At 34.5% G+C, this 144,179-nt stretch overlaps 1 protein-coding gene across 4 annotated transcripts; it reads left to right on the top strand.

Moving 5' to 3' along the window:
- Window positions 1-29,877: 29,877 nt before the first annotated feature.
- On the top strand, window positions 29,878-124,502 carry CDH9 (cadherin 9). 4 transcript variants are annotated; one of them, XM_048939534.1, is made up of 12 exons: window positions 29,878-30,177; window positions 59,988-60,302; window positions 76,856-77,150; window positions 94,501-94,620; window positions 96,841-97,008; window positions 100,837-101,024; window positions 102,276-102,526; window positions 103,067-103,203; window positions 104,092-104,213; window positions 116,563-116,680; window positions 116,778-117,029; window positions 119,836-122,410. In XM_048939534.1, the coding sequence occupies exons 2-12, from the start codon at window positions 60,072-60,074 to the stop codon at window positions 120,321-120,323; spliced, it is 2,370 nt and encodes a 789-aa protein (XP_048795491.1). In that variant the 5' UTR covers window positions 29,878-30,177; window positions 59,988-60,071; the 3' UTR covers window positions 120,324-122,410. The 4 variants fall into 4 exon arrangements, with proteins under 4 accessions (XP_048795491.1, XP_048795490.1, XP_048795494.1 ...); XM_048939533.1 differs by having other exon boundaries at window positions 102,273-102,526; XM_048939536.1 differs by lacking the exon at window positions 29,878-30,177 and having other exon boundaries at window positions 60,189-60,302; window positions 76,723-77,150; window positions 102,273-102,526.
- Window positions 124,503-144,179: the final 19,677 nt, after the last annotated feature.

Raw genomic sequence — 144,179 nt, 5'->3', positions numbered from 1 at the left:
TTAGGATACACTGCTGGCTGAAGCCCAGCCTGTGCCTGCCTAAGGTCTATTCCACTGATCTACCCCATCTACGCAAGCTCCAGTCTGTGTCCTTACATTAGTTCTCCCTGCCTGGGGGCAGCACTCAGCTTTGTCTCAGCTTTTGCATGAGATTCCTGATGGACTTTTTTTTTCTTTTTTTTTCTTTTTTTTCTTTTTTTCTTTTTTTTCTGCACTCATTCTAGATCCCTCTGCACTGCTTTTGAGAGTTTTCAGTGTTTTCTTGCCTGATTTGGTGCCCCCTCCAAACTCTGTAGAATGCCTTCCTGAATCTTCATCAGGTCTTTGATAGAAACACTAAACAATTTCCCAGACAGATTCCTGCCACTGGCTGACATGTATTGTTGAGAGCTAATCTCTAAGCCTAACCATCCATCCAGCTTTAGTCATCTAATTCTCTGCTCACCCAGATCACGAAGTTGCAACTGAGATACAAGAGTATTTGGGAAAGATGATGCCTTTCAGCTTTCATTCATTCAATTTACCTTGACTTCAACAGAGCATTAAAGGCTATTTCAAGCCGAACAAATTTTGAAATTATCTAATGGGAATTTCTAACTTATTTAAACAATACCCCTTAATTTCTTTCAAAGCAATGCTTCAAAGTAAGCTTGTGCAATAATTCATCATCCTTGGTACTGAGAAGCAAAGATCTTGTCAGAGAGATTGCAAGATTCTTTTTTAATATGTAACAGTGAGAACGTTGTAGCAGTTAATATTCTAGAATTTATCTGTTTCAGGCACTCAGATTAATGATTTTAAATGACTAAACCATATTAATCCACTTTTTTTTTCTTTTCCCCATATGGTATGATGCAATTTTTAAGACTGGATTGTGGACATTTTTCTCTAATGTTAGATTTCCTATGTCATTCAGATAGCTAGTGGTCTTTTTATTCAGAGCAATCTTTTATTCAAAAAACCAATCTGAGATGCTTATATCAAGGCAAAGATAACAACAGCTTGAGATTTAATCTCTACTGCATGGGTAAAAATGAAGAGAGGTGATTCTGACTTTTTTTTTTTTTTTTTTTTTTTGTCTTTAACCTCATTCATCATACATATTACATACTTAAAACATGATAGTCAATGAACACAAGGAAAAGGGCAATTTCCATGGAGTATCAGACTAACTTTCTAGGTCATAGGTGTCCAACTTCTTGGTTTTCCTGGGCCACACTGAGTGAAGAATTTCACAGAATTTCACAGAATCGTAGGGATTGGAAGGGACCTCCAGAGATCATTAAGTCCAACCCCCCTGCCAAAGCAGGTTCCCTATACCAGGTGGCAGAATTAGATGTCCAGGCAGGTCTTGAACATCTCCAGAGAAGGAGACTCTACAACCCCCTGGGCAGCCTGTTCCAGTGCTCCGTCACCTCACTGTAAAGAAATTCTTGTGCACATTTGTGCAGAACTTCCTATGCTGCAGCTTCTGGCCGTTTCCCCTTGTCCTGTCTCCACACACTGCTGAAAACAGTCTGGCCTCACCACTCTGCCTTCCACACCTTAGATATTTATCTAAGGTCCCCTCTCAATCTTCTTTTCTCAAGGCTAAACAGACCCAGTTCACTTAGCCTTTCTTCATAGGGGAGATGCTCCAGGCCCTTCACCATCTTTGTGGCCCTCTGCTGGACTCTTTCCAAGACATCCCTGTCTTTTTTATACTGGGGAGCCCAATGGACACAGTACTCCAGATGAAGCCTTACCAGGACAGAGTAAAGGGAGAGGATCACCTCCCTCAACCTGTTGGCCACGTTGTTTTTAGTGCACCCCAGGATGCCATTGGCCCTCTTGGCCACAAGGGCACACTGCTGGCTCATGGCCAACCTGCCGTCCACCAGGACACCCAGGTCCCTCTCCACAGAGCTCCTCTCCAGCAGGTCATCCCCCAACCTGTACTGATGCATGCAATTATTCCTCCCTAGATGCAAGACTCTACACTTGCTTTTGTTAAACCTCATCTGGTTTCTTACTGCCCAGCTCTCCAGCCTGTCCAGGTCTCGCTGAATGGCAGCACAGCCTTCAGGCATGTCAGCCAATCCTCCCAACTTCGTATCATCAGCAGACTTGCTGAGGGTGGCCACTATCCCCTCACCAAGGTCATTGATGAAGATGTTGAAGGTTTTGAAGAAGTACTTTGGGCCATATATAAAATATCTAATATAGTTAATATATATAAGTAACAAAAATTTGTTTATATATAGATATATATAAATTTATCTATATATAAATTTATCTATATATATATATATTTATCAGAATGTTTTAAAATTATACTCTCTCACTCCAATTTATAGGAGGGAGAGGAGGTTCTTTTTATATCTGTATACCCAGCATGAGATTAAGAAACAATGTTTCAAATGTTGGTCCAGCCATTTTATTACAGGTCTTCATCAGGGAGACGGGGAAGGGGAGGACGGACACTATAATGAATTAGGGTAATGGGGAAGGGAAGGAGGGTGATAGAAAAGATAGGAAAGAATAAGCAAGGAGTCCTTATAGGAAACAAGAGGGAGATAGTCACCACCATGGATCCAGTGTGGTTTGTAGTTCAGTCATTGATCTTCAGTAGTGGTGGGTCGTCAGGCATTGTTGTTCTGTTGATAACAGCGGTGGTGACCATGGCGATGATGGCCCCTTTTCAATGGTTCCAAAGTAGTTGAGTCAGCTCTCCTTGGAGTGGCAGCTTCTGGCTCTGGGATCTCAGCAGAAACTCTTTTTTTCCCATTTTCCCGGCCTTGCCAGCAGATAAGAGGGAGCAGGGATGCCCACCTACATCCTGTTTTTCACAGGACACAATGATATCGTTCCCCAGTTTTCCCATAACAAGCTGGAGCTGTTTAGTCACAGGCCAGATCTTCCGCCAGTAAACACTCCTGAGCACTCTCTTCTGGAGGCGAGCATCCTGGAGGAAAGAGGCTTTCAAATGTCCACAATGGAGGACATCCACGCTGATGGTCACGCGGTAGCACCCATCACTTGCCTCCTCAATAAATCAGTCAGAGTCTTATTACAAGAAATACCTCAGGAAGCAAGCTTTGAGCCAAAAAAAAAAAAAAGACAACAAACAGCAACAAAAACATTAAACTAGTGGGATATTTGACCCTGTTTTTGTGAAAATAATACATCTGGGTCTGATGGCAGTGGTTGCAATTCTTAGCTAGTTGTCAAAGTGCTCATCAAAGATTTTGAATCTGATATTACTCTTCTTGTGCTTCATTCATGAAAATATTTATTCACAAATGTGCACAGTGCCAAAGAGCAATGACATGAGTAAGAAATGACTGTGAAATAAAGGATATTTTACTCTGGTAAAATAGTTTATATAAAAATCTAGTAAAAAGCATTTTTTAGTTGAATGTCTGATTGCAAGTCTACATATTCCATTTGAAAATTCATAGGTAATATATTTATGTTGGCTGAAAATGGAATCACAAATATACTAACATTTGATTATTTTTTCTTGCAATCTTGAAAAGTACTCTCAAATTCCTTATTAAAGCAGAAAGCAAAGCTGCATATTTTTCACTACTAATACGACTGTGTTTAGCCAATCTGTCAAAATGCATAAAATTATTTGCCATATCTTGAGCTTGCCATTATTTAGAATGTTAATATGGATTGAAATTTAGAGTGAATATGTCAATTTTCACCTCAAAGACAAGTTTAGCTCATTTAGATGAGCAGTCAAATCCACCACTAATGCTGAATCCTTGAGACACTTTTCATCTTCAAGTTTTGATACAAATTTTCCTTTTGATTTCATAAATGACTTGATTTCATTTTGCAAATCATAAAATGTTTTCAACATTTTACTCTGACTTAGCACCCTTACTGCAGAGAAGTAAATAATGTCCCTATAATCAGCATCCACACTTTTAAGGAGTTCCTGGATTGGTGATGATTCAATCCCTTGGTTGTCATGAAATTCACAGATTTGATAATGATTTGCATGACATTATCCATTTTTAAAGCTTTTGCACATACATTTTCTTGATGTATGATGCAGTGATATTTCATCAGAAGTGAGTTGTCAGTGGCAAATGGTGTCTTCTATATAACTTGACCCTGAGTTAAATTATAAAGCTTGTGTAATAACAAAAAGTGGATGTCCTCACAGGCACACAAAAACACACAGGTAGGTTGAAATATTATTATAGGTAATCACCAAGTGGCACAAGAGCATGTAAAGTGTAATATAAACTGGTTTCACTTTGATTTTGTGTGGAAGGTGCAAGAAATGGAGTTATTGCTGCACTGAGACCTCCCTTCCACAGTATCCACCTACACAGTCTGTGCTTGAGCTTCATGCAAGCTATTCACAAAAAAATATCAGTAAAAATCACATAACAATGTTAAAAGATTATGATCTTGCAGGGCCACATTACTAGCTGTCCCAGACTGTGGGTAGCCTGTGAGCTGCACATTGAACATGCCTGCTCTAGCTTTTTCTGGCTTTGCTCTGCTCATCAAATCATTTTCATTCTCCTGCTACAGTGCCATGTCCCATTTATACCACAGGCTCCTTTTTTTTTCTACTGAATCACATTGATCTTTTCACTTAGGTAACTTCTATCATTCTCCACTCAGCTTTCTCATGGTCTCTATGTATTTTCCTTTCTTATTCCCTGTTTCAGCCACTGTCCTGTTTAAAGCCATCAGGAATGGTTTAACTTCCTTCCCTTTCTCATGTACCTCCAGTCACAGCATTTACTTTTATCTTGCCAGACTCTACAGTGTTTATCATTTTTTCTTTGCACTATATTAAGATCTATTTCCTTCCTTTGCACTGGCAGTGGTGCATTTATCTCCAAGAAATACAGTCTTCCTGATGTCACTGAAAGCCCAAAGCCTAGCAAACAAATGGAAAACATAGGTACTAGGGAGAACAGAGATGTCTGTTAAAGGGTGTGGCAGTGTTTCTTCTTAAGATACATCTCCCAACTCTCTAAAGAGTCTTAGGTCTCTGAAGGATCTGAAGACAATGATCCAAGAAGCCATTGACAGCTTTCTTTCCACCATAAAACAAAACTGTATTTGTTAAATAATTAAGGGAGGATGTGTCCCTCATAGTTTAGAATGGATCTGCACTAGTTTTACAGGAGAATCTAAATGAGTACATTAACAGTATTTAACTTAGAGATGAATCTCCCCTGTGAACTCAATCTTAATTCTGAAGAGTGCTTGCATGACTCTGTTAGTGGGAGGCTATGTTGCTCTGTGGGAAGACATGACAAGACCAAATTTTCCTTTGTGCTTTATGCTTTGAGGAGATTTATTTATAAGATGTGAGTCAAGTTACATATTTTACACGATGACATATTGATAACAACATATTCTGCTGTGACCTCCAAGCTTGTTTATCGAGATTTCTCTTTTGCTTCAGTATTAGCAAGACTCATCTGCCACTTGCAGCTTTTGAGGATATAGCATTATGACTGCCTATGAGTTTTAATCACTGTGATAATATTCTCCCCAACCTTGAAACGTGTAGCTTTATGAACACTGGAATTAATGCATAAAATTTATGTCTTGAAGTTAATTGACTTTACTGCTTGAGTTGCAGACCCTTACTGAAGCTGATTCCTACTGCTAGGATGAGCAGAAACTTCAACTGATTACAAATACTTGTAAAACATTTGGAAAATTGCAGAATTCTGTTCTAAAACTCCCTTTTTGAATCTCAGTTGTGTCAGCTGCGTTCAACATTTGTACTCAAAGAAATTCACACCTCTCAGATTACTTTCTTTCAGATATTTGATAAAATTCTATACTTGTTTTCTACAGTTTCTTTGATCCTTCCTTGACATTAAAAACATTAATATTTCAGAAACAAAAAATAAAACAAAGTAATCTATTCAGAATGTGCTTATTTATTTATTTATTCATTTATTTTTAAATAATGTGATCTCTCTGTACTGTTGTTGGGATGCTGTTAATTTTCTTTATAGCACACTGTGTTGTTGTGTTTTAAATCTATATTCAAAACTGTGTGACAACAGATTGCAGTTTTAGCTGTTGCTGAAGAGCACTTGCTCAATAGAAGGGTCTTTTCTATTTCTCACTCTTTTTCCTTAAAAAGTAGGTTGAGTGTGGACAAAATTTTGGGAGGGAATACAGGAGACAGCTGACCCAAGATTACCAAATGGATATTCCATACTTTTTATCAACATGCTAAGCATCGTGCTGAGTTTTCCAAAGCAGTTACTGCTCAGAGTGAGAAGTTCTTGGTTTGCTGGTGAGAAGCGGTGTGTGACTGCCTTTGTTTAACTTGCGTTTGTTTGTTTGTTTGTTTTTCCTTTCACACATTAAACCTTCTTTATATTGGCCAGTGAGTTTTCCTTACTTTTTCTCATGCAACTCTCTCACCTAACCCTAAGGGAGTAGGGAGATAACAAGTGGCTAATAGGTTCTCAGTTGCTGACTGGGGTCAACTCACCACGTTCTGAGACTGTGCATGTAAAATATTAGGCATACATAAAACAGAAAATTTCATTATTCCACAGACAAATATTTTTAGAATGCTGTTATCTTAGCTTATTCTGATGTTACTTTCAAATGTTACCTCATTTTCTTAGATATAGTCTTTTTTTTTTCCCTCCGGTTTACTCAGAGGTAATGTATATATTTTTTTCTGCTTCGTAATAAATCTATGTATTAGTTTCTGTCATTTATATAGTCAGAAATATAGTGCTTTTGATTTTTTGAGTAACATAATTTATGCAGATAAGAGTTATTCTTCTGTCTCTGTCCTAAGGAAAACATTGCTCAGACTTCATTCACTTCTCCATCAAGTGCTTCAGCTTGGATCAATATGTCCAGGTCTTGATTATAAACTTTCTACTTATAGAGAATGCAATTCACCTTTGAAGATAAGATTAAGCTGGAAGCCAGAGATGGTTTATAGTTTTATGATCATCTGAAATGGAAATGAGAAATATTTATTTTCTAGCTTGGAAAGGGTGTCTCCTGAGAATGTGTGCATTTAGATGTTCTTAACTTCAGAGTTTTAAAATGTCATGAAAATAATAATGTCTCTTTTAAGCTCTTCACTGGCAAAGAAAATAGTCTTATGATACCTATTCACATGGGATCTAGGTGTCATCCAGGGCTGAAGGCAGATAAGAAGATTTCTTCACATCGAAGTCTTGATCTTGCATTTCATTTGGGTTCAAATTTTCTCTGAAGCTTTAAATTATTGACTACAGTGATATGACTTACATTTAATGTTAGATCTAATTATTGAGTTTTCAAAACGAGGTTTAAAAATGTAATGGAACAATTAGGACATTTTTCAAATATTTTTGAAAGCTACTGATTACTCAAAAGATGACAAATCCCTCTAATGCATTCTCAGATAAAACAAATGTTATAAGACACCTTAACCTCAGCTTCAGTAATAAGAACAGTTGTTATATGGCAATCTTATTTGCCTTCTTTGCCAATGGACTACCCATATGATCTAAATGTGTGATAATTTATTCCTGTGTAAAATCAATATCCAGATAAATTATGTATATCTTCAGGCTACCTTCTTCTCTGTTTAAACTTGAATGTTCATTGACATAATTTGCATAATTTTTGGCAGTTCATGAAATCATTCTGTTTACTTAACACTGTGGTCCAGAGGTGTTCCACAGGAAGAAGAATTTTTTCCAACTTGTATTTCAATGTTTAATGACTTCAGATATAAAACATTAAGTTGGATCACCATGAAAATACAGTCTGATGAATTAAACAATAATTACTACAAAGCCAAACCAGAAAAATTTAAGTAACAGGCTAAAGAAAGAGAAAAACTTATCATCCATATTTTCAATGAATATAGGCAAAATCTCTACCTTTTTGAAAAACAGAATGAATCTGTCTTTTACAGGAAAAACAAACAAACAAACAAACAAACAAACTCTTCCTCTTTAGAGATTGTAAAAAGACATCTGGATATGGTCCTGAACAACATGCTCCTGGTGTTCCCACTTAAACAGTTAAAGTGAAACCAGATGACTTCCAGAAGTCCCTTCCAATCTTAACCATTTCATGATTCTGTGAAGTTAAAACTGTGAATCAATATCAAACTGGACTGTGGAGATTTGAAGTTAAATTCCCTACTGATGAAAAGCAATGCATACTACAGTAAAGTGATGCAATTTGGGGAATTTTTATTAATAAAGGCAGAAATTATATTCTGTCAAAGAAAATAATATCTTTCATGTTTTTCAAAAAAGATGTGATTGTCTTCCTGAAAATAGCCTAAAAATATATATTTAAAAACAACACAACAAAACCAGATGAGAAAAATGGGAAGAAAACATTTTTGAGTTTGTATCAAGGCAACAGACAGGAGCAAAAATTTCCTCACAGTCATGAATCACTTAAAGCATAAATTTTGGGACCTTTCAGCTTCTCCTTGTAGAACAAAATCTTATCAACTCTGCAATTAGAGAAAGGCTTCTGGACTAGATGATTTACTGTTCTTATGTTCTCATTGTAGGATCTGGCATCACTGGGATTTTTAATTCCCATTGGCCTAAGAGATTAGCTATCAAAATTGTCTAAAAGTCTGGCTACCAAAAAGATCTACAGAGGATAAGGGAAAGCATAATGCTATATATCTTTTTTTCACAAAAATATCTTTTCTTTCTGCTGTTTATAATTATGTTATTCTAATGTCACTATTCTAAACCAATATTAAAAGAGGCAGTGTTGCAAAGGTATAAAACAATTGATTATTTGTGTAAGAAACAACTTACAATCCATTTATAAAACAAGAAATAGGAGATGAGTAAGACAAAAAGATTGGATATGTTGCTCCATAAGGCAATGATTTTGAAACATTAGCTGTCTAAATACTGCCAAATCTCCTGTAGTATTTTTTGACATATGAAAGAAAAAAAGTTTCGACAACAATTCAGTTGCTTTTCATAGTCACGCTAAGTTAGAGGACAAGCATAATAAAGAACCCTGAAGCTGTTTATCTGAATGTTTAGCACAGTAACAATGTGGCCTAATATTAGGTCTTGGGTAAAGTTTTAGCAGATAAGATAAACAGAATGATAAATTATTATTGATGGTTTAAATGCAAAGCCTTTCTAGACAGGATTTAGAAAGCTAAGACAAAGGAAATATACAAATTCAAGGAAACATTAATGACCATAACAGAATATAACTAATATTTTTGTCAGAATTCTCCATACAACTCAGAAAAAAAGCTTTTTATCTTTGTAATTATCAACTGTAGGCAGCATGACACTCTAACAGCAAGACAGGAGTTCAGCTTTGTAGACAACAATCAAGGAATTGTCTTAGAGGCGTTACAAAGAAAAACCTGAAAGATTTATGGCCAGTAAGTATCTGAATTGATGACAATATCCAGATGGAAGCAAGCAACAATCAAGATGATGATACTAGCAGCAAAAAAAAAAAAAAAAAAAAAAAAAAAAAAAAAAAAAAGAATACTCATGTAACACAAGAACTATTTACATAACAGAGAGGAATGAGTGAATACAGTTTCTGCAAAATATAGTGTAATTATTTTGTGTAAAGTATTGTGTATTCCACTGAGAATAGTGGTGGAAGAGCAAAGGAAGATGGAAATGAAAAGTGGTCACTGGAGGACTTTTTGAGGGGGAAGGAAGAAGTGCATGCTTTTATCATGAAGAAAAAGATCCAGAAAAGACTGTCAAGAAGACGAAACACAATTGGCATGAGAGAGGTGGCCAGATCAATCAGGTTGTGCATTATGTCAACGAAAAAAAAAAAGAATGAAAGGTAATGACTCAAAAGGTAAACTAGCATTTTTCAAGTGAAAACACCTGCAAAATTATTCTATATATGCCTGCAATACAAAAATCCCTATTCAGTTTTGAAGTCGTACGAAGTTTTCTGGTTCATGACCTCTGAAAAGATGTGATGGGCAGTGCTGACAATTAAATTACTTCCCATAGTACCAAAACATTATTTCAAGAATTCTAGCTGAACAAATCCTTATTTTTAAGATTATTTTATAGAGGGGCATTACTTCTGAACAGGAGTGAAAAAAAAAGCTAGAGAGCAAGGTTTGGGTACAGGTTTGGGTTTTCCAGACAAACCAAGGTTTGGACTTACTTTCATGTTTCATAAAACCCAAACTAACAGTGAAATTCAAAAAAGCTTGATTTTCTTTCCTCTGCTTTGTCAGTTTTTCCTTGTTTTACCATTAGTTGAGATAGATGGAGGGAAAATAATTTTCTACATTCTTCATCAAGGTAATATTTAAACTTAACCTTTTTTTTTTTTTTTTTTTTTAAGATTAAGCCCTCTTGTTACTGTACTTTCTCTGCTGTTGCAGTTCGAGCCCGTTTCGAATTTCCCGGGAGACCGCAGCTTGGCCAATTACCGAGGCGACACCAATATGATGAGCAGCAAATGGCGTTTATTACCCGTATACACTACCTTATATAGCCTAATTACTTCGTCTACGCCCCCAAGGGGGCACATCACACATCAATCATTAGAGCAGGGAGGGAGCTTAACACATCAGACCCCGCGGGGGGGTCTCGCAGTTTCGCAGTTGCTGACAACACTCTGCATGTGAAGAACCATACATGTTGTGTCCTGCCTGCCTTTCTTTTTTGGTTAAGGAAAAAAAAATCCTCCATTCTCCTTCTTCTGGTACGCACATAGAAAAATCTTCTTCTTTATGTTATTGGACATCAGTGTGAGCAACCTTTTCAATAAACTATTGTCTGAAAATTAACAGTCACTTGGCAATGTCAGAATTGGTGGTCTGAAGATTTGCCACTTAGGTGGGTTTAATCTTTGTTCAGCAGTACTGATTATATCAGCTTAGAACTTTGCCAGTCATATATACCAAGGAACATTTGATTTAAATGCAGCAATAGACAGATGAAATTTAAAGGCTAATACAATAATTAGTATGTGTGAAGAAATCACAGCTGTTCTTTGAGGCCTGCACAAATCTCTGAGAAAATAATTACCAGGAAATATATACAGTATTTATCAACTAGGACATATTTTCCAGTAACACGGATTTTGTATTTTTCAACATATAAAGAAAATCAGATAGGAAGTATTTTTGTATTTTTCTACTCCATGATAAATGACTCATGTTTCCAACTTGAAAGAAAATTACCACCTTGAAGAGCTAAAGTATTTTAAAGACATGAATATAATTACAAATGATTTCTCTATACTTTTTCCTTCAGTTCAGTTAAAAATATTTAAAAAAACAAAGGAAATACTCTGTTTATTTTCCAAATATTCAATTTCAGCCTAACATTAATTAATAATATTTTTTGTGTGTGTGAAATTCAAATTATATTTAAAAGGAAAATTAATTCTCAATAACAGAAGTAATTTTGAAATCATTAAACTAGGATCCTTTGTGAAAATTAATATATATATATATTCGAAATTTCTTTTCAGAATTTATACTATTCCTTACACCTATAAAATTCAGTTTCTACAATTATCATTTTGTGCCTTCCTCCAAAAAACTGAAATCTAAATTCAACTATATTTTTGAGTGCCAAACTTGTCAGTTGATCATTCATATATGTACAGTCTACCTGCTTTTTTCTAACATTCAAAAACTTTTTTACCATATTCCTCAAATTTAATTGTGATGAAACTCACCTTGTAACTGACTTCAAAAAAGTTGAATAATATCTCTGACAGCACCTTTACTGACAGCTGAAGATGAAGTGAGAATCAGTCAGCTGAAGGAGAAATACTTTGTATTAACTACTATGCGTAATCACTGACAATGCAAGACATAGGTAAATTTTAATATACAGGGGAGGAATGTCCTTTATAGAAATGTAGAAGTAAGTTAGGTGACAACTTCAATGTTTTTTTTCAAATATTGCAGTTCTTTATAGCCACTGTGATACAACCTACGTGATCAGGCACTGGAACTGGCTTCCAAGGGAAGTTAGCAAAGCATTCAGGCTGCCATAATTAAAGGAGAATTTGGACAATGTTCTCAGAAATATACCTTGATTTTTTAGGTAGTCCTGTGCGGAGTCAGGAGCTGGAATCAATGATCTTTGTTTGTCCTTTCCAACTTAGAGTGTTCCATTCTATGATTCTGTCCTAGAACTCTTAGGAAGACTTTAGAGCTCACTGGGCTATCAAAGCAAGTTTCTTTGATATCCAATATTTTTTAAAATGCATTTTAGATTTTTACATAAGTGAAAGGAGTTTTCAAGAATCTGAGAGTTGCCAGGTATTGTTGATGTTTGATTGTTTGATTGTTTTGTTTCAGAATCTGCAAGATCAAATAAAAAAAAATAGTTAAAAAGAAAAAGTGAACAGCAATATATTCTTGGACTATCCACTTTCCTCAAGCTGTGGTCATCAATATGTATGTGAAATATTATCTTGCAGTGAATTTTTCCTCATTTCTTTTGCTTCATGCAATGAGGTACTCTCTGGGCTCCTGATTGGATTCATGAAATTTTATTTAAAAATACATAAAAATGTAAACAAAATTCCTTCAATGTCAGTACTATAAATGCCTGTGCACAATTATGGAAAAATAATCATCTCAAAACATGAAACTCTGACAATCTAAACAATCTTTCACTTTCCTCCAAGTTGCTGCATCAATTTTCCCTAACAAGCAACTTGTTTAGCAAACAAACAAACAAACAAACAAAAACCCCATAAGGTACAACTACTTCTCCAAACATATTTCACTAAATTAATTTAAAATGGAATAAAGTTTAACCTGAAGGGTGATTGGACCTTATCTCTTCCAGCCTGAACTTTGTGATTTCAACAGGATTCAACTAATGTGAAACAAGACAATGTAAATTGTAATTTTCACAAGGATAAACTTGTCCAAGTAAACTCATCTCCTTCAAGACTTTGAGTGCTGAAACTAACAGAGCCACGAATTACAATTTTCACTGAAATTTTGTTTTAATGAAATTTCTTTGAGCTAAATAAACAATACAGATCATTTTGTATTAATCATATGAAGTTAGAACGATTGTGCTTCCAGCCTTATATATGACCATGTAATTTCTATTCAAGCAAAGATTTTTTTCCTAATACAAAAAAAAATAATTCAACTTAAGAGAGTAGCTTTTTAAAAACCTTTTGTCAAGTGACAGCAAAGTCTTAAACTCTGACAGTGCAGATAATAATAATGTCCCGTACTTATTTAAATAAAAAGGATTCTTCCTCTAATCATCTTGACCTGAGACAACTAATAGCTGTAAACCCTCCTAATTACTTCCTAGAATAGTATTACTTTCACCTGACTAAGTATACTGACATTTAAAATTCCTTTTTTACAGCATAATATGATATAGTCTTTTCAGTGCTGAATTTCTGATGTCCCAGTGTCCAGCAGAATATTATTATTGTGAATCTTGTGAATTTCATTCAAAACACACAGTTTAAATAGATATCCCAAGCCCACAAAAGACAGCATTAAGCTTTGAATGAGGAAGGAAAGGAAAAGAAACATATTAAGTCATGCAATTCTGAGGAAAGTGTATAATGTGGAAGCCATATAAAATTGCATCACATTCCTGTATCTGACACATAAACCCTGTCTCAGTGTAATTTTATTTTTTTCATTTCACATTTGTATCAAAAATCACAAAATGGCTGCAGGGAACAGAATCACATGACAGAATCATAGCATGAATGAGGTTGGAAGGGACATCTGGAAGTGATCTGGTCCAACATCTGCTTAGGCAAGGACATCTAATGCCACTTGCCCAGGACCATGTCCATATGACTTTTAAAGAACTCCAAAGAGGAAAACTCCATAACCTCTCTGGGCAACTTGTCATAATGTTCCATTACTCACGCAGTAGGAAAGTGTTACCTGATGCTCAGACAGAACTTCTTGTATTTTAGTTTATGCCATTACCTTGTCTAGTCACTGACACCAATAATGAAAGCTGGATCCATTTTCTCTGTATTCTCTCCTTAGATATTCATATGTATTAATAAGATCTCAGTCAAGTCTTTTCTCCAAGTTGATCAGACCCAATTTATTCAGCCTTTCTTCATTTTAGAGGTACTCCAGCTAAATATCATTCTCATAAATCCCAGTTTTACTGGAGAATTAGTGGTTAAAATCAGCAGAAAACAGAAGGTTCATAGTCGTGGACATGTGCAATAGTCCTTTATGAGCCAATTAAAATACAGGTGGGAAATGCCTTTTGTAAGCTTGCAATCTTGCAGACATAGGTATCCAGGAACTCCTTAGTGTCTAAAATATTAGATATAGTTAACCAGAGATGGTCTCTTCTACAGAGACATTCAGTTTTGTGATTTTAGCAATGTCATTCCTATTATGAACAACTGTGTAGTGAAAGAGTTCCATCTAGAGCAAATCAGTTGATTTCCAGATTAATTATAGACTAAATTGGCTAATGAAATGGTTGAAGAAGAGAGCGTCAAGATGCTGTAAGAGGAGTAAAGCAGAGAAGATGTTTTTATAGTGAGATGAGAATGCACATCTCTCGTACCATAAATTACTTCTTTAGTCAGAGCTGTCTTGTCAACAAAACTCTATATCCCTATCTCTTGATTCATCTGTCAATGACTCTGGTAAACAATGACCTATGGGTGTGCTGCACCAGGGTCATTAAAACAAAAGGAAGGGCAAATACATCACATAAGGCATTGTTGAAAGTATGGTGGGGCTAACTCTCCCATCCTTCAGCTGACTTCTCTGTAAATAAGATGTTTTTGTGAAGGTCCTAACTAATGAATCAAAAACTTTTCAACTTTGCAAAGTTAAATTGCTCAAATTGTCAGGACTGTGAAAGTATTCAATGTTAATTTAGCTTCTGCAATGTCTTTTTTTGATGAACAACTGAAACTGTCTTCCAGTTTTACTTGACAAAAGATTTTATTTGGAATCAGATGTAGTTTCACTTGAATTTTTAAACATTTTAAATTCTTATTTTATTATTAATTTAAAGAAAATAAGAAGCAAAAAAGAGGCTTAAGAAAAATGACAATTTTATTTTGTTGTTTTCAAATTTTAAATTAAAAAAACCTTCCCATTTGACTTTCAACTTAAGTCTGCCATCAAAAGGTAATCAATGTTTTTTCTGATGGTGTTATTATAAGATGCTCAGAAAGGGCTTATTTACCTACCTTTTATTTTTATGTAAATGAGTTATCCTATTTACATGATCAAGATCTTATTCCTTTTTGTGATTAGAAAATCCTGCTAATACTTGTACTGTACACCCAGAATTTGCACAAGAAATGCAAGTGGTGCACATGAGACATACTGTCCATTCCACGTGCAATTTATCATACTTCAGCAGATCATATCTGGAGAGTCTTGGAACCAGTATGCATATTCTAACTACTGATCTATCAGTTAAGGAAAAGACTGATTCATTCAATCAAGCTATAGCAACCAGACCTGTCCCACTTGCTTTCAGGACATCAAGAAATCATGGGGAAGTGATTACACCTTCCAGTATGTGCTAAAGGAAAATATAGCCAAAATCTGACACATAGTTGGACTGTATGCAATTGTTCCAAAGTACACTTAAACTAAGAGTAAATATCATATAATCATCATAGAATGGCTTGGGTTGGAATGGACCCTGAAGACTTACCAGATCCGACCCACCTGCCATGCACTTCATTCACATTCAATATCACTTACTGACATTTTAACTGCTACCATCATGGCTTATCAGGCTGTATATTCCTAACATTAGGAGTACTGTAAATGAGTTGTTCCAGTGCTTAGTAAGAACAAGGGGTTGTGATGGAAAGGAGCAGGCTGAAAGTCTGGAGTTTCCAGCAATCTGGACCAGATCTGCACTTTGCAGTCAGAGTACACATCAAAAAGTTTGAGAGAAATCCAAACTTTTCTTTTGGGAAATGTACTTCTTATTTCACCTTGTAATCCAATGAAAAGCTACAGTATACAAATGTGCTTAGGTAATAAATCTCTAACCATTGAGTAAAGAAAGAATTGGGTGTCAAAATGTCTCAATGTTTAGTGAATAACTATCAAGTTTTCACTAATTCATAAATAAGGGAATGATTCTTGAAGTGCATGGACTACTTAAGTTGTCCAGTGTGAAGGAACTCTGCTTCTTGTACCTCTTTGCTCATTCAGTTTTGTGCATTTGCAGTTTGCAATTTATTATTATTATTATTATCATTATCATTATCATTATCATTATTATTATTAACAGAAGGTTGCTATCCTTGAAGAGTTCCAGTCAAGAACATCTTGAAAGCTAAATCATATAGCACAGTTCAGATCGTGGTATGTTTGGACTCCTCACCAGATGCTGATTGAGAGCATGTCACCTGATTTGCTGAAGTACTAAGACTGCAAAAAAACAGAAAAACAAGCTCTCCCACCTTCACGTTCCCAAGTCTCTGAATTTTCTCACTGAGATATCTGAAATATGAAGTGCTCACTTGCCACACAAAGCACTTCTCAGTCTGTTTTCACTTAGATATGTTGTTTCATCCTTACAAGCTTGCACATAGTTAAAAGTCTGGTCTGTATGTAAAAAGGCAGTAATTCATAATATATTCCCCATACTATCATTAGTGTCTTGAACAAGTAATTAGATGGAAAGCAATAATAACGACACATTACTATGTGTAAAAAGAATGAGCTAAACTTTGAGTGGTACAGAAAATTTGTTATTATGACTATATTGCCTTATGTGGTATACTTACACAATAATATCACAAGGTGAAGTTTGTGTTCAATTTTAAACTTATATTTTGCTTAAAATACATTCATTCAGTTAGAATCTACTTACTATATTTTCATCTTACTTTCTAAAAATTGTAAGTTGTTCTGTCATGCATTTCAAATCATTAGAACGATATCCTTTCTTATAGTCTGAAGATACGTAAAGCTGACCTTATTAGTGCAATTGGCAGGAAACAATTTCCCAGTCCTGTGAGAAGTTTTGATGCATCAAAAACTTTCCCATCTAAAAAGAGGCCAAAGAATCAAAATCCCTAAAACAAAACTAATTTTTCATTCTACATTCAGTTAAGTTTCACATCATCCATGTCTTGTATGGGCAGCAAAAATACAAACAATGCCTACTTTAAAAAACTTATTTTTGTGTAAGATATCTCCTTTTACATTGCATTTTTTAAAAAATTAACAACATTTCCCATAGAAAAGAGAAACAATAAGTATTAGAGTCAGCGCCACTTACCAATCACCAGGAGGAGAGCCATGGAAAAATAATTTCTGTTCAACAAGGAGATAAGAAGCGTGTATCAGTGATCTTTGAACTCCAAATCCCCCAAAATGATAAAGACATTCCCAGATACCCAAATGAAAAAGAATATTAATGAATTATTGTCTGCTAGTTAAAAATGTGCTTTGATTCTGCACTTGTTTTAGGCTCATCTCATGCCTGAATCCATGAGCTCAAAATTAAAAAAAAAAAAAAAGTAAATTCTGAGAAAGATGGAGAAACTTTGCTAACTATTCCACATACAAGTAGCAAGCACTAAACACTGTAACAATAAACCCTAGACAGACAATTCCTTATGGGCATTTTACACAAACAAAATCATGATCATAAGTATATGATATATTTAAGTGGACATCTGTTGATGGCTCTTTGCATGAAGACTCCATGTCTATATTTACATTTTGTACATTAAAAACCTAATTGTTTATTAAAAATTAATTATTGAAAGCAAACCTTATGGCGACAGAGGAACACATCAGAATGAAACAGAGTCTGTCTGAATAAAGCAAATTTGTCCTGAAGCCCTATTAATCTCAAGCTTTATGATTGCCTGCTGCTTGTGCTAAGATGTCAACAACTAACGCTGTAGGTTTGGGATATTTTTAATCTCTAAATGGTACAACCGTCAGTCAGAGGAGAAATTGCATTTGAGTAAATGAGTACAGCTCTCCTTTGGGGTAAACGGAAATGTGTCAAAATTATCACAGCCAGGCTGCCTTAGTGTCTGGGCTGAATTAATCTATCACAGAGGTCTTTAAAATGTCTGGAACAGTAGTATGCTCAGATCACTTGCTTCTTCTGACATACCTGGCACTTTTCCTGCAGATCTAAGTTCGGACCACAGTACCACAGCCTGAATTTGAGTAGTGGTCTCATTTCTTTGGGATTTACATTAGCCCTTAATGCAAACAGCAGTGTTCATCCCTGGGAAAAGTTGTGCATAGATGGAATTTTGTTTTCATTAGGATTATGAGTGGCACTGTGCATGGAAACAATGAAAAGCTGTAGTTTGAAGCTAATCAGTCACATGTACAATATCATCCAATTCTTTTCTCACTCTCACTATATCCCTCACTTGAAAGGGTAGCAAATTCACTTTAATCTTTTAAGAGGCTTGGCAGAAAGTATATAAACTAGAAGGCAGCAAGACAAATAATTTAGAAACCATTAAATAGAAAGGAGACTTGAAATAATACCAGAGTTCAATCTTAAGAGAATGCAACCTGCACTTGAGGAAATCCAACAGACACTGGTAAGCTGGTCCCCATCAGTGCATTGATTACAACCAGTAGTGTGAGCGGATCAGAGCATTTTCCCTGACATGAAGGACCCATGCCTGCGCTAGTTCTGTAGCTTAGCAGGACAGAATTTATTTTACTGTACAAGCTCTTCAGGGTAATACTACAGAGGAAAATCTTTTAATTCAGAGCAGCTCTCCAATCGTTTGTTGTTTTATGCTGCAAGTTTACAGATAAAGGGCAGCAAAGTGATGCTTAGGGTTCAGACACAGTCAAGAAACGTGGATAGCCTTTCACTACTTCTGACGTGAAAGAGGGACAAAGAAGAGCAGTAACGGGAGAGTGTAAAGGCAGGAGAGAGCCAGGGCTCTGGTTTGAAAGAGCTAACCAAAGGGTTCTTCCTCATTTTTGGTCTTACCAGCTGGAGTCATGTGAGCCCCTGAAGGGAATAGTTTCAGGCAGATATGGCAAGAGCAGATCAGTGATTGAATCTGCATATTTTGTACCAAGACAGATTTTTACTGTACCCTGTCATCAAAACTGGATTCACTGAGATTGAAATACAGGCATTTTTTTCATTATGCTGAGTTCTTACACTGAAACAAGGTGTCATTCAGAGTAATTTTTCTAAGTAATTGAATAATAGACTGAACTCACAAAATTAATTTTGCAATCAGAAAGTCAGTAACTCTTAAATTAAAACAGTAAAATGACACCATTATTGTAATGACAGCTATTCTTTGTTATCTAGTTGATAGGGTACAAAGGCTTTAACCAGAAGTTTCTTTATGACAGTGGCCTCAGCTCGCTGCTTGACTTGGCTTGAGAGAATAGAAGTGAATGCACTGTACTAACAAAGCTTATACCAAATGGCTAATCTATGCCTGAGGCAATACAATAATTTTTGCATATAATGAAGATAGCTTCCTGGTAGCAACTGGACTACATTGTCATTGAAGATTTATAGCAAAAAGCCCCTTTAGCAATAGGAATCCTTAGTGAAAAGTCTTAATATCTGAATTGAGAATGTTTTACTTCTAAAATCAAAATTATAAACTCAACTCTCAGAAGTAACTAAGTATAATTGGAAAAATGATATCTTGTTACTTGTAGGATATGAAATTCATTTGCCAGCAAAAAAAAAAAAAAAAAAAAAAAAAAAAAAAAAAAAAAGGAAAAATTGAGGAAAATATTTTTTTGTCGGCTTCGTTATTGCAACACTTCATTTTGGGTTTGTATTGCTTATTCTAATACTTTACCGCAGGATTTTGAAAAAAGTACTTTTCTGTTTTTATTTGCCCTACTTCTACAGCTGATGCAGAAGTAGTTTTAAGCTTCCTTCTTTACCTACTCCAAAGGAATTTTACGGGTCATATGCACAATAGTTAAGCTCAGAAATAACATCTCTCAGATTGCCTGGGTAATCTTTCCAGACTGATGTCTTTGAAAATATTTTGTTCAGACTTTAGTATCTGGCTTCATGAATTTTCATCTTGGGGCATGATAGTGCTCCAGAGTGCTCTTGCAATTCAATAGTAAATAATTGTATCTAAAAGAGAAGGGGTATGAAAGGTAAGAAATGGGAAGCTGGTAGGATTCGAATATATTCCTGTGGGTGCTGTTGTGAATTTCCACTTGCCAAAATGTGCAAGCTGATGGAGTTTTGTTATCACTACTTTAGATTTCTGGATAATGCCTATCGTAGTAATTTGGTTACTCAGTGCATTGGCTAGATCTGAAAAATACTGCTTATCTACTGTCAAGACTGAAGATATCTCAACATTGTAAAAGGTATGCTACATTCCCACAGATGGTGGTCTAATGACCTATGACAATTTTGAGGATAACCTCATCTAGGTACAGTTATTCCATTGGATTTTACTGGTGGGAAAAAAACATACCAACAAACAAACAAAAAACAATCAACCAACCAACCAAAACCAGAAAGACTGTAAAATTCAGAAGCTACCCATGGCAATAAGTGTTGCTGCTGAAGTGCTGACATATGTCTAAGAGAGCAGAAGGTACATATCAATTCCTCCTAATCGAGGCAATGTGGCTATGATTAAGCTTTGAAAAATTTTCTGTGCAGTAGTCTGAAATAAGTATTGTTGTCTAGGGTGGACACTCAAGTGGGAACATAATCTTTCCTCCCCTCTCCAGGCTGCAGTGTGACTGAAAGGGAACAGCATAGTTCTGTATGTGCTGTTCGGTTATATTCTTTCTGCTTACATTAGGAGGTCTATGGCCATTTAAACTGTACATTCACTAATACAAAAAGTAGCATTGTTCAGCATGTTTTTAAAGCACCTGACATAGAGTGGTGATGAGCTCTACAAAAGCTTTCTATTCACTACAGAAATAGAAATAGATGATAATAAAGACCAACTGTCACAACATAGCATTGGAGACTTGTTCAAACATGAGTGCCTGTACAAAGCTGGCAACACCTAAAGCACTGTGTTGTCCATCTGCTGAAGTAACCTGATTATTTTGCTGTTCAGGGAAACTCAGCAACAAAGTATTCTGTTACTCCATCTGGCCTTCATCCTAAGAGGAGACCTATTCACCCCAGGAAAGTGTTTTGAAGCTAGAGCTACAATTCATAGTATAATGCATTTTTGGAGCAAGGTATATTGTTTTCCACAAACATGCAAACGTCTTTGGAATTTTGAATAAATTCTGATTCTGAATAACTTTTGGATGCTGTGCTAGACAGCAAAATAACCAGATGATCAGCCTCACATTTCGATACATTTATCCGTTTTCCTCTCATCTGTCTCCTTTATTTTTATCCTTATTGTGAGCAACCCTCCCTCTTGCTAAATTTCCCCATCTCCATATCTAACTTAGTGAAACGTAGAAAATAGCAGAAAATAGTCACTGATTTCAAATCATGTAAAAACAGTAAATAAATACTAAGTACAGCATTTTTATCTAAACCTCTGTAAGTTCATGTATCTTTGTGTGCACGCTTACAGTGTACAGTTCTGGTTTTTCCATTAACCTTCTGGTAACATCCAGGATTTCAATATAATCTAGACAGTATCACTATTGATTTATTTAAAGAATGGTTGATATTGCACAGAGCCCCCTTTGCTGTGTTTAGAATAACTTTAACCAAAAGGTGTGTGCTCTTAGGGAAAAAAAAAAAAGAAAAAATTATAAATTGGGACTTAAATCAGAATAATTTTTCTAGTTAAAATAAATTCACCTTAAATCAATCACAGCATTATGCAAAGAAAGGCTAGGGAACCAAGCGCTGTATGGACCCTGTAAAACAGAGCATAGTGTTTCTCATAAGAGGCACAGAGAAGTGAGAACATACAGTTCACTTTTTTCCTCTCCTCAGTTAGAAAGCAATGCCATTACAGCTGACTGAAACAGAATTTTTAAGTACTTTAGCATGCCGCTTATTTACAAAACAAAGCTAAAGGCAGAAATAATAATAATAACTTTAAAAAATTAAATGGATTAAATACACTCCAAAACATACTAAAACAAATATAAAATCATAAGAATAGCAATTTATTTATTTATTTATTTATTTATTTATAATTCTATAAGCCAAGTTGTTGCTTCACACACTTTAAACTGTTTTCACACTGGGGAACTGTACAGTCGCATTGGAGAAGGCAACAGAAAGAGTTGCCTGCAGAAAATACTGCCCATTGCTTAAGTGTGTCCTATGTTATCGGTATTCCATAGTATGACATCATGAAGCAAGCTGTTTTAATAATGGAACTTTGTGCCAGGAAGCTGCATTTCCTTGATCATTCCCTGGCATTGTCAGCTTACATGATTTGCAGCTCTCTGGGAAGTAGATACACTGAGAAGAAACAGACTACAGTCCCCAGAAGTCTCTGGTACTCCCCATGTGATTTCTGTTTCCAGGTAAAAGAGGTAGAATAGCATAGCAATGGGGGAGAAGCCTCTCTTCCATTTCTAATAGCAAAGATAGAAGCAGCTGTTAGCAACTCTTCCACTTCTGGTAGCAAAGAGAGCTGAATCTTCTCTCTCAACATTTTTTTTTTTTTTTTAAATTTATTATCTGTAAATCCTTCTCATATCATATTGACTTACATTCTTTATCACTTGTAATATATTAGTTATCCCTCCTTATCTTGGTTATGTCCTTTATACTTCTTCTCCCTCTCCAAAAGAGAGAAATGTCAGGGAGGGAAAGTCCTGTCACTGGTAATAGAATTGACTAAACAGTGACAAAATGTTGTATATTCTATCTTAAGTCATTAACATCGGCTTCCTTCAGCACCAAAGTTCCAGCCTGGGTCTCTGAGGCTTTGCTATCTCCAAACTATTTCTGAATCCCTGAATCTGAATCAGAATGATTAAGATTTGTCTGTTCTACTATTCTCAAATATTTTTTGAAAGAAATAACTTAAGCATCTACATACTTTCTGCATACTTTCTGACTTAGAATCTATGCATGAATATGCTACGTCAAATTGTTTGACCACATCACTCTGGTCAATAGTACTGATTGTCTCAATATTGTGACATTTTTATGATCTTTACACATACCCTCTTGTAAGTGAACACCATGGAAAATATTGAGAGGACATTTCATTTTTGAACGAATAATAACATGCTAAAATCTTTTTTTTTTTTTTTTTGCATTTCCATTCTTTCCTCCCAGCCAGGAGATATCTATGGAAACATAATTTAACAACAAGCTAGTGCAAAAAAGATGAACCTTGAATAATTGTTGTCATGAATCATAGACCTTTCAGAACTCCATGGCAAGGAACTTAAGGAAAGAATTAATTTCACCTATTGTCAGCACTTGAAAGTTAGGCAAACATCTAAGCATTTCAGCAAGATCCCCTCCATAGTCATCTGAGAGAAAGAAAAAAATCCATATGGGGTTGCTTAGCAACTCCAATTTTTCTCCAATATCTTAGGCAGCTATCTTAAAATGGGTAAGTCCTCCTCTGGAGACATTTTTCTCCTTCCAATGATAGCAGGTGAAATAGCTTAAAGTGGCTGCCTAACTTCTGGACCAATAAAATAAGTGAAATGAATTTCATCTCAATATTCAATTATAATACAATTATGGATTTTTTGGTGATGCTCCAAGAACAGTAGTGACTGGGAACTTAAGCATTAACTCACGGAAGATGAGGAAGTTTATCTAAATTACCTGATGTAAACAGAATTGGTGCCTGCCAAACTGATGGAGGACAGCCTTGGCATGTGTCACAGACTGAAACATTTATTTATTATTTTTTTATACACATAAGCAGAAGACAACTTGGGAAGGATCTAGAATATTCTACACAGCAATAATGTCTGGAATACAAATATTTATGTGTATATATTTATCTTAATGTAGAAAGGATGAAAAATGTTTTATCTTTGTCATATCAAGGGGCAAAGGTCATCTGAGGGAGCTTTGTTTTTTTTAAAAAATCTGCTACTTCTGCTATTTATTCTAAATCTGCTTCTACTTCTATGCTAGAGGAAAACAACATTCCTCCCACATTTTTTTCAGTAACTCATCATAACTGTCATATGCTCTATACTGTAAGAAAATAATTTAAGCATTAAGCTGATGAATAAATGGCAACTGAATGTTTAGCAGCTTATAATGATAAATACTTGAGTATACATACCAAAATCATATGAACTCTAGCTATGGAATTAAGGTTAGAAATCTCATGTTAATATACAGTTCCACATGTACTGTTTTGTCTAGCTGCAAGCTTCAGAATACTTCACAGTATTTTTTTAAATTTATTTATCTATCTACTTATTTATTTGCAGAGCATGAATAATGAAAAATCTGAGATTTTACTGATATTATAAAATTCCATTTAAATTTTTTTTTTTTCTCTTGACATCAGATTTTGTGTGATTAAGATTTGAAAATTAATCTTAGTAACTTAGGTTACATCTGTACAACTAAATATTGATTCCAAATACAGTAGACCAGTGTTACATCTGCCTTGATTAGTGTTCATTCTATCCGTAGCAAGTGAGCTTCATTCACACTTCATAGCACTTGCATCTCTTACAAGACCAAGGGCTACCCCTTCTTTCCCAAAAACCACTATTTATTTATTTATTTATTTACGTACTTATTTATTTACTCACTTACTTAGTGTCTGAGTGTGTGTGTACAAGTGTAAGTGGGAGTAATCTCACGTTATTGTGTCTGTCCCAAGGTAAAGGCCACTAGAGTAATATTTCTGTAACATGAAAGCATGAAAGTGGCGCAGTTTCTAAAAAGATTTAAATGCTTCGTTTATATTCCTGAAATTTCTCATTCACTGTGATTAAGACTGTGGGGAAAAACCCTCTAAGATATCTTGTACGTGAATAAATGAGTTTCAAAATGTTTTGCACTGAGATGCAAAAACAAACAAAATCAACCAGCCCATCTAAACAACCAAGAAATTAAACAAAAGTTTCACCCAAAACAAACTGAATAATGTCAAGCTTAACACTGTATTTAAATCATTCTGAAAAGTTCCATTTCAGGCAGGAATCAAGTGCTCACAGTTTTCTCCCCAAAGGATTTGATATAGGAGATCAACAAGAAGAATCCAGTACCGATCAATAGTTTCAGAAAGCCAGTATACCGAAGGAAAAATCTTTGTTAAAGATCTTGACAAGCTCTAATTACCCATGTATGCAATTATTTATATAAGACTGAGAACTAAGGTGTTCAGTGCATCAGTATATAAAAGTGTTAGGATTTGCATTTTAGCCTAGAACTCACACTATGTTTTTACGGACTTTATAAATTTTCTATTGATGCGCTCATAAATTCTGTTTAATATTTATTGTTTATATTAAATACAGTGCGTTTAACTCTATGTGTGTGCAATAATGTATATTCCTACACAATTTTTATTAAATCATTTGAAAACTTAGAACATTTTAATTTCATGTATTTGTTATGGTATACTTCAAAAATTTTTACCAGCTTGGACTTGATTAAATGCTGAGAAAACATAAAGGCCTTGCTGCTACTAAATCTGTTCTGACATTTTAAATTTTCAGTTATCTCTTAGCAAAATCTAACCCAAATTTATCTTGTTTTGAAATTTCAAATTATTGCATCTGTAGACTGTAAAGAAAGCAAGATAAAATTGATCAATTCCATTGATTTATGTCTGTCTGACAAGAAAAAAGATCTAATTAAAAACAAATTCACAAAAATAAAGATATAAGAGATCTTTCGTTTATTTTTATTTTTAATTTAAAAAGTAACATCAAATCATCTTGATTCTGTGGATTAAATAATCTTTATTCTTTGGGGTAAAAACATTTTTCATAATACCATGTATGTTTTGGTAAATTTACATATGTATGTGGGCAAATAATTCCAATCATATTGTACCATCTTCCTAAAAGAAAATATCACTAGGTTTTAGCAAGATGGAAAAAAAATAATTTACAAATGTGATTTTAAAATACTTAGAACAGAATATACAATTTAAGCTATAGAACTGACTGTTAAAGATATTTTTGATTGAAGCTTCTACTGTTGTCTTTCTCAAAACATACACACCATTAAGTCTGGGGACAATTTAGCTTAATCCAATGGTCTGTGGGGCATGGTGTTGCCTTATAAGTACATTTTAGCTTTGGCTTGTTTAAACGCAGCTCAAAGTTTAACAACGTTTAATTGCTCTTACCATGTTTTGGCCTTGTTACATGTTATTTTCCCTTCTACACACATCTTTCCTTGTCTCATTTCTTTTTTTGGCAACCTGGAGCCAGATACAGTATTGCAATTCTCCCTCAGAAAAGAAAGAGGGGCTGTTTCTTGCATAATTTTTTCAAAGGAAGGGGCTCAAAAGGGGGAAAAGAACAGAAGATTTCAAAGGGGGCTAGCCGAAATCTACTGCTTGCCAGGTCTGATTTAGTAATGTTCTTCAGTCTTTCAAAGTCAGATATTCTTCCATATTCTTTAACAAATGAACCCTTTAAAGACTTTCACGGGAAAAGAAAGTCTGGAGAAAAACTGGAGAAAAAGCTAATAGTGTTTTTTGAAGTCACAGAATAGGTGAAAATACAGTGGCATTTTGAACTAGTTTTTCAGCTCTTGGTATTTATTTGCTTGATCTTCCCTACACTTCAGAATCTTAAATGTTCAAGTGAACGTAAACAGACATCAAGTTGCACAACCACTGGCATTGTTCTTGTGGAGGAACTTCCCTTACTTGCTTCTTTTCTCTTTTAGTCTGTTCAGCTCTGTTCTTTTTGCCATTTCATAGGGTCTTTTACTTGAGAAAGATTTAACATCTCTTTTACTTTTTGCGTAATGGAAAGAAGTCATATAATTGGCAGACTGAAGCAAAATTTTGCTATCAAAATCCCAAGCCATTTTTTCCTTACAAACCATAGGATGTTGGAAGGAACAGATGTGTGAGAATATAATCCTGCCTTAGTTTACTGGAAGCATGCAAAAAGACTATTCAAAAATTCAAAGTCTCACCAGAATATTAGTAGACATCATTCCTTGACTGGATTATAGGTGGTGAAACCTATTTTACAGCAGGGTAGATACAGATGGCTCTGTCTGTCCTCTGAAGTTCTATTTGTATTTAGTTTTACCTAAGCAAATTAAGTGTAAACCTGTCAGGAGAAGAAAAAAATGATGGGAAGCAGTGATTGAACTCAGAATGATTTATCATGGCAATAAGCCCACTCTGTGCATTGCTGCATGATCTTAGCTGCTGTGAAATAAGGAAATGTTTGTAATTTCAATGAAGATTAGGTGTGCAATCACTGCCTCCAATGGATGCCAGCAGAAAAACCTTTAGAAAGGAAAAAAAAAAAAAAAAAAAAAAAAAAAAAAAAAAAAAAAAAAAGGAAGATGAAGGGGGGTCAGAAAAAGAAAAGACCTGATTCCAGAAAGACTTCATAAAACATAAAACTGAAGTACAGCCTGTCTTGCAATAAAAACAATATTGCCTTAACCTTTTGGTGCACTTTCTGCTTTTCCGTGTCTTACCTTCTTCCCACTCATTTTCGGAAGAAGCATTTTCTTTTTCCTCCCCTATATGAAGTAGCTTTCTGTGAGTTAGTGCACGGACTCAGATTTCCGCCCTTCCCTCTCTGGTTGCTGTCACACCCACACTTTCTCCTTTTTGTCCTACTTTTAATGTATATTTCATTTACAACTTATATTGCAAAACCTTTTATCCTGATCATGTAATACTGTTTGTATTAGAAGTACATCTTGTTCATGAATGCATAGCATGTTGGTTTTTTGTTTTTGTTTTTGTTTTTTGACTTTTCCCCTATAATAGTCACTGTGCTGTATTTACAACATCATGAAGAATATATCAGAGAAAGCAGCCATTATACTGTCTAATATAAATAACGTTGGCTGTTTTACTACAAAATTCTAGATGGCACATGAACAGAGCCTTTCCCATTTATGAGTGCACATTGCCTAGTATTGCACTGGTGTGTGTGCCTGCCTTTAAAGCAGAAGACAGACCTCCAGGTGCCAGGGAATAGCACCTACTAAAGCTCAAGGAAGAGTTGTGCAAAGATGTCTTGCATATCTCTCCAGTTTGTGGGATTTCTCTGTACCTTGATGATCTCCTAATATTAATAAGAATAGAAACAATGTACCTGTAGAGTAGCCAAAATAGTGAAAAAGCTCTAATGAAGTGAAAAACCTAGAGACATTACTCTTTTTTTTTTTTTTTTTTAATCATACAACCATCTTCCTATTAGGAAAAAATATATATTTTTGTGAATACCCAAAATTAAAGGCTTCACTGCGATCACAAGGCATCAGAGGTATAAAGTTGTCTTTCTCTAGTTTTTCTTCTTGCTTTCCCATGTACGTACTGAAACAAAGATTATAGCAAGCATTTTTATCCATAGATCTGCTAAAGTAGACTGTGAAATGCATGTGCTCATTTAAACTGCTTTATACAGTTTTTTTTGTTGTTGTTGTTGTTTTTTTTAGTTGAGATACAGTAATAGATCCTGTTTGTGTTTGGATTCTGATTTTTGATTTTCAAAATGTTAGGCTGAATTCTACATTCAGTTACAAATATGCAAATATAGTCATAATGGATGTGCAGAATTCCCAGAGAAGACGAAGTTCACTCAGGGACCAATTTAAGTGCTACTGAAATCAATGGAAAGACTCAGGCTGATGTCTGTATGAATTATATCAATCCCTTAATCATTTCAAATGGAATATAATGATGACATAGTTCTCATTAGAAACAACATACTGTGAATATGGGCCTGCTGAGCTCATCAGTAGTAGTAGTAAAGCAATAATATGGGCTTATGCCTGAAAAAAAAGAGGAATAATTTACTTAGATTTCTCAATTGGTTATTTTAGGTAAACATATCTTTTGTTACAGTAAGGTTCCTCCATGAGAGTAAAAAAATTTCTCCTTCCACTAGTTATTTACCTAATGATATTTCCTAATTAGAAACTGGCATCATGATCCATCTTTCTAAGAAGGAAATGCTGGCACTAAATTAATTACATTGCATTACACTTCACAGCATTCTATGCTATTCTATTCATGCTTACAACATCTAGTGAAGGTTATTCCCAAAATTTCTTGGTATAGAAAGTGACTGCAAAGTCACTGTTCCTAGCAGTCCTGTTGCAAATTGTTAAGTTATGTCAGTGACTGAAATAGTTATTAGCAATCAGAAGCTCACAAAAAAAAATGCACAGGACTTACAGCACTTCAGTTTTTCTATTTTGATAAGTAATGTCTTATTATTTGATCAAAGATGCTGTTTCAAACAAATGATGATGTTCTACAATAGTGCACACTGGTAGCATAGTGGGAAGCAATGGTTACTCCTGCCCCCAAAAAAATGTATCAGGAAGCATGAAATTTCATTTGTGTTGCTTGCAAAACCACGTGTTTTTGCGAATGACCTGAACATTATTAACCATAACTCCTGAAATATCCTTTGCAACTTTACATTATGTTCTCCTCCAGATGCAATGACAAGTCCATCATTATCAATATCTGTCAGTGTTACTGCTGCTGTAAACCCATTTAGTACATAGGGAAATCTTGTACACTGACCTTTCTTCAACTTAAAATAATTTTTCACCACAATGGTACTGGGTAATTTTACTTTCTTTAATCAGTATGTACACACAAATGGTACTGAACTGCCAGTGTAGATAATTAGGGTAGATCTTTTCTCCAGATAATTCAAAGGTTATGGGCATACCATTCCCTTTATATTAAAACTGAAAACAGATCAAACTGAGCTGGTAGCATGAGTCTCTGTATTTAAGTCTCAGTTAATAAGAGGGTCCTTAACAAAGCCCTCCTCTCTGAACCCTCCCACTGCATTCACTTGCAAATCACTGTATAGCTGGCAAAGTCGGCGTCCCCTCAGCCCCAGACCTCCTCATCTGAGCACTGCGGCTCAATCGGCAGCAACATCTCTCTCAGTGGGGGACGTTTCTTATTAATCAGGACCACTGAATGGAAACCAATCAGACAGAGAGTCCCTTTGGCTTCATCTCCCTGCCTGCCTGAGTTAAAAGCGATACTGGGAGAGAGGCTGCCTTAGTTAGATGTAAGCACACAGCGCTGGAGATACCGTGCTAGGCAGATGGGAGGAAGCAGGTAGAGAAGCAGCACTGGATGGGCAGAGCCGGGCTCAAGCTGCCAGGCACGGTGAGTAGATTAACTTTCTGTAGCACAGAAATGTCTATAGCACAAAAAAAAGTAGACGCTTTCTTTAAAATGGCTAAAATGTTAAAGATTCCTTGCAGATCTCTTTTAGAGAGGGGGTGGGGGAAGAGTCAGAAGAGCACTTTTGAGTGAGAAATTAAAATAATCTCTGAAATATAAACTTCTGCTGTTGTATATATGACAATTCCTTGTGTGTATGAGAAATCTAGCAATGTCTACGCTATCTGGTGGTACTGTTAAACAGTATTGCTCTCATTCTGATTTTTACAGCAATATAACAGTAACAATGTAATCTAACTTTTGTGCAGAATACTCTTTCAACTGCCCGGATAGAAAGTATAACCCTTTACTGTCTGTCATCTTTCTTTGTACTGAAAACATCTAATTATAACAAACACAGTTAAGAAGAATGAAAAATGAAGAGGATTTTAGTACCAACAGGAATGAAGTAACGATGCTTTATTTTTCTTTAGCTGCGGTAATGAAATTATTTTTCTTTACATGATGGGTGACTAAAAGCTCAGCGTTCAGAATGACTGAGATCTGAGGCAGATGTTCCTCTGAATGTTCAGAGCAGTAAGTCAGAGTCAACAGGCTTAAAGCGTAAGGCTGTTTTCCAGAAGCACTAGCAACAATACCAGTTCAGTGTTTATAAACAGAGACTAAGAGAAAAAACGAGGCAGAAAGCTTAAAAGGCCAAACTGACCATTTGATTTTGAAGTAATCAGCAGAGAGAAACTGCCCAGTGAATGGCATTTTACTTTTACTTTCCACATGCAAGAGACATGCAGTCACATCCATTCAATTTCACTGACAGATTAGCTTCAAACAAAGAATGATGCTTAAGAACCATAAAGAACTCCATATCCCCCTGAAATTCATGGTAATGTGCATACAGTTGTACCCACTTGCCATCTCACAGACAGGTTTAAGTAGCAGGTGAGAGCAGTAAAATGATAAGTTTGGTGAGGGTACTTTCCATATGCAGGAGTAAGATTTGTAATCAACGTATCAGTCTCACTCTGATTAAGTCTGTGACAAACCTAATATTTTACTTTATTCACAGCAAGCTCATGTTCCATTGTTGAGTACTAAACTAGTTCATTGTGATAAGAGAAAATATGGGTAAAAAGGCAAACGTAATACTTGTAACAGTTTTGCTAATGGGATCAAATGCCTTTTTTAATAAATAATATTGGTGATAAGACTTGCTAATGATGGCTCTACAAAGATCACTGGTTCCAAGTCATTTTGCATAGCTAAAAATTTCTCTCAAATAGTGAGAACAGACTAATTAAATATTTAGGTGTCTCATTACATTTTTTTTTCCTATGGTTACTCTGAATTCCATAAGATTATGTTAGTTTTATAGGCATATTGCTAACTATATGTGAATTTTGCAGATAAAGTGCATTGTCCTGTTGTTTGTCCTTCACTATGTAATAATATGAATTAAAGATTAAATACGTTGACAGCTAATGACATTTTCTGTTAGTACAGATGTAAAACTTCTGCATGATCATATTATCTAATCAAATGCTTATGGAAATACATATATATATTAATGTTAGATAAACAAGCTTATTTTAAAATCATGAAATACGTATGTTTATTGTGATATACTAAAGTTGTACCTAATATAGTTGTCACGTCTTTTTAGTTCTGATGGAGAGATTTCAATAGTGAAATTTTTTGTTTGCTTAGAATCATAGAATCATCATAGAATTTCTCAGGTTGGGAAAGACCTTAAAGATCATTGAGTCCAAACACAACATAACCATAGTACCCTAACTCTAACAACCCTCCCCTAAATGATGTCCCTGAGCACAACATCTGAACCATTTCTAAATGCAGTCAGAGATGGTGACTCAACCGCCTCTCTGGGGAGCCTATTCCAGTGCTTAACAACCCTTTCCATTAAGAAGCTTTTCCTGATATCCAACCTAAACTTACCCTGGTGCAACTTAATGCCATTTCTCCTCATCCTGTCACCTGTCACCAGTGAGAAGAGACAAACCCTGCTCTCACCGTAAGTACCTTTCAGATTTTGGAAGAGAGCGATAAGGTCTCTAACCTCAGCCTCTTTTTCCCCAGACTAAACTGCCACAGTCCCTTCAGTCACTCCTCATAGGGCATATTCTCCAGGCCCTTATCAAGCATTGTTGCCCTTCTTTGGACCTGCTCCTGCACCTCAATGTCCTTTCTGTACTGAGCTGCTCAAAACTGAGCTCAGTACTCAAAGTGGGACCTCACGAGTGCCAAGTACAGGGGCAGGATGAGTTCCCTAGTTCTGCCCACTACACCATTCCTTATACAAGCCAGGATGCCATTGGCCTTATTTACCACCTGGGTACGCTGCTGGCTCATATTCAGTTGACTGTCCGTCAGTACACCAAGGTCCCTTTCCATCAGGCAGTTTTCCAGCCACTCCTCCCCAAGACTATAGAGTGCCTGGGATTGTTGTGACCAAAATGCAGGACCTCATACTTGGTCCTATTGAAACTCACACAATCAACCTTGGTTCACTGATCCAGTCTATCCAGGTCCCTCTGTAGTGCCTTTCTCCCATCTGGCACATCAACATTCCCTCCCAGGTTGGTGTCATCTGCAAACTTACTGAGGGTGCACTTAATCCCCTCATCAAGATCTTTAATAAACATGTTATCTGTGTGAGAAAAGTAGTGTATTTCACTTCCAGAGGCTAAATTACAGTCATTATTTCAGAAAAAAAAAAAAAAAAATTGTGTTACATAAATATCACCAAAACTCAGAAAGCAGTTTTGAAAATGCAATTTGGAGAGAAACGGCATTGTGAAATAGTGCTGCCATATGCCTTGTACAGATTCACAGTCTCAATTTTCACACTTGTTTGAAGAAGTGACCATTCAAGAAATGTCCGACTCTCCAGACAGAAGCTCATTTGGGAGGATGTGCACTCTCCCCTTGCCTGGCTTCTGTTCCACTAGGATGCTGCACCCAGTGTAGTTTGTGTTAGGTTGGCAGGGATGCACTCCAATCATTGGATCAGCCAATGGGGATGATTTAATTCCCTATGCCTGCCAATCAAAATCAACTGGTTTAAATTGTATTACTGTCAGTGTTGTGGAAAGAAGTACACAACTTAATTCTGACGTTTGCTTTTGCCTTGGTGTCAGGAAATTGTTTCTGTAGCACAACAAGATGGCTTGCAGGGAAGCTACTGGCAGAAGCATGAGAGGTAGAGGTCAAAAGTAACAGGACTCACAATTTCCTTTGAGGATGAGTTTGTTCAGGAGATAAACTAAGTTAGATGGATGTCTCCGGATGCTGACCAAATCTTGATGATAACAAGACACACAAAAGAACAAATACTACTTAAGAGTTTTAGTGTAGGGTAGAGTAAATCACACATGCACACACAATCTTTTACCTATTTTTTTTTAGGGATAAACAGAAATCTAGCACTGTTCTTCTTTTCTGCTCCTTCTCTCTCAGCTCCATTCATTTCTGGAAAATCTTGTGGAGATGCAAAAAGACCTTCCTGGAAATAAAAACTCATCACTGAACACTTAAAAAACCTCCCAGTTCCTGCACAAATCTTGTTCTTACAGCAAAACTGGGTTACACAGAGCTGGATATATCAGACCATATCAGATATATTATTTTATAGGTTTCTTTCATTCAGTCAGGGCTATTTAACTGTAGAAGGAAACTGAAGCAAAAGCATAGACAAAAATGCATCTCCCACTCATTTCAGAAAGCCTTCCGAATTTCTAAGGCTTGCAGCAGGTGTTACATGCAAATGTTATCCACAGAAGCACAAATATTTGAACATGAATAGGGATGTCTGAGTGAAAGCTAACTGCATTCTGTGTGTGAGTGAGAGTTTATGAAAAGTCATTTGTGGAAATAGATCCTAAATTTTGCTAAAAGGGAGTGGGAGGGAAAGCAAAATAATGCAAGAGGAAATGACTTTCAGCTACAAACAAAAAGAATTCTCATAAAAGCAGTCAAGCGTCATTTTAATAACTTTCTCCTTTTGTCTCTCAAACAAATATTAAATCACTGAGTGGCAAAAGACAAGTTACTGTTCTGACATCCAGTGACTGATCGTGTTAAAGCCTCCAGTGGCACCGAGGCCTACCTGCCTAGCATGACTTACCAGGAGGAACCACTCCTGATAAGATCTCAGTATGTGTTTACAGCAGAAAATTCTAGCAAAACTGGGTGTGATTTACTTGAAGGAAAATCTTGTTAGTAACTTCAGGGAAAACAGAACAATGCTGTGCATATGCTGTAGCTTATAAAGAAGTGAAGATAGAAAGTCAAGTGTATTATTTTTAACCTTAATTCTACATCTTCAGAAATGGAGGCTGATGAGGTTGCCTTCATCCTACAGAGACTACTGCACAGTGTTCAGGTGATGAGCTCTCAGCAGCTTTGTGGGTGTGCCTCTGCTTTCCCAGTCTCAAACTTCTCCGTGTGACTTTAACCATGTGCATGAAAATAAATATGCCTTGAGTACCTAAAAAAAACACCACAGTTTTTAATATTTATTTCACAAAGTTTTCTGCAACTGCAAAATGGTGTGCCTCAATTGATGGCCAGTATATTTCTTTGCCAGTTAAGTGAAAGTATTTATATTTGAATTTCACACTTTTTAGTAGTAAGAGCAACAACAACACAAAGACAGCTTCAGATTAGATTGTTTTTCCTGTCTCACATAAATGTAAATTTGATATTAAAATCTTCTGAAATGAAAATGCAAATATCAGGGATGTTTGTATAAGTACAAATTTCTAGGCATTAAATATTACTCAGGTTTCTTTGACCTCACAAATCCTAGCCAAGGGAAATAACCTCCAGCTTCATGGAAATTCTGCCTGAGAAAATATTAGACCATTGGGCCATGCACATCATCACTCAGAAATTCCATTTTTTCAAGAAACGCTGAAAGCATTTTCCACTGCATATAATATGTTGAGAAAGTTATCCTAAATTGTTTGTCCAAAATCAAAACATGCTCTCTATAAATGATACCTAACAAAAGATTCAGTGAAAAAGAGAAAATTGTAGATAATGCTTTTCTATTCGGACATGGGAACAGCAGGCATTTTCATCAGTATGAAACAAACTACACAACATTTATCATGAGAAGGTGGTGTCAATTTGCTTATTCTTTAATCATTGAATTGAAAGCAATTAATCATGAGTACAAGCAATACATCTAGCAATATATACAAACATTATTATATTTATCTGTTAATTTCTGAAAATAATGATCAATTAGATTGATAATCAGGAATGAAGAGTTTGACATTTATTTTTTGAACATCTTAAAAAAGAATTCAATAAAACATGAAATTATACAAGATAGTTCAATAAAAGAAATTTGAAATGTGGGATGATCTTCCATTCTCATCTTCAGATCTTACTGATCTTTATATTCTTTGTCTTTCAATATTTGCTCCTGAGGAGATGCGAAGGAGGTAAAGCAAAAACAGTGTGAGCTGAGAAGGGGGACATTAATCCCACAAGCTCTGTTTTAAAAGAAAATGTAGGCACATTATAAAATAAAATTTACATTTTAATATCGAAAAGTTATAGATTATACAAGATTTCATTAGTAAACTGCTTATTTATGAATTTAAAAAATCAGAGTAACCCCAGTTCATGAGCAGAATACTTACATATGTTTACACACGTGTATAATCAATAGATATCAAGATGTTATAATCACAATACAATCAAGAGAGTTAGACAAAGCAGACAACGATCACAAAAAGAGAATAGGTGGAAGAGCTTACCCTTCAGCTAAGCTCACCAAAAAACACCAAGAGAGGTGATCTCCAGAAGAGATCCTTTCCCTCTGGTAGCCAACCCTTGAATAGGTCTAGGAGGGCTGGAGCCCGGCTCCACCCCTTCCAGCAGCACAGGTGAATTGCCTTCACCTGTGCTCCTCTGGCTGACTCATGGCTTGCCTCAGGTGATCAATCAGAGGTTCAGGCCATGACTCAGCAGTTCCCATGCAACATGTATGTATACATATATATTAACCTAAACATAACTCAGGAAAATTCTGAGAGTAGATTAAAATGACTTTGCTTAAGTTTTGAGTGAAAATTTTTGGCTGAATTTTGTTGCTTGTGTTCATTATTTTTTATTAGAATACTTTCATGTGACTTACATTATTCTTTATCACAATCCTTTATAAAAATGTATTCAGATACAAAGTGGGAGACTGTTAAATAAACGTTCTTTTTTTCTCTTCTGACTTTAAGGAATGGGAGCAGCCTGTGGCAAATCTCGAGGAAATAATTCTGCCTTTGTAGGAACTGAGAAAATATCAGGCAAATATAGGCATTTCAAAAAGAATGTTTTTAGTTTCTTAAACTATTTTAAAGAACTGCTTGTGCTTGTGCCAAGTTCTGGAGTCCTTACAGAATGAGTAAAATTTTGTATTAAGACTAGTCCCACTGAAGTCATTAAATTACTTTTGTGCATTTCCCTTACTCAGAGTGAAAATGAATGCTGAATCTGTGTTTTTATGATGATTTTATCTGATTAAAAAATATATTTTTCTCAGAGTAAAAATAAGAATGCTGTATTACAGAAAATATTTTCTCATTTCCTGTAAGATGTGCAGTAATCCTTACATTAACTTTCCAAATGTGAAATTTCATCTCTAATGAGAGTTCGGACTTGTTGAAAAATGGAAATATATTTTAAAATCCATGTAGACTCTTCCTTCCTTGCAATTATCTGCATTCCATGGATAATCAGCAGATCACTATCAGCAAATGACTATTTCCAATTTGTGCACCCAAGGATAGGGCATCCACCACGTCTCCGGGTAACCTGTTCCAGTGCCTCACCACTCTTATTGTAAAAGATTTCTTCCTTATATCTAACCAAAATCTACCCTCTTTAAGCTTGAAACCATTTCCCCTTGTTCTATCACAACAGACTCTGCTAAAGAGTCTATCCGCTTTTTTCTAGTAGGTCCCCTTTGATACTGAAAGGCTACTATCAGATCATACTGCAGCCTTCTGTTCTCCAGGCTGAAGAGCTCCAGCTCTCTCAGCCTGTTCTCATAGGAGAGGTATTGCATCCCTTGGATCATTTTTATGGCCTTCATCTGAATGCACTCCAGCTCTAAAATGCAGTACTCCAGGTGAGGCTTCACCCACACTGAGTAGAGAAGAAGGATCACCTCCCTTGACCTGCTGACCACTATTCTTTTGATGCAGCCCAGGATACAGTTGACTTTCTGGGTTGTGAGGGCACATTGCCGGCTCATGTTCAGCTTCACATCCACCAGTTCACCTAGATCATTTTCAGCAGGGCTGCACTCAATCCTTTAATCCCCCAGCTGGTATTGGTAACATACTTGACCCAAGTGCAAGACCTTGTACTTGAATTGGTTGAAACTCATGAGGTTCACGTGAGCCCATTGCTCATGCTTATCTAGGTTCCTCTGGTTGGCATTCCATTCCTCTGGTGTGTTGACTGCACCCTACAATGTGGTGTCATTCATTCTCTGGAGAAAGATGGAAGGAATGCATCCTTTCTAAAGTTCCATCAGTGAATTTATGAATGTGGAGCAGTAAAAAGACTTGTGTGAATCAGCATAATGTCTAGGGTTACTTTTTTTTTTTTTTTAATATGAATTACTGAACCGCAGGTGGGATTAAAATTAACTATTGTTGGTTATTGTAGTTTTCTATGTGATTTCTGAGCCTGTAGCATCAAAATAATTAATTTGTACAGAATGAGAGCTGAAATCTCCAAATACATGCTTTTAAGGAACATAAGTGGGGGGGGCATTGCTCTAGAACAGAAAATAAATGAGTCAAATTAATGTTCAGTTTCCTCTACCTCAGGTTAATCAGTATGCATTAAATTTTATGCTAGTCAGTCTGTGAATTTAGTAGACAATAAAAAAATAAATAAATTTTTACTGCTTGTGACAACAAATACACATATGCATACATATACTCATGTATCTATGTAATTATGTATCTACTGATATCAATAGAAATATGCATGTATATGTTCTACGTTTCTATATATCTACATAACTATGTATATATCTATCTATACCTACCATGATAAAAGTATCCATCTCAACTTAGGTATATAGATAGGAACATAGTATATACGGACATTGCACATATTACATACATTTATACTGTATGCACAGCATCAGTATTAGGAAATCCATGCATATACTTGCCTTGTAAGGTGGTTTATATTTTAGCCAATATTAGGTGAGGTAAGAAGCTTATATTCAGTGGGTTGGTAAGAGATTTGCAGGCAGTTTCAAATTTATGTCCTTTGACAACACATCCTTTGACAACAAACACACCAGACTGGTAAATATCAGAGGAAATCACAGTGAAACTGCTGTTCTGCCTGCACTATCAGTGCAGAAGGAAAATCTTGAAAGAATAAAGAATGTCAGTCAATTAATCCATATTGAGGCCAGAATTCTGTGGAAGGAGAATTGAAGTCTAAATCACATAAATACAATAGTGTAGCATTTACTGATGGCATTCAGTGAAGCATCTGTTCTTACTCTAACACCCTTACAATTTCTACCTGTAACACATATTATAAAACTCCTACCTACAGAAAGTTTAAACAACTAGTTCAAGATGAGATTTTCAGCTCGTCTCTCCGTTTCTCAACGTGTAGTCATTTGGGAAACCAGGGATGTTATTGCTACAATGCAGTTTTCATAATAACTTCAGCCTTACCTGCCTGATCATCTAAATTATCAGATGCAAGATAGGAAAAAAATCATATGTTTTTTAAATGCCTATCCACAATGCAAAGATAAAGTTGACTTCTTCTCTCTTGTTCAATTATTTATTCCTGAAGTTTAGCTAATTGACAAATCAAGTGATGATTCTTTTATATAGAATCTTCCACACCGATATTGGTTATCTGAAGGGAACAAGGAAAATATAAGCATGCTCTCTCACTATTCCTTTTAGTCTATCATGGTAATTTCTGAGGTATACTAAGTGAAATTGAATCCAACAGTTATTATCCTAATGATAAATTAGAAAACTGTAGGTGTTAAGCTTTTAGATAAAAAAGTTTGTCGTTGTGTGCAATTACAACCTTTATTTACAAGCAATTTATTCCTCAGATGTGGTAGCAAACCAGTACATAGCCCAGTCAAGAGATGAAGAAGTGTTACTTTCTATATATATATAGTGGTGTTAATCTTTGGATGTTTTTCTAGGATAAATGGAATTTTTTCATATAATGTATTAAACTACTGTGTTTGATAATTAATCAGTCTTACTACTTTACCAACTATATTCATTAATGCTAGGAACAGAGATTAAAACTTGCCATTTATATCAGTTGGAATTTAAGAAGTATTTTTCAGTGTTTATTTGGTTTATTGTCTGCACTTTTATGAAATTCCCTTTGAAAAAAAAATCAAACATAGAATAAAAATATTCATTATTTAAATGCAAGAACATATATACAATTTATTATGTATATGTATGTATATGCATAGGTAGCTTTGAAAATAATGTGTTATATTTATTTCCATGAAAGCTGCAACAACAACAAAGAGCACAATAATAGTATTTAATAGAGCAAATTCTCAGCTACAAAAAGCTATTTTTCAATATAGTCACCAACATTAGCTATACATTTTCATCAGCAATTAACTACTGTCTGCATGTCTCACTCATAAAAATCTGCATCAGTGAAGATAAATATGTAATTTATAAGTGAAAGTTGACTTAATAGTAAGAGTTAGATACATTATGATTTCATCTACTAGTGAGCAGAGGTAACCCAGGTGCCCAGCAGTCTTAATCTGTCTGATGCTCATTACAAATAATTGTTATCTGTCAGAATTACGGCATTGTCAAAATATTTTTCAATATTTATCTTTTCTCATAGTTTGCAAGGTAGAGGGCCTGGTTTCACTGCCTTCATTAGCACTTGCCTTTCTTGTGCATTGCTGTAATTTGACTATTGATGTTTCTGGTAGGTTTGAAGAAATCAGTGGACAATGGAGAGAGCAGAGGGTTCTGAATGGTAAGCCATCCTGAGGGAAGTGAGGAAAAAGGGTGACATCCTATGCCATGGAGTGATGTGACAGTGAAAACCTCTGTCCCCACTGCTCTGGAGACAGAACTGATTTAGTAAGTGTAGAGAAAGATCCTTTCTTGCATTCTAAATCATGTTGAGCACTTGTCCAAAAAAAAAAAAAAAAAAAAAAAAAAAAAAAAAAAAAAAAAAAAAGAAACAACAGATGCCACCATCATTATCTTTATACTTTATGGATATTTAAGCGATCAAAGATTCATGTCTCAAGAACCACTAATGTTTGTGCTCCATCTTAAAGAGATCTCTGAGAAAGACTAGGAAAGAGATGAAAGCCTAAGGTTTAATCCAGCATAAGTTTACTATTCATCCCATAGCTTGTCATTCTACTAGGGCAGACATTGTCCAGCCTACCTGCCCTGTAACATATTTTTCAATCACATTTATGTCCATCAATAGTGACTTCCTAGCAGAATTAATTATGTAATTAATTAACTAATAGACATTTTATTAATATTTCTACATTCTTCTAATGTGGAAAATACCGCCTATTCTTTAAGAGAAGGTCAATCTGCAAATTAAAGAAACTGAACTCAGTTCTCAGAAAATAGCACAACACTAAACAGCTGACTGGAAATAAAGTGTGGGTAGATTTTACCTACTGAGTCTGCAGATTTTTCTCAGAAACCCATAAAAAAGAATGTAAGATAAAACAAACAAATGAAAAAAACCTATTGCAAGCAAGTTCAAATCTGTCCTACAGAATCCCACTTTCCTGATAGAACATGTTTATGTCTGTTATGCCTGTAAAATTTGCCTGCTGCATTTTTAACAAATATGAGGTTTATTAAGAAAAAACAACAACAACAAACCATATAGCCTCAGTAAACGTGTTGAAACATGAAAAGCAAACAAATGGTTGTGAAAGAACGTGAGAATGGAGAATTCATTCAAGATTGTGATTTCTATATCATTAATCAAAAAGGATTAAAAAATCTGAAAATCTGAAGGACAAGAAAATAAATAGGATGGCAGGGACAGCACATTATTAGAAATGAGAACGTTTAAACATTCTAATTTTAATGCAAAGATGTTCAGAAACTTCTATAAATACAATTCTATATATCAAGTTAAAGTTCACATTTTACATTTGATTTCAGAATAGTTCAAATTTTATATCTAATTTCAGCTAAGATATGCATAAACAATTTTAGTATTGAATTTGAAGATCTCTTAAATTACAGGTACCACAGGAAAATATTAAAGTCTTAGCTTACTGCTCATTAGAAAGTATCACCCTTCTAACTCAAATAGATTTTCTCACAGGGCACAGAATCAAATATTGAAATTAAGTCTTGAAGAGATACTAAGAACTGAGAAAATGCTATGAATAAATAAGTAATATTTCAGCATTGTATGTAATATCTTCATAATTACATGGTTCCATCTTACTAGGACTAAACTGAAAAGTCAATGTCATATTAGAGATCAAGTAAATTGGGATTCATGTGATTCCCCTCCAAAAATTCCAATCACCACTCAGAAATTACTGCAAAGCATTTCAAAGCATTTGGTGAAAACAGCTGTGTATAACCCATAGGTAAGATCTGATGGAAAGATTAGCACAGTCTAGAGCACAGTATGACTATTCTCAAATACATCAGTAACATTTAAACTCAGCCTTTATAAAAGGAAGATATAAAGTAATGATCGTCAGTGAGTAGAGAAGGATTTGCCAGATGTAGAGGAAAAGGAGAGGCAGAATTTTCCACATGGCTGATCACCAATCTATGTTAATGTGTATAATGTGTATATGGATAGATACACATATAAACATAATATATGGAAGAGTGCATGTGTGATCTGAGGTCTGCTCTAAAAATAATGCCTCATCTTTTACTATCTTGGCCCTCATTGTTAGAGGAGGATGTTGGTAATATGGCAATAGAGTTTTAACCTTCCTTTCTCTTACATTTTGTTGCTGAGCGACAGATGACATCAGAAGGACAGTATGACAAAATGACATGAAAGTGTGTAATGAAGCAAAAGTATATCATTGAATTACTCCATGCAGAAAAAATTGCACTCACTGACATTCATCAATGCTTGCTGAACATTTATGGAGACCAAACAATGAATGCAAACACGGTGAGGCAGTGGATAGCAGATTTTAGCAGTGGTGACAGCAATGTGAGAGACAACCCACATTCTGAGTGGCCATGCATAGCTATCACAACACAAAACAAAGAGCATCTTGATCAGCTCATCCATGTGAATCAGTGGATTAAGACCAGGGAACTGTATGCAGAGCTGATTATCAGCTTCAACACATTGGAAAAGGTAGCAGTACTGGAAATCACAAAGTTTGTGGAAGGTGGGTCCCTTAAATGCTCACTTAGAAGAAAAGAAGGAACACCATATACAATTTTCTCAGGACCTATTGAAGCAATATTAGACTAAAGGTGACAGTTTCCTGGATTGAATCACTATCAAAGATGAGATATGGTGTCACCACTATGAGCTGGAATCAAAACAGCGGCCTGTGGAATGGTGACATTATAATTCTTCACTGAAGAAAAAATTCAAGACACAGCCCTCAGAGGGTCAAAGGATATCATTGTCTTGGATTTTTTTTTTTTTTTTTTTTTTTTTTTTTTTTTTTTTTTTTTTTTTGAGGGCGGGGTAGAAAGATGAGGGCCCGTCTGGTTTCACTGGAACCCAGAGAAACCACCAGTTCTGATCACTGCATTTCAGAGTCAGACCAGAGCAGAAGACAACCTTTTTTTGCAACTAGTGCTCAGACCTATGTCAGTTTAAAGACCTTGGAGAACATTGCCTATTTTGGCTTCACTGTCCTATCACACCCACCCCACATCTGGATTTAGTGCCTTACAACTTCCATCTGTTGGGCCAATGAAAAATGGACTTACTGGGAAACATTTTTGTAGCAATGATGTCACCATCATAGCAGCTGTGAAACATTCAGTCACCATCACTGGTGCAGATTTTTATGAGTGACAGTAAGGCTCTTGTTCATCATCAGCAAGAATATGTGGTTAATGGTGGTGACTATTTTGAAAAATAGCATTTTATAGCTGAGAATTTGCTCTATTGAACAGTGTTCTTTGTATCTCTTGTAGTTTCTGTGGAAAGAAACAGAAAGTATAACTGTTGGAGCAACCTACCTACATAAAATATTTTTTTTTAAATGAGCAGAACTAAACTAATGAATAGAATAATTCCATACTCCTTGAAGGATAGGTGTCAAATGAAAATACTGAAAAATGTCACCAGGTACTGATTTTTTATACACTGAAGTGTAAATTTATCAGAAAATCTAGATAGTTTGAAAGTACTTCTTTCTGCACAGGGAGAGAAAGAGAAATTATAGCTTGTTCAGCCTTCAAAATCAGATTCAAATATAATTTCAGTATAGCTTTAAATGGGACAAATACAGGATTTTCAAAGTATTGCTCAAATTAATCAGTGATTTTCTTAGATAACATAAATAGTTGTAACTGCATACCAAAAGATAGGACAATAAATAATACACAATACAGATTTTAAAATTATATGCAGGGCTAATAAATATTCAATTTAAACAGAATAAAACACAAATGTATACATCTGTTTAAGAAGCAATTGCTTTAGAAGACATTAATATGTGTATATCATTAATGAAAATTTCATTGAAATACAGAGACTTTGGCTAATGGCAGATAAAATGGTGGAAAAGTACAGAAATGACACAGAATTTAGCAGAAACTTTTTACTTGGAATTAAGTTGTAAAATTTCTTGCAAAGACTAGAAGAGTTAAAAGTAGGAAAATTAGAAATAATGCTACATACACCTGTGTGGCAAATACAGTACATTCAAGAAAGAGAAAGGAAAATCACCTCTACATAAATTAATCATTTACTGAAATAATATTCAGTGTAAATGATGGAGGGAAGAATGGAAATAAAGAGTCCATTGTTACATTTAGCCTTCAAATACTCACTGAAATAAACACATTGAAAAATCTAGAATTTTGTGGATTCCGTACGGAAAAAGAAAACAATAGAAGCACGTGTCCTAGTGAGGTCATTAGAAATTCAGAATTCCAGCTACAAAGTAACTCTTTTTAAGAACACTTTTTATTTATATAGATGCAGATTAAAACAGACTGTAATTAAGTAATTTGCCGCATAGCCTGTATTGCAAAGGACTAGCATGATTGAAATAAAAATACATTAAAAGTATTACAAATGTTTTTGGTTTGGAAATAGAATATTCAAAGTAAGCCTGATGGCACATGAAATAACTTCAGTGAATATAAATGAGAAAAAAAATAAGCACATTTTGAAATGCCAGCAGGGAAAACAGAAAATAAAAATAAGACTGAAGTAAGAACTTGTATATATAGAACTTATAATTACAATAAAAGGGCTCACATTCAAATAAATTTCACATACATTTTCAATGCATTATCTTTCAGAATTTCAAAAATCACAAGCTAGTGTTAGTAGGTGTATTTTATTATGTATATTCATCAAGACCAGAAGGGAAAGCTAGAGGTCAAGAAACAGGCTTAAACTCTAGTTCATCTTTTCTTTTGAGATGACTTAATGGCAGCGGATTAAAACTTTAATTTGATTAACTAAAATTCTGTGAAAAATTACAAAATTTCATTATAACAGAACTGGGAGAAGAGTTCAATTTGGAAATTAAGGCAGAGTGTTTTATTTTGGATTATATAACAAAGCTTTCAGTAATTAAATCAAAGTGTTTTTATTTGTTTCACATTAACTAATAAAGCATAATGTGTCACAATAGAAATGAAGTGGAAAGCATTTACATTTTGTGAACCAATGTAACTGATGATCATGAAATACTGATACTAAACCTGAAGAGAATAAATTTAAAAATATATCAACTAAAGAATTTCTTTTACAAGGACTTCAGAGTAATGAAAGTAATTTTAAGTAATGAAAGGAAAAAGGTGGAATAAAAAAGTGGAATGCTTATTCTATTTGTGCTTGATTTAGATGATCGCCTTCCCTAAAAAAAAAAAAAATATATATATATATATATATATTTTGTATTTTGTAGGAGTTTTCCTAGAACTAATCTACATAATGTATTGCAACATATACTATTAGGCACTTCAGACATCACTGTGGTAAATTCAGATATAGGGAATAATACTTATTCCCAAACTTGTTATCTGAAGCTCTACAGAAAGTTGCAGAGACTTTCAAAACACATAAAGTACTACAATTATATAAATCCCCGATGATTAAACATCTGAGGACAAAAAAAGATACTTGGATTTCAAAATACATGAAAAACTTGACCCTGGGAAAACAACAATTTTTGAAGAATCTGAGCATTTACAAATCTTTTTTTTTTTTTTTTTTTTGTAATTTCTGAACTTGCTAATACTCATCAGCTCTGAAAAAGAATTGGATCTATGACTCTTGAGCTGAGTAACATAAAACAGATTCTAGAAGGCAACCAAACTTTATCTGCCAAATATGAGCTATGAATGGTATGTTCACCTAACTTTAAACAATTCTCGTCTGAAGAACATTCATACTGCTTTCCTGCAGATTTTTATTCTCAAATGTTTGTATCCTCTCCTCTGTCCTCTCTCCTCTCCTCCTAGGTGAATGTCTTTCACTTTTTTTATTTACCAGAAAACATCATAGACTATTCTTTGATAATTTTAGATTTTTTTTTTCATTTTATAAGATAGTAAATGAATTCAGAGAAATTAAACTCCTTCATCAAAATTGGTATGCAAGCATCTGGTGGAACCAAGAACAAGTGACATGACTCTATGACAATATACTTTTATGTTGTTTAAGCATGTATGATTTTATTACAACTGTTGTAGTCAGCTCAAATAATATTATTAGGATGCATGGTTTAGTTCTGACCTATATCGCTTTTTCACATAAGAACAACAAAAATCTCAGAGCTAGCAGCATCTTCTAGTCCAAGGAAAAGGAGTAAAAGAAGCTAATCAGTTTCATCACCTCATAAAGTAGAAAGATGTAGTATAATACTATGGCTCCCTCTTTTGGATAGCACACATCTACTATTCATTACTAAGAACACTCATAATGTCCTAATATTAAAAAAAAAAAAAAAAAAAAAAAAAAGTCTTTCACTTTTTCTCTCTACTTAACAGCAATGAATTTAATGAATAAATCCAGATATTATACATTTCTTGTGAAATGCAATTATAGATACAGAATCTGTACATTCTAAAAATAGACACACATTTTCCAGTTAGGGCTGTAACTAAGATATTTTAGAAAGATGTTAAGCTTTAGTCCATCAAGTATGTACAAACCTGAAGTATAAAATTCTTTCACAGATTGATCCTTATTTCAGTTTTGCTATTAATACAAAATAAAGGAAAACTATAAACAAAAGATATCTAGAAAAGCACTTAAGCTAGCTTACTCTCCAGAGAAGAGACCAAAAAGAATTAGATTTTATTCCTACATTATTTCTACTTCATTAGGAACTCACAGTGAAAAATAAAACTATTATTGGTTTGCTTTTAAAAAATTTTCCACGACTGTTTTCTAGTTGAAAGTCCAGTGAATTATATGCACTGATTACAGGAAATTTTGATACATATCCTTGAAGAACTAAAATACATACAGCTATTTACAAAGTTAAAAAAAAAAAAAAAAAAAAAAAAAAAAAAGAGAGAATAATTCTTGCAAAATAAGAAGTGATTTGTTAGGATGGAAAGATGGAGAAAAAGTGTTAAAATGTACTAGTGTAGAACAACAAATCCTGATGGAGCCTAAACGTTCATGGTTAAAACTTTTTCCTAACATAAGACTAGCAATCTAGCAATATTGGCTTTATGGGCATACTTCTATTTCATTACAAATTTGAATTTTACCTTTCCAAGTAAAATTCTTCTACTCTTCTACATTAATATGTAGGTATAATTCACATTGTAAAACTAATTCCATTTTCTCCATGTCTCCATGTATTCTGTGCTGAGTCAACTAGAAATAGAATTTTTGGCTAAAAGTCTTCATGAAAAATTCAGCAGCACTATTCAATGAGTTCTGCTGTGTCAGCAAGAAGGCAGACTTTTTTCCAGTCATATTCCTTCCTATTGCTTTCTTATTATCCTAATATAAAATACAAATGTTTAAGCAGGTTTATATAAATGAATTATTCTTCAGGATTTTTTTGGCTCTTCCTTTTACTCAAAATAGGAATTTCTCAACATTCATTAGGATATTGGGCTACACAACTAAACAATTGGATTTATATGAAGCATTTTCATTTTTATATATTATAATGACCATCCTAATTATACCACTGCAGCATATTTTCCTTCACAGTATCCAAAATTAACGTTCATGAAGAGCTGTATAACCAGTAGGACAGTTGTTTTTCACTCTACAGGATCATTATTATTCATTTTATACATTAGTAGCAGTTACTCTTTATTAAAAAATCAACATTGTAATATAGATTTTTGATGAAGGTACATTATTTTCATTGAATAAAACACCAACAAAAGAGTAATTTAACTTTATTGGGAATAGCAATGAAAATATTTCATTAGCTGCTGCTCTGCGCTAACAATCCCACTATGAAGTGGCATCAAAATTTGCTGCTGTGATGTTTTCAAAATCACAAAGGTAAAAAGAATGGGACAAAACTCATTTGTAGACAACATAACTTTATTTGCATTGTATCTACTCATAAGAAAGAAAACTGACCCAATATACACATCCTGAATGTCACCTCTGCACTTTTTTCCTAATATAAGTTTGTGCTAATTTTTTCTATGAAGCTAGAGTTGTCATACCAGTATGGTACATGGCTATAAATTCACTCATACTCCCATATATTCTCTTCTTTCATCTTTTAGAAATCTAAGAATGGAGAAAGATGTAGATGTTTTAAGTTTATGAGATAAATATATTTTAATGATTGTTGATATCCTGACATTTGTGGCAAACTATCTGTACTAGAATGGATGTCATAATTCTACATTTTCATATGCTTTGCTTTTTCAGCTGTTTTCAGACATATTTCAACTTTTTTTTTTCCCTCTTAGAAACTGGAAACATATTCAATATTTCATCCTCTATATTGTACCAAGTTTCAGTGAAAAAGGCGGGAAGATGTAGGTAGTAATTCTACAGTATTATCTGAAAAGTACTGTGTGTGTGTCACGGAGTTGACCAGATCAATCTATGTATGTGACAGGGGCGACAGGCCTCTGCCCTCCCCCCCCACCCCAGTCCCACAAAATGGGAAGGAAGGAAGGGAGGAAAAGAACAGCGGCAACAATCTATGGAGGAAAACTTATTTTACTATAATATCGGAATACAAGATAACACAATAGATACAATTTAATTGCAATTGAGATTAATAAATCAGACAAGATGAGAGAGAGAGAGTTCCCGGGACCGATTCAAACCTGAAAAGCTTGGAACGGCTAGGAAAGCACCCTCCAGCACCCACTGCAAGGCAGCAAGAGAGTGCCCCCCCCACCCGGAAGGGCCAGATCCCATGACTGTTGTAACGTACAGGGATAGGTACTTGGAACTGGGGCAGTGACACTTTAATGCCCCGTACACTACATGATGTTTTGATGTGGAATACTGAAACCCAGAAACAAAAAAAAAAAACAAAAACAAAAACATAGAACCATGACAGTGTGTTTTGAATTAATCCAAATAAGTCACATGAAAATCTGCACTTTCTGGAAATTCATAATAGGATACAGAATGTTTAGCTCTCAATTATAGTTCAAAATTTACCAAAGGAAACATATCACATTATTTGAAAGCTAGCTGATATAGACTAGCTACTTCTGCCTCTGAATAAATAGTGAAACAGCTGGTATTTGCAATAACAACTGATGTCTGATCAGAAAAAAATTAAGTGATTAAATATATGTGCAGATGACATTTCCCCCCATTTTAGACCCATTTCCAGATCAGTATGTAATCTTCTAGAATTGACTATCATTATAGCAATAGTAAATCACATATAAACTGTGGTACAAATTTGCACAAATGATCAAATTCAAGAAATACTACAGAGAATCTTGAAATTCTGGAAAAAAACAAAAAATTTCCAGGGAAGGGAAGTGAAGAGGAGGGGAGTGGAGGAGATTAGTAGATTAATTTTAGAGATTTTTTTTTCCTCAGAGGACTTTAAAACTTGAAGTAATCTAAATTTCCATATTAAATTGAAAATGGAAGCCAAACTGTGAGTTTTGATCAGAGTTCTTGATGGGCTGTTTGAACCTGTCTGTAAGAATCAAGCACAGGAAGAAATTTAGTTGAGGACATTTAGGCTACAATTTCATAGAATCATAGAATCATAAAATCATAGAATCACAAGGTTGGAAACGACCATAAGATCATCTAGTCCAACCGTCTCCTCATCACCATTGCCACCACCACCATTGGAAAATGCACAAAGCTTTACAAAACAAATATCAGGAAGGGACTCCACTATAATAAAAAAAAAGGCACCCAACATCCACTGCCAAATATCTGCAGAATGCCGTATTTAAAATTTCATTAGAAAATACTTTTAAAAATTTCTACAATTAAAAACTGAAATATACTTGGGAATTTCATGGAAAACCTTTATCAGCAGTTTCTTGTGACTAACCAGTGACTAATCATTATTCCCTACAATCCTGTACCACATCTTCCATGACACTTGAAGGTTTCAGCACGTCAAATATAATGCCCATTTTTAAAAAAGCAGCTTAAGTTCTATCAAGGACGAATAATGTCAAAGTCTAACGGAGAAACTAACAGCAACTCTTATAAAGAATAAAAGTAGTGATAATGATGTAGCACTGAAAAGTCAGTGGAAAGTGCAGTCTGGCTTCTCAGAGCTATTGCAGTTCTCTGAAAGTGTTATCAAGTATATGGATAACTGACCTCTTTGATATGTTCCCGTTCTGCTCCTAGTCAACTTTTGACAGAGTCACTCACCAAAGGCTCTTAAGAATCCACAAGCTGGAAGTGAAGGCCCTTGCATATATCAGTAATTGATTAAATGACAAGAACCAGCAGGAAGAAGTAAATAATTGGTTTTCACACTGAAATAAGGTCTGCTGTGTTGTTTCATGGGGATCTGTACTGGAGCCAGCATTACTTAACATGTAAATAAACTGAAAACAGGTTCAAATATCAAGGTGAAAAAATTTTGCAAGTAACATTCAGTGTAATAAAGCTAAACAGCTTTTGCATAGGCTCACAAAATATTTTTATAGCTATGACACTAGTATATGTATATGCTAGTATATGCTAGTATATTTCACATGACAAGAAAATCAACTTTTGTAATGCAATTGCCCATGCCATTTCACTGTTATCACAGTCCCTCCCTAAAACAACTTAGGCTGTAACAACAGGCTGTGAGAAAACTCACAGCTCTGTTTGAGGACTAAGACTGGTTTCTCACAGATGACATGGACAAAGTAAACATTCCAGCTTTGCCACATCATCTGGTCTTTACCTTAAAACAGTTTAATAACTACAGTAGATTTTTAGTAAAATTGCAGTCTGTGTAATACAGACACTGGTCGTCAAAATAACGGATGATGAATTTATAATAAAATTATGAAGTTACATAAAGCAATACATATACTAACCTCCAGATTTCACACTTAAAATAACAGTCTGACTATTCTCATCTGGGATTAATGCCCAAATATAAAGATACATAATAACAGATTTCTTCAACAATCGAAAGAAACAAACAGTGCTACAAAAACAATGTGATTGACTGTCTCTACATTCATGAAGCTCCTGCATGTTGAATATTGCAATAAACGAAACTCTCCCATCTCAAACAACACAAAATACAAAGAAATTCAGAGAAGGGTAAAGGTGCAATCAGAAGTATGGTATGGCTTCCAAACAAGGAATGATTGAACCAGCAGTCCCAGAACTTTTCATCTTGGAAAAGAGACAGCTGAGGGAGAATTTGATACACGTTGATAAATTTGTCAGTGGCAAAGACAGTGAAGAACAAATAACTATTCATCATGGCTTACAACTATAGGTCTAGTTGTATAATTAAGCCATCACGTACCTTGTTAAAAAAAAAGGAGTTGGTCTCGCAGTAGATTGCTGAACTGCTATTCTCCTTGCTGCACAATGCTGTGGCTCCTAGGAACTTACATGAATTCAAAGCAAAGCAGAGCAGCAGAAAGTTGTGATAAAGTTTATCTACTGGAATTACTAAATATCTAATATCTGGAGACTAGGAAAATGGAGATTTTTCTCCATGCTTTTATACTATCATAGATGTTTATCATACTTCTTGAAAAGATCTTGGACTATCAGAATGCTAAGAGAATTAGCAATACATTATGACACCTGCTAAGACTTTACTCATGTTTTATATTTTTCTTTCATTAATGATGTCAAACGAGATGTGAGGGAAAAGTGCTTCTGCTTCTTTTTGGGAATATAGGGGAAAATCTTTTTAAGAATGAGATTCAGACATAGGGAAATCATAATACTTAACATTTCTGAGATCACTCTTACTTGTTTAACTGGTAGAAATGACACTTGTAGATACTGCAGACTATTTATTATGAAAATCCAGTCTCAAATCTCAACTGTGTCAGGATCCTTTCACATTGAAATAATAAATGGCAAAAGTGGTGTTAAATCTATGCATTATTTCTGTGCACAAATTCCTGTGATTTTCTCAGATCAGAGGATGAAACTTTTCTTGATTTTGCATTCCCCTTAGAGAAGGCAGAAGGGTACAAAGAGGGCTGAGCTCTGATAAATGACAGCATTCAGCAGCTGCTTCATTTGTTCAGGAAGGAAGACACAACAACAGGCTGCAATTACCACTCCAAATCTGCTAACTACCTTTAATTGGTCAGCAACTTGTTTTTTGTTTTTTGTTTTTTTTTTTTCCAGTTCACATAAGTGAATATATATATATGATGCAGGAAATAACTGCATCTGTTTTTCGCTATCCTTCCCTATATGAATGATTTCTAATGACTCAAATATACATGAACTAAAAAAAGGTTAGTATTTAAAAAAAAATTACTTGAGGTACTATTTTGAAAATATCTGCATTCCAAGAAATTCTGGCTTATTACAGCCTGCTGGGCTATTATACAAGCTAGAGACTTGGAAAATGTAGCAAGTTCTTATCCTGCTACATGCTATGCTGAGAAGATAAGAAGTGGTAGGAGGCGTTTGACATAGAATCTCAGAATGCTTCATTAGGACTTAGCTGTGTGACTGGAGTAGAGAGCTGCGTAACAAGCTGCAAGAAAGGCATTTGACAAAAGCACGTAGTCCCAGTTATCAGCATTACTGGTGTGTCCCATCATTAACAGTGCTACCATAGGCGAATCTCATCTGCTTAATGTAGGAAGTCTGATTTGAATCAATGTGTCTAGAAAAGAGGGGCTTGCATCTCCAGATACCTCTTTATTTTGTGACAGGCAGACAGAAGGTTAAGCTGCTTATGGAAAAAAAATGCCTTAAATGGTGCAGGGTATCAATATTAAAGTGCAGACAACTGGTTTTTGAATGCAAGGACTTGTCATGTCAAATAAATAGGTAATTCCAAAGGGGAAGCAAAAAGAAGAGTTTTGCTTTGATGACAGTATATATTTATTCTTCTGTCTCTAAAGGCTAACCTTTAAAAACCATGAATGTGTTGTATTTGTAAATAAGGTGTGATATAAAAACATATTATGTAATTTCATTATATGCTAAGAGGAAAATATGTATCCTGTGGAGAAAAATCGATACTAAAAATCAAAGGAAGATCTTCAAAAGGCCTTGTGTAAAACGTTTACTGGAGATATATTTCTTAGATTCCCTCGTGTTGATGAAAAGCAGATCCTGTACAAAGGATCATTATAGGAGAAAAAGGGTCTTCTATTTTTTTTAATGTGAAAACTCATATTTTGCTTTTGAAATCCCAATGAGCTGCTTCCTCAGAAGTTGAGGTTTTTAAAGTCTCTTTTCAGCCTGATTAAATACCATTGCTTATAAGTAAGAGACCCTCATACAGGATGGGTCAGAAGTGCAGTAATTCACTTACTGACAGGAGTATGGGTGGGGAGAAAGAGGCCAGTGTTTTATTTCCATCCCAGAAGAGAAGGGCAGATATTATTTCACTGCCCAGGGAGAGTTGCCTAACACACAGCTGTCTCTGCATGAGACTTTGCCAGTGGGGATTGTGCAAACACATATCTACACATTCTCCTGCCATCCATCCACTCATGGGACTAGCATTTCTCACTGTGTGATACAGAGGTTGACTCAAGCCCTGGTTGAATTTGGTCCAAAATCTCCAAGGTATGATTCCAAGGGGCTGGGAACAGGAAGATAAATGTTTCTTGGGATGCATGGATAAAACATAGATTAATTAATCAACGGGCATTAATTCAGTTATTCCAATATAAATTGTTATCAGTTGAAATTCTCTAAGACTTTATTTATGTTCATGTGACCTCCTGATACACATAGCTAAGGAAACACTCAGTAGTGTCTGTACACTCAGTACTATCTTCAGTAGTTTTCTGGAAAAATTTTCAGCTGGAAAGCTATTCTGAAATTCTGCTCCAAAGGTTTGCAATGGGAGTGAAGTTTTTGATTTTGTTTTTTATTTTTGCTGTCATATCTGAATGAGATACAAGTGCTGAAAAGTGGAGCGTTCATCACTCCAGGATCTGTCCCTTCTGTGTTTGAGATCCCTCATAATATACTTCAATTCTTCTAGAAATAAATGAAGATACCTTTCTTCATTCTCCCAGATTAAGCAACAGGTGGTTATAGTGAAGATGCACAGTCATCATTTTCTTTTCATCTCTCCAGTGTTGTACCCAACCCTATCTTTACTTATGAAGAAGAGAAAAATTAGGAATACATTTTTTAAAAGTCAGCTATCACTGATGCATCCAGAGTTTATTCATTTATCTAGGATAACAGGACTCATTGTCAGCTGCATTTGGAAGGAGGCATGTACACACATACCTCGTCTGTCTTTAGGTAGACAGGAAATAAATATGACTGAAGTAAAAGTGGCACAGATCTAGCATAAGCCTTGATATTATTGGTGACCATGTGAAGTTTATAGTGTAGCCTATGTTAATACTATGTTAGTCATTGCTCTTGGAATTCAGACTCCATAGGTAAAAGCTGCAGGGGCTATTCTGAAAGTAATACTTCCTCCTTTATTGTATCAGCCCATGGCATCAGAGGCAGATGCTGGTGTTATAGCAGCAGAGGTTGAACCTTCCTGACAGTATTCTGTTACATTTTATTGTTGTGTGGCAGATGGCAGGCAGTAGAGGGGCAGTCTGACAGAATGGTGTCTGACTTAGCAATGTTTATGAAGCAAAGGTGTGTCACTGAATTCCTCTACACTGAAAAAATGGCACCCACTGGCATTCACTGATGCTTGCTGAACATTTATGGAGGCCAAAAAGTGGATGTGAGCATAGTAGGTGGTGTGCGCATTTCAGTAGCTATGACAGTGACATGTTCCTCACAGCCATACAGATTTACAAAAATATGGCATGCAAGTTCTTATTCATCAGTGGCAAAAATATATAAAAAATGGTGATGACTGTTGAAAAGTAGTGCTTTGTAGCTGAGAATTTGCTTTATCAAATAGTACTATTATACTCTTTGTATCTGCTGTAATTTGCATGGAAATAAATACGAGGCATTACTTTCAGAGCGACCTATGCATGTTCAGATATTTTGTTTGCAGAAGAAACATAGCCAAAGTCAGTGAAACACATACAGGCTACAGAAGATTTACATTTGTTATATACTGTTTAAAGACATATCTTAGTTTTACAGATTGTATGGATCATTGTGAAGACAGTTGCATCCCTTCTATTTAAAACCTGGTGAGAGCAATATGAAGTGCTGCTGCTGCAGTTTACTCTGCTATTTTTAGATGTAAATGAGCACTGCAGCCCATGTCTTTAAAAACAAATTTTTACTTCACTATTAACAAATGAAACAAACTGATGTGGGATGTATTATCAAGTTGCTGAAGGTTAGCCTTTCTTCATGTCATGCTTGTGAGTGACTGCGCTGTACTAATTAAAAACATTGCCATGGCTATTGCTATAGAAACATTTAAATTGGCATCATTGCTAACAAATCCGTGCTATTGATCCCAGCAGGGCTTATTGCACATTACACCTGGAGAATCTAAATAGAATATTTTACTTTCAAAAGGACTTTAAAAATATACTTTTTTTTTTCCTAGTTGCTATAATGCTCAGGAGAATCATGTCTTTTATATAGACATAATTCATTTATCTGGAACTGTTGCAGGGCTCTGATGTCAGAGTCCTTCCTGCAAAGCGAGACTGTAATGATTCCAGGTAGCCACCATGGATCCCTCAAAGTGTAAAAATCAAATCCACTCAGATGCTCTGATTGGCTGAGTGGGGAAAGAACAAAATTCTCCACAATTTAAGGCATTAAACTGTGTAGTATGGGAATAGCTCATCTTAAGGAAGTTTCCAATGTACCTAAAAAAAAAAAAAAAAAAAAAAAAAGTTTTTTCACTATTTAACAAGAATAATAAATTGACTCTATTATTGTGTAAATACTAGAAGCAGAAGTGAAGCAACAAGGATTGTGAATATAATGTAAACCAGTTACTGAGAGCAAAAATCATTAAAATTCTGCTCTCTGGTTTCAGACAAAACATCTTTTCTCCTCTTGGAAGAAATCTAATTGCTATAATGTTTAGCAGATCCAGAATCATCTAGACTAATAAATCTCTCTGTACAGCTAGAACATCCTACCATGGGAAAGAAGGGGCTTTATTTATTTATGTATTTGTTAGTCGTTTCAAAATCAGGCTTTCATCGTTCTTGATGAGTAGTAAGTCCTTCTGTTAATTAGCAAGGAAATCAGTAGAGGGCAGCACTACACAGAAAACCACATTAAATACGGGAACCGATATTACTCCGAGGAGTTTTCCCTTTTAAAAAGGCTGGTATTTGAAAGAAATAATTCTGTATAGTGTATCTAGACCACCTACACACTGCAAATTGTGGCCCCTTGGGCATCTACTCTTGCTTTTCCAGACTGCTCCAGAAAACTTTTGTTTCAGCGTAACAATACGCCTTCTGAACCTTCCAAGTGTTCATCCTGACTTACCTGAAGAGCTGACTGTAAGACAAGATGCATAAACCAACAGCCACTTTGCAGGATTTCTTTGAGTACAGTGAAAAGTGTAATGCGTCTAATGCATATAATGCATTTGAATGAGTATGGCACACTGATTTTGGACAGAAAGGAATAAGGAGACTTTGAGAAAATTAAACGTTTCATTTTGAAATAGCAAAAATTAAACAATTGAGTTTTCCTATGTTACTTCCATTTGATATCACAAAATTGAACATACACTCACACATCTCCAAATGACTACCTGAAAATACAAGGTACTCTGAAAATAATGCCTCTTATTTATTTCCATGAAAAGTACAACAGATACAAAGAGTGTAATAACAGCATTTCATATTGAAAATTCTCAGCCACTAAATGCTTTATTTTTCAACATAGTCACTGCCATATTCACCAGTGATGAGCAAGGGTCTGCATGGTTCAGAACTGTAAAAATCTGCGCCAGTGGAGGTGAGTCACTGTCTCTGCCATCACTGTTGAAACTTGCCACCTACCACATCACTGTGTTCACATCCACAAACATAACTATTTAGCAAATGTTGATGAAGGGCAGTGGGTGCCATTTATTTCCACATGAAGGAGGTCTATGTAACATCTATGCTCCATATGTGCTTCCAGGTCAGATCCCCCTCTACTGCCATCTGTCACAAAGCAATAAAATGTAGTGGAAACATGGTGGGGAGGTTCAACCTCTACTGCCATACCACCAATATCCATCTCTGTTGTGACCCGACGTAATAAAATAGAAGGCATTACTTTCAGAGTAGCCCTCATATATTGACAGTCACAATTTTTCCCCCAGTACTGTTTCTAAATAAATAAATAAATAAATAAATAAATAAATAAATAAATAAATAACAATAAACCAATCTAAAATATTGGAGTGTTAGATTTTTCTATAGTTTTGAATAATGACTAATGAATTCAGAAGATAAATAAATTTTACATGCATTTTAGGACTTTCTGCTTTTTAGGTTAACTATGCATTAAATTTTTGCCAAATACATATGTAGTTTTCAGAATTTTACTTCATTATTTTTTAATGTAGAAGAGCTAATAAACTCCAAGAAATTAGAGAAATTTATCAGTAATGAATTTAAGTACATAAAGCCAGAACATTTAGTTAAGTTTCAGCATATCATTCAGATCCAAAGCAAAAGCAATCAAATCCAAAGTTGGATCAGTATGTTTGCACGTTTTTTATTTCAGAATGTATATAATATGAATCCTTGAACTGCAATCTAGCAAATAAATATAACACAGCCCTTAAAGAGAAAGCACTGTTTTAAGACAAATCAAGCAACGTTTCCAAGGTTAAGACAGGAACCTTGAGAGTCATTTTACAAACGAGGAGATCTGCTCTTTGTATAGAGTATTTTCAAAAGTAGCTGCTGTTTCTTTTTACTGCTATTGTACAATACCTCAAGCATTATATTTGCAGAGTCTGAATAGGCCCTGAATGGTGATGTATTTGGTGGTCCAGATAACCATGTTTTATGTGCTACACTGATAGACAGTTATATTCAATGATAAAAAATACTTCTGTCTATGTTATACGGGGAATTAGAATAGTTAAATTTAGACATTTAAAATCAGGATAAAAGATTGAACTTAATATTGTCCTTTTTTAATTATTATTTGTTGGTTTATTTTATCAATCTCTTTTGATCTCTATGGAATAAGCATGGAAGAAGGCAATCACATTACGTATCTAACATGAACTATTTCACAATGTAAAAAATTACTGACATTAAATTAGCCACAGGAGAGTTGCCTTTTGTCCTTGCACATTCAACAGGATCATACTGGACATTAAAAGATAGAAAATAAGATTTTGAGCGTACCTACAGAATTCGAAAAAACCACATCCACTAATGTGTGCCAAGATGTATGTACAGGATGCATGTGCAGGATTTTATGTAAATTGAATTTACTTTATGCTCTGATTCTTCAATTAAAATAAAGCAAAATAAAATAAAAGTTTTCCTGTATTATATCCATTATCTTCTGCATAAATTTGACACCTATTAAATTGATTTTTTTGTTGTTTGATTTTAAACATATTAGAGAGTGATAAATATACTATCCTCTCACTTCTTGCTCAGATAAAACTGTTTGAAGTTACTAAAATGCTAAGACTTTGATCTTTCTTTCAAACTGACAGTTAAGATCCTGAGACCACAAAAAATATCACAATTTTAAGGAGAACTCCACACAAGGGCACAACTTTATCTATGAACTCATTAAAGCATTTAGAATATTATTCATGGAATGTTTTTTCTTAAATAACTTTGGCTCTCAACTAATTGATAACTTTCATTTAAAAAAAAATCCTATTTCCATAAATTCCCATTGAAAAAGACATCTCCATCCTCCAAATAAAATAATTTTAAAAAATGAAAGGTAGCTTCTGTTAAAGTAGAGTTTTGAGAGAAAGTAAGATGGGTATATACATTTTGGCAAATTTTAGAATTTCAGTATTCTAAAATTTCTCATGCTTTCTTGTCACTATCACTGTCCATGAACTAGCTTCCTGATATTTTAGGTGCTGTACTGTTTAACTAGATTTTCTGTAATACACATCACAGCTCAGATAAGAATATCCAAAAACTAAAGCATGTTTTCCTGGTAATCCAGGTTATAAAAGAGACTGAGACACTTGGAATCTCACTTGTATTGCCAAATTAAGACTATTCCATTTCAAACAAGAACAAAAAACCCAAAACAATATGAAAAAAAGATTTTGGGTAAGCTGTGTTCTTCTACAAGAAGCTAAACTTCTACAGAAAATATCAGTATCTATGTAAGAATCAATAATAACAATATACGTAATGAAATTTCCCATTTGTTGAAAAAATAAACTGAAATTTATTTCAATTCAATTTCATATAATTCCCATATTGAAAAAATAAATACACAGCACATGCACGATTCTGACCCAAAAGTAGAATTTTGTAAATCTCAGCAGAATTCTGATAAAAAAAACTTTCCTAACTCACTCTTGCAAAGAAACTTGTTAAAGTCATCAGTAATACTTTAAATTTCATTTTCTATCATGAGCTCCTTTATACAGAAACTGAAATGTATTCTCTGGATATTTGACAATAGGGAGTCTTCTTGTTTACAAAATAAGAGAATATTCAGACTTGCAGATAATAAAAGAAGATTCCATTGGACTGAGATGGAAGAGGTTAGACTACAAGTTTTCTTACTACATGACTTTTTTTATTGTTTGAACAAGAAACTGTTAGCTAAACTTTTCTGACAAAAGGCATTTTACTCAATTAATGTCTTAAATTACTGTCTATCTATACTGTGAGAATGTATAATGGAAGAGAATGAATGTAGCATCAAAGGACTTAAATTTAAACTCTAATTCCTGTATGTAATTGTCTCAAGAAATGCTTCAAATACACAACTGTTATTTATTCATACAGTTTTATGTAATTTGCATTGGTCGTTGTCTTGATCACTAGGCTATTGGTAGAATACAATGTACTCAAACACTTTTCTCCATTCCCTAGGTCCTATTTCCAAGAGGAATATAACATTTGAAAATTTTGTCTGGTGAATTATTACAGAAGTGGAGTCTAATAGCATCTCTGTAAATGATGAGGCCTTATTCCTTCTTGACAGTTTTGCTTTGGAGCTCTGTGCTTCATGGTATTCATATGATGCCGTCACAAAAAGGAACTAACAAGTATTCACATAGTGAAAGGATAACAAGACTGTCAGAGAATGATGGAAAAACACTGCATCGTACCAAGCGTGGATGGATGTGGAATCAATTTTTCTTGCTGGAAGAGTACACAGGTCCAGATACTCAATACGTGGGTAAGGTAAGTTCTACATGTAAGGGATTCTTTACAGGTGATGCATCTGACAACCCTGGAATTTCCCCTCCCTCTCTTTGCTTTTTATGATGCAGCATTCCCAGTTTTTCATATCAGGCAAAGAAAACACCTGTCATGTCACTTGAGTCTTTCTTGATTTCTCCACGTTTTTCAGGAAATGGAGTAACTCAGTAAATAAAATAGGAAACTGTTCAGACCAGCATGGTACAGTTTCTTATTACATATGCCTATGCACACTTCATTACTTCATCATTTCCAGCTTTAAACTGTTAAACGTAAATATTAGATAAGGATATAGAAAAGCTGTGCTTTCATTCATCTACATTGTGGCACTTGCCAGCTTACCGGGATGTATGCTTCTTCAAGTGAAATGTAAAATCTTATTTATCAACAATAAAATTTCTTCCTCTGCACAATTGTAAGCACAGACAAGGTGTAAGAGAAGAGAAAAACAATATTTTTCATCATCTTTGTGACAAACTGAGATCTTTACTTAATGGTTTGAAAGAATTCAGCACTTCTGAATTCCAGCTCTCCAAAGTTCTATCTTTCCTGATATCACACAACTCAAGGGTTTCCATATTTCCAGTCCTCTGGTGTCCACCATCTACAGATCTGCCTTGTGTTCTGGTGTAATTGTACAGCCTTGATATTAATTTAGAGTAACCACCCAGAATGACTCTCAAACCAAGGAAATGTTTATCTTAAAACAGTAATAAATTTTAATTCCAACTTCTGTCATTCATTCACAGTGCTCTCACTAGCAAGGGTTGTCCTGTAGCTGTTATTTTCTGGTGCCTTACTACCATGTGGATTGAGACATTTTTAATTAAAAGACTGCAAATTGTTTTTGAACATTTGTTAACACCTCTAATCATGTGAGGTATGATCATCTGGAAAGCAAGCTCTATTATGAGAGAAATGTCAGAGAAACCAACTATAGTTATAAGTATGAACTTGATTCTAACCCATTTATACTAAGATTATACTCACATGATTCTGTTGTAGTAAGCAGAAATAAGATAATTCCAAATAATCCTATTGCTAGATTTATTTATCAGTGTAAAAAATAGGTAGATGTGGTATAAGTCAACCTTTATTGAAATGACCTTCAATAAAGGTAAACTAAATGCATAATTTCTAAAATAAAAAATTGGTTGGAAGCTTACAAAGAAAACATATAATAAAGTGCACAGATCTCCATAGAAGCTCTACCTCAACTTAAAGAAATATTTTCTGTTAGAACATAAAGTTTGTATAGAGACAAGTAAGTAGCAAATACAGGAATTTATTTTTCTGGACATAGTACTATAGATGAATGGACTTCAGACCATCTATGCATTCTAAATCTCAAATAAATTAAGCATACCTAGAGACTGTTATCAATATGTTTGCTTCACACAAAGAAAATTACTCAGTAATGAGTCTACATGGTATATTGTATCAGGTGTTAATTTACTCTGCAATCATTCCAAACTAATTAAAAACCGTTGGACCTTATTGACAGAGCTGAGTTCAAGAAAGAAAACAGATGCCCATGCAGCAGTATAAGTACCTGAGATGATATATTTATTACAACTCAGAGAGCGTGTTGAGATTTTTTACATTTCACCACAAAATCTTGTACAGAGGCCCTGAGGGAGGAGCAGCATTAGTGATTTTCTAACATAAATCACCACAAACGCTATCCAGTGTTCCAAAGAGATGGGCGTTGAATTGGAGTGGTGTAATCCATATGGTTGTGTTAACTTTAGTACAGTTCATGACATGACAAAATGATTGTGACTGTCCTCAGTAGCATAAAAACACAGCCCTTATATTTGAGTTAGACCAAAATTTCCCTACTACATGTGGCATACACAGCATGCCTAAAGAGAGGCATGCTCCTAAAGAGAGCTGCTAGAATTAGCAACTAAGAAATTTGCTGTTTATAGAAAGCAAAATTTTTGAAGATTATCTCCAAAAAAGACTTAAATGTTAGGTTTAGTATTCTTCTGCTCAAAGTGATGGCAAGTAGCAAAAAAAAGTGTGAAGAGAAAGCACTTTTATTCCCACCCATGGGGACTATCTGGTAGTAAGAATTCTTATCCAGTCCCTCTTTAATATGGATATACACAGGCAGATAGATTACAAGGGCAGAATAATAAATGCTGCACTAGAAATAAAATAAAATGAATTAAGAAAAATTATCAGAAAACGAACATCTAAGGGATTATAGGTATAGTAGTAATAAATTAGTTTTCCCTTCACATTTTAATTTTAAAATAATTTCACTTCATTATGTTACTGCTTGCATTTTGTTAGTGAGGTTATTTCACTGACGCTTCATTTTGTTGTGTGTTCTGTTATTGGCAGTGGAGCAAAATAACACATTTCTCAGAGTGGCATATTATTATACACTTTAGTAAACATCATCGACCCATGGAGAGGAGATGAAGAGTAATTCTGTGACAGCCAATACCTCTCCATCCCATCAGTCAGTCCTCCAGCCCTATTTAGACCAGTACCAGGGAGAAACATAAGGAACAGAACACTCCCTCCAACCACTTGACTATCTAAATCCTTCTGACAGTCTGGACTCAATGTGGATACTTCTACCTACTAAAGTTAAGTTAATGCTAGATAGCTTTTGGACAGAAGCAGTGGTAATGGTGACATGTGACATTAAATAGACACCAGTAAGTGTGTCCAATGCATTTAGTGAAATAGAAAATATTGCTTTGTGAGTAAAAGATATTAGCATTTAACAGGTGCCAAAAGACTTGATGCCTAGAATAACTTTAGTAAGGAAATTACTTAAAGGACAGAGGTGAATCATTGACCGTCTTTAGGCAGCAGCATGCATGTAAAACAATTACCCTGTGAATATTATAGAAATAGGAGTAAGAAGAACCTATCGTATATCTGTCACGCATCTTTCTTCCCTTTTCCTTCTTCAAACGATCTATTTGTATCAAACTGTTGGATGCTTCTCTATGTAAAAGATGAGAGATTAGGAAGACTTGAAATTTCATACATCCTTTTATTCATATCTGAAACAATTCAAGAACTGTTTATGACATCTTTTAATTCATCTTCATTTTAAATTAAGTTAAGGAAGCATCTAGAGAAAACAGTGGTTACTACATGTACAAAAAACACAGAGGAAGATAAATTTTGCCATGGAGAATTTGTGAATGGAATGTTTGGTCAGATAGAAAGGTAGCATAAGCAATATCACAGTCCTGATTAAAAACAAAAACAAAAACGAAATGGTCTTCCCCATTTTTTCTTTAATTAAAACATAAAAACTTTCATGCTATTTCAAGATACCTGTTGCTTAGTATGAATGTTGAGCAACTTAGTGAAAACATCAGCATGAGAAGTTTTTCATGGGATACAGTGAGGGGAATAATACAGCTCATACTACCTACCAAGAATTCAGAAAAATTAAAAAAAAAAAAAAAAAAAAAAAAGGGGCTACAATATAATACTCAAAGTTTAATGTTTGAGGGGCTTTTATTTTTAAGCAAAAAAAGGAAATTTGTCAATATTTTATGAAATTTAAAGGGGTTGAGGAAACAAAAAAGAAACTGTAATGTGGTATTCTTTCGTTTCACACTGGGAAAGATCATGGATTCAATTTTTCAGCTGTTACTATATTTAATGAGGTAGAAAACCCCAGCTGAAGCCCCAAAAGGACCTAAGAAATAGAATCTAAAACACTGACTTTCTGTGAGATAAAAGTCTATCAAAATTTACTCACTGCCTCAACAAATATATTAAGGAAAAAACTTAAGAAAATGGACATGCAATTTAAGAATATTAAAATGTTGATGGGATGATGTCCATTAATTAAAGGAAAAGCCAATAAAATGCACTGGAGTCTCAAAACAGATAGCCCTTCAGGGATACTTAGATTTACTTTCCAAAGCTAATACTGAATTTATTAGCCCCTATTTCTAAATAACTTAACTGACACTCAGTAAAAATGCTTCAGTTGTGCAAAATGTCAGATTTTCCACATCTTTAACTATTGTCATTATGAAATATCCCTAGGTGGGAAGAAACAGACCTAGTCAAAATCAACAATTTTGGAAAACACAATTCTTTATGGTTTGCAAAAATATATGTACAAGATTTCAAGAGATGAATTTCTTTTTCCTTTTATTAAACTGCTCAATTATATTTTCATATGAAAGCTAGCCTTTTTCTGCATAGAATAGGCAGTTAACTAATCAAAGGTAGTTGAAGGATAGATAATTTGTGAAGTTTCATGCAAACTATGCGAGAGCAATGTTAAACTATACAATACCAAACATTTAAAATGTGTATCTATCCCAAAAATTAAAAGAAAGGGAACAATAACATTTTTTACACCACCTGTAAGAAACAGAACTTTTATTTTTCATATTAAAGGGGGAAATACAAATAAAAAAGAATTAACATTGCTCGAAATTAACTATTCCATGAGTAACCTCCCATTTAATAGCTTTTATAAAAATAAACAAACTGAGCTTTACATGTCATAAAAGCCATTTAAATTGGATGCAAACTGATGAAAAATCTCTATTCTACCAGTTAACAAATGAGTTTGATTCATGACATTTTCCTATATGTCTTATTAAAAATTATAAAGATAATTATACAGAGGATGTTTCTTTTGGTGAGCTGGTTGCAGTATCTATTTGAATGCAATCATTTATTAATTGCAGTCTGCACTTTACAAGTATTCAGACACAAGTGGGATTCCTACTACTGTTGTCTGATTTACAGGAAAAGAGAGAGCAAATCAAAAGAACTTCATATAAAATACAGGACGTCTTGCTACACTACCACATTCATCAGACTTAAAAATTCAGTTTCATTCACTTACCTCATAATATATTTTTGTTTTGTTTTGTTTTGTTTCTTTTCCTTATTTAATGTAACTGAAGAGAAAGAAAATTGAATGAATGTAGTCCTTACTCCATCATTATTATCTCAGTTCATCCACTGTTGTTCATGTCCTCTCAACAATGTTGTGATGAACTTGGCAATACTTAGCTTCTGCCTTGGGAAGTTTGGGAAAAAAGATCTTGTGATAAAAAAAAAAAAAAAAAAAAAAAAAAAAAGAAAAAAAAAAAGAAAAAAAAAAAGGTGACCCATTGAGCTGGCTCTTTATTTATTGCATAAATATTTTTTATCTATATATTGAATTTTCTCTTGATGTTGCCTTTAGAATATAAAAAATTGTTTTTTTTTTTATTTGTCTTTAATAGACATATGCAATAAATCCATAAAGATTTACTCAAAGCATTTGTTATTTTCCTTCAACGTAATCAGTTTGATAAGTCACCTATTCTTACATGAGAAAACATATAGAAACACTGTAAGTCTTCCAAACGTGTTCTTCAGTTCATTATAGATGCATCCTAACATTCTCTTTACAAAAATTGTTGCACTCAGTCCAGCACCTAAATGCTGTTAAAAACAGCATGTTACTTTACCATCCTTTAACTAAACAGTATGATATGTTTTAAAGAAAAAAAATCATATGTTACTGACTTATAACCATTCAGAAGGATAATTCACATGAGGAAAGAATTCAGTGTGAACATTCTTAAAATGCTACATCTAGCATGTGCTGCAAAACACTCTTTTAATTAGGTCAAGGAGAAACATTTGTAACAGTGGTTGATCCACTCAGCTATTCATAGCTGTTTGCTTAAGACAAATGCCACTCTATGGCTTGGTCGCCTTTGTGCTGGCATGAAGCGACTTTCTTTGCAACACAGACAATTAAAAAACTCAAAGTCAAAGTTATTATTTAAAACAGAGATTTAAAGAACATTTTATAAAAAGCTTTTGTTTGGATTGAGAGTGATAAGCTAACAAAAATGAAAGCTGGAAGAAAAAAAAAAAACAACAAAAAGAAGACTGTAAAGCCATGTGGACATGTAGGATGGAAATTCCTCCTGTCTCTGGTGGTAACTTTCAGTTGCCCTATGAAACAACATTTTCATTTCAATAAAAAAATAAATTTTCTGAGCTTGAAAGCCTCTTGGTCTTTGCAAGATCCTTATGTTAAAAGACCTATGCAGGTGTGCCTCAGAGCTCCAGCTGGCTTGGGACCTGCCAAGATAGACCTAGCTTCTTATTACAACTTCACAGGCTGGCATTTCCCAGACTTCTAGTGATAAATTTAGACTAGCAGTAATCTGCAGACCTATCATTACATGTAATAAGGCAATCATTTACTCTGCAGAAAAGGTGGGAGGGTGAAGAAAATGATTTTATCAAGACACTTTTCATGATTCTGCATATTTATTCCATGGATTACTTTACAGGAGCAATTCTGAAAGGGGGAAGTGTTTTGACTATGTTGTGATTTACTGATATCTGCCAGTCTAGTAATAAAAAGAGAGAAAACCCCATCAGAGCAAATCAATATGTGGCTACTTCACAAGGCCAATTTGACTGTGTCAGACAGTAGTATTGTGAAAAACCTTTCTGTTGGAGAAAGGTCTATGTATAGTCAATTTGAAGATCAATAGAGAATATCAGAATACAGTTATCCAAAGTTACAGAAGCAAATGACAACAGTTAGAGAATTGAATAACCACTGCAAAGGTGAACAATTAGCAATTAGCACATTCACATGTTTGAGGAGAAAATCAAGGCAGAATTGATAGCACATGTCAAGGTTGAAAAATATTTGAGAAAGGAGCATTTTTAATCCTTCATTCTGAATATTAGCAGATTGTGAAGTTCTATCTTAAAATCTCCACATCTTAAAGTCTCCACATACTCAACATGATAATGGTCAATATTTTATTTCAGATAAAGTCATAGTATAATTAGCAAGAACGTCAAATTTACTTGATGTTCTATGTGCTTATCCAAAGTACTAAGTAAATACTAAGACAAAAATGTAATTCAACAAAGGATGAGATATTTTTACAGTTAGCATTGAAGACTCTATTTCCCCCCCAATTTTTTTTTTTCCTTCTCTTTTCCCTTCAAATTAATACAAAATTAACTCCAATAGTTTAAGGTTTTTTCTGTGCTTTAAGCAGATGCAAGCACTTTGACTACTCATGCTGTTAAACTAATATTAACTCATTTTTTTTGCACATCCTGATGGGTTTTGATGGATTTCTTTTTCATTAATATTAGCTCTGAGACTCTAAAGAGCAAAAGAAAAGAAACCAATAAAACCCACCCACCCAATGAACAACAAAAAAATCATTAGACCTCACTCTTATTTAACTCTTGCATTATCTACTATTTCCATATTCATCTAATTTCATCTGTTACAGCTTGCAGATTCAGCAATTAAACATACCCTTGCTGAAGTGGCACTGTTGATCTGCAGGGCTTCATGCTTGGTTTCAGCCTTATGCTTTGGCTTCTCTATGTGCTGTTCGTCCTTTGTGCAGTTTTCATTAGAAGCCCCAGGCAGCTTTACCCTTGCTCTCCACTAAGCAACAGTCCTCATGCTTAATCAAACAGGTAAAATCAGCCCGTGGGTTAGGTTGAACCTGAAAGCCTCTTTCAGGCTATTATGAAATGGTATTGTACTTTGCAGATTTTCTTGTGCCAGGAAAATAATGAAGTTATTTTGGTAAATGTTCCAGCTACCATCCTGACTTTGCCATTGCTATAATGGTGACCTTCCAAAGACAATAATCTGAAATGACATTTAAATAAACTGTAGAAGTACATAATGATAATCATTACATAATCAGTAAGTACTGGATCAATGACAAAAAAAGGAATAGCAAAAAAACTCTTTTTATCTTTTCATAAATATTTATTTCCAAACTACTTGAAAATAAATCTTTTTCTTTCCCAGCATACTCTTTCTTTAGCAATAGCTTCAGGTAAGAAGCTACATTATCACAATATATTCAAGACTTGGTGCTTATTATTGGCCCTTCTTGATTTCAGACCTTATACTGATATATCCACCTTTGAAATTTTACCAAGACACTGTGCCTTAGCGCTTTGGTGGGCATGGGGAACGGCACTCAGACTGAAGAGCACAAAAGATGGATGATACCTCTACAGTGTACTTTCACTGAGTGTCCTTTGATGAGTGTGAAAGTTTACAATTCCAGTGCAACTTGAAGAGTAAACAGTATAATAAGTATAATATCTTAAACTAATTTATCCCCTTTTTGTGTTGTTTGGTTACCTTTGCTAAGAAATAAACATTAACAAAGGATTATTAAAATCAAGAAAGGATCTTATCTACCTTCCACAACTGTTCGTTTTAAAATTTAAATTCAGATTCAAATTTAAGGATTTTAAAGAGTCACAATTGAACAGTCATATTCTAGAATAAGTATCGAGGCTTGAACTTCTTGAGAGATGCATCCAGCATCCTAACCACAAAATATTTAGCTTGTCAACTGCAGATCACAATTTCTGGGGGGAAGGAAAAAAAAAAATATATATATATATATAAAAATATATATATTTTTTTATATATATATATATATATATATATTTATATATATATAAATATATATATTTATATATATATATATAAAACTGTGGTTTGAAACTTTTTCTTAGATAACTGACTGAGAATCAATAAGTACGGAACTCAAAATCATCACTCTTTCAGGTCTGATGTGCATTCACATAAGAATAAATCTTTTTAATGACAGTAAATAGCTTCAAATATTTTGAATATTTTTGGAAAAAATAGATCTTTGAACAGCTTAGAAAAAATGCATGTTCTTGGGTTTGCTTCTTTTGAATTAGTTGACCTATAGTCTGGTCCTGTTTTTTTGGTACTGCAAATATGGACGGCTGTTTAGAGATTTTAGACCAAAAAAAGACTCTTTGATCACACAGACTCACATCTCATTGTCTTATTCTATTTCTCTTGCATAATGCTGTATGATACACAAACTGCCCCCTTCCTGCTTCACCCTCATACACACACTCATGTACACACTTGTGATTAAATTTATTAAAGAAATTCCTGTTATTGACACTATCTTCAGATCATTGTGGATGATCCACATCTGGAAAGAACAGAACTTAATCAGTGTAACTCTTGTGCAGTTAGGACAAAGGATAATTAGACAAGTTCAAGGACATTAGATTCATAGAACAAAATGAGAATGAAAAAGGCAGCTCATAGTTGCATGCTCACATCCCTCTCCCCCATGTTTCTCCAAATTTATCCATTTCAAAATTTAATATTGTTTCAGTGGACAGAGATTTTATTTCAGCCTATCTCTATGCTCATCTTTTGGAATTTTGAGCCCTCAAACTGCAAGATATCACACATGCTGGAAGATTTTACCCAGAAGTTTCTGGACAGAAAAAAATCTATGAAAAATATATGTACTGTCTTGTTATGAAGTCTTTAAAATAATGATGGATTTACCAATAAATCCAAGGATTGATTAAAGTGACAGCGTTTGATATTGAGTTGTGATGTGATAATTTCTGATCTGTGGACATAAGTGATGACTACAATCATTTACAGTAACCTATATATCATATTCTGGAACAGAAAAATTATAGTCTTTGACAAACTGCAGCAAAAGTTTGATTTTTTTTAATCAGGCTGAGAACCTACCTCTCAGCAGTTGATTTGGATAATCAAGAAATTAGAATGGACAAGAAAATTCTATATGCTCTGAAATCCAATTCCTTGTACAAAAGTAAGAATGCAACCATCTTTCCAGATTTGACTAGGGCACAAGAGATATAGAAGGTATGCAAGGGAAGGAGACACTTGAGAAAGTAGTTGTATTCCAGTACTCCAACTCCTATGCATGAGGAGGAGATGTGGGTATTAGGGAAAATGAATTTTCCCTAATTGTTTTTGTATCAGCAGCACCAAAATACTGCTAAGAATTCTTCTTAGCACTTCCTAGCTGAAAACTAGATTTACCTCTAACCATTAAGCCAAAATCAGCACCTGCAGCTGTTGTCAGTGGTGTTTTTCACAGTATCATTCTCTAGAGAATTTGTAACAATAGAGAACTGAACATAAGAACCAGATGCTGGAAAATAGAAGATAAGAAAAGTAAATGTCATTTGCCTTGTTTAATATACAGTCACTTAGGTTACCATCACACAAAGTCAGGTTGTTTAATTAAGAAGTTTGCGCTGATGTCACAGATTCATGTCAGGTAAATACATTGCCATTTAGAACATACATAAAACTTTTGATTAAACATACATGAATAGAAAATTAAGGCATTGCAGATGCTGCTACTGCAATTTACACTAAAGAACCACTGAAGTTATTAAGATGTCATTAGAGTTTTTAATTAGTTGAAATGTTAATGAAGGAAGAGCTCCTGTTGCTTCTATATTCCAGCTGCTGTAAATCTGAAATCATGTAATGAGGGTACTGGTTAATATCCTACTTGTCACTAGCACTCAGCATATTTTATGTGAGATTTTGGGATTGAATGCGGTGCTACAAACTCTTACTTCAAGTTCACTTCTTGCATTTTTTATGTGAATTTCATTTATTTTATTTTCAATACTCATCCATCCACCTCTTCAGCTACTCTCTTCTTTCTCACCTGGATATGAATGACTCTTCTGACTTCTAGTAATATGTCTAAATAAAAATCTGATGCAAATAGGCACAAGGTTTTGTGAAAGTAATGTATACTGGATTTTCCTCTTTCTTCCCTCAGCCCAGAAATCTTGGCTACAGATTGTTATTACTAGATATCTGAGGAGCTTTAGAAACATTCTTTTCTGCCTCTTGTTAAAAAAGGATTACTGCATTGCTTCACACTTTGGACACACCTGAAAAAATTTTCTGCCCTTCCCATTACTTATGCTTCCCATTTCAGAAGGTGTAAGAATATTTGAAAGAATCATGCTAAATCTTAGAACATTTAGAACACTTTGCCACTTGAACATGTATACCATGTGCAGACTACTGAGGTTTCCCTATATATTTTACAGAATCAGTCTGGATATGTTACAGCCAAAACTTACTATTTCCTAACTGTCAAACTATTAATATAATGCTGCGTTACGTAAATATTATGGAAAAGCTTTTCAGTCTAAATTATACATTACTTAAGAATTTTGCCTTATGCCATAATTGAAAGCTAAACTCAAGGAATAGACTCTCTAGGAAACACAAAGTTGTGACTGGCATATGGGAATAACTTTAACTGTACTGCAAACTAAGAGGCTGAGAATAGTGTTTGGAGGGAATTTTTTTTCCATCTGAGGCATAAATTGCACATGAAATACAAAATGAACAGAAAAATGTTTGGACGGCTGCAGATGGTTCAACAAATCCTTAAACAGAAATATATTTGATAAAAAAAAATAATATCAATATATAACTCTTGTAACAGCTTTCAGTTTCATGGGGAAAAAAAAAAGTTCTGTTATGGCTTCCAAGTTTCTTCTTCTGACTCGTGATAGCCTCAAAACAAACTAACTGCAGCATTTACACTTCACATTTTCACTGTTGTGCCTGTGGCAGATAGAAGAGAGAAAAAGAGCAGGCAGCTCTAATGTCTGCTTGAAGACAATGGAGATAAGAAATCTGCAGTAATAGCCCTTTTTCGATACCATGATACAGAGGCATACTGTAAACCATACAGAAGTGTAAACCTCAATGTAAACATGGATCGATCCTCTTCTTGAGGCATCTTTGTCATTCATTTCTTCTCATTCCTCTCCACAGGAGAGAACATACCACCTTTCTGAATTTTGATAAATAAATATTTGCACTCTCTTTGTCCATCTCAATAGTAATAAGTTGCTCAACTTTCTCTTTTTTTTTCCCCTTTTTCCTCTACAACAGTAGTTGTACAGAAATAAATTATAATTAGAATGAAATCTAAATGAAGTCTGAAGATTTTTTTTCTACATGGGGAAAGTGTATTGATATTACTAAATAATTTGTTAAATGCTTATTCTTCTCTTTTCCACTTATTATATGTCTGCCTAACTTGAAAAAATTTACTTTCTGATACTGTTACTTTCTGCCACACAGTTTACATAAGACTTTATAAACTAAAATTGAAGTGTTAAGCAACAGTCAAGAACTTTTAAATTTTGGCATCTTCAGGCAATTTTTTTTCCTCTGCTACTTTTATTTCTTTCCATAACAATTCCTAAACTTGACTATTTATGAAATTTGTTTTCCTTTCAACATAGGCTTCTTTTCTACCATGTGTAGTGATAGTAATTTTTGAGGAGTCATGGACTGTAATAATCCTGAAAGCAAGAAGTTATGTGTTATAACTACATTTTGTTGATAAATATTGAGTAGTACTCGAAGACATCAAAGGTGCAAGGTATTAACTTAGGGCAAATAAAATTATGCTACAGATCTCTGAGATCATCTGTTGTCTTTCTACTCATTTACATATTGTAACATGAACCCATGTATATTTATGTCAAGATTTATTTGGAAAATATCATGATCTTGATTATCACATCAAACAAAAAATCAGTTTTGCAGAACTGGATAGAAAGGGTAATTTGAGATGCATATTTTTCATATGCAAATAAAGAAAGAAGATTGAGAGAAGATTTAAAAATATGCTCATTCCTAAGACATACGTTGTTACAGAGAAAGCTAATTGTCACTGCCATAACCATTAGTGATATTTTTGTCTCTGATGATCCTCAGGAGAGTTTGTGTTGACAGTGCATTTAAGCAGCAACACAGGAGACTACAGCAAAATAAATATGTGTGAAAGAATAATAAGAAATTTAGATAATTAAGATAAATAGCAGAACATCTTCAATGTTAAATTCATTTCAAAATACTTCAAATGACTCCATGTTAGATATAGAATGGAATGGACTATATCTACACCTATCTATCTATATCTATATCTATATCTATATCTATATCTATATCTATATCTATATCTGTATCTGTATCTGTATCTGTATCTATATCTATATCTATATCTATATCTATATCATCTATATCTATATCTATATCTATATCTATATCTATATCTAATCTATATCTATCTATATCTATCTATATCTATATCTAATCTATATCTATATCATCTATATCTATATCTACCAGTCAAAATTAAATTGCATCACATTCTTATAACTGTATCTCACCTTATATTTATTTTACATAAATATATGCTATCTTATCTGGAGTTTCTCTGTTTTGTAAATTGAAAATAATATTTGGTAGTTATATAAATTTATTACAGTGAGAATTGTTTGATTGTTAAATTCTACACAACTAGTATTTTGTTCATATCAGATGCATATTAGAAGTTTTGATTTTTGCAATTCTTATTATTTATTTTTAATATGGAAATAAATCTATTTTTTCACAAACTCTAATGCTACAAACTTAAATCATAGCTTAATGAAAATTCATCAAATGCTAAGTTAAAATAAAACATTCAAGGGAATTAGAAATTGATACATATGGAATGCGTGGTACCTTGTACTTCAATGGTCTTGTTAATAGAAAGTGGGCAATAGGATAAAGAAATATGTTGCCTGGAAATCATACTCTATTTCAAAATTTACTGTGCTTGAAAATTCTGCTTAAAATCTGGTAGAAACATGAAATCAGGGGAACCTTAAAGCATCCATCACAGTTTGATCTACTGAACATCTTTGCGAGCAGTTTGGAATGCCAGATAAAATAAATTAACCTATTTTCTTAGGATCTATGTATAGTTAGGCAGGATAAGGGAATGATGGTGGATAGATTCTTATTTTTTTTTTTTTTTACAAAATCACTTTTTAATGTACAAAGATCAGTATCCCCACTACTTGCTCATCATTGCCCCACTGCAAAAGGTCATTGATTCTGGATTACTAAAAGAATTGTTCAAATGAACAATCAAAATGAGTTTGGCAAGCCAGCACTATTTACAATCACAGTCTGGATTTTTGCTACCTATCTACATGTATCTTCTTTTTTATACAAGGGACCAGTCTGCAGTAGAAGAACAGATTTCTAGATCTAGAAAGAGTTTGTAGGAATAAACAACTGTAAATAGCTGTATTTGGATTCTTATTATGAAAAACACTGTTTTTAAAGTCATTTTTATATTCTCTGAATGATTCTTTAGGTTGCAGAGATGCCTGAGAGAAGCATTTAACAGTTATTCAGATATGAACTACATTATTACCTGTCTTAGTAAATAGCTTTTATCTCAACCCATGAGTTCTATACTGTTTCCAATTCTCTCCCTCATTCTGTTTGGAAGTGTGAGAGGTTGTGTGGTGGTTAGCTGGATGCAAGGTTAATCCACAGCATTACCACAGTTTCAAATAAAATTATATTAAAATAATATTCCAGGTACAATTTCTAATGAAAATAAAATGCATTTTATATATTTATGGTTTCTGATATAATTCCACACTTACATTACATTTTTATTTAAATACAGATTTTGGTTTTCTGTTCTAAATAATAAAAAAAGTAGTAAAAATCTCATTTCACTTCCTGCCCTGTTTTTTTTATTTTTTCTTTCATTTCCTGGTTCAGAATTGTGTAATATTTTGTTCCAGAAATGGTTGCTTATTTTGAAAAGTGGAAAATTTCCAGTGTCTCTGGACAAATCACATTCTTGAGAATTCAAGACCAAGACTCCTGATAGTTAAGTCCCTCCACATGCAGTTTTCGAGGCAGACTGGCCTACCTGTAGGCCAGAATTCAGTTTAATTTGTATAACAAGTCATAGAAATTTATCAATAACTGCATTCGAACATATATATATAAGTTTAAGTAACATTAAGAAAGGATAAGGATGTAAGCTTAACTGAGGCCACAACCTCAACAACACTATCCCCAGGCCTCATGTTTCCTAGTGCACAGAAATTGTGCTGTATGACACAAGACAAGATCATCTGACCAAAAGTAATACACTCTATTTTGCACTTGAGATACACATAAATCTACTTTGATTTCTTTTTCTTTGCCCTGGAAACAAGATCAGGTTTCATACTCAAATGCTTTTAATTAACTCTGTTTGTTAATTACATAATACTCCGCATTCTATACTAATGACTATATACTACTAATGAATATAACTACATACTACTCCACGTTCTGTACTAAGATGCAGTCTTCAAATTTACTTTTTCTATATTCTCCTTAGAGCTGGCTAATTGCCACTGAGGATTTTTCTGAGTGCTATATGCATATTGTATTACATTCTTCAAACACGTTGTATTTAATCCTTAAGAATTTTCATAGAGATTTATTACAGTGGTAGACTGAATACAGTAGGTATTAAAATTGCTCAGATAGTCATATCATCCATTCTTTCCTCTAAAAGAACAAGAGAATAATCAGCTCACATGTGTTAATAGTGTTACATTACAGTGTAAAATCAGTGGAAAAAATCAAAGTGAAGGAATTTTAACAAAATCCTCCGCGATCAGCCTTTATACAGGTGGAGTAATGGAAAGATGAAGTGGTTCAGCTATGAAACATGGAGATAAACACAGACTGAGATAGAGAAATGAGGAAAAAAAATGGCAAAAAATAACTTTTCTGGCTTTACTGACAATCTAGACTAAAGCCTTTACTGATACTGAACAATATATTTTCAGGTGGGTGACATATTACAATCTATTCAGAGAAAAGAAAAAAAGCTGGATTCTTTCTATCCATATCCAAAACATTCAGGCTACTGAGCTGTGGTCAAATGGGACTGTAAACATGTATCTGAGGGACATGTACTGCAGATGATTTTAAAGAGCAAGTGTATACCCCTGTAAATGAAATTATAGGAGTAGAATTCAAGAAAAGAACATTGTATCAGAATTTCTAAAATCTGAGACAGTCTCAAGGCCTTGCTTTGGCTGATGTTTTGAAGCACTTTTTCACAATGGTATTGTACAGCAAGTTATCAGTAACTCTAAGCTCACAAACATACTGTTTTGAACTCTTATGTAGAAATGTAGTAAGAAAAAAACTGTAAAATTCCACTCAATGCTTTGAAAATTTACCTCCTAGTGTTCTTGAGAATTATTTCACCCATGTGGAGAGGACTAGAAGAAGGAAGGTAGTAATTAACTGAAGCAAGATCTTTCAAAAGAAATATGTTAGAAACACAATTTGTTTAGACCAAAACACTTATAGGTGATCTGGGGAAGTTCAAAAGCTGTAATCCTTAAAATCTATTTCTTGTTACGAGATACTAATGCAAGAGTGCATCATCAACAGTCAATAAATGGGAAAACAAGATTTATTCTCCAAATAGAAACTTGAGGATTTTACACTCCCTTTCATCTTTAAAGTTTTCAATAAGGAGACTACTATCACTTTCTTGATAGGCTATTGAAAGAAGTGTTATCTTTTGTTTTAAGTTTTAATTTTGAACATTACTACATCATCATCTATATTTCCTCATGTCTTTACAGATTTGTTTAGAAATATTTTTTTGTGTATTACTGAGTCACAAATTTGTAATTTTTTCAACAGTGAAACAGAAGATAACCACTGCTGACCCCAATTACAGTCAAGATTGTACAGACTTATTCATATATGCTGAATGATTTGGTCTGTAATAACAATACATATATTTATAGAATTCTTCTTTTCTACCTCCCTGAAGCTACACACTGACCAAGATAAAGGAGATGGAAATTTAAAATACATATTAACAGGAGATGGGGCTGGCAGTCTGTTCATTATAGATGAAAATACAGGAGATATTCATGCTGCAAAGAAATTGGACAGAGAAGAAAAGTCCCTGTATGTGCTACGTGCCAAGGCTATAGACAGAAAGTCTGGAAGACAAGTGGAGCCAGAGTCTGAATTTATCATTAAAATCCACGATATCAATGACAATGAACCAAAATTCACCAAGGATCTGTACACCGCCAGTATCCCGGAGATGTCTGGAGTTGGTAGGTAAAAATTATCCTTATGTAGATTCCAAACATTTTGGGGCTGATTTGGAATTGCAAATAATTTCTTATCTGAGATACTTAGTTTCTGTAAACATCCAAGGAAAAAATTCTGTTGTCAGCAGGATAACATAAATGATTGATTCATGTTTTTATTTATTTGTTTAATCTTCATTCACATTTAAATCCTTTTTCTACGTTATAAGCTGCTCTTTTGCTCTTTTAAGCCCACTGGACCTGCAAGGAATGTAAGATATACAATTGTCTTATCAGTTTTGTCACACCTGAGAGTGTTGTTTCTATAACATACATTTTCATTATATTTACAGTGTGTAATCTTCCAAACCTTTCTGTAGCTTTAGACATGAGCCACTTTTAGGAAGTAAGTATTCAAATCAATTTATGTATCAAAATGATGCAAAATATCTTGCTAAAATACTGAAGGATTTTGTTTTGGATTGTTGCTGTTATATCTTTGTTATCAACATTAATATGATTATTATTATTTTATTTTTTTTTTTTTAGGATACCAAACATGTGAACATCTTTCCCAAATAAATAAGATATTTAATTAGATAAATTTAATTTTTTTAAAAAATAACTAGCTTAAAGCAATTCACAGCTGCGCTGAAAAATGTGGAATTCCATTAGTAGTTGGGTGAGAAATATAGCCTCAAAGTATAATAAATCTTTGAGCTTTGTAGAAATAATAGCATCATAGATAGTATTCACAATCATACACTCATTAGAGTTAATAATGATCATCTGTGCATTTTAATCATTTACAGTAGAGACAATCTCTCTGATGATTAAGTCTGAAATACCTGGGAAAATGGGGAACAAATAACAAGGAATATATCAAGAGTTATTTACTTACCATGAATTAGTGTAATGGTTTCCAAAATAGGCTCTGGATGATGTCATTTCTCAGACAGAAAAAAAAAGCACCTATGAATATTTGCAACCAATGTGTCTTTGCAAAAATAATTTCCTGAAGTTAATAATTATCACCAAGTGTAATTGGCCTTGGCATGAGTGGACGAAGGAAAGGCAACTGATGTCATCTACCTGGTCTTGTGCAAGGCTTTTTGACATGGTCCTGTATCACATCCCTAACTCTAAATTGGAGACGTATGAATTTGAAGTGTGAATTATTCCTTATTCGGTGAATAAAGAATTGGTTGGAAGGACATTGTCAAAGGGTTGTGGTCAGTGGATCTACTTCCAGTGGAGGCCAGCAGTAATGAGCAGAGTCCCCCAGAAGTCCATTCTTATTTGGACCAATGCACTTTAACATTTTTATCAGGGACATAGATGATGGAGTTGAGTGTATCCTCAGCAAGTTCGTTGATGACACCAAGATGGGTAGTGCAGATGATGGAATGAAGGAATGTTATCCAGAATGACCTTGATAAACTTGAAAGGTGGGCCCTTGTGAACATAATGATGTTCAACAAACCTAGCTGCAAGATTTTGCACTTGGGTCAAGGTAATCCCAGATATGTGTACAAGCTGGGAGAACTCACTGGGAGCAGCTCTGTGAAGAAAGACCTGGGTGTCCTGGTGGATGAAAACTGTAATATGAGCCAACAGTGTCCACGTGCATCTTGGAAGGCCAATGATATTCTAGGCTTCAAAAGAAGGGTGGCCAGCAGGGCGAGGGAGGTGACTGTCCTCCTATTCTTTGCCCTAGCAGGACAGAGTACTGTATGTTCAAGTCTGGGCCCCCAGCACAAAAAATATGTGGAGCTTTTGGAAATGATCCAGAAGAAGACCACAGGGATAATCTGACGGCTGGAGTACCTCTCTTACGAAGGTAGTTTGAGGGAGCTGGGCTTATTCAGTCAGGAGAAGAGAAGGCTGTGGGGAGAACTCATTACGGCTTTCCAGTACTTACAGGGAGATTATAAACAGGAGAAAAATAAACTTTTTACACAGACAAATAATGATAGGACAAAGGGAATGGTTTTAAACTGAAGGATGGGAGATTTAGATTAGATATCAGGGGGGATATCTAATCAGAGAGGGTAGTGAGGTGCTGAAATAGGCCACCCAGAGAGGTTGCGGATGCCCATCCTTGGAGGTGTTCAAGACCAGAGCCCTGGGCAATCGGATCTAGTATTTGATCTAGAGGTTGGCAGCCCTGCCTTCAGCAAAAGTTTGGAACTTGATAATTCTTGAGGTCCCTTCCAACCCAAACCATGTTATGATCGTATGATAATGTAACCTAACACTTTTATAATAATGACAGTGGAATTCCTACAGTACTATGTGTAATGTGAAGAGTCCTAAAATAGTTATTTCAAGGATGCATGCAAACAGAAAAATCTTTTCCAATTGAGAATTTTCTTTCCTGATGACTTGTGAAGTAAAATTGTTGTCAGTGCACATGTTGTATTTAACTTGAAATATTCTTTTCAGTAAGGTATTATGTTGGAATAGATAAAGTAAACAACATTATGTCCATGTTAAATCTTAATGCTTAGTCCAATCTCCTAAGAATCAGTGGAAAAGCATAAGAATAATAGAAAGATATAGGACTTAGTGCCTTAGAATTGTCTGTGAAATTTTAAGTCTATGAAATGTCTATAAACGATAAGGAAGAAGATAAAAGATAATTATGTATTTCAATAGAAAAATTGTCAATAAAAAAATGCAGTAAAGAGTTTTACTGTGAAGACAGCACTACAGAAAATGGTTTTAAGTGGTAAGTAGCTTTCAGTGTGGAGGCAAAAAAGGAATATGAGTTGTTTTTCGCTCTGCTTTGATGTTATTTGCATTTGGAACTGTAAATTTACACCAGAATGTCAATTTTTAGCATTTGAATTTGAGTGAGTAAAAGTAATTTTGTAACTTATCAAAGCAGCAGAGAAGAAGGCCCTAAATCCAGATCAGTGAATTCAAGGAGCAGAAATTTTGTATTTCTGCAGTCAGCCATAAAAATGTTAATTAAGCAGCATGGTGTATATTGAGGTTGGTAAGAAATATGAAAAGGTACTCTTCCTTGGAGTCTCTTTGCCCTGTTCCTCCAGATGAGGAAGCAGATGCCATGACTGAAGTAAATGATCTGGGAGGAAGAAGGTGAAATCATTCTCCTAAGGCGAATGCAATTTACAAGTGAGCAAATTGTACTCAAACGCTTCCGTAAGACACACAACAAAAAACATACATAAAGTACAGAATGAAAATGATGTAGTTCTTGAACTAACTGGATAAAAGAAACAAAGATTAGTATAAGCCAGCAAAATGCACTAAACAGTGCATACAGTGAAATGCAGAGGAAAGAAAGAAAAGAAAGTAACAAAAATTAGACTCGAAACCAATGCAGGTTAACAATGGGCTATGGAAATATCTCTTCGGTCAAAAGTTCCACAGTAGGAGAATATACTTTTAAAAAATATCCAATGCATTATGATATCTAAGCAGTTATAATTCTTATTGCTATAGAAAAGATTTAATGAACAACTGCTTACTTTTCTCTTGTATGGATATGCAGTCCAAATTATATTTTCCATAGTGCATGTTGCACACAAATTTTCAGATTTTCAATTGTGAGTTATGCAATCAAGTTACTTACACCTCAACACTTAATCTCTTGAGTGTTTTTGTCACACACTGCTGTTAGTAAATGAGATAGGTGTCCAGTAGCTAAATTTGATATGGAAACATGTTCTGGACTGCAGAATTTAAAATGAATCTTAATGTCATAGATTTATGTAAAATAAATGGTGACAGAAGAGCAACCAGCCCTGAGGAATTACAGAGTAAATAATGCTTGGTAGGGTTGCTGTTGTTAGGAAAATTAGTATATCTGAAAAAGAAGATCAGAAAACAGTGAAAATGGAATGGAAAAAGAAAAGACTGAGATGACAGAAGTGCATTCAAGAAGATTAAAAGGTTTTAGAACCTTTCTTTTTTTGTCCAACCTATGGCTTCCTGGACAACTAGTAATGTGGCCTCACAATTTTTAATATTATGATGTGACTTTTAGTGATATTTTTCATTTTTCATGAATTTATTGTGCATAATTTGAATGTGGGCTCATTAGGCAACAATGGTATGCTATAGACAGTTGGGAGCAGAGAAGTGCTAACTGCCTCTCACACCCCTCCACACACACTCAGTTGAACTGAAACTCACATGTATTACATGTTACTACTCTTGTGCCACTGAGTGAATAAAACAGTGATTACGAAGTTTCAACCCACTTACACCTGTGAATGCCTCTGAAGACACGTGGGTTTTGTTATTAAGCAGACATATTAGCTTTCTTGTTTAAGTTCGCTGATGTTATTTCATAAAATAATTTAATGCATTCATTAGTTTCATAAAAACAGAATCCCACTTAAGTTTCTGTTGTTACATTTTTGATGTTTTAATAAAAATATTTTAAAATAAAGGAGGTTTTGTTATTTGTATAGGTTTAATATATTATATATTTTATATGCGGCCCAAGAAAATTCCTCTTCACTCAGTGCTCCCCAGGCAAGCCAAAAGGTTGGACACCCATGCTTTTGAAGAAAGAATTAAGTGCCTCTTTAAGACCCTCTATAACAAATGAAGAGAATAAGAATTGTAAAACAAAATCCAGAATCTCAAGCAGAGAACGTAGAATAAAAAAGTCAGTGTAGTACTGTGTTACACGCTATAAATACTCAGGATGATGACTGTTATTTTTTATAACTACGTATAAACAGATCCTTGCATGCTTAATCAAATTGTTTTTCTGACTGGAAAGAACTACAGAAATACACTATACCTCTTAAGACACAAATGCACTCACAATGATGAGGTAAAAAATTTCAGGGGCATTTTCATTTTCTTACTACTGTTGACTTCTTTCTATCAATTTTGTGTCTTATATCTAAAGATTTTTAAAATATAAATATTAAATCTATAGTATTTTTGTAAAGTTAACCACAATGACTGTAGATATTTCTGAACACTCAGAAAAATGTCTTTGTGATTGAGAAGTTGAACTGAAATTGCCATTAACTATTTTCTGAATGCTTATGTATCTCTTATTCAAATTCTATGTCATACTACATACCTCTCACTGTGTTACTGACTGCTTCTTGGAATAGTTAGATCTAGAGCACACAAGGGAAAAATACAAGCTAACATCTCTGACAGAATGTGTGATTTTCAGTATACCAGTAGGCAAAACTCACTCATGTTTGACTTGCTTGATAGTAAGAAGAGTGAGAATATAACATGGATTTTCAGCATAGCCTATCCAAGCCCAGAAGGGATGAATGCTTATTTGTGCATTAGTTTATGCTGATCCTATGCTGCAGTATCTGCACTGCAGCCATCAAGCTGCATTTAAATTAACTTGGCTATGCTTATATCTGATCCAGTCATATCCCCAGCAGCATTATGGGTATACCTAAAATGCTGTGTAGCAAAGTTAGTTCTAGAAGCAATCAAAACTAGTGAAGTGAGCTGACTGCAGTTTAATTTCAGATAGCTTTTATGGAAATGATCATGCTAAATGCTCACAGTGATATTAACTTAAAAAATTAAATTAGAAAGTTTAAGAGATTCTAAAACTCAGTAGCATGGATTTTCTTATTAAAGTCAGCTACTATACTGAAGAACTGTTGATTAATAACTGCTGTAGATCTGTTTGTAAATAGAATAGCATAAGAATTCAAGATTGTTAAGATGAGGTGATTTGATTTAACGAAAAATAATTTCAAAATGAGAAAAATAGAACAATAAAGGTTAATCAAAAAAAAAGAAAGTATAGGAAAGCTGGATGTTCACACAAGATGTGTGAATTTCAACATTTAAAATTAATATAACATAAAAACTGTAAGACGAAATCTTGGTCACAATGAAGAGCAGGTGGATTTTGAGCATGATGCATTCTGAATTGGCTGTTTTAGAAATATGATAGATGGAAACTTTTGAGAACACAAATACTTGTTATGTGTCTGGAGAATAATGTCTTAATTCCCTCTTTATGTAAATGAAAAAGTATAGTTCTGATCATGATTGAAATGTAATGATTTCAACTTGTGGCTTTCATCAAAGACTGTCTATGAAGGGCCAAACACATGTTACACCAATACAAAATTTGATCTAAGTATTTGTCTAAATAAAATGTGATTGCCTATACAAATGACAGAATATCAACAAAAAAGAAACAAGTAAAAATAAATAAATAAAACAACTCCCCACACTTCACTATGACAGCCACTTTTCTCAGAAAATAAAAAGTTCCTGATTTTTAAGATGTAAGATAGCAATGTGATGTTCTGTGGATTAAAATCGCTTTTGACTCCTGGGTCAATATTATTATGCTCTCCTGTACCTGCCCTGATTATATTAATGAGTAAGGCTTACAATTTTTTTCTCATTAAAGGTCTTTAACTTATGGCTGATGAGTATTTTCCAAAACATTTTGTGTTTCAATTGATCCTATTAAGGGAAGGGATAATGCCTAATTTAGTTTAACATTCATTTCTCCATACTTAACTCCATTGCTAATTTCTGGATTTTATAGATCTGAGCAAAGTCACTTCCCTATTCAGAAATTCTGTATGATAAGACTTGTATAATCTGTGAGGAGGGAGGGCCACATTTTAAATGGTTAAACTTAAAATTGAACATTTTCTCATGAAATTACTTTTATTGAAATGCTGGATAGTGAAGATTGATAGTGGGATATTATACATGAAATAGAGATATGACCCTTTTAGACTCAGGCATACAGGATTACAGCAAGCTTATGCATGCCTTTAACAGCTACTCTAAATTAAAGATACTTGCATAATATATAAATGCAAAGAGAAATGGAAAAAGACAGATCAAAATGAAAGAAAACTCACAGGATCATACTGTCATTTTTACTGTTGTACTCTGTATACTGCGACATCAGTTACACAATGGTTGTTTTAGAAATTCCAGTATCATTGTTCGCCCTTTCTGTATTGTTTATTTGTAATATTAAGTATCACAATTACCAATGAATTTTTTAATAGGACTACATTCTGATATTTATTTTAGTTACATTGCTTGTTCAGTGTCATATAATCATAAAACCACATTTCTCACAGTTTGCTATTTCATATTGGAATACCTTACAAGACCAAATGGAGCTGATAGTTTATTAAAGAAAAACAGAACAAACAAACAAAACTATCAATAATAACAACAACAAAAACTAAACAAAACACAGCAAGCATCTTATTTTCTATTTTAGAATTTGCTCATGTCAGTAAGCATTAATCTATAGATCTATATAAATGACTTAATGGAGGCAGTTTTTTTCTTCCATTTTTCAGCAGGAAACAGTTATATTTTCTCTCTGCGTCTTTTTTCTGGTTTCAGATGTTTATAAATAAATGTGTGGATGACAGTCTTGATTTTGCTGTAATCTGACTAAAACTATTTTACTAACCTGCAATATGTTCTTGCTTACATTTTATCCTAATTTACATACTTATTATTTATTTTAAGAAACATTAATTTCATAGATTTACTCTTTCTTTTGTTGAAAGGTGTATTTTTCCTTATAAGTATATGTTTAAGAAGTAATAAAGAAGACAAATCTTACAAGGGTAGAACAGCATATGGAAATTGTTGGGATATATATGTATGTATATGAAGGTGGAGAGAAAATTGAAATAAAACCTTCTATAAATTTTGGAAAATTTCCTTGTAAATCACCAGATAAATCATTATTCCCTTACAGTTTATGTAGAATATATTACTGTTTCATTTGAAAGAACTGAGAAGCACTGCATATTCAGAAAAATGAGGGACAAAAATCAGTGTTGATAAGATTCAAATCAGTGCCTCTGAAGAATTTAAATTATTCTCAAGCTTAAGATGTACAAAACATTGTCACGTTACAGATAAGGAAGTTTCAAGATATAAACAAAAGAAGCAACTCTTTTACTGTATCTCTGCTCCTAACTTTCTTGACTTATGCCCCATCTGCTCTCTAAACTAAGAAAATAAAACTTAAACAGATAATCATAAGAAAAAACAAATGAATTCATCCTCACTACTAGTTTCACTACTTTGTTCCCCAGATAAGTTCACATAAGGTTAGACTTGTGTCAGAAACTGTTCATGAAGTGACAGGAGTGTGCAAGTGCAAAATAAAGCAGGAAAAACAGGAGAGACTGCTTCACAGATAAACTAAAAATTTCTTTATCTATTCCATTTTCTTTGTCTTCTAAATCCTTAGATCTTCTTAACATGTTTTTGTTACTTTATTTTATTTTATTTTATTTTATTTTATTTTATTTTATTTTATTTTATTGTGATTCCTTATGATACTACAACAGGGATACTATGTCATCCCTTGCGAGGAATGCAGGAGGAAAACCAAAGCCATCTACTAACCCCCTACCAAAAATAACTGTCTTGGTGCTACAAATGGGGCTTTTGTAGAACTGTCAGAAAGGAAAGGTAACTGGCTCTTGCTTTAAACACAGTGAAGCTTAGATGCTTTTCAGATATCTTTTCTGTGAAAACTGAGCTGCTGCCAACTCATCGTGAATTTTTTAACCTTCCCTAAGCTCCTATTTGCATCTACCTGCTCATTTTTCATGATCTAAATTATTTCTTATAGGAAGAGATAAGATGAGGGCAGTTCTAATGCAGCAATTAGTAGAATAGACAAATTTTAAAGTACTTCATAGGGCTCTAGGCTTTGTAAATTGCCTGGCCTATGCTTGGAAGATGCAATGAAAAACTTTAATCTCTGTGTGTCTCAATTTCCCACCAGTCAAAGGAAGACTACATAAGTTCATCTGCTGCTGCAGCAATGAACATTTCTCAGAGTAACTGTCTTTGTGCCAAGGGGAATTTTCAGTCCTGCTCCAAAAGAAATGTAGTTTCCTTTTATCTCTCTTTGAAATTATTCAGTACAATACTATTCACCTGGCTACTTTATTGCAACCATTTTATTATTTCCCATTATCTGTGTACATTAAAAAAAGAAAAAGAGTAAGCTCAAGACTAGAGAATGAAATTAGTGTTAAAATTGCTTGCATCATACTCACACTAAAAATTGTTCGATGTGTCCATCTTACTTCCATTTACTTCCGTAGCTATTCAGTGTAACACTCCAATCTCTGAACAAAAGCCTAATGGGCCTGAATCCTCGACATCAGTGCTTCTTCTCACACTGCAACACAGTACAGTAGGATATGTTCTGCATACCTAGTGATGTTTTCTTTTAGATAGGGTGCTCAAATGAGGTCCTTTCACCTATCACATCCCCACAAGTAAAATGTAGAAATCTCAATAGCATTCTGAAAACAGAAAGGAGCAGCCATGCTGCTTCAGCCAGTACATGTAAAAACTTATGTCTTTTATACAGCATTTAATAAAAAAATGAATTACTATTCACAGCCACGTGCAATCTGTTCTCAGAGCTATGAAAAATACCAAATCCTATACTTGATGTCAGTTTCCAGGCACCAAATTTTCTCATTTATCTGCTGTTACATGTACAGATATTTTTGCTTCTTTTAAGACAGGCTGCAGTGTAACAGGTGCAATGAGACCTCATTTATATGACCCATATTGGAGTTTGCAGCAATTGAACTGCTTGTGCAAAGGATTGGCATAACTAGGATGAATTAGAATGGATAACTAGGATGAATTAGAATGGATAAGATTAGGAACACCTATGCCTCTATCAGAAGCAACACATTAAATATAACACAGGTGTGCAACAATCTTTATTGAAGCTAAAACACAGAAAACATTAAAATAAGCAAGTTAAGAGTAGAGAAGTAATCTGTTGTCTAAATGTAGGTTTCTTTAAGTAGAAATGACAACATTAATACTTCTATTTACATCACACAAATCCACAGGTTTTCTTGTTTGGGTTTTTTTTTTTTTTTCACACCATACAGTTAAGCTAATTAAGTAATCCTAGGTGCCCAAAAAATATCTTCCTTTAAATGATTTATGAGAGTGAGATTTCTCAAATAGACAAAGAGATCTAAGTCAAGAATTGGAGTTGACTAGGTCAGAGTTAAATCAGCTTGAAAATTGTCTATATGCACCATTAAACAAATTTACAAACTGTATTTAGAAGTATTATTTCATTTTTTATTCTTTTAAAACATAAGGGTAAACCTCTGGGATGTTCACTCAGTCTAATCTCATGAACACAGAAGCTTTCAATCCTTTTTAGAAGCAAAGACAGCTTTCTGGATGCTTGAGTATGCATTTTAGTTGCTAATGCTATGCAGCTGAGTGTAAAATGTCAGGCTTAGTTTTTGAAATAATGCTAACATGTGACTGTCTTTTGAAAGTAAAACACAAAGATAGTCGGTTTTTTTTTTTCCAAGAGACTTCTCAAGAACTGTTAAATATTTCCAGAACATGTAAGACTCCACAACCTCTTTGGGCAGCTTGTTTTACTGCTCTGCTACCCTCAAAGTAAATAAGCTTTTTTCTCATATTCAAAAGGAGCTTCCTGTGTTCCAGTCCGTGCCCAAATACTCCTTGTCCTGTCTCTTAACACCATTGAAAAAAAGAAGAAAACTTCTGCATGTGAATCATTTGGTAGACATTTTAACTCTTTTGAAAATAAATGAAATGTCTGAAAATGATAACATTAAATTCTTGTGACTTAGCACCTCCTAAAATTTTACTTTAATTTTGAGGCTTTTTATCTGCATGTACACACATACACACTGTACTCACATCTATAGTCATTAACATAGAATCATGCAGGTTCTAGTATTGTTTTGTTTTTGTCTAAAAACAGTATCATAGAAACATAGAATCGCCAAGCCCAGAAAAACACAGGTGATGAGTTTCATCTTCATTTTGATTAGAAATTTTAATGATAATATTGAATTTGTGGGTTTATTTATTTATTTCCTTATTTGGTTTTGTTTGTTTGTTTTTGTGCGTGTGACTTTTTTTTTGTTTTCATTTGTTGGACTGAAGATACTTGCTCTGCCTGAATGTCTGCTAATTCATTGTAAGTACATAAAGCATATCTAACAAACGTAAAAGAATTCTAAGAAGCAGTTCATTAATTATGGGTGACAGATCACTTTATCTCATTATTTTAGGAAATGCAGTGTAAGAGGAAATCAACATTAACACTTGAAAGAGTCTAACTACTCATTACTGTCATTTGATGACATCAATATTGTTTCAGAAATGATTTTCTTCATGGTGAGAGGAAAAAAAGAATAAATTCCTCAAACGGTAAACATCCAGTCTTGTTCACCCACCAATACTTCAAACTATTTCTCATTCTTTTTACTATTTTCCACTTCTTATTTTGTCCATAAAAGTTTTCAAATTCTCATGCAGAGCATCTGATGCACTTTACAGTCACAATTACTAGCAAAGAAAAACTAAAGTTACTATATCAAGAGATTGAACAGCAGGAGGGCAAAGGCTAGAGGCTTTGCTCAGCTTTCCCATTCTTTCTAGTTCAATTCCAAACATTATTTTGCAATGGTATATGTTTTGTATTCACTGTCAAAAGCTTGTAGCCCACACAGCATTTCAAAAGGTTACACAGAGTAGTTTAGCAACATTGCTTCTTTCTGTGCAGTCAAACAATCTTTAGCACGTATTTTAATGCAAGTCCTGATAATGCACTCTAAAATGTAAATAGATTTTATTGTAGAAAAGGGAGCACAGAACAAAATCCCAAAGCATCAAAACAAGAAATGATGACAATATCCCTCTTATGTTTATATAATACAAGGGATTGTTTCAAGAGTGAACCTATTTAAGAATAGTATCTCATATTTTGGAAATGAGTAGTAAGGCCCATTTGTCTTACTGGTCTGGAAGGAGAGCGAAAGGAAAATAATTCTGAGAAAGGAAGTTATTCTTCTTATCATAGCTTGGTTTTCCTGCATCTCTCAGAAATTACTTTCAGTGACTCTAGCACAGATTACTGTGTCCATGGAAGATCAGTAGACTGTGAAATCAAAGGTAGAGTACCCATCTACTGGAGTTAGCACATCAGCTGACTTCTGGATCAATCATTATGTGAGATTATTTACATGATAATATGGGACAGCATATATTCAATGTAATGAAATGTCACCTCACATCTGTTGTTGGGCTATTAAAAATAATTAGTTGGGTAAAAAGAAGTCTGCATCTTCTTTGTGTGTGTTTGTTGTTACTGTTTTTATTGCTTTGCTTTTAATACATATTTTAGTTCATCATGTATTACTGAACCACATTTTAAGTTCTTTCTTAATTTTCCATGTAATGTTATTGTTGCTGTTGTTCCTTTGGGTACAGTTTCACAGTTTCCTTATTTCTTCTAGTTAGTGTTGTTTGTTTTTCTCAGTTATGCCCATTTATTACTCTTCTAACTTCAGATCTTTTATATTTTTTTCCTGTTGACGCTCTTTTTCTGCTTATACTCTTTCGTTCCTCTTGCTTTAACAAATCTTTCATGCTTCTACCCTTTTTGCCCTTTCTGTATCAAAGAAAAAGCAGTGTAGCAGAATCTCTCCTAAACTTGGGTCATGTAGTAAAGAGCAAAGTTCACTTGCAATTCCATGTTCCTTCAGCTTTCTAGGTAGTATTCGCCTTCCAACCAAACATGAAGGTTAGGTCTCAGCTGTGTTTATTCCTGAAGGAATGTGATCCACTCCAGCTGATAATCTAATGAGATCTTGGTGTTAAATTCTGTGGATCCATATTTTTTTAAGTCCTAGACACTGCTTTGACTGCCTGTAGTTCATAATTTTTTCCAGTATATTGCCTACACAGAGATTCTATCTATTCAAATAGAATAACCAGCTCTCAAAACTGAAAGTTGTTTACTATACTTTAGTAATTCTGTAGCTCACTTAAAATAAAAATTTTACTCATGTCTTACGGTAGTGGCATTTCTATTGCATGTCCAGATGAAAACAGTACCTGGATTCATGCTGTCTGAGCAAGCTATCTATCCACTAATCTTCTATAGGATTTTAATGAAACAAAATTCTTACTTTTGACTGCAGAGATTTTCTAGGCCTTTCCCAAATCTTTTCAGCTTGTGACAGTTCTCCTCCTCCTCTAAAATCTTATTTCCATGAATAAACTTGATGAAGAGCAGTCTGTCATTGTACTTGAAAACAGGAAGCGTGCACAAGAACTTCTCCTTTAGAGAAACAAAGTCTTTCCTGCCTCTCCACTTACTCCAGCTGGCCTTCTATTTCTGAAAATGAAACAGTCTTTCTGCTTTGAGTGGAGCTTTCTTTTGAACATAGCTACGGAAAAAAAAAAAAAAAAGAAAAGAAAAAAAAAAGGAAAAAAAAAATTATGTGTAAAAATCAGAACCATCTGATAATGTAAAAATATTCTTTTTCAGCATTTTCAGGTTTTTTCATGTGAAATGACTTCTTGCAGTCTTTATATTGGAAGATCAAAGTCTAAACCAAACACTATTTTTTTCCTTGTAATCAAAGTTGGAATAGATCTGAAATCATATTTCTATCAAAAAAGTCAAGAATTAAAGAATCAAAGAATCAAATTGAAAATGCACATTGAAGCTACAGAATTCCTTTTGGAAAGGAGATTTCCTCGTTCTGAATGATATTTAAACCCCTGTATGTCACTTGGATTCTGCTTTGATAGAGGAGTCTTGAAATGCACTGTGTTAAGAATATAATGTGCTCATTTGCTTTGTCCAAAATGAAGGTCACAAAGAAGTTATCAACTAATTAACATTTTCAAATAGACACAGATACATTCTTCTGATTGTCAGAAGCTGTTTTAATTCATATCAGCTGAGCCAAGAAGGAACAAGGGCATATTGGAGAGTAATATTTTACATAAAAATAAAGTTATGCCTATCTCATTCAATAGAAGACCTCTTGCACTACAGCAATCCTTTGCGGGATGTGCACACACACCATATAAAACATTCTGGTGTCATGTTATGAGACCTTCTTTAACAGGAAATCTTTCGAGGACCTAAGACTACATAGACCCCAAACACATTAAGGATAATTCAGAAAAGCATTCTCATTTCAACAGCTTTTTCAAAGTTGTATCTCATTCTTCATGAGTTTTGGCCATCCGTGGAACTCTGTTCAGGCACTGTCCTAGATATGGAGTGATGCTCTCTCTAATTCAAATTTCTTTTTTGGACTCCACATTCTTGCATGCACTCAGATATAAGAACACACATGAACATTAGTTACTGTTATTATTTCTTAGATGACTATTGAAGCAATTTGCACATTTTGTCCAGTATCTTTGCTGTGTGGTGGGTTTCACCTTGGATAGCTTCTGGACACCAGCCCAACTACTCTCTCAACTCACTACTCACTACTCCTCAACAGGGTACGGAAAAAAGAAAAATGGAAAATACTGTTTGTTAAAATAATCACCAATTGCCATCACAGACAACAAAAGGCCCTTAGGAAAGGGTAATTTAATTTATTGCTAATTAAAAAGGTGTAGAACGATGAGAAACAAAGCCAAAAGCTAAAATACTCCCTACCCTCCAGGATTAATTTAATTCCTTCATTCTCTGTTCTGTTTCTTCCTCACTGTGTTCAAGCTGGCAGCTGCGGAAGCATCTCAAAAAATGTCTAGTATAGCAGCCTAGTATAGCCTAATATAACAGTGAGGAAAAAGACTTCTTGTGAATTAACCTGGACATTAAAAAAAAAAAAATTGAAAATCCACATTCTGTGGGTACCATTTGGGTGAGGGTGAGTAAAGGTCATAACTGATTTAGGTCAAAAAAACATCCAAAACATTTTTACAACCTTGCCAATTTATTTGTTGATAGCTTTGAGTTACTTCAGTATATTCTTTTTCTGTTTGGATTTCTAAACATAGAAACTGATAGAAATTTCCTCCTCAGAAAAATAGCTATGCAAGCACTGCCTACAGTCCATGAATATTCTCTTTTCTAACACAGCATAGTGTTGGTAGAGAAGAAAACAAACTGCTTGCTGATACTAAATTTTCTGAGGACATGTTTCTGTTATTCATGTCCCTTAGGGGTACTGTTAGCTTACTGGCAAGGTGTAGGTGTTTTAACACTATTGTTTAGTCACTCCATGAATTCAAATAAATGAAAGAAAACATAAATATTTTGTAAACTTAATGATATCTACATCAGATATGCTTGATTTGTTTGGTAGTGACCTCTATATTTTCTATAGGGTTATAGCTTTTGTATTCTCCTCAGCAGCCTTCCTACATGGCATTTGAGACTCAACAAACAAAAATGTACAGTCCACTGAGAGAAAGACAGAAATTTCCACAAAACTGACTAAAGCAGTGGAATGCCTTTGTTGAAAGAAAATATTATCCTTGTAACAGTCTTCGGTATTCTATTTCTTTTTTCTTTTTTTTCAGATGAACAAGAAAGTAGGGGAAAAAAAGGTTAATGTGCATTCAATTTTTATGACCATACTCTGTCTCAGTCCCAAGGCTGGGAATAGGCATGAGCTTTAATTTATCTATTGCTGTTTTGTTTTTTTTTTTTTTAAGCAGATGGATCCTATGGAATTTTGCAAAGAATATTTTTTATTTTACACCCTGACAAACAGTTCAGCTGAACACTATTAGTGATAAAATTGTCCCTAAACATTCACTGTTTCAGGATTATTTTCATAGTTCGCCTTGGCACGCAGGCAACCTCTGTATAACTAGCCAAAAATAATCTAGATTGCTAACTGCAAAAAGCTTCTTTAGTGTTTGATGCATTGTGACAAAGCCTTTTTTCAACCTCATTCTACTGATTCTACGTTGCAGGGAAAGAAGTATTCCTCTCCTCTAGTTATTCTGTTATAACTACCTAATAATAGTAATAACTATATAATAGTAATAACTAATATAACTAACTGTTGTATTTTGATAACCTGAAATAGAAAGGACAGTTACTCTTATGTAGGTAAAATTATGTGCAAACTCTTGTTACGTACTATGAGGAAAGAGATACATATAACAGGACTTAACATGCTCTCATGTTTCTGCATACCCTAGTCCCTCATATATATGGTATGGCCAAAGTAGAAATCATGCACTTCAACATCTCACATGACTGAACATCTTTTATAGCTGAACACCAATTTTATAGTTCAGGAAGGCTACCTGACCACGAGTTATTGGAATGAACTCCAATCTAAAGTGTCTAAGAGTAAATTAAAAAAAAGAGGATAGGAAGTGATTTCATTTAAGTGGACTGAACTCGCTTGACCTTTATTTTTTTTAAATAAGAAAAGTGAGATATACCAACAATACTTATCCAGAAGCACAGTAAAGAGCTTCTTCTCAGTCAGCCATCAGCCCTTGATAAGAAGCTAAAGATCTTTACAGTTTCAGTTGTTAGACTGCCTCCATATGTGCAGAAATTTGTCAGCTCTAGATTAGGTTAGCAAAATGCATACTGATATCTTGAAAATTGCTTAGAAATAAAAGCTTGAGAAGATTTATATATATGTATGTAATATTCTAAAAAATATTATATTTTAACAGTTATTGTATAGGGTTGTCTAGGGCTTTATAAAAGCTTTCATTTGCTTCTAAACCATGAATTACACACAGTGAATTGTCTCTGTTTTTGTTTTTTTGTTTTTTTTTTTGTTTTTTTTTTTAATCTCATATATCCTATTCTCTCATTGTGATCAGAGGACCTCAGGAAAAAGTTTTTATTCAAAATAAATATTTATTTAAAAAAATTGTAGTTATGGTTTAACAGAAATTATTTGCCAGATAGTTGGATAATTTTAATAAGGATGAAAAAAGTGCATCATATGATTTTGCAAAATGTAACTAATTTTTAAAAAGTAATTTTAAAAATTAGATTGAGACAGAATTTTTTTTAGATTTGACCAGATATTTTGAGGTTGTCTTCTAAACAGAAAATCAAGTTAGTGTATTACTTAAGCTGAACTTGAAAGTCATAATAGTATTTTTCACATAGTAGATTCCTAGTTTTTAAGTGTACAGTCTCTACTGAGGCCATATTACACCAAAAGGCCACCTTAAAAACTATTTAATTTCAAGAAAAAAATTAGTGCTTTACTGTTTTTCAAAGGATGTGCCATTCCCTGTAAATTTCTAATGCTTATCTGAATCACAGAATCACAGAATGGACAGGATTGAAAAGGACCTCAAGGATCATGAATCTCCAACCCCACTGCCACATGCAGAGCCACCAACCTCCAAGCATGGAGTTTAAGTGATACTGATTTTAGTTTTAGTCATAGAGAAGATATGACTTATTTTGCTTTTTGCCTGAGGATGATAATACTGGATTTATCTATTAGATGTTGACTTTTTACTGAATCCAGTTCTGAAAATACTACATATGATTTCTAAGAAATACATGCCTTCTTAGAATTCTTTAATTCCTTGTTTGGTGCCCATTTAGGTACATCCGTTATTCAAGTGACAGCCACAGATGCTGATGATGCCAACTACGGAAATAGTGCCAAAGTGGTGTACAGTATTCTTCAGGGACAGCCATATTTCTCAGTGGATCCAGAAACAGGTTAGCAACTCACAAGGTTCTGGTTTTTGAAATGACAGAGAGTAGATACAGGGATGAAGATATTTTTCACTTTTATTTAAATATTGTGTGATATAACTTGACATAAAGCAGTTAATCTTTTTACAAATGGAAGTTGTAATCCACGAAAGTATAACTTTTCTGTTAAAATAAAATTGGTTTGGAAGAATAATTTCATTGTTTGATATGAATACGGTTAATGGAAGACAATTGTTAACTCTAAGGTCAATCGTTTAGAGTGTAGATTATTGGAAGGGGCTCAAAGATTCATGTTTTAATAGTTTGTTTTACACCAGTTTCTGGGATTTTATCTGGTTCATCTCTAAATGTATGCATATATATAAATATGTGTATATGTAGATATACATATGCATATGCACACATGGAAAATTTCAGACCATGAGATAAAAAAAGTATCTCCAGAGGTAAATAAACTATCCATAAAAGTTTGTGACAGATTCTTGTTAAATTACAATTTTTATGTCAAAAAGTTTTTTGAAGCTATACTCTGACTCCAGCAGAATTGGAATAAGAACCATTAGTACATTACTTAGGGCCTTAAAGCATAAGGAGAAATCCTTTTCACTGTTATATAAGAAATGGTCAAGCAAAGGAAGAAAGACTCATATGAACTTTGGTTAATAACTTTGGTTAATAACTTTGGTTCTTTGGTTATCAACAAAGAACAGACTTTAATTTTTTAATTTTTTTTTATTTTTATTTTTATTTTCTTTAATTTCAAGAAGAATACTAATGCAGTACTGGGTTTCAAAGGCATACATTTTTCCTGTACTTTTACCATGGGCCACAAAATTGTGGCCCCATAAAACATCAAATCAACAAAAAAAAGCTACTGAAATCAAAAAGAAACGGTTCATATCAACACATACAAAACTTTTCATGCATTGCACTACCATGTTTCTGCGTATCATCAAATTCATTCTAAGTATCCAAAATTTAAGTGAAATTTTTTCCGGAGTCCATGAAGTTCCTAGTCTAATGGGCATGCTCAGATTATGGCTAATTTACTTTTGAAACAATTACTTTTTGCAATTCAGCAAGGCCATTATAGCCATTATATATAGGATAATAAGAGAGAATAATGTGGAATGAAGTTTGTTTCTTTTTCTCCACATGTTCTTAACTTTACCATACAGAAGCAAGGGAAAAGGACAATGATAGTTCATTAACCAAGGCTAGCAGGTGTTGAAGAAGGTAGACAGTTTGGGGAATATCTGAGAGATCATCTTTGATTTGATTTTATTTTTATCCATTTTTCTTTTTGATGTTACACTCATTAACATGCTGAGTTATGGTAGGTAGAACCCAGTAACTCTGAATAGGATATAAATGCCATAACTATACTAGAGAATTTTGACTTTTGTTTTTTTGCCTTGTTTCACTATCTTTTTGGGAGGGGGAACTCTGTAGATTTAAGAAACAAACAAACAAAAAAAAAATACATGTAATGGTAATGAGTGCCTTCCTCTGAAAAAGAAAAGGAAGGCATTTGAATCCCCCAAGGGAAAAAAAGAAACTGTATTTAAATTCTTCCACTTCAACAGAGAAAGTAATCATCACTTCAGTCCTGCAGAACCACTATATTTTAAATAAAAACAAAACAAAACAAAAAAAAACAAAAAACAACAGCAACAACAAAAAACGCCACCCAGAAACTCTGCTTATATTCTAAAATATGCATAATGGAAAGACTGTGTTCTGGATCTCAAGAAGATTTATTTGATCTTTCTTCAGGGTAGGAGATTTTTATTTTTATTTTATCACCTGAGTTTTTTGTGTGCTATGTAAAAATGTTTTTCAGCATTAGCTTTATAGTCTTTTCCAATTCTTCATTAGCTATAGTCCTGGTTGACTATCATTGCCCTCACTGGTCTTTAAAATCTATGGATCTATTAAAGTTTGAAATAATGAAACCAGGACATGATAGAGTTCATCATTAGGCCATAATATCAAACCCTCTACAGGGATGCAAATTTCATATTGCATTAAAATAATAGCTATGGATGGCAGCTGAAAAAAAGGTTATTAGTTCAACAAACATAATTTTGCCACTGAAAGAAATACTAATTTAGAATATTAGAAACAATGAATAATATATTTCTTTTATTTCTATATATTTGAAAAATCAGAGGTTAAAGTGTGCCTTCTACTCTGTGTCTCTTTTTTTCTCTTTTCTCTAAGGCATAATCAAAACTGCTCTACCGGACATGAGCAGAGAAAACAGGGAAGAGTATCAAGTGGTCATCCAGGCCAAAGACATGGGAGGACAGATGGGAGGACTATCAGGGACCACCACGGTTAACATCACACTGACGGATGTCAATGACAATCCACCTCGATTTCCGCAGAGTATGGAACACTAAGAGTTCTGTTGCTTTCCAATGAATTTCTCTAAATCTGTTGCTTCACTGTCACCTTCTGCGATCTTTTTTTTCTCTCCCCTTTTATTATTTATTTATTTATTGTTTTACTATAAATACAAGCCCACTGCTGTGTCTGGTTTTTTTTGTTGTTGTTGTTTGGTTGGTTGGTTTTTTTTTTGTTGTTGTTGCAGTGACATAAAGGCAAAGTGAATCTTCTTTTTTAAATGTCAAAACATTTTCTGCAACTATAAGCTTACTTTACCTTCTTACTCTGCTCATAGGAATGTTAACTGTAACAGCAGACTTGGGTAACTGTAGGGTTTTCAGAACCTTTACTGAAATTTAATAACAAAATCTAGGATTGAGTTTATATGCCCCTAACATTTAGCCAAGTAGTTCACCAAATTTTCTTATATACCACCTTGCACAGGCAGAGTTGATCAGGAGATATGCTTTGCTGGAAGTCTAAGTATTTGCTTCAGGTACTTGTAATCTGTACTTAATTCCTGATAAAGTCTGCTTTGTATAATCTAGTCTGTATCTGATGCACAACTGAGGTTTTCAAAAATGTCTGTTTAATAAATGTGACAAAATTTATAAAATTAAATTAAAAATTAAAATTAAAACAATAGAAAAATGCACAATATAGTAAGCTTCATGAAATACTACAGATCCTTTCATCCTAGGCTACTTGTTTAAATCCAGTTCCTTGTTGTTACAATCAGTGTCTACTAACTGCTTGACAGGCTACAGATATAATAAATTTACAGCCTCAGTTCAGTGTCTGCTGGAAGAATGTCCATGTTGTAAAATTTGAATTGCTTGTTAGCACTGATAAGAGACCTGACCGTCTCTCTTTACAAATTCACCAAAGAATGAACAAACAAGGCTGAACTCTCTCCCACACTTAAAGAAACTTGAAAAGTACTTCAGCGCCATGGCGATAAGTACACTCAAAGCAGTATAAGCATGTCAGCCTAGAACAGATTCTTTAAAATGTTAGAAAACTCAGAGTGGGAGAGAGGATTTTTGAAGCTTGCTTTCATTCTTCCTACTTGGTTGTGTTCTAAAAAGAGAAGGGAGAGAAAGTACAGTGGGTCTTATAAAGAAAGATAATTTGAATCATAATCAGTACAGTTTTCAACCAATTTTTCTGCTTGATTTTAGGAGAGGATACTCTTTTATAGCATGATACAGCCTACAGTACTTTGGCAAACAGGAATTCCCAAACCTAAATTAGAGTGTGGTGTAGCCCATTCCAAGCTTTGTTGCAGAATAAAATTAAATAAAATTAAACAAAACAAAATTATATAAAACAATAAAATGAAGGATACACAGAACTACAAAATGATGTTAGTTTCTCACTCAGTCTCCTTAGCCTTCATTCCTTAATGATGATCTTGAAAGATTAGCTGAAGCCTGAAGTCTATAGAAGTTCTGATGATTATGATTAGTTTTGGTTCTGGTACATAACTGTAAAGAAATTCACACAATTTGATGCTTCATAAAATATGCCATGTAGCTTTCTACATAGAATATCACTAAAGAACATAAATTGGCCATACATTAATTGCTATGGGATGTCTTCAGGGGAGTAACTTTCATTTTCTTGATGACCCTCCCTTTTTATTTTCTTTCTCCTTAACAGGGTGATTTTCAAAATTTCTAGGGAAACCAGGTATATAGACACATCCAAAAATTTTAATTTATTCTAAGATAAATAAGAACATCCCTTCAAATTAATACATGATTTTGCAGGTTTTCTCCTTCCAAAGGCAATTATTTTCCATTTTCTTTTATGTGAGGCAAGAATAAGTACAAATGTGACCCAATGCAGAGGGTCAATAGCAAGTGGACACAACAGGAGTTAATGTGATGTTGCTGAAGAACTGAAGACTGATTTATTAAAGTAGATAAAAGAATGAAATTGGTGGAGAGCACTGTGAAGTACTGGATGTTTGGATTGCAATAAGAAGAAACATTTTATGTTTTGTTCTATTTCCTGAAATGTTCAATGTCCTTCACACTTGAAAAACAGGCAAATTTAAATGCTGAATTTATATGGCACACTAATGAAAATTCAAAACTGAAATTCAATTGTACTCTAAATCAAACTAGCCATCTCACATCCCAAAATTACATAGTTCTCAGGCAGAACAACAAAAATAAGGAGTGTTTTCAGATGCAAAAACAATTAAGGGAGTTGTTTATTTATATTACTTATGTATATATGGAAGAAGCCATAAGTGGAATTATTAAATCTATTCTTACAGTATTCTCAGCACTTCTGACAATCCCTTGAATTTGAGTAAGCCTTCAAACTTATATTTAGCTGCCAAGAGTCCTAACTTTCTTCAAATTTTCAGCTTTAAGGGAATAACGTTTATTCTAATCTGTGTGGATTGCAGTCAGAGTCTATTGCTGAGCAATTTTGTAACAATAAATAAAATTTAGCATCAAGCATTAGCTTCCATGTTGTTACACATCTATATAATTACAGGGTATTTCCAGAGACAATGTTTTGTACTCCGTACATTTTGAGGTACAGACTCCCTCATCACTCAGATGTCTACTACGGCCTTTTTTGCATAAAATAAACCTTTAGGACTCTGCAAGGGTCTTAAATGAAAGCAGAGTATGTGTAAATACAGGAAACAGCCAATAGGCTACTTAAAAGAAATATACTTGTTAGTACTGTACTTCAGGTTAATACAATTTTTAGATCCTTCAAAAAATATTTTTGCATTTCGCCCAGTGTTAATTAGTCAGATCAAGAATTTTAAGCTATTTTTTCCAGTATTATTATTTTGCATAGTGATTTCATGTTTATTTACATCAGAAAATAGCTCAAAAAACCTCAAATTCTGGAAATTTGCGTGGAATATGCTCTGTATACATATATATGTATATATGTCAAATATTCTCTAGCAAATGACAGAAAATATTGATTTAGAATTGTCTTGCTAATGGTGAAGAACCTTCATTGTTTAGTTCTTACTGGTCAAGAAAACCATCTGATTTATTAATACTTTTTATGCTATAGCATGTCTTAATATTAAGATTTTTATGGTGAATGTTGTCAGAAAATACATATAAATTCACATTTCATCTGTGTATTAGATGAAATATTTCTGTCAGTGTAATCAGAATTTTTTCTAGCAAAACCTGATTATAAAAACATTAAATGACACCAACCACTGAAGGAGCACAATATGTATGTGCTGAGTAAATTAAAGAAAATCTAAAGTATGTGCATTTTAATTAACTATAGCAATTAACATGAACATGTACCCAAATTCTCTTTACTGTGACTCTTTATTATGTATTACCAATAATGGATAAATGAATTGTTTTAGATAGAACATCTGAAATGGATATAAATTTCCAAATATCAAAAGAGGAAAAGTATAGCCTATTCTATCTTAGTCTCCTGCTTTGCTACTGCTCTTCTGTCTTGAGGAAGCAAAACAAAATCTGCTACTTACAAATGTATCTGGCAACATGTCTGGAGAACTGAGGAAAAAGAATAGTTAATGAATCAGCATTAGAATCACTGCCATATTATTGAGCTTCTCTGTTCCAGTATTAAAAATATTAAAAACACTGTACTAAATGGCTTTGAAGAATCATTTGAAATTTTTGTGACAGTTTGTCAGTCAACTCCAAGCCCTGTTTTGTATAAGTAAAAGTTTAGTGTAATGACTAATGGCATTTTTCTTTGTGTAATTTTAAAAACTCGAGGTGAAATTGAAGGTGTTTATTATTCAGAAGAACAAAGTTTCTTAAAATAAAAAGTTTGATTTTGCTCTTCCAGGCACCTACCAGTTCAGCTCTCCTGAATCTGCACCACCTGGGACTCCTCTTGGTAGGATTAAAGCCAATGACCCCGATCTGGGTGAAAATGCAGAGATTGAGTATAGTATCTCCAATGGGGATGGATCAGATGTGTTTGATATCATCACTGACAAGGATACACAGGAAGGGATTATAACTGTCAAAAAGGTTTATTTTTTCTCCTTCTCTTTTATATGTACTTAGCTCTCCAGGTGTTATGGTTATTTTTCCAGGGTAAGGGAGGGTAGATCTCACAAGGGGTCAAAGCTGCCAAGGAGTTCTTCTATTAGTTTTGTTCTTCTCTTTCTTCAGCAGATATCTGTTATTTTCAAGTCTCGAGGGAAATTTACTGGCATGTCACTTCACATAAAGCAATATTTCAGTGGCAGTTGTCTGCTCAGTATATGTAATCTCACACAGTACTTTCAAATTAGGGCTCTGTGAACCTGGAGGGGTTCAGTTTGCAGTGGGGTTTGTCAGCTGAATGGTGCAGTAGTACTCACAAAAGGTTGGAGGCTCACCTCCTGTTTGATGATCTTACATTTACAGCCTGTTACCCTGTAATCTCTTTGAAAATCCAGTACACTCAGACCTTAAATCTGTTTCGGTTTAAGTTCAGCCTCGGTGAAACTTAAGTTCTTCGATATTATGTCAATTGAGGTCTTAAGAGCAAAGGGATTGATAGGAATTTATCTCAAAATGCCATATCTGACAGATTGGTTTGGTGCTTTTTATGGTTCAGACTGTTGAAGTATGAACACTCTTTTTAGTTCTGTTCTTAAATGATCAGTAACAGTAAATTGTTGTATATATACGTAATACAAATATATGGAAACTGTATATATGTGTTCATTTCTGTGTGCACATGCATGCACATATCTATGTATATATATGTATACATACAAATATACACATAGGCAGGAAATCAGATCTTGCATTTTTTCTTTTCGCTGTGGAATATGGAGTGTAGGAATAAGTTGTATCATGGTTACTACTGATGCAGAATAAACAAGACTAGGTGATAATATGGGAGCAGACAGGAGAGTGGAAATAGGGCAGAGTGACTTAAAGAGCTGGCATAAGTGTTTTTGTTCCATAAGGAAAATAAGGACATTTGCACTTCCTACTTGTGGAGGGAGTACATCTTGCCTGTTTCTTTCTATTTTTATATAGATAAATCATCCAGGGCTTCTATGAATCTGAACAAGTAGTAGGCAAAGAGATCATAGTTGTCTTGCTTCCCTGTATAATTCTCATTTTTTCTTATACTTAGAAAATGCCATCTTCCCCAAGATCATTACAAATTTGAGACTTTTTTTTCTCTGAAAAATGCTTAAATATTTAATTCATCATTGTAAAGCTGACTCACATTTCTTATAAAATGATGCAATTTTCTTAATATTATTTGCTCCCTAGCAGCTGGATTTTGAAAAGAAGATATTATACACCTTAAGAGTGGAAGCAACGAACACTCATCTGGATCCTCGTTTTCTTCAGCTGGGGCCATTTAAAGACACAGCTCTGGTCAAAATTTCTGTAGAAGACATAGACGAACCTCCAGTGTTCAGCAGATCCTCATATTTAATAGAAGTAGATGAAGATGCTAAGGAAGGAAGCATTATTGGGCAGGTTGTAGCCCGAGATCCAGATATAACAAAAAATACAATAAAGTAAGTCATTACACGTTGTTAAATGCTTTAAATATTGGTTACATCTCACGCAAAGCATGATGAGGATGGAGTAGTACAGTGGCGCGCTTATGTAATTAAGCTCATAGGAGCCACTGAAAAATATTCAACAGATAAACATCTATGGGAACTTGTGATTGCAAGCAGTTATAAAGTGACAACTACACCTGAAATGTATGTCCTTTGATGGCTGAATTCTCCAAGAATTACACTGCCAAAATATTATCTAAGAACATTCAGTTTTACTTCATCATTCACTTTGCAAATTCAAACATAACTTTGAATAACAATCTAATAAACAGTACGCATAATTAATTTGCCCTTCATTCCGCTCAGTCTTAAAAAAGACTTTTCTCTGTATTTGTAACACACTGCATTCCTGTGGCAGTTACAGAAAAGCTTAGGACTACCTGTTTAGAAAACATTCTCGATTAACTACAGTGAAACTCACAAAATGGCTGTAAACTAATCTGAAGACTGTGTCAAGAAACAATGAAGCTCAGTTGTAATATATCTTAACAGATATACTGTGGATCGACACACTGACCTGGATAGAATTTTCAACATCTATTCAGGAAATGGATCCTTATTCATCTCAAAGCCACTTGACCGGGAAGAAACTCCCTGGCACAATATCACTGTCATAGCAACTGAAATCAGTAAGTTGGAGCGATTTAACTAAGAAGCACATTGGATCTGAGAAAGACTGAAATACTACAGTATTTATGATGTAGGCCTGCCCTTCCTCAAATATTGTCAATACATAGAGTATCTTTATATGTGCTTATATATCTACTTAAGGATTATCTTTGCCCATTTGTGGAAAGATAATTTGGAATTCTGAACAAAACTGGTTTCCTGAGAATTCCCTGCAAATCATTTACTGTAGAATAAATGTGTCTCAGCCAACCAATAACAGGCATCAGAAGGAAATTTTCTAATTTTTAGAAAGACTGTTACCTTTTCCTCACACAACACTCCTTCACTGTAAGGTCAAATATTGCCTCCATTTTCAGTAAATGTAGTGTATGAGTCATGTCCGACTATAGCCTGATGCCAGATGTCAAGCTTGCCAATACTAACTGCTTTTAATATCTGCACAGATCCACTTTGTGGTTTTACTGTTTTAGAAGGGACAACACTTTTTTTCTCTTTCTTTAGTTGACTCTAAATTATTCTTGACAGCTCTGCATCGGGAAACAGCCCTTAAAATGAATCATTTACTTCACCAATGTATGGAATACAAGTCAAATGTCAGTAACAACTCAGTGGCCAATTATGCAAATCTTTTAAGCAGACTTTGTTTGTATAATTTCAAAATTCAAGTAGTACAATAGAAGAAAAAGATTTCAAATATTGCTAGGGCTTTTAATCCTATGCAAAATACAAGAGTAGAAAGTTGAGGATAATTGTTTTCATGTTATGAAGATTAATATTTCCAGTGTCTATTGGAGGAAAAAAAAAACAAAACAGATCTTTTCACAAATTGTGTGCTGTGCAAAACTTCGCGTTGTACATAGTACATTGTAATCATGCTCTTGTTTCAGATAATCCTAAACAAAGTAGCCAGATACCTGTCTTCATCCGGATTTTAGACATAAATGATCACGCACCAGAATTTGCCAAATACTATGAAATATTTGTCTGCGAAAACGCAAAAGCAGGACAGGTAAGTGAATATTTACGTTTTTGAGAATTCTAGTGAAACTGTTAAGGAATATCATTATAGAGACTTCATAGTGTCTACATTTCAACAACTGCAAATCAAACCAACAACCTCTTTAGTCCCTGTCTACTACAGTAGCTACCTGTTGTTTACCAGAAGATTTTAAAAGATAAAGATGGAAGATTTTATGTTAATATAGTATCACATAGTATAAGGAAATGTTTATTTAGGGTGTGTTTTCATCCTTAATATCAGAAAATATTTTTCAGATCTACTTATGCATAATGCTACAAAATATCTTTGTACTCTCTCATAACTCCATTTCCTTTGGGAAGTTTTTCAAAGCCTTAGTTGACATAGCCACACCTTCAAGTACATAAACACAGGAAAATGTTTTACTATGCTCCAGTAAAGGAGATGTAGAATAAAAAAATCTTTTATATAAAAAATGCATAAGTACATGAATAAATAAAGCTAATGTGACTGTTTTCTTTGCAAGTTTTATAAAATTCTGAATTGAGCTGAATGTGAGCAAAACTCATGTACATCCCTTTTAAAATTATTTGATAAACTCTGTAATTATCTAAAAAGATGATAAGATTTATGAAAGAAAATTAGAAACAATGTGTATTTATGATTACATCTGTCAGCTTTTCTGTCTTAAGTTTTGTGAAGGAAGAGAATGTTTTGCTAATTTTTAATTCCGAAAGTACTTACTGAGTTGATACCAAATAACTGGATACAGCATCAGATTATATACCCCGAAATTGTCACTCTAGCATGTGCTTAAGTCCACGTTTGAATCCTGTCTTATTTCCTCTCTCATCTTTGAAAGGATGAGAAGACTTGAGATGATTATTTTCCCTAAAGGAAATTTGAGTTTGTTTCTGCTGAGGTAGAGGCCAGGATAGAATTCTAGATCTTTATTTCTGTCTTTTGAGCATACTAACTACACAAAACTCAAAGACTTTATAGGACTGAGCAACATGGATATGCATCAGAAAATACATTATTTTTAACTTTGTTCTCTGTCGAGAGTTATTTGCATTTACCAAGGCCATGATGACTGTACTGAAAATAGCATAAATGATACTTGGGATTGATCTAGAATGTCAGAGCTTGCAGAACTCTAGAAAGGGCAAGAATATGCAGTTTACCAGATGCAAAGCAATGGTGTTTTAAAAAAGGTTTAAGAGATAAAAACAAATATATATATATAATGGAAAAAGACAAAAATAGAAAAGAGAGAGAAAAAGGTGTGTAAACTGAAAGGTGTGTAAATTGCATTCAGTCTACTAATGTGTTAATATTGCCCCTACTACTGAAACTTAGTTAAATGGAGGATAGTCTGAGTGAAATCGATTGGCTTCAGAGAGGTACTTGATCTTATTTTAATTCTTTTTCAAGAAAGTTCATTGTATTTGCCCCCCATGCCTCCTCCCTGGAAGCATTCAAGGCCAGATTGGATGGGGCTTTGAGCAACCTGCTCTACTGAGAGGTGTCCCTACTTATAATAGAAAGGTTGGAAATACATAGATGATCTTAAAAGTCTGTTTCAACCCAAACCATTCTATGATTCCATGATTTTGTTCTTGATACGAATGATGTACATAGATAAATATGCATATCAAAGGCAGTGGTGAATTTAATTAAAACAGTGGAGGAAATTAAAATATCAGAAAAATGAACAAGATACATCTTTCAAAACAACTGAAAGATTCAAAACAACTGAAGCTTATGATCAGAACATACTGTCATAGCCGACAACATTAATTGTCATATAAGTGTATAGTTCAATACTTATAGAATGAGAAAAGCCTTTCTCTCAACTTCTGATTATTGAAACCTCATATTTTTTATGATCTACAATCTCTTTTATTTATTTATTTTTTTCTTCAGATTGAATACATTCAGATAATTCTAGTCACTGATTTGAATGGTTGGCACATGACCTGAATTCTGACTGTGCAACAAAATTTCTTTGCACAAGATGAAATTGAGACAAAGAAATCTTAAAATCTTAGTAAAATGGCTGATAGCAAAGTAGGTCATATACTTTAATTGAATAACACAAAGAAATCTTTAGAGCTTAGTAGTACTATTTCAATGAAATTAATCATGTAGAATATTATCAGTTAGTTCAATCCAGTCAAAACTCTTGTCAGTTTTCTTTCACCAAACAGTCTAGAATACTTGATGAATTACCCAATAACATAGAAAACTGCATTTACTTTCCCAGTGAAGTCAGTGTCTTTCTAAAAATAGCCATGAGAAAATGAGAAGGCCTGTGAATTACGTGTTTTATTGTTTAGATCTTCCGTCCATCTACTGTATCAATTTAATTCCAGATATTATATTCCTTAATTGGAAAAATCTGCAGATACTAGAAAGAGAGTACGCATCAAATGTAGATGCAGAAGGATGGGAGAACTAGACCTTTCTTTTATTTTTTAACAGTTAGTTTCCTCATGCAGGCATCTGAATTTACACCTGGATATTTACCTGTATTTGAAACTGTTTCAGAAAAGAAATAAACTTTAATACATGAGAATACTTTTAGTTTGGAACCTAAAAATAACAGTGAATATAGAGACGCAAACTGGAATGTTTGGGCTATAGATGCTAAATTCCAGATAGCTCATGTTTAGCAGCCCCCAGTAAGTATAATTAATATGCATTCAATTAGTACTACACTTTATTTTAAATATCACCTAAAAATACTTTCTTATTAGAGTCATTATTGCTTCTTCACACATCACAGCAGTGCTTTGACATCTGGTGCCCATAACAGAAGAGACAGACTGAGAAGATAAATGTATTTAGTTAATTTCTAAAAGATTATTATTTTTTTTAATTGTGCCCAACTATTAATCACCATGCTCTCTAAATCCCAGTTGCATAGTGAAGCAGTCAGAATGATCAAATATTGTTCTCTACTGTCTAGTAACATTACTCATTCTCTATATCAGCTGATATTAGAGGCTCCATTTGTTGTGTTTTCAGAAAGAAAATCCTACAGAGTGTCTCCTCCCCCTCTGCCACTGTTTTGTCTCCAGATAACAGTGGTATGATTAGGGAGAAATATTGTCACTAGAGATGCATAAACAATAGCATTGATAAGGCTGGAATAGATCTGTCACCTTGCGAGCCTAATGCACAAGCTATAGAGGAGTATGATGCAGCCTTCCCCTTGCAGAATTTAAAAACTCCTAATCCTCTGATGGTGTGCTGGAGCCCCAGGGACTGCTGTAGGGAAGGCTCTGGTACAAGTTCTCTCATGCCCTTGTCACAGGAATTAATTGTGTCTTTGTAGCTGGATTAGAGGATGAATCCTCTCCATGGAAACTAGGAAGATTTACTTGAAAAGGAGGTTGAATAAACTGAGCAAGTTAGTGACAACAATTCAGTTAATTTCAACATCTACTGATAATATTTAAGAAAACTACCTGAATTGCTTTTTAGCATTGATGCTATATTCTTTCCTGCCATTTAGGGGCTCTCAAGCATCAGAACAGGGAAAGAATTTGTTTTCTCTCTTGGAAAGCTGGCAGATTTTTCATTTCATTACTCTCCATACACTGCTTCCTTTATAAGATGAAGAAGACAGATAACGCATTTTTAATGTGGTTGTTGCTAATTATCAGTCACAACTAGCTGTATGCTGTCCCTCTCTTCTCCAAGTAGAAACCTATTGATTTCATGAGAGGCACAAATTCCCTATTTGTCTCACTTTTAAAATAAGAATAGTAGTTTAATTAAAATCTTTCCAACTTCTATAAAGAATTCAGCCCTGCATTAAAACTGTCAGCATATGGTTGGCCCAGAGCCAAAGAGTAAAAATTGTTTTGCTTTAGCAAACATGAAACTTCATTAAATTGTGGGTATTTTAGAACATTTCTAAAGACATAATGCACCAGGATCAGAAGTCTATTCAATCTTACCCACATGTGTCACTGTAGTGATGCACATGCTGGAGCACTACCTGAACACATGAGATTGCACAAGCACTACGTTGACAAGTTAGGCATCCACTTAGTATTTCACTGATTTTGAAATAATTCTTTTGGGGGTATTTGATAATTCTTTTGGGGGTATATCTTTCCATTACTCATACTTCAGGTGGGCAGTGATTAAATTGTTCAGAGAAGCCTACGAAATATGAAAAGAGATTTCAGGTGTTTAGGGCATTTAGTTCAAGGTACAGGAGCACAAGTGATCTTTTGTTCTATACCTTTAGGGGTAGTGAAGGACATGGGGCAGGCTTGGAAAGCACAAGTAATGAATAATTGGCTCAGAAGCTGGTGTCGAGGCAGAAACTTTGGGTTCTTTGATCATGGGGCAGTTTACTCAGCCCCTGGCTTGTTGTCAGTGCATGTAACCCACCTATCTCAAAGGGGGAAACGAATCCTAGCACAGGAGATAGCAGGGCTGATTGAAAGAACTTTAAACTAGCTATGATGGGGAAAGGGAAAAACAGGGCTCACCAGAGATGAGGCTAGGGGAAAAACGCTTGAGCTGGGAGTGAGACCAATGACTCAGCTGAAGTGCATCTACACTAATGCACACAGCATAGGCAACAAGGAGAAGGAGCTGGAAGTGATTTTGCAACAGGCTAGCTATGACATAGTTGCTATTACTGAAACATGATGGAACCACTCCCATGACTGGAGTGCTGTGATGGATGGCTACAAGCTCTTCAGAAGGGATAGACGAGGAAGGAAGGGTGGTGGTGTGGTTTATATTGAAGAGTGTTTTGATGTTGAAGAGCTTGGGACTGGGAATGACAGAATTGAATGTCTATGGATAAGGATAAGATGGAAGGCCTATAGGTATGATATCTTGGTGGGTGACTGCCTAATCAGGATGTAGAGAAAGATGTAGCATTTTATGAGCAGCTTGTGGAAGTTGCACAATCGCCAGCACTTGTTCTCATGGGAGACTTCAACTTCCCTGATATATGTTGGAAATATAATGCAGCACAGAGGAAGCAGTCCAAGAGATTTCTAGAGTGTGTGGAAGATAGCTTCCTTACGCAGCTGGTATGAGAGCCTACAAGGGGTGGTGCCCTGCTAGACCTGCTCTTCACTAACAGAGAAAGACTGGTGGGAGATGTGAAGGCTGGGGACTGTCTTGGGCAGAGTGACCATGAAATTGTAGAATTCTCTATTCTTGGAGGTGTCAGAAGGGTGACTATCAAAACTACTACCTTGAACTTCAAGAGGGCGGACTTTGACTGTTCAGGATGCTTCTTGCAGGGGTACCTTGGGAGTTGCTCCCTAAGGGTAAAGCGGTCCAGGAAGCCTGGATGCTCCTCAAGATGGAAATCTTTAGAGGCACAAGAACATACTGTTCCTGAATGCTGTAAGGTGAGCCATAGGGGAAGAAGACTGGTGTGGATGAACTGGGAGTTACTGTTGAGACTCTGGAAGAAAAAGAGAGTCTATGTCCTCTGGAAGAAGAGATGGGCTACTTGAAGAGATTGCAAGGAAGTTGTTAAGATATGCAGGGAGGAAGTTAGAAAGGCAAAAGCCCAACCTGAACTCAGATTGCCCACTGCAGTAAAAGAGAATAAGGAATCCTTTTATAAATATATCAACAGTAAGAAGAGAACCAAGGAGAAGTTCCATCCTTTACTTGGTGCAGCGGGGAATGTGACCACTGAGGATAAGGAGAAGGCTGAGGTCCTCAACACCTTCTTTACATCTGTCTTTAATAGCCAGATCAGTTATTCTCGGGGCACTTTACGCCCTGATTTGGAAGCCTGGGATGCTATGCAGAATACACCCCTGATCATTCAGGTGGAGACAGAGAGCTCCTCCTCCATCTGGACTATCACAAGTCCATGGGAATGGATGAGCTCCACCCTAGGGTGATGAAGGAGCTGGGGGGAGTGGGATTGCTGAGCTGCTCTCCGCCATCTACCAGCGCTCCTGGTTGTCTGGAGAGGATGCAAAGGATTGGAGGCTTGCCGATGTAACTCCTATCTACAAAAAGGGCTGTAAGGAGGATCTGGGGAATGATATGCCTGTCAACCTGACCTTGGTACCAGGGAAAGTTATGGAGCAAATCATCTTGGGTGAGATCACAAAGCACGTGCGTGGTTTCCAGGGGATCAGGCCCAGCCAGCATGGGTTCATGAAAAGCAGGTTGTGCTTGACCAACCTCATCTCCTTCTACGACTGTGTGACCAGACCGGTAGACAAGGGAAAGGCTGTTGATGTAGTGTACCTAGACTTAGCAAAGTCTTAGACATGGTTTCTCACATTATTCTGCTGGGGAAATCGGCTACCCATGGCCTGGACAGGTATACCCTTCTTTGGGTAAGAAACTGGCTAGAAGGCCGTGCCCAACAGTTAGTAGTTAATTGAGTTAAATCCAGCTGGCGATCCGCTACAAGTGGTGTCCACCAGGGATCAGTACGGGGCCTATCTTGTGTAACATCTTTATTAATGATCTAGATGAGGGGATTAAGCGTACCATCAGCAAGTTTGCAGATGACACCAAGCTGGGAGGTAGTGTTGATCTGCCTGAGGGCAGGGAGGCCCTGCAGAGGGATCTAGATAAAGTGGATCACTGAACTGAGGTCAATAGGATGAGGTTCAACAAGGCCAAGAATTAGGTCCTGCACTTTGGCTACAATAACCCTATGCAACACTATAGGCTTGGGGCTGAGTGGCTGGATGACTGTGAAGAGGAAAGGAACCTAAAGCACTGGTTGATGCTTGGCTGAATGGCAGTGCCATCCTGGTCTGCATTAGAAATGGTGTGGCCAGCAGAAGCAGGGAGGAGATCAATTCCCTGTACTCAGCACCTTGAGTACTGTGTTCAGTTATGGGTCCCTCACTACTAGAAAGACATTGAGGCCCTGGAACTTGTCCAGAGAAGGGCAACAAAACTGGTGAGGGGTCTGGAGCACAAGTCTTATGAAGAGTGGCTGAGGGAGCTGGGATTGTTGAGCCTAGAGAAGAGGAGGCTCAAGGGAGACCCCACTGCACTCTATAACTTCCTTAAGGGAGGTTGTGGTGAGGAGGGGTTTGGCCTCTTCTGCAAGGCAACAAACAGGACCCGAGGAAATAGCTGCAAGTTGAGCCAGGGGAGATTTAGATTAGACATAAGGAAGAACTTTTTCTCTCAGAGAGTGGTCAGGCATTGGAACAGCCTGCTCAGGGAGATGGTGGAGTTGCTATCCCTGGCAGTGTTCAAGAGGTGTCTGGATGAAGAGCTATGAGATACTGTTTAGTAGCTTGTGGTAGTAATGTTGGTGGGAGGACGGTTGGACTAGATGATCTTGTAGGTCCTTTCCAACCTTGCGATTCTATGAATCTATCGTTCTGTGAACAATGTTACTTTAGTCCTGGAGAAATGTAGCTGCTTTCTAATCTTCCACAAGATCTTGAACCCAATCACTTCCCACTGTGCTGCATTAGCAGTGTATTCAAGGTTAGTTCGATTGTTCCTACCAGATCACATAGGCAGAAAAAGGGACAAGAAAGAGAAAGGACAGGAGAGACACAGATTTGCTTTTCCATCATTTCACTACAGTATGTGTAAACTGTTACATTCTGATCTCTCAAAAACAGACTCTTATGTATTTTTCATAGCTTATTGCAGATACATTGTTGAGATCAAACACCACAGAATTATTTGCTACACAAAAGAAGTTTAATATGTTTCAAGAAATGACAAAACCAGTGCTCCAAGATGCAGGATTTATTCTGTTCTCTCCTAAGTCACTTCAGAAAAAAAGTGTCAGACAAAAACAATGAACAAAATGTCCCTTTCTCAAGTGTCTAGTGATGTTTTAAAAACTTATTTCAGAAGCACACCAAAGTAGAAAAATTGCATTTGAAAAATTTCTCAGTGTTGTACAATATCCAGGTTTATCTAAGAATGTAATGTAACAAGAACATAAGCCCAAACATTTCAACCGGATTCAAGGCCTATTCCTCTGTCAGTCTGTAATCCCACAAAAGAAATAAAAGAAAATTCAGCAGATCCTGCTGTGAAGTCTCTCTCCTAATAATGTCATTCATCAGAGGTCTTGTTTCTCAGTCACTGGAGATACAAATTTCATGCTATACGGCAAATGGATTGTTAAAAATTCACAAAGGTGCTGGTTAAAACAGCAGAGCATCTTTAAACTCCTCTGCAAGTGACATTATTTTTCACTGTCTTGTTTAAAGTGAATTTTAACAGAAAAAAAATTTGAAAAAAAAATTAAAACATTTTATACGTATTTTCAAACATGACAGTCATCACCAGTATGCTTCTGTTCGAAAAAAATAATTAGCAGCAGATTATTCAGTAGACACTCAAATTATCTCAAATTTTGTTTTCTGGGTAGAAATTTTTAATGTGAATTCATCTGTTCACCTCATCTTGTTCTTTCTTCATTTAACTTTTTAATAATGCCTGAAGCATTGTGTTGCATTGTTGAAGTATAGGCTCTGGAGCCAAGCTGCAACTGTGCTTTGTATGGACGAAGTATCAAACCAGTTCAGGCTGAAAGCTTCACCTAAAAGGTGGCTAGCTGGTGCTATTTATTAAAATATCTGTATAGGTGAAGATGTACTTTTAGCCTAACATTTGCTTTAATGTTTCTTCTTTTCCTTTTGAAGACAGTCCTAAGAGTGAGTCCATAACCCAGCACTCTTGCTTGTTCAACTCCGTGTCTACAGATGCAGCCTCAGGAACATCTCTGAAGTGATTAGGGACTCTTACTATTTCAGAATGCTCCCACCTAGCTTTTATATTCTTCCTGTATTTGAAGGAGCATGAATCAAACTATAGAGCAGTCAGTGTCTGTGGTTGTACTACATCTGTGGAATCTGTTATGAGGTAGTCTATTCATTCCTGATCATTTTTTTCTCTTTTTCCAGAGCTTAATGCAAATGGCTATAAAATAGCCAGAAGAAAAACTAGTCACAGTTTTGAATTTCGTGTGAGTCATGATCTTTGAAAAACAGTATTCTGGAGAAAAGAATAAAAAAAAATGAAAGCAATATTCTAACCAAACCATTGTCATATTTAAAAAATAGATTCCAGTGGGAAATGGGCCCAAATATTTTAGAAAGATTCTCTGGTCTCATCATGAAAAGAATTCCCCAATATATTCTCCCAGTGAGAATATTTCATCATTCACAACTCATCTTACATTGTCAAGTTAGTAGAACCATTTTGTCCCAAATATAAAAGAGAAATTATTTATTAGTGTCTAAGTTTGTATTTTTAATACCCTCAAAGGTAACACAAAAATGTTTATTTCTTTAAGCGCAGAGAAGTGCACACAGCACTGACATTAAAATAGTGGCAATAATGCTGTATTTCCAAATTAGGCTCTTTCTCCTGGAAACAATGGAAGAAAAGACAAAATGAGAATGCTTCTTTTCTCCTCTAACACTGATAAGCTTTACTCATTTGAGTAAAAGGAAATTTCCTGAAGTAGGGCTTCCCTCATAAATCCTACAATGTTGAAGATCTTTCTCTGAGGTCTTGCAGAAAAGTGATCATAACTCAACAATTGCCCTAAAATGGAAGAAGAATATATTTTCATCGTAAAATTGCAAAATATAAACAAATCAGTACTATTTCTTTTTTTAAATAACTGATTTAATGCACAATAAAAATAGGCTCATATTTTTCATTTCTGCAGTGATTTTCACTAACATCCATCTATTTTATTTACAGTTGTATTGCAAACAAATAAACAAACAAAAACTTAATTAGATAACATTTCTAATTTCCTTTTACCTTTTTTTTAAAAAAAAAAAAAAAATCACCTGCATTCATCCTTTTTCATTGTTCTGTTCTCAAATCTTTCGTGATGAAAAAACAGCTGGTTCACAATTTATGCAGCCAATAGTTTGAGCAGATGAAAAGATTTTTTCTGCTGTTGTTATTATTGTTTTCTCCTTCAGCCTTATCCTCAACAATAAGTTTTCAATGTAATTAGGTTTTGCTATGCCTGGCATAATTGTCCTCCCCCATGTCATTTGCACATGAAGGGAATAAAATCCAGATCCTATAAACATCCCACTGATTACATCTCAAAAAACTCCAAGATTCTCAACAGTAATTTCTGGCAGCTATTACATGAGGATTTTTTTTATCCTTGAGTTTTTCATCAAGTAATTGCACAAATATTACCACATATTTTAATTCTAACTCAACTCTAGCACTTTTGTGTGTGTGTTTTCAAACTTATAAAAATTTGAGGGAAGAAATATTTTCATTTTGATATTCTACATCTATCAAAAGTGTGTTTTGTTATAATAATATTCCACTTTCACTTAAAGCAAAGCAATGTCTTCATCTTACTCTCTCTGTGGCCACTCTCAGAAGCATATAGTAACAGGAAGAAGAGGAATAGACTGTAAATTGGAAACAGGGGACAGAATCAGAGACATAGGCAGAATACTATGTCCTAAACTGAAGTTTGCTTAATCTTGAGAAATTGATTAAAAACCAAACTAACTAACTAAAACACCCAAAGTGAGGTGATGAATGATCATCAAATGCTCTAGAAGTGAAGAGACCTCAGTATATAGCCATTATTTTATTCATGCTTAAATAAACTGCATAATCCTACCTTCAGCATATTCTTTTCCTCTTGTACATTGCTGATATTTGCACGTTCCCTTTCGAGTCCATTTCTGATGACAGGATACCTAGGAACATAGAAATAAAATAGTAATAAATAAAAAAATCTCTTTTAATTATTTTAGAAGAAGGTCCTAGGACCTTCTCTATTGTTTTTGCTTTTTTTTTTTTTTTTTTTAATTGTTATGTAACAGTTGACTGTAATTACATGTAATTAAAGTATCCCAAGGTTTACCAGAAAAATAGGTGAATGCTCATTGTGTAGAGATTTCTAGTTTCTGAATATTACAGCCCTGTAATTGTGTTCATCCAATAGAGTTTCATCCTGAGAAATGCTAATACTCATCCAAATTTCATTATGCTCAACTCTCACTCAAGGTGATGTCTGTAGCAGTCTGCAAGAGAAAAAAGCTGCTCCTTATTTTATTTCCACAAAGCTTAAAAATCATATCAGTGTTTCTTGTCAATTACTGTATTTCTTGAAGGGCTCATGCTGTACTCTTCCTGGAAATATCAGAAAAGCAAGGCATGAAGTAAGCCTTTGATAACAAATGGCTTTGATGTTTGCGGAATTTCAGGACACCCTATGCACTGGAAACTCTTGAAAACCTCAAATCAGGCATTGGCTCCCTCACAGCTTTAAAAGAATCAAGTCAGACTGCTGAGCTCCTTCTGCCTCTAAGTTTAGGTGCTACAGAAACACAGCTGTACTGAGTTGTAGCATCCTTGGAAGAAGCTTACTCTCATTCTCACACCAATGAGCTTTGTCATCTTCAGATGACATCTTCTGAACTCAAACATACCCTTGAAATTCAAGGTGGAGTATGGGCCATTCTCCAGCTGTATCCACGGTATCCACTGGAGAGTTCAAGGGGCATAGCAATCACTTGAACAGTTTGTTGCATTACTACTCCTTACACAGCTCACACACAGTACTAACTGCTGCAAGTCATAGCTCTGCTCATGGATATTCTCAGGTAGCTTCTACTTCTGCAGTTCTGCAGCTGTATTCCTTAGCCTCCAGTAGCAGCAAGGTAGAGAAAAAAAAAAAAAAAAAAAAGACAAATGTGTCTATATATAATCAGGTTCACATAATTGCACTTATTTTTATGCAACAGGAAAACCTGTGCAACATGGAATCACTGTTGAGGCTCTTCTTTTTCAATCTTTTCTGCTCTGATGCTGTGCTGGGGCTGTTTCCACTGCCCCCAGAAGGCTTGAGTGCCCTTGTTTACAGCTGTAAAACTTCACAGCCAGAGATTTCAATTTAGGAAAGAGTAAAGTATCTCCCTTTATTACCTCAGGAGAGCTGAGCATCCTGCCAGTGCAGTACTACAATTTATCACCAGGCGCAGATGAGGTAGACTGGGAATTAGACCCACTTAACAATTGGTTTACACACTGCTCTGTGTCGTTGCTATATGAGGCCACAGGAGGTTTATGTCTTATTTAGAAGGGCAATTGTTTCTGTACCACTGCAAGATACTGAGTACAAATCAAAGCAAATGGCAGTCTCACAGTGAAGACTTGTCCTTTTTTCATTCTCTGTTATATGTTTAAACAACAAAGCAACAACTTGTTTACTGGAACCTCTCCTGTGTTTATGTGGGGAACATTTGGCTTAGGACATCAGTTTGTGCCTACTTACAGAGATTCATCAGATTTTCACTGGACATGAGTATCAGAGAGTTCATTTAAAACTAGCACAATCTCTTAAGAAAGAAAAAAGCATGAAATACTGTTTTCTTTATAGCTGATACAGACTGTGAGTGCAGTTGACAAAGATGAACCTCCTCGAGGACACAAATTTTTCTTTGAGTTGGTGCCAGAATTTGCTGTTCATCCAAACTTCTCCATTATAGACAACAAAGGTAACTGCTGATCAGCGCCAGCTTCCCTATTACCCCTGCCCCAATACCATCCTGTGTTCATCCTGTAACAAACATTTATTCTGCTTTTTCATTGTAGACAACACAGCAGGAATTATAACTAGAAGAAATGGATACAGCCGAAGTAAGACAAGTACCTATCACCTTCCAATCATAATATTTGACAATGACTACCCAGTTCAGAGCAGCACTGGCACCCTAACCATCCAAGTCTGTGCCTGTGACAGCCAAGGGAACATGCAGTCCTGCAACACAGAGGCCCTGCTCCTTCCTGCTGGCCTCAGCACAGGGGCACTGATTGCCATTCTCCTCTGCATCATCATCCTGCTGGGTATGTACCTGTGGGGTGACATATGATTGACAACACAAGGACCGATTGCTTCTAGACCCCTGATATTCTTCAACTCCTTATTCATATGACACTGCAGAGCAATATTTCATATCTAATGCAATCTTTTATCCTTTGTAAGAAATCTTTTCTAAGATGGAAGAGGAGATTGGAGGGGAAAAGGAACAAATGTGGGCTGTTATTCATCATTATAATTTGTAAGAATGAATAAAAATGAAACAATGAGACTATTGGTATTATTTGGGAAAAGAAATTTAAAAATCTAAGTTCAGTTGCAGATACTGTGCACATCAGAGCAATATTTTACGTTATAAACAGATTGTAATTTTAATCCAGGACTCTGAAAATCATCTTCCTGAAGATGAGTGATATGCTTCTCCATGATTAGAAAAATATCAATTATACCAGCTATTTAATCATGAATGATTTGTAATTTTTATACTCAGGAAATATTTAGCTCAAAAGCATAGAAGAGAAATGTTCAATTGCTTGCAAGTGGTAGTGAGTACAGCTGATTAAATAAAGTTTGAGCACAAAAGTTAGATGGGTAGCTGGACAGCAGCAGCATTTGAAAAAATAGGGAATATCTGAAGGAATTAGAATAAATGGTAGCTCATAACATGTTGTTAAGAGCACAGAAATTGTAGCCTGTTGGTTTAGCTGGCCAAAAATGCCTCCTTAAGAGGTCCATTGTCTCCACTTTCCAGTCAATCTCTATGTTAGATCTCATCTGCTTCCCATCCATCTCAGCCAGTGCAGATTGCCAAGAGGGGAGTGAGAAGTTAACAGGTGTAAGGTTATATAATTTTTTTAGTATTTGGATTGCTAGCAAGATCAAGTGGATTTGGGCTACCTCCAGTAAATGTTCGGATGACCACAGAAGCTGTTAGGAGACAGAACTACGTATTTGGGAACTGTATCTGGGAAGGGAGACTGCTTGAGCTCTGATAATACAGTTATTCCTAATGTTCAGGTTTGAGCATCACTGCATTCCTGTTTTCAGCCTGATCCAAATTTACTTCCTCAGGACATTGTCCAAGCGCAGCCTGAGCAGCAGAACTTGCAGGGCACACCTCCCAGCTATCAATCTTGATGCAAGCTCTAATCAGATCTGGCTCTCCAGATTGCACAGTTCTTAACACCATGTCGATGGTGTCTGTATCTTCAAAGCCCTCTCTCATGTGATAACACAGAACATGAAATATATACCACAAAACACATATTCTCTCACTATGAATACACCACTCTAGTAGGCTGCAGTGTGTTAGTACAGAAACATTGAACTAAAAATAAAAATCAAGATCATCATTGCTCCTTAGAACCATAGCAACACCACATGAGACAGAACAGCCTCAGGGACCTGCACTGTGCAAAACAAGCGTGACCAGATTGAATCTTGTGGGCCAAGGGTCAGAGATCCTGCTTTGCTTAACACTACAGACATAGCTGAAGCCAAAGTAGAATAAGGCTGGAATTCAGCTAAACAAAATTCTTAGCTTACAGCTGATGTAGTTCTTGTAACTTTATTTAAATACTATTCACCAAGAAGTATGTTCAGACAGTAGAGTGGCGTGACTGTGCCTGTCACAGGAGAAGCTTTAAGTACCCAGCTGTACTTTTTCATAATAATTTTTTAGTGTTCTGCCCTTACAGCTGCCCTCTTTTATATGAAGTTACTAAATTTATGAATAGACTACTCCTTGTCTAGTACTAGAAAAAAATTTGAAAAAGATTCTTCCTGTACACTCACAAAATCACAAACAGAAGACCCTTTACATTTGCAGCACTGTACTATGACATGCAGAGGATCTTTGTTCCCCCCTCAGGCCTCAGTATGTCCATTCTTTTTATTCACCATCACTCAAGTCATTTAGAGTAAAAAACTTTGCTCCCAAGGTTTAATATACTGCTCTAATGCCTTTAGTGTGGCTTGGCATCCGCTGTTACGCCTCACTGACAGATGATTTTGTTGGCCTTTCCTATTTACTTCAGACACTGGAGCAAGGGTCAGATTTTTAAATGCATTTAAGTATTGAATTCCTACTGAAATCAATAGCATTTAACCAGCAGAATGTATTTACAAAGCTTGACTTTAGTTTTTCATCTACCTCTGTAGAGGCTCAGCTTAGTGCCAATTCTTACCTCTCCAAAACAAAGTCTTATTCAACCAGTATTTCTTAAACTACCAGAATCATGCTTTGGATGAAACAGTAGCAGAGATCAGATTTCAATTCCTGCAGTCACTGAAGAAAAAAAAAAAACAGTTTTGTCAATAATATTGATAGCTGAAGATTCTTAGGTTCTTAATTTCAGGAGAGCTTGCAGATCCTGCTTTCAGTAGTGAATCATGCGCTTAGGAATACCTAAATCACTAGCTTTCAAGAGAGTGAATTGGTTTTTTTTGGGAGATTCAACTACTTTTTTTTTTATAACATTGCCCTTAGTAACTGCCAGGAAGGCAGTACTTCACAAAAGTAAAGCTGAAGTCAAATGCCTATAGGATGATCTATTTTAATACATTCTCCAGTTTTAAACATTATCTTAATAGTAACTTGTATATCTATATGGAATACATAATATTTTAACCATTGCTCCCATAGGTTTAAAAGAACATATACATTTGGCTGCTGCACAATATTTTTACTTATTAACCTCAACTTCAGCTTTTGTACCTATTTCCCTACTAAAAATCTTTTGACATTTCAAGTACAACAGGTAATGAAAATATTTTCTCATATATTTCATTTCTAACTCTACATTTCTTCCTTCGTCTTTTGTTTCTTTTCAGTGTTAGTTGTCTTGTTTGCAGCCCTCAAGAGACAGAGGAAGAAAGAACCCTTGATCATCTCGAAGGATGATGTTCGAGACAACATTGTGACATACAATGATGAAGGGGGTGGGGAAGAAGACACCCAGGCTTTTGACATTGGCACATTGAGAAATCCAGAAGCAAGGGAGGAAAGTAAGATGAGAAGAGATGTCTTACCAGAAACTATATTTCAGATAAGACGGACTGCACCACTTTGGGAAAACATTGATGTTCAAGATTTTATTCATCGAAGGCTAAAGGAAAATGATTCAGACCCAGCTGCCCCTCCTTATGATTCATTAGCAACGTATGCTTATGAAGGAAATGATTCCATAGCAAATTCACTCAGCAGCCTGGAATCACTCGCCACAGATGGCAACCAAGACTATGATTACCTCAGTGACTGGGGACCTCGGTTTAAAAAATTAGCAGATATGTATGGTGGAGAGGAAAGTGATAGAGACTGAGGAAGTAATCTGTGACCTGGTCAATGTTAGTGGAATTCATGTCTATATTACTAGATAAAGTGGCCTACTCTCTCTTACTTGGGATTATTATTTTTTTTTTACTAAAAATAGTTGCTGTCTTAGTAAGGGTTTGCTTAATCAGTAAGTCAGTGTAAGTTGTTATGAATGATTTAGATAAAAAAGTCTATAATTCACCCTTTCTGCCTAGAAAATTCTGAGAAAAAGGTTTTCATTTACAATGAAAACACAATAAAAGGCTTTTTGTGCCTTTAATAATGAGGTGGATTTTTTTTTTGTTTTAATTACTTTGCTTTACCTTTCCTATTAGCTGGGACATTGTGAACCCATGCTGTAATATAATCTCTAAAGTATATTTAAATTATATTAATATTACTGCCATATTTATTGAGTTAAAGAATGTCTGTGTGTTGATTCATCATGATATTTTTATATATGTATATTTATATTTTTGTATTTTTATTAAATAAATTAGTATTTATAAAAACACTACTTATGCACATAATTTGTTAATCACAAAAAAACTGTTCAGTCTTTCTGAACAATATAAAAACGCGTATCGTGCAAAACTTTATTTTCAGGTGCATCTTGCAATGGATCAGTAGTTGAAATGTGCTGTGCAAGAACAACATGGAGAGTACTTTGTATTGGGAATGTAGCATAGAAAAAAAGATAAATGATTTTGAAATTTTAATTATAAATAAATGCCATCTGCCTTGCAATGTGTATTACTATATGGCATAAGATTACTGTTCTTTTTTTTTTTTTTTTTTGTGAAACTTCTCTACACCCACACTTATCTTCGTTTGTGACCAGGTAACAAGAGGCTGGATTTAATAGATACATGCCTGGGGATTTAAGGAACCTTGAAGATTTATTTTGGTAGACATAAGAAAGGGGAATTAGATTGTACTCTAATATTATTTTGTGGTTTTAGGACGATTAGACTTCTCTTACTAATACTGCCTTTCTAAATTAAAGCAAGACATGCAGTAGAAATAAAATTCAACTTTGTTCGTGTTGAATATTTTATTAAATATTTTAGCGCTCTCTTCTTTCAAAGAACTATCTACATTTGCATATATTTTAAAGTGTTAATACAGTTATCTAGTTGACTTTTACATTTCTAATACGTTTGCTGCCTCACCTTTCATGCAATGCACATTTTTCTTTCCAATACAGGGTAGGAAGAATTTACCCGGATCAGTTGTGATATGACTGAGAGTTAAAAAGTTTTTCTTTAAAAAATGAAGCATTAAAAGAACCAAATAAATTAACAATACAGGATGCATACCATATGTATTAACACAATTTTTAGGGAAAATTAAGTGCATTTGCATGTCCAAAATAACATGTTTTTACAATTTTCTCTAGATTATTAAATTTCATAATCTAGATTTATATAAATTAGGTATTTTTCAGATTTTTTTTTTTCAGAAAAAAAAAATTAAGTGGCACCTTCAAATTAATTCTGACAGAAAGCCCCTCAAAACATTTTAAGAATATAATTCTTGTTCATTATCATAATGGAAAATAGTTGTATTTTTTCAGAAACAAGTACCTTCTATATTTAAAAGGATATTGGTCATTTCTCAGAAGCTCAAATTTTGATAAAAGGATCCCACATAAAATTAACTGAAATCTGAGACAGTGGATCTGAAAACATTTTCATTGTTTGTGTTTGTACATATTTTGTTGACTCTGCATTAGCTAATTTTACCTCATATACAAAAGATGATATAAAGTGCCTACAGAGGCACTCTTCTCTTACTAAAAATCTGATAGAGAGCTTACATACAAAGTCACTTCAGTCAGGCATAGGAACACAGTTCTGCCTAATATTTTCCTTTCTACTAAGTTTCTCAAAAAATTTCTCTTTACTGTTATTCACTTTATCCCTGTAACGCTTTCCCCTGCTAGTTCCAATAATGCATCTCTGAGCTTTGTTCTTGGAGGGAGGTCAGGGGGCCAAGGAGCTGCAGGCTAGCACCTAAACAGCTCACTTTGAGCTGCATGTCAAGTTTGCAACAGTATACTGAATTAATAAAAAAAAAAAAAAAAAAAAAAAACAGTGACAAAAAGTCAAAATAGCCTGCAGATGCTGTGGTAGCAAGACATCTACTTAAAGCTTGATGGTATACGAATGCGTATTTCTTTTTTGTGACTTTTGGAGGTGAAAACCAGATTTTCAGAATGCATGTCCTAAACAGTGTTGTCAGTAAGCAGAGGAACTGCTGGGTGAAAATATTCAAACCAAACCAAACCAGAACAGGACTGTAGGAAGAACTTCCTTGAAACAAAGAAGTTGTTAACACAAACTTCAGTGACAAACACAGTATACTGGACTAAGAGGCAAGCTTTTAGCAGTTTTGTAAGCTGTCATCAGAAATCTGAATATTAGACGACGATGTAGTGTCAGGAGAGATGAAAACGAGAATATGTCTGTCCCCAGGCAGGGCCGCATAGAGACAAGGTAAATATCAGTGGAGTTGAATAAGGCCTTTAGATTCTAAGAGCTGGAACAGAGTGCATCAAATGTTATCAGTTTGATTTGAGAGAGGCTACTGGTGAAAGCAGAATGAAGGAAACAGAGTGCCAGGGCATTAATCTTCATTACATGTGTGCATTTAATTTATAATTCATATTTTCCATATGAAAATTATCTAATTTGTGTATTGTTACTATTCATTTCCCCCCCCCCCCCCTTCCCTGCCCGAAAGAAGATAGAGGAAGAAGCATTGCAAAAGTCTGCTCACAGAAGTCTCTGATGCAGGCATACACTTGATGTCAATATATCATGGCACCTCTGCAGTACTTTGGGAAGAGCATAAACTCCAGGAGATCTTAAAAGACAAAAAAGGCACAAGACTCTCCTTCTCTCATTCTTGGATTTCTCATTCCATGAGTCATTGTTACTAAAGCAAAAAGGAGAGTTTTAGACTTTGTTTTCAGCACGGGAATGAGACTGTACTTTCCCATGCTTTCCCATTATTTCAGCAGTGAGCCCCGTGCTACTTAAAGTATTATATGTCGAGAGGATGACCTACATAGATCTACAACTCACAGATTTTCACATAGCTGATGTAGCAAAACAAGGCATTTCTTGAAATTACTAAAAATTTCAAGCATTCTTAAAATGGTTGACTGGTTGGTCAGTATACTACCTGATATGCTTAATTGTAACTATGTGTGTTTATGCATTCAAATGGGCTGCAAAAATATTTTTTTCTATTATATATGTCCTTTTTTATTCTTACTCTTCTATATAAAGTAACACAGTAAATACTCATTATGTCATCAAAGAATCATTTGAATTCACAGTATAAATTATTGTAATATTTCCATTTTGTTCTGTACCATTTTTAACTGTTTCCATCTACTGAGATTGTTTTTTGCCTTTTTGATTGTATGTAATATAGTAGAACTAAAATGACATACATATGCAATGCAAAGAACATCTTCTGGTGTCATAAGCCAGACTGCTTCCCAGTGTACTTCCATGGAGGAATTCATGTCTATCACAACCCTTAACATAGTAGAAGAGGCTGACAAGCATAGATTTATTTATTTATTTATTTATTTATTTATTTATTTATTTATTTATTTATTTATTTATTGAATGATTCTACTTGATACCTGTGAAGCTATTGGTTTCTTTTGGCATTCTAAGGTGATACACTTATAGTTGCAATGAAAAAAAGGTCCAGAGAAGATTGATTTTCTTCTGAATAGGCATATAATATGTGTCCCAACCTTGGCAGAATTTCTGATTGATTCTTTGGGATATACAATATTGACTAGGTACCAGGAACAGAAGGGAGGGATGAAAAGAAGGAACTCCTTCTAGCAATATTTCAGAAAATTCTGCATCTGCAAAGGAAGCGAGAGACAGAAGTTCTGGTCACTTCGCCACCTTCATCATATATGAAATCTACCATATCTAGTGAGGCTACAGATTCTTGGGGTTTCCTCAAATCTCATACATGTGTCACCAACAAGTTAAAGGCTGTGAGACTTTAAAAGAGTATCAAGAAGGAGAAATATCATTTTTATGATGATAATGTAAGCAAGGATCAATTTTTCTTCCACTCAGGAAAAGGAATGAAAGCAGATGGGAGAGAGATGAAGCGAAATTAAAAAAAAAAAAAAAAAAAAAAAAAAGTCTAAATGAAGGAATATTCCAAGAAAAAGAAGCAAATCTATCTCAATACAAGCGAATATCTCAAAAGCTGAAAAAAGATGAATGTATGATGGTCCAGCTTTGTAATGCATATATATTTTCTTTGTACTTTTATTTTGAATTTTATAAATTGATAAACTGTTAAGTTGTTTCACCCGTAAAGAAATAACTGCTGGAGGTGATTTCCCATGGAAGGTTATAACTTTCAGTAAAATACTGACACAGTTTCTCCTTATTAAATTGGGTTAAATAACCAAACTATACTCCCACCAGATGTAAACATGCCTAAAATTTTTAGTTGCTATGATATCTAATGAGGACACTTCAACAGTTAATGGTCTATTTCACACTGAAACTTGTATTTTAAAGTCATATTTACACTTCAATTACGCTAAGTAGAAAGACAGAAAAGATAACTCATTGGGTCATTGCATACTGGAGAATTGTTACATTCTTAATGCTTTAGAATATAATTTATTTATGAATTTGAGTTCCAGAAAGAAAGATTAAAAAAAAAATTATACACTGGAATGGGAAGCATTTTTGCCTCTCCCACTGGAAGATGTATGGGGAAGAAATGCACTGTAGAAGCTGCTTTCAGGAAATATAACATGGCTGTTTCTTTGTACTCACATGGCTGTGTATGTACAAGGCCTGCTCAGAAAGTAATGTCTTCTATTTTATTACCATATATTATTATGCTGGCCCATGACATCCAAGGTAGATGTTGCTGGTATGACAGTAGATATTGGCCTGTCCCATGAATGTTCTGTTAAGTTTTGTTGACATGCAACAGGTGGCAGCAAAGGGGCAGTCTGACAGAATGGCATCTGACATGAGAGTGTGTGCAAAGTAAAAGTGTGTCACTGTACTCCTCCATGAGGAAAAGATGGTATGCACTGACATTCATTGATGCTCGCTGAACACCTATGGAGACCAAACATTGGATATGAAAGCAGTGCCGTGGTGAGTGTTTCAGCAGAAGCTACATGAAAGACAAGACATGTCTGGATGGCCGTGCAGATTTTTACAAGTGTGACATAAATGCTCTTCCCCATCGCTGGTCAAATTTCATAGCTACTGGTGGTGACTATGTTGAAAAATGATGTTGTAGATGAGCATTTATTCTAACAAATTGTGTTATTGTACTCTTTCTATCTTTGTAGCTTCCATGGAAATAAAGAGGAGATATTACTTTCAGACTGACCCAGGTGTGTGTATGTGTGCGTGTTAGTGTGTGCATATATATGTATGTACATATCTATATATAAACTAATTATCTGTACAGTTAACCAATAGACATTGTAAATGTCACTTAGCGATATTCACTGAAGAGATTAAAATCATGTCAGAATACAAGACAAATTCTACTGTTTTCACACCAAAATACATAAAATAATTTGATTCAACAGTAGAGGATATATTTTACTCTTCAGTTCACGCATGAATTTCAGTTCGTGAATCTTAAATCAAACTAGAAGGGATTTGGCCTGAACTCTACTGAAAGATTTACTTTAAATTTGGGATTTTGAATCTTTGTTAAGATCTTACATAAATAAAAGTGCAGAAAAGTGGGTTGTGAATATCATTGCTCTTGCCTTCTGAAAAAATCCTTTTGCTGTTATTTCTGCAGGAGAAGGAAATGTGGAATCAACCCACTGGCTGTCACAGGGCATTCTAACAGAAGAGATTCAGAAGCATTCACTCTTCTGCCTTTATTCCCTTCCCCCCCGTCATTCCCACCCGAAGCAAAGCAAACTCTGCAATACCTTCACCAGCTGTAGCAAAATTATTTAGAATACTTTTTAACAAATTTCTGATCACCAGTAAAAGCTCAAGAAGTGATAGTCTTGTCACAACTTCAGTGTTTTTTTTTTTTCTCTTGCTCATGTGCACTGTTACAGCAAGAAATACATTTTCATAGCAATCCTATGACTTGAAGTATGAGCATATTCCCGATTTTGTTCATTTTACTGTGGAATCTGACACAGTTTCTGTCATAACACATATTAATATACCTTCATCAAGCTTGGACTGATCTCCATAATTTCAAAAAGCATTTGCTTTTAGAGTGAGCGTGCCAAGCTTTTCTCCCATCACTTCTCACAGGGGATTGACAAGCTGTACAAAGTAGTCCTGCACAAACAGATTTTTTTTTTTTTTTGGTGAGTAAAATAATAATAACACTGCTCACTACTTATTGTTTTGTCCTTCAGTTTGTCTTTCAAATTACTGGCAGGCATTTGGACCACATCAGAAGCAGTTTCATTATCTGTTAGCATAGTGAAAGAATATATTTGGAGCAGCACAGGATCCAAAAAATATCTTATTTTTAAAATATAGATCAGGAGCATTGGAGCTTTCCTTTCCCCAAAGCAGCAGGACACCACACTCCAATCTCAGATACTGCACCACAAAAGTACATATCTGGCACTTACTACTGGAAGAAGAGGTGAAAGCTGAAGTTTCACAAGTAGAAATGAGGAGAGAGAAATTAGGGTTGGGATTTTTGGCACTTGAGAATTGCTCTTGTGGCTGTCAGGAAACAGACTGCTTGTTGCTAGGAGCAACGATAATAATACTTACTTCTTACATAATGCTTTTCATCCCTAGTTTTTAAAGCTTTTTATAAAGAAGGTCAATATCATTATCACCATTTTACAGGTAGGAAAAGCACTTATTTGTGCAACAGTTTCCCTAAGGACACCCAGCAGAACAGTAGTGGGAGCAGAAGCGTGCTCTTCACATGCCACACTACCTCGAGGAGGACAGCTTACTATTCAGGAGGTTATAATTTTTGTATCCTCACTGCTTAAACTGATGAGAAATATTGCTTTTAAAAGAGTTTTTACAGTCACACAGTCTTCAGACATCTTAAATGAAAGTGGCCTTCCATGGGACCCCACAAGTCAAATATTTCCCAAGATAAGGTTGCTCTTTTTTTGAGTTTTTGAGGGAGATCTCAGATAGCTGCAAGAGAAAGTGATGTGCTTTCAAGGGCTTGCTTCTTGAAAGAAAGAGAAAGAAAGAAAGGAGAGATGAAGAAATGCAAAATAAGCTGTTCTGTAAAAACTACAGTGACCTGCAAAGAAGCAGCAGCTTTAACCCACAAGTTAATCTTTAATCTAAAACAGATGACAGTAGGACAGAAGGGGAAGAATACCAGGTTTTAGTACTGAACACCAGCTGGCCTTCACTTCTTTAGAGTTAATTATTATTTATTACAAAGGATTCCTTCCATGATTTTCCATTTGATTTCTTGATGAGACATTATCTTTTGATTGCTGATAAAAATTGCTTTTCCCACAGTAGTGTCAGGTTTGTAATTTAATGACAGATTTTTAGGAACAAGCTTGACCAGCACTCAACAGTGATGCAGAGAGAAAACAAGGCATGAAGAGGCTCTACAACCACATCCCTTGTGGAAGTGAAGGGCTCTTTTTCAGCTAATGCTCAAATTAGGATACAGAATGGACACCAGGCAGCATGGCACCATCTAAGGGATGTGTACTGAGAGCCAAAGGGAGTAAACAGCTTCCCCACCTGCTAACACATATGCTGCCATCTGCAACTTACTGACCACAGGAGAAGCTTGATCTTTTCCAAAGAAAAGGCAGTATGATTTCAGCTGTGCCAAGGCTGAGATCCTTCAGCCATCCTGTCTGATGGTGCCAGAATATTTATTGTCACTGATACATGGCCAGCCCTGTACTGTTTTACAGCCAATTTTTGTGCAGCACTACCAGTATGGGCCAAATTTCACCCTCTGCAGGTCATTGACTTGCTATTATTCTTCACATCACCAAAATAGTTACAAAGTACCATGACAAATCACACACTATAATTTGTTAGAGGAAACAAAAATCTTGTGTTTGTGGTCTTTATCTTGATTTTATGAAAATTCCTTAAAAAAACAAAGAAAGAAAGAAAAATACATTTACATTGTTAATACTAACAGATGCAGAAACAAATATTGTAATCTGACAAAGTTTACTCATCAAATGATATAATCTCTTTCAGTGCTTCAAACTACATAGTTGCATGCACTTCAAAAGCTGGGGAAAAAAAAGTGGCTTAAATAAATTTTAAAGGTTTAGATAGAAATGCAGCAGAATTCTATTTATAATATTCAGAAAGATTATTTGAATAAATTTTAAAATAACATTCACATAACTTAGATTCTACAATGTGTTTCATAAAGTAGTAAAACAAAAAATAGCATTCACAATGTATACATGCTGACATTCCTTATATCTACATTTGGGACTACCCACCATTTAGAACTTTTCCCTATTCAATTCGTCTTTTACATACATATACATAAATCACTTCATGAAAGAATAATCTTCCAATACCACTTTTCAGCCAATGGGGCAAGATATTGCTTGAGTTTTGTAGAGTAGAATCATCACCATACCCAAAGGAGGAAAAGAAGAATAGAATTTTGAACTAGTTTGAATCAAAAATCAGTAGTAGATGCTTTATGTGTGTAATAAATAGATACTCAGAAAATATTTTCCTGTGTAATTAAATATCAGTTTATCCTGAGGATCTTAAAAAATATACAGTTCTTTAAAGCATACTGCACAACATTAATGAACCAGTCATGTTGTGGAAGCAGCCTGCCATGTTCTGACTACCTTGCCAAAGATGGAAACATTGGAGGCAAGGGAAGAAAATGTTGAAAAAGGTGCCTGCAAGGATGGTGCAACCCTGGATGGCAAAAAATCAAAAGCAAGTATATAACCTTCATTCTTCCAAAGTCAGTTACATTTTTTATACAGTAAATGTCGTATTGATCCTAGCCTTCCTTTCCAGCAAAGATCAGATGTGGAGTACTAGCGTATGCAAAAGTCTCAGGTTGCTGTATCATCATGGAATTATGATTAAATGATTTTATGGATCCCTACAGTTCTATTTAGTAACGGTATTGTTCTAAACAACTCAGACAGTGAGGACTTTGCAGACATGGGTGAATACACATGTGGAAATGACAGTTCAATGATAGAGCTTCAGCGGTTTCCAGCTTTGAGAGGAGCATGGTAAAGTGATTATCACATTATACTTAGCTGCTCCAGATTTTATTCTCAATCTCTTCAGAGCAAATTATTTGGGGCTTGGACAGAATATTTAGCCATCTGTCCCATAGCATCATACCCATCCTTACAACATATATTGCAAGTGCATTGTATTATGCCAACTCTGTACAAAGTTCCTTTGATAAGGAATGTTCACTATTTATATCATTACATACTGAGTAAATATGTGTGTACTCTGCATATCAACATTTGTGAACGACACTGTCATCTCTTACTAAGTTTAAGAAAAAATTTTTTTTGCCATTCTTTTTCTCTACAATTAGAGCAGACTAAGAAAACTGACTTTTTTTCCTTTTCCTCATGACATTAAAAAATTCCTTCAATAATTCAGCTCTTTAAGGTTGATTTTCATATTGGGAAACTAGTATTGATCCATTCTGCCCTGTGCCATTAATATGTACTTTCCACACAGCTTTTAATCTCTTTAGACTTCATTTGCACCTTGAATAACTTCTATTTAATTATGATATGATCTAAGCTGATTTTCTAAAGAATCTATGAGATCAAGTTGAACAGATTCTTAAAGTATTTTTTGAAGTTTTTTGAATATCTGTTTATGAATGCTTGTGAATAGTTACTTTGAAAAAAAAAATATGGAGGTTAAATGGCACTGGCAACTTACTGAAGTTCAGAAGCCTACCATTTCAACCATAAAAGATTAATGTAATATTACAATTTTCTGAAAAGCTACATATGCTCATTATAGGCTATAAAGCATCCTTGTGGAAGCTAGTTGCTTAAGAATGAAACATTAATAGAAAATACATTTATTTATTTATTTATTTATTTATTTATTTTACTTTCATACAATGAATGGACTCTTCTACGAAGAGCGAGAAAAACGGATAATGTTTACACACAGGTTCTTCACTGATTAACATAAACCATAGATCAGATTAGAATATGGGAAAAAAATAGCAAGAAAAAAGATATACAGACTTCAGAATGATAAAATGAAATAGGTTACATGTTTAAACAGACAAATGAGAATGGAACTTTTGGAGTAAAAACTAGAATAAAAAATTCTGAGCATATTTTAAATAACAGAACGTGGCCAGACTGAGAAAGAGCCAGAGAGAGATGTAGTCAGTGAACAAGAAGAATTGGTTAAACAGAAGTCTATGAGCCTCTATGATGCTATTAGTTACAGCAGTGGAAGATTTAGAGAACTGGAAAAAGTTACATTGGTAGATTTTTAGTTTTACTGTTTATTTTTAATCACTCTATCAGCAATGATGGCTTTCAAACCTCTTTCAGCCACAAACACTCTAATTTACTATGTCGCTTGTATTCAAAAAATACATAATTTCAAAGCTTGAGTTTATTTTTTCAGTCTAATTTAGCATTCTCAATGTAATTTCAGGCACTGTTTGTAAAAGGTGAATTTACATGCATGTTATGGTCACTAATAGACAGCAAAGTCCTAGCACAGTGACTAGCGTAGCAGAAATGAGGATTTCAAATGTATTAACAGGCAGTGACATCAGGATCATATTTGCTCAGTTTCTCGGTAAAAGTATTGTTTTCAGTTCTTAGTAGTGCTCAAAAACAGCATGGAAGCAGGAAGTCAAGCTGTGTTTCTTTCCTGCTCGTGCATCAGCCAGCTTTGCAATTAGAACTTCTGGAGGGAAAAGGGAAACAGAAAGAACAGTTTATGGTATCAAAAACTTGAAGGTTAAATCTTGTTGTGATATTGCTTAGATTATATAAGTAACCAGCCAGTTTGTGAGCTACAGGATATTTTACATAAGAAAACTGAAAACAATACAGAACAACAACAACCAATCAAACAAACAAAAAAGTAAGCAATTAAGCACATATGAATAAATGCCCTTAAAAACGAGAAGTTTTCCATGGTAGAGATACACCATATAGATTTGAGAAGATCTAAATACTAGCTATAGCAAAAACATGTTTGTCTTCAAAAGAGAAGGGCTGCAATTTAAAATTAAAAATAAGGATACTATGAGAAAATTCAATATCCAAACATTGATATCTGTTAGACAGGAGAATTATCTCCCCAGGACAAATGTGAAAGCTTATTTACTTGATACAATTTAAATTAACTAAGGGAAGAACAAACACTAATATAGCAGAAAAACATTCTGCTAAAGCATGAAGGATGGAAAGAGAATGAAGGGGTAATTACTAAGAAAATATTCCTCTTTTACAATGTTAACATCTGCAATATTAATTAGTTGTACATACATTCCTTTTCTTATGACAGAATATTAAGATGCAGAACCTATTCCTCCAGAGTTTCTCCACTGCCAAACCTTTGCATAGTTGCAGAATACCCCGATCAAATTGTCTTTATATGGCAAAGTTATTTTTTTTGGAAGAAGGGTCTAATTTCCTAGCACAACTATATAAGTGTAAATCTTTCAGGGCATGATAATGCTAAATTCACAATTCTGCTGTGATCTTTGTGTGTGTGTTTTCAAAAGAAATTTTTATGCTAATAAAGGCAAACTCTTGAATCAGCCCAGTATGTGCCATTTATATGTTCTCCTGCATTTCTGAGGAATATATTAAAAAAAAAAAAAAAAAAAAGAATTTCTCCACTGGCCTTAATTTCAGTATTATACAGAAGAAATTAGAAGAAAAATATTAAATATTTTGAATATACTTGAAAATTATTAAACATTACATCCAATGTATCAGCTGTTAACATCACACATTCCTGTGCTGTTCCTTAGGATGTAATAAAAGAAAAACAAATCATCAATGTGTCAGATATGTAAATTTAAATTTCAGTAGGATATGAACATTTTGTATGCCATGTTCATATATAAATATTAGCATTCCCATGTGGCCCTTTTCTTTACTTTTTCTTGTTTTTGAATAATAAGCCTCTGAAATTTATTTTATATATTTCCATTCTTAAGTGGGATATATAGAAGAATTTTAAAAATAATTAAAAAACAAATGAACAAGAACAACATCAACAAAAAGGGAAACATGAATACTTCATTCATTCCTAGGAAAGTGTCAGCAGGCAGTACGGTTCTCTGTCTTCTGTTGCTTCTGTTCCACCTCCTCCCAACACCGTAGGCAGAGCTGCCATCTCTCACAATATGCAACACAGGTGAACTTCTGCACACAGAGAAAGAGAGTCAGGGTTCTTTAAGTGCCCTGAGTCGCATGATGTTTGCTAAAACGTAAAGCTGAACTTGAAAGCGTGCTCATGAATATGTTAGTTCTTCACTGTGGATGGATTATTCAACTTTGAAAGCTAGGGGAAAAAAGTGCAGTATACAGCCCCCAGAGGCTCTGAAGATGATATCACACACAATTTGTTGCAGTTATCCTACATGGAAACCTGAATATTTCAAGAAAAAAAAAAATTTATTTAAAGTCAGTTAGCATTTTGTGTAATTTATAGTTCCAGCTAATAAATTTACTAGTTAAACAAAAGAAATTTTATTCTGCTTACATAGAAGTTCAACAAAACTGACATGATAGAATGTAAAATTAAACTAAACTACATAAATAAAGCCTGACCAAATGCTTCTTTAAAAAAAAATCCTTATGTGTAATGAAGACGCTAATGAAAATTTAATACTGTGCTTTGTTAACATGTCTTGGTAAATAGCTGTTCAAAAAAGCAGCAAAGTTTTTACAATAATATTATGTATTTCTAAATTTAAGCCTTACCAGTATAGGATTTTTAATATTATTTAGATGGTTGAGAGGAAAAGGCTAGAGCAGTTATTTTACAGAAAATACCACTGAACAACTGCACACTTTCTATGGATACTGTTAACTTGAGAGAAAAACAAGACTTGAATTGTGCAATACATGCTTGCAAACTTTCCATTTTCAAATATATCAAAGAAACTGCCACTCAGAAAAGCACAAGAGGCTTCAGACCCCAGCTCTGAACTGGACTGATGTATTTATGCAATTTCAGTGAGCTGCTGTTTTAAATGTACTTCAAGTCAAGCCTGTCTCTTTTCCTTCCCTTTTCCATTATTTCTTGTAATGTTTTTCAGCATGCTCTTACTACCAGTCTTTCATACTAGAATCCATGATATTGTACCCCAGTACTGCTTCACATCTGAGACAGCATTCAGATAAGAAGGCAACCTCAAAAACACTCTGCAGAAGCTACTGTGCCTGCTGTGCTCTGCAGAGACACTTGGCAGGACAAGATCTTTCCTGCTGCCAGCTCCCCAACTTGATGGAGGAGGATGTAGTTGCACCTGGTAAGGCTGTTCTGTCTGCCTGGAGCTGCTTGTGTGAACACGAGGATACAAGCCAAAGAAACCACTACATAGCACCATGCAACGTAGGCAATGAGAATATACTTGGTCAATTTAGGTTTTGGTTATATTTTTCAGATTGTTAGTTCAGTCCTGTTGCCTAGCTCTGGAATTCTCAGGTCAGTTCAAGACAAGATTTTAAAGCTAGTAGTTTGTGGAAATTTGGTAAGAATGTGATATTCAGACTGTCTATATTCATGGAGTACAAGACATTCAAACTTTCTGTCATGCAGGCAGCACAGTTTTATGACAAGGTTATCACAACTAAATATTCATGGATTGCTTAGATGCTGAGAACTTAACTTTTCACAGTATCCTATATGTAATAAATCATTTTGTAGGCTGTGCTTGTAAAAATACGTTGCAGTTTATCCTGCATTCATTTGAATTACAGGTTTCAGCATCTTTCATTGAAAAGATTTTTCTTTAGTCCGATAATGATATGTCAGAAAACATGGCTTGTTTATGGCAGCTTAGAGATCTGAAATGAATATTTTTTTCTCTCATTTCAAAGATCAAGTGTGTCCATGCTTTGAATGAGAGATTATGCTTCAAAATTTTCATTATTAATCGTACCTTCTATTTCATTTATCTGTATTAAAATATGCTCAACCTTGTCATTAAAATTCCATCTAATTAATCAGTTATGCTCACAGAATAGCTAATAAATAAGAAGCAATGTCACTGGTTATTGAAACGCAAATATACATATGTCAAACATAGGCATGCTCTGAATCTTCTCTAAATAATAGTTAAGATTTTATTAAAATTCAACCACAATTAATTATACTGCATACTTTGTTGCCTCTTATGTAACGTGAGAAGAGGTGAAGAAAGAATGTACTAAGTTTATATTTCTCAAGTAAAGGCTGATTCCAGCTTCTATTTTTCTGTGAAGTCATTCAGTGCTCATCTCTAAAAAAGAGCAACATTCTTCTGCTTATGCATCAGAAGACAAAATCTTCCAAATACTTATTCAATATAGATTTACACTGGCTTTACTATTACAGTAAATTGAATTTTATTCTCTATTGAAAAGGACAGTGTCTCCCTGTACATCAGGAAAAGATCATAGATGTAAGAATGCACTAATAATTTTTTCAGTCTTCATCAGTTCAGCAATAATTCCTCCAGTCTCTGTGGTGATTTTGTACCACTGTCAAGAGTTTTTCATTCAGCCACTGAAAATACTATCTCAGAACTATCATAAATGTTACTGTAGATAGAGCTTAATCTAAAAAGCATGCTACCAATAATGATATACTTTTGTAGCAATTCTGCTTATTTAGATAAAAAAAAATAATAATAATTAGAAAACACATTTTGGTTTGCAACCACCATTTAAAGACAGCTATGCTAAAACCATTATTTTCCTTTCAATTTGTAAAAACAAAGCAGAACAACCTAAATAACTGTCTTATTGTAGTTACTTTACATTATCTGTAGATTCACTATTATACCAAACTTCATGAAGTCATGCTTCAATAATAATTTAAATGCCAGCAATTAAATCCTTAACTTGCTACTCCTCTCCTTAAAACACGTAACAGAAACTATTAACAACATATTATACTCAAATGATATTGGGAATCTACTTAGCGTAGACAAAGAAACAGGGAGACTACACATAAATGTCAAAAATGGAAGATCGCGATTCTAACATAGTTATTTTACAGGTAGAAGCTTTATCAACATGAAGTAGTCAAAATTTGAAAGACTGAAATTGAGAGTTATATTTGTAGAAAGCTAACTGCATGATAACTAGGATTGCTATGGAAATAGTTCAGAAGATGGGATTATCTACAATGTCAAGTACTGAAATGTGGTTGAGGACCTTTCATTAGCAGAGTGTAAGAGGACACTAACTACTTCAGGGAAAGCAGTTTCTATGGAAGCCACTGCAGAAGCCACACTGAGTTGGGACAAGCAAATTGCTACAGGGTAAGAAAACACTTCTAAGAGATGTGATGAGCAGTGATAGGTTTCATGCCCCTGTGGAAGAAAAAAACAACAAAACACACACACACACAAAAAAAACCCAAACACTAGAGCTTAGCATTAGAGAGATTCATGGCACTAGAACACACAAAGCTGACAGCTAGAGCACCTTGAAGCAAGGGTAAGAGATCTGACTTCCATGTTACATTGTTTTCTCCTTGACCTCCCCTGTCTTGTCCAGAATCGAGTGTACGCGTTCTGGGAAAGGCATCGGTGGGGGAGCAAAGACATTGTTAAGCTAAAAATAAATAAATAGGAAGAAAGAGAAAAAGAGATAAGGAGAAGCAAGGTGGGGAAGTAAAAAGATGCAAGCTCTTTATATGTTTGGAAGAAGTATCTATGAAGGAAAGGTAGGGGAAGAAACCAGTTGCAGGAAGACAGGATGTTTCATTCCTTTTTCATTTTCAAAGACTTGTAAACTAGATTTTGTAGTTCATAGGATATACCTGTGGGAGATTCTGGTAAAACATCCCACACTGCTCTCCAAAGGTAGTCTTTTCATGGCAGAATCAAAAACTAAAGGTCAGAAAAGCCATATATATTAAATAAGTATTACTCATTTTTGAAGCATAACACAGAACAAAAAGAAAGCAAAATAAATACATTATTAGTGAAGCTGCACAATATTCATGTACAGTTTAATATTTACTTTATAAAAGGCAGGAAAACTTAGAATTGACATGTCAAAAATGCTTTCAGTTTCATAATCAAGTGAGTTCTTTTGTGCACTCACTAAGGAAGTAGCATAAAGAAAATGTGGGATTACTGGTGAAGCATTGTGGGAATATTCTGATATTGTGAAAACTCACTTTATGCAGTTGAAAGGCACAGTTTGTATTTGCTGAGATCAACCACAGTACAAAGCTTTGTTTCATTATCATTTATATTATTGGCTAGAAGAAGAAAAAGAACAGTAAAAAGATGAAAGAAAATCTGCTACATTTCTGAAACCATGGATAAAAGACTTGCATTCTTTTTGCCTTCTCTGCTAAATAACACATTAAAAAGGGCTATCATAAGTATACACTGTTAAACGTGATTTAATTTTCTGGTCTACTCTGTTAAGTGGCAGCGTTTTTACTGATACTTTTTATTAAACTATGATCAGTATTGCAGACAGCTGGGAAATTTGATGAAGATATTGAATTTATACCTTATTTGTAGGTGTTCTACATGAATTTAACTGCTCTGCTTTAATCATAGAACGAAAAAATTTTCCATGTACTTTTGATAGAATTTTAATATTTATGAAAAAGATACATTTCACCAAAAAATTGAACAGACAGAAGGTTCAGATTTCAAACAGTGTTAAATCGGAAGGTTTTTAGAAACCTATAATTACCTGGAAAGCAACTTAGTCATGATCAACACATTGTTTTGATTGCCCCTGGGAACATTAAATTCTCCCAGACTTTGTTTAAAACCATTAATCTGACAGAAATTTGTTGCTGACATTTAACCAAATTAATTATTTTGTTAAACAGCAGTCATCAAAATGTTTTGGAGAGAGCTGAGTTCCTTTTTCCATTACACATATACTATAAAACTAGAAAACACAGATATTTCTTTGGCTTTTAGCAGAAGACTTTCTAACATAATACTGAAGCTGTTCTAAAACAAGATGTTACAGGCATCTGTAGCAACTTTATACACTGCACTCTGAAAATTTAAAAAACAAACAAACAAACAGAAAACTTTTACTTGCAACCATTTTGACTTAAGAGTACAATACAATAGAGATAGCTACCATTTAATTGGAAGCATTTTATTCCACCATTACTTTAATAAAATGAAGGCAAATCTATTCTGTGAAAAATAAAACTATTTCAGATTATTCAATAATATATATGATATTCTGTAACATACAGTGACACAGAAATCTGTAAACCAGTAAATCCTATGCATGCAGTAATATCTGCAATTTTGTTTCATAAACAATATCAGCATATAATCAGCAATCTATGTATTTTTGTGAATTTTGCTTTTGGTATCATCACATACAGTTACTGATTCTCTGATTCATTTCGTCTGTCTTAAGGTTTGGATCTTCTATTTGGATGGAGGGACTTTTTATTATTATTATTATTTTTTAACAATTTCTGTGTTATTTGAGCCTCTCTGGTATATTTTAGCTATTGAACTAAAATATTTTTCCTATTTGCCAGATATAGTAAACTCAGGAATAGAAAAAGAAAACATGTATCTAAATAAGCTCTATACTTGTGAAGATCTTCAGAGTTGAATTTCATCTCCTTCTATACATCCTTTTTCCAAACTCAGTTTTTGCACAGTTTAAGTATTCTGTGCTCTTAATATTGACTATTAGTTGTGTGGAAGCTTCAACTTTGCATGTAATTTTTTAACTCAAGATAATATATACAAGCAACTCACCAAACCTCATATAATTATATAATTAACCAAATGCTTTGCAACACCTAACTTCTCTGAGCACTTATCAAGCTTTGGTTTGTTTGTTCATCAATTACATCATGTACTTTTTTCCCCAAATTTGCATTTCAATTTCCATCTTTTGATGAATAAAAGAGAACAGATTATGGGTGGGGGCATTAGAGTCATTAACCACACCCAGCCTGTAATCCAATCAATGTATGCCTGATTCAAAGGGCCCACAGAACATTTTACCCACATGCCTGTCCAATTCATGGTTCACAATATGATTTCCAGATATTTTATCATAACCTAAGTCAAGACACTAACTTACTACTACAGTGTGCTATAAGAAGGAAAGAGACATCAAGAGCACAGTTCAAGTCTTGGGCAGATCCAAGCTTCTTGATATAAAAAGGATGTTAAGGAGGAAGGTAGCAAATCTGGTATTAGGCAGATGGTTTGTCCTTTGGCTGAGGTCTTGGGGTTATCCAGTCTGAAGAAGGTTGAGACATGACCTCATCATCCTGCAGCTCCCTGAGGAAGGGAAGATGAGGGACCTTCAGGGTCCTGCTCCTCATCACTAATAGCAGAATGGGAACTGCACAAAAGTACATCGGGGAAGATCAGGTTGGACATTAGGAAAAAAACATCATTTGAAGTGGTCAAATATGGGAACAAGTTTCCTAGAGAGGTGGTCAATGAACCATGCCTATCAGTGTTCAAGAGGCATTCGGAAATTGCCCTTGGTAATATGCTGTAACTTTTGATGAACTCTGAAGTGGTCGGGCAGTTGGACTCAGTTTTTTGTAGGTTGGATCCCACTGCACTATTATATCTATTTCATGGTGGTATCATAGGAAAAACAAAAACACAAGTAGTCAGTATTTGTTTGCCTTTGCTTAAAACTTGTAAAATTGTAATATTAACAGAAATAAGTACAAGATTTTCTTTATTTATACCCTCGATATACAGCAGAAATACTAATCACACTGGAAAGTCAGCAGATTACAACAATTGTTAATTAGTCTGGAAGAAAGTCAAGCTCCCAAAGAGATAGAAGATGTTCAAAATAAGTATGCCTGCAAAACTCTTTTTTTATCCCCTAGTGTATACGCATTATAATACAGTCTTTAATTGCTGTTTACTTACTCCTTCCCCAGAAGACCTTCCCTAGCCCCTCATTCCATGCACAGCATGACTCTAGTCATAAATGAAGAGTTGCTTTACATTTTGCTCTACCGTCATTACTTAATGTTTGTCACATAAATTATTTACTGTAGACTCTGCAGATAAAGCACTGAACATAGAGTTATCAATTTTCTTTCTATAGCTCTAATAATTGTATGAGAGAGAGCTGACACATCCATCAGACACTTTTATTCAAGAATTCTTCCAGAGTAGGAACCAATTCTGTAGGGTACATTAGACAAAAGATATATTGTACATATTACACTCTTTTCTATCTATAGCATACTAATTGCAGTCTACTTCAGGTGTAGAAATGATCTTGCCAAAAAGCTTTGCATAAGCAGTGGAGTATACCGGAAAAAAGATGCATTACAGCATGACATTTCTGTGAAGGTAGTTACTACATATTGTTTTATCCATTTAGGGGTACAAAGTCATGATCCTTGAAAAGAAAAATAATTTAGATATTAAGCATTACCACCTAATTTAGAAGGCTTTCAGATTACAAAGGTGTTAAAGCCTATGATCATAAAATCCCTTTCTTAATATAAGGTTATTTTTCATGAATTATCTGAAACAAGATTTGGGGGGGAAAAAAAAAAGTTTTGAGAGCACAGAAATGAATCAGTAATTCCTTTGTTTCAAACAGATGCTCTAAAAAAATATCTTAGGGAATTATATTCACTTTGGAGCTCTCTTTCCATCTCAGCAAACCTAGGGTTTTCACTTTTTTTGGTTGGTTGTTTGACTGTTTTTGTTTATGTTTATGTTTTTTTAAATTTTTTTTTTTTTTTTTTTTTTTTTTTTAGTGCTTACTGAAGTTCGGCTTACATTTTCATTCTATCTATGCTTTCCATCTCTTTTCCACCTCCCCTTCCCACACTGGCTAGATTCTTGTGGTTAGAGCAGGAAGTAAAAGACATGAAGTTGGTTCATTACTGGCAATTATCAGAAGCAGAGATCTCAACTTGCAGCCTGGGAAAGTTCTCCATTACCGTAAATATATATATATTACATATTATATATATTTATACTTATATATATTTATATATTTATATATTTTTATTTTTATTTTTATATATATTTTTATATATTTATATATATAAATATATATATATTTATATAAATATATATAAATATATATATAAATATAAATTATATTATATATATAATATATTATATAATATATATAATATATATAATACATATAATATATATTATATATATAAAAAAATATATATATTTTATATATATATATATAAAGACAGCTAATAGTGCTTTATATATATATTTAAGGTATATATATATATATATAATATATTATATAAATATAAATATAAATATTATATTTATAAGCAACATGGCATTTAACATTCATCCATCAGGATGCTTAAAATCCATTTTTCAAGAAACATGGATTTTTTTTTCTACCTCTGGAAAAGTGTTCCAAACAGGAAACAGGACATACTCAAAGCAAAATAAAGAAGTTGACAATGTCTCAGTCAAGATCTTGGATAATAACCCAAATATCAGATCCTAAAAGCAATGGCAATTAACAGGAATGTGTCTCAGTCATTCACCAGATACAGTCTTACTCAAAGTCTAATACAGAGGTTTTGAATACCTGGGAAGAAGAACAGCTAATCCAGCTGTTAAAAAGTTCCTTACTCTTCAGAGAGGCTATTAAATAAAGATTGCCATTATTCAAATCACATGATATTGCTTTTCAACTTTTTTCCCCAAGAGTAGACATGAACTGTGGGCCCTAACTGATCATTTTCTTTTAGAAATGTTGAGGAAAAGTAATAAAAAAAATCTAGTATTGGATGGCAATTCCAGATAAGGCAAGAGATTATTTATTTTTTCAGAATATATATGTTAATTCCTTTTCCATATTCAGTGGTGGATACAGAGTAAAGAGTACTGAAGGGTGCAAACACAAGTGGAGACCAACAGTCAAACTGTGTAATTAAAATAGAATTATAAATTTGAATGTTTGAAATTATAATCAGAGGATTCTGTCTGCAAAACTATAGTGTTTTTCTTGCATTTTTATGGCAAGACATACACCAAAGAAATATGTGAGGTATCTTATCATGCTTTGGAAAGGAAACTTTAGCACACAAACGGAAATTTTGTATGAATAAAAATGTTGGATTCACCCTAATTCCTACCTTATTTAGAAGGACTGTAGAACTACAAGCTTCACAATATTTTATTGTTTGCTTGCTTGTTTTTTCTTCAGTACACTTCAAGTAGTGAATATCTGTGATTCGTTCAAGTTTTCTTTAGAAACAAAGAAAAAGATTTGCGATGGCAAAACTTTCCCTTACAAGTTTTCTGAGATTATGTATATATATTTAACCAATTAACATACACTGGTGTGATATTAACCCTAGCTGGCATTGTATAACTCTGCAAACTGTCATCAATTTTTTGTGCTAATAGATTTCAAACATTCTCCATTATCTTGCACTCTCCATATGCAGATAAAGGATGCTACTTGCAGAAATTTGGCTTGATAAGTGCTTCATGAATTGAAGCCAAAGTCTCCTTATCCTACCTATCCACTAGACTACCTTTCACTGAACAGGAGTTTGTTACCCTAGTTCGCACTGGGGGGAAAGCTGCTAATCTGCTGTCCCCTGGAGGGAGAAGGGGAAGAAAAAAAAGCATTCAGGTTGTCTTTATGCAACAATGTTACGAACCTTTCCATTTGCCATATGCTGAGAGGAAAAACTCTGAGCAGCTATTCAATACTTTTCCAAAAATGATTGCAATGATACTTAATTCTCCTCACCCGCCAAGATGTTGTTGCTATGGCAACTAACCATTCTGATCTGGTGAAGCCAACACTGCTTTCAGAATTAGAAATATTACAATAGCTTTTGTTTTAGCACTGATCTTCGACTTTGCAAGGTGAGCTAATTGGATGAAAATTCAGGCCAGAGTCCTGCATGGACACAACAAACAGACAAATGGCAAAGCTGGGTCTGAAAGCAGCCTCTGCTGGTAATTAGGACATTCAGCAAGGAAGAGCACTTGCTCAAACCCAAACACAAGAGAGCACAACTAGCTTGCAACCTTCGTAACTAATCGTAGTCAAGCTGAGCAGCTGAAGCCACACCATGACAGGGTGTATAATGTTTTCCTTTCTTTGTTTTGCTCATCTGTTTACAGAAAACATGCCTTTTTTCCCCCTTTTTCTCTTTTTGGTGAAATCTTTTTTTTTTTTTTTTTTTTTTTAAGTATGTGTCGGGAAGTGAATAGACTTGTTTATGCAGCAAAACACTATTTTATTGTTCATTGAGCTTATCTTTTCTTATAGAAATGCCATTGCTTGAAGATTCAAAACTTCACAAGCAACTCAAAATATTCTCTCAGCATCCCTATCTTGGTCTGTAACACAAATTGCTCACTTTGAGTAGGAGTCTGCATTCCTTATGAAAATAACATGCTTGATGGCTTCAATGGCATTCTTAGTTGCAGTAAGAAGTCAAGATAGAGCTTATAAATTTGATGTGCATTGCTTCTATGTGCTTCAAAGCACATATGGAAATATAAACCTCTACATACACGTACCCATATTCCCTACTTAATAGGATTACTGTGAGTTTAAACAAACTCAAAATATTCAATAACTACTACATCATTCGTAAAATATGTTGGGAACTACCATGGCAAATATAATGAGTTTGATGTAAGATAAGGTTGAAAATAAAGGAGCAGAACTACATATAAATAAATTGTCTTAACATCATAAAATAATGCACCCCTCTTAGAAGAGTTCAGTAGCTCATAGAAAGCCCCATGGACATCACAGGATAAAGCAGTTATATATGTAAGGTCCTGAAAACCTTTGACAAGCACAGTTACTCATTTGCCTGCCTATGAGGATATTAGCTATGGTAATATCAAAACCTCAAAATATGGTTCTTAAATATAATTTTATTTTTACATATATGTACTGCAAACCGAGCAGTGAAAACAACTGATTTCTGTGTCTTATATATTTCGTTTCAATTTCATGTTGATTAAGAAAACATTATGCAAACAATCCTCTAGCTCACAATATAATTAGAATCGAAGCTAATAAATCAAATAAAATGAGAAACTGTGTCCAAAAATTGGAAAGGCCTCACTAAAACACTGAGGTGCAACGTGCAGTCTGGTTGAGCAGCAAGGAGTAGAGCCTGACAAAGAAGAGAAGGTCAGATGACCTACCAAGGCCTTATATATGTTCCCCCTGAGTAGAAATGATAACAAACAGCGAGCAGTCTTCTGGGGAATGTAGTTCTTCTTCTCTTCTGGGACAGGTGCCCAGAACTGGAGCACTAACACTTTAACTCTCAGTGCACTACATGATGTTATGATGTGGAATACCAATAACCAAAAGTCATAAAAACATGACACAGACACCAGGCAGTTGCATCTGTATAAAGCAGAGGGAGAAGAGGCACCCCACCAATGTCCTGTGTGGTTGGCTGGAACAGCTGAAATAGTACTGTTGCTTTTTAATCACAGAATCATAAAATAGCCGTGGTCTGATCAAAATGCTGTATGCAAGTACACAAGTCTATTGTGGCAAGATGGGAAGTGCTAAAGAAGAAAGAATGATAGTGTGCTTTAGCATGCCAATGACTTAGCAGAAGAGAAAGTATCAAATGACACCAATTTCATTTAATGTAGAACAAATTTTGGGGGGTTAAAGACTGAA

This window comes from Lagopus muta, chromosome 3 (genome assembly GCF_023343835.1).
Source record: "Lagopus muta isolate bLagMut1 chromosome 3, bLagMut1 primary, whole genome shotgun sequence".
In the NCBI taxonomy this organism is placed as follows: Eukaryota; Metazoa; Chordata; class Aves; order Galliformes; family Phasianidae; genus Lagopus; species Lagopus muta.
The sequence above is the reverse complement of the archived record's forward strand: the minus strand, read 5'-3'. Positions and strand labels throughout refer to the sequence as shown.

What these genes read in the sequence shown, in the direction of transcription:
- CDH9 (XM_048939533.1), top strand. Translation starts at nt 60,072, where the DNA reads ATGATGAGGCCTTATTCCTTCTTGACAGTTTTGCTTTGGAGCTCTGTG. An exon ending in CCCGGAGATGTCTGGAGTTG is followed by an intron (nt 77,151 to 94,500) that starts GTAGGTAAAAAT and finishes GTGCCCATTTAG; the next exon opens with GTACATCCGTTATTCAAGTG. An exon ending in TCCACCTCGATTTCCGCAGA is followed by an intron (nt 97,009 to 100,836) that starts GTATGGAACACT and finishes TTGCTCTTCCAG; the next exon opens with GCACCTACCAGTTCAGCTCT.